The sequence below is a fragment of the Oratosquilla oratoria genome, chromosome 38 (assembly GCF_046742065.1).
Source record: "Oratosquilla oratoria isolate Oo_2021 chromosome 38, ASM4674206v1, whole genome shotgun sequence".
In the NCBI taxonomy this organism is placed as follows: Eukaryota; Metazoa; Arthropoda; class Malacostraca; order Stomatopoda; family Squillidae; genus Oratosquilla; species Oratosquilla oratoria.
In genome coordinates, this window is record NC_134814.1 from 2,510,930 (window position 1) to 2,650,147 (window position 139,218).

Below are 139,218 nucleotides of genomic sequence, written 5' to 3' on the forward strand. Positions count from 1 at the left end.
CCAGGGGTTTCCTCCACCCCCGTGACGTCTACAGGGAGTGGGGGAGGTATTCTCTGAGCTGAATAAAATCGTCTGGCGGCAGTCAGGAGGAATGTGTACGGCTGCGAACAAAAGCGAGAGTTAATACTGGTTACCTTAACCTTGTTAGCAAGTATCTAACTTTTCTGTTCTGGTGGGCCTTCTTATTCTTTTTTTTTTTTAATGGTCTATGCGCTATGTACAAAGGTTAAGGTCCTTAATGTACTATCTATCTATATACCAAAGGATTTTCCCCCTTATTAGGGAGGTAGCCAAGTCAAAGGCACGTACCTGCTCCCACCCATCCACCACCCTCTCCTCCCTCTCATCTTAGCTCCTCATGGATGATGAGTCATCCCTGTATCCCGCCCACTGCCCTGGGTCAGAAGCAATGCAGCAAGACACAGTACATCCACAGCAAGGCCGCTTCACACCATCGGCCTCCTTCTCCGTCTCCTCATGCAGAAAAAAGATGAGGAGAAATCCCTTCAGGCTGCGTCAAAATATTATTCACACTTAAGCACCTCTACCCACATCCCCCGTCTCTCCCTTCCCTGCATAACAGTATAATCTTTATACAGTCACTATCCACTCATCCCTATCTCCTGCTTTCTCCCATCTTTGCTCAACAGACATTCCCCTCTTTCTCAACGCCTCTTTCACTTCATCCATCCATCTCATCCTCAGTCGTCCCCTCAAATTCACTCCCCGCACCTTTCCCTTCCACAGCTCTTTTACTAATTTTCTTCACTCATTCATTCCATATGTCTAAACCATACCAATACTTTTTCATCAGTCAAATCTGTTATCTCCTTTTCCATCCCCGCTCTCCTCCTCACCTCCTCGTCTCTCACTCTATCCAACCTAGCAACCCCTACCATACTTCTCAAAACATTTCATCTGAAACATATATAAGCTATTCCTCTCTGCCTGCCTCTCTTAAATTACACATCTCTGTCGCATACAAAGCCGTCGGTACAATCACCCCTTCATGCAGTCTCCTCTTTGCATCCATTCCCAAATGCCTGTTTTCCATGACACTTTTTAATCCCCCAAGATATTTACTTGCTTCGCTCAGTCTATACTTTACCTCTACCTCCACTCCTCCCATCCCTGCCACATGTGACCCCAGATACCTAAAGCTATTCACTTACTCCGTCCTGTCTCCTTTTAGACTTACTTCCAACTCACTGCCAACCACTCCCTTTGTACATCTCATCACCTTACTTTTTACCAACATTTACTTTCAAATTTTTCATATCGCATACCTTCCCAAACTCTGTTACTAACTTCCTTAACCCCCCCTCTGACCCTACCACAAGCGCAGTGTCATCACCAAACAACAACTGGCTCACCTCCCACTGTTCTCTTTTTTCTTTAACCAACTCCAGTCCCCTGTCCATTACCCTCGCCTTTACCGCACCCACTACCCTATCCATGTATACATTGAACAGTAGCGGTGACATGACACATCTCTGACGCAGTCCCACCTTTACCTCAAACCACTCGCTCTCTCCTTTTCTAATTCTAACACATGGCTCTACTAACCTCGTAAAAACTCTTGACTGCCCTAAACAGCTTTCCCCCAATCCCATATATCGCAAAACCTCCCACAGTGCCTTTCTGTCCACCCTGTCATAACCCTTTTCCAAATCCATAAAAGCCCCCCAAAACCCTTACCTTTTCCTAAAACTTTCTCACATATCTCCCTCATCACAATAATCTGATCCACGCAACCCCTACCTTTCCTAAACCCACCCTCTGTTCCTCTCCTAATCCTCTCAAATACTGTAAAACCCCAATAAACCTTCCCAACTACACTCAAATTGATCCCTAAGAAACTACTACACTCACATTTGTCACGTTTTCCCTTTTAAATCGGAACTATACACGCACTCCTTTAGACACACATTAAACAATCTTACAAGCCAGTTCACTATTACTGTATCTCACTTCTGCAGACACTACCCATGACACCCATCCAACTCGGGTGCCTTACCTGCTTTCATCATTTTGATAACTACTTGCTCCTCATCTTTTCTTATTTTTCCTCCATTTTCCTTTCCCATCACTGTCATTTTCTTAGCGCCTCCCACTGCTACCAACAATCCTTTCCTATCCTCCTCCACATTTAGCAGCCCCCTAAAATATTCTGCCTATCTTCCTCTGATCGCCTCCTCTTTCGTTATCATATTTCCATCTTCACGTTTTACCTTTCCTTCTCTACTTCATTTGCCTCTTCTTCCTCTCTAAACTTCCTTCCAAAATATCTTTTTATTATTTTCAAAAAAAAATCCTGTTATACTCCTCGTCAATTTTACATCTGTTCTCCTGTTTGACTCCTTTATCTTATGTTTTGCTTCTCTTCTTTTTTTTTCTGTACCTCTCATATGTTTCTCTCGTCCTACTTTGCAACCAGTTCGTGAATGCTTACTTCTTCTCTTCAACAACCTTCTTCACTTCATCATCCCACCACTCACTACCGTTCTTTCTATTCCCTCCCATCCTCCTTGTTCCACACACCATCTTTGGAGACCTTATTACTCCCTCCTTGAAATTCCTCCATTCCTCCTCCACTCCTAGTTCTACTTTATCCTTCATTCCCTCCCATACTTCTATCAGCTTCTCCTAGTACCCGTACTCCTTTTCCTTTTTATTTAAACACTTTTCTCTAACCACCTCCTTACCTTCTGTATTTTTACTCTTTCTCCACCTATCCTCCACTCTCAACATACCATCCACAAAAAAAAAAATGATATTAACCCCCACTCTCTCCCCAAAGAATGTGGATATGCAAAACTCTGCCTACTCTTTTCCTGAATACCACTACATAGTCCACTGAATCCTTATCAACCACCCTTCCATCCACCATCCTCTCCCATGTGTACTTATGTTTAATTTTTTCCTAAACACTGTTACTTATCATCAACTCTCTAGGCACATCGCCATCAACTCTCCACTACGATTTTTACCTGGCACTCCGCACTTCCCAACCACTCCATCTACTGGTTCATCCCCCACTCTAGCAGTGAGATCTCCCAATATCACTACAGTGACATTCCTCCCAAAATTATCCATGCAATCATTTAAATCTATCCGAAAAGCCCCCCTTCTATCTACACCAGTGGTTCCCAAACTAGGGGGCGCCCCCCCCTAGGGGTGTGTGAGGAGGATACAAGGGGGGCGTGAAGTCATCTGCGCAAAAATATTTGTTTAATTAGAATAATAAGATCATTCAAAGAGCAAATATCTGCCATTACATACATGCAAAGTATAGTTATAGCAGTGACTCCAACCCTTTTTCCAAATATTATATGCCATGTTTTCAAACTATCTATTCTTAAAATTGCAAGTCAATTTTGCCAATTGGTTAATGTTCAAACTTTTTTTCGCTCCCTTTGAACCAAATATTTCGTTTTTAGTTGCTTAAGAAAATGTCTTTGGAATGTACTATTATTTGTTTGGGTGTCTTTTATTATTAAAATTTAATACAAACAGAAATCTGTTTTCCTTAACAATGATAAGAAATAAGTGCAAGAATCATTTCACATGAACAAAAGAGGGAGAGGGGGCGTGCTGGAAGCAAAAAGGGTAATGGCGTCAGGTAAAATAGTTTGGGAACCACTGCTCTACACTTTTCTCACCACCAGACCCATATATATTTACAAAGACCCACATCTCACTTCCCAATTTCACCTTTATCCACGTTAACCTTGAAGAAACCTCCTTCCACTCCACCACACGCTTACCTATCTCCTCACTTATTAGTATAGCCCTCCCTTCTCTCCATCGTCCTCTCCTCACTCCCGACACCATTCTCACTACATTCCCAAACTCAAAATCAGCCTTCTCTTTGAACTTAGTTTCACTCAATGCCAACACCTCCATCTTCCTTATTACAAACATACAGCCTCTCTCTTCCCTTTTACTTTCTCTGTACCACACCCATGCACATTAAAAGGCCCAAACCTTAGAATTCTGTTTGGAAATTTCCTCCCAGACCCTTTTATGCTTTGATGTCACAATATATATATATATATATATATATATATATATATATATATATATATATATATATATATATATATATATATATAATATATATGTTTGTTATCTGCATTGTTCGTGTTTGTGCAGTTTATGCACATTAGCTACTCAGGAAGCTTGTGATTCTGGGTACACCAACCTGTCCGTTATTGTTCATTTGTGCAATTACTATTATTATCATTTCCTGATGTTTGGAGTGCAATTTTGGTGCACTGTTGATTCTTACCGACCTTAGATTTTATATATATATATCTTTTTATACAAATTCAAAGTCATCTTTTTCTTTCATCGATTTCACTAGATCTTCATAAAGCGTAAAGTACATATTTCTATCATCGATATAATTTTTTCACTTTTTTTTTTTTTTGCAACGATAGTTTTTATCTCATCCTTAAATTTGTCAATCTTATTTTTCAGCTTATCTTTGCTATCAACGCTATCAAATGACCTTGTCAAGTGTGCTTTGCACTCTCCACTTGAGTTTCTACTGTGTTCATTGCTATCTTCTCTTTACTTGAATCATTGTACAATAACAGTGACAATATCAAAATCCTAAACTAGCAAATATGTCACGACATTCTTGGGTATCTATTTTCAACACTCAATCTGCACTAGGAACGTGAAGTTATGTCGCCTTTGACTTTCCCGCTCAACTCATGAGAGTGTGGCCCCAGTATTCGATTCCCAACGTCTGTAACTACCATTTGGCTTATCTGCCCTAGCACCTAGCACCTAGGGCCAAAGTGGCAGCCTCAGCATGAGCTTCTCACCGTTATTAGTGTTTTGATGTTTTAATAATATTTCGTATCTAATAGAAAAAAATGCCACGGCACGTAGGATGTATGGAAATATACGTCAAAATAGCACGGAAAAAACACTTGACATCACTCGAAGTGAAATGGGATGAGATCCGATGGGAAAGCGTTCTATATCTGCGACAATGATGGCGACGACAATGATCCTCGCTACATCGCTCATCCTACCTACACGTCAAAAAATTAATTTGTCAAAGAAACCCCTTGTCCCTCTCCCAAATACTTCCAGCATTTCCTTTGAAGAACAGCCTTCTATAAATATCATAATAATGCCTTCGCTTATATTTAAAAAAAAATACAAAAGACAAAACCACCGACATCTCCAACAAACTCTGCATTATCACTATGTTGTGTTCATCCGTCAAGTCGGCTTTCTCCAGAAAAATCATTATTTATTTTCATTTATCATCTTATTCATATATTCATCAACTTACTTATCTATCTATTTTACTTATCAATTTATATATTCATCGATCCACTTCTTTATTAATTTATTTCCTTATTCATGTAATGATGTATCTATTTGTGATATGAATATTTTAAGTTTGTGATCCAAGCACCACTAGGTCCCAGCACAAAAACAACACAAACCAGGAACTTAGAGAAGGTAATATCCTTTATAGCTCGAGTACTGGATTCTAGACTCCCATTTAGAATTTCAAATAGCAAAAGAAAAACACCCTAATAATAAACCTAGATTCCATGCGTTGCATCCCACGGCATCAAGCAGCATAAATTGTGCTTGATTATGACTCATGTAACTTTCCCCAGTGCATGCAAACGTTCTTTGTGAGTTCTTCATTGCCATGTAACCTTTCCAATTGTTTGGAAAGTTCTCGTTAAATTCTCAAGTACATTCTCCATTTTTTTTTCGTAAAGTATCACAATGCCTCATTATTTTGTTTGTTTATCTATCAAATGGTCTACTTATTCATATATTGTTTGTTTATCTATCAAATGGTCTACTTATTCATATATTGTAAATTTATCTGTTTATTTATTTACTTGCTTATTCATTTATTTATTTGCTTATCTATTTATTTGTTTGTTTATTCATTCATTATATATTTCTTTATTCAATTACTTATTTTATCTTATTTATTATTTATTTATTTATATATGTTTAGTTGTTTATTCATAAGTTTTAGGAACATGTCATTCTTCGTTTAGAGTTCAAGACAGAGTTGCGTTCCACCACAATTTGCCAAGTGCCTGCATCTACTTTCCAGCCACTGGTTCCCTGGTTCGATCGAACTTCAGGTGTTCAGTGAGTCAGCCTCAGGGAGTTCAGCGGAGGTCACACACACACACACACACACACAAGATATGTCCCCTGACAAACATATAAACAAAAATGTCGGTTATTGCTAAGATAAATAAAAGTGGATATTACTTACTTGGATGAAGAAATGGGAAAATACTAGTCACACTGATAAGGCCAAAATTGGAGTACGCAGCGACACTGTGGTCACCCAGTACTAAAAATAATATAAAGAAATTTGAGAGAATCCAGAGAGCAACTACGGAAATGGCCCCAACACTATCAAAAATGTCATATCAAGATTGTCAGAACTAAAATTACCGACTCTGGAACAAAGAAGAGAAAGAGGTGACTTGTTGACCATCTACAGAATTATGAGAGGTATAGAAGTCCTTGATAGAGAAGACTTACTAAAGTGGGATAAGAGAAACACAAGAGGACATGGAAAGAAGCTCAAAAAGGACAGTTATAGAAGAAACCTAAAAAGGAAAAAAATCCCCACAGAGTAATGGATGTATGGAACATACTAGACGAAAGTTTCAATAGTGTGTTCAAAAACAATACAAGAATTTAAGAGCAAATTAGATATGGCGAGATACAAAGACGAATGCCAAGAGTGTAGCTCCCCTTCCCGTAAGATACAACTAGGTAAATACAGTACAACACATACACACACACAACACATAACGCATCTTTGCGGGCAATCCTTTCTGAGGATCGTAGACATCAAAACAAAAATGGACAGGCTTTGTTGTGAAAATGATATGAAAGTGGCAATTGCCTGCGCATTTCTGAACTTGTCTCGGAAACGCAACTGCAAAAGTCACATTGACTTGCAGTAAATATTCATTGAGTTGTTTATTTATTTATGTTTTTATGTGAAATATATGTTCTCTTGGCTTTCTTCTTTGAACACAATACTTTTGTGTGCAAATGATGCATGATACATTTTGTGCACTAATGAAAGAGGGGAGTGTCTGTTGAGCAAAGGAGGGAGAAGGCAGAAGATAGGGATGAGTGGAGAGTGATTGTATGTAGATGATACTGTGATGCAAGGAAGTGAGGAACGGAGGAGGGGGGGTAGGGAGTGCTTAAGTATGAATGATATTTCTACGCAACCATGAGGTAACCACTAAGGAAATCGGAAGAAAACAGTAATTCCCAAGCGCTTTCGTGTAATTCACATCTTCCCCTGAAGATGTGAATTACACGAAAGCGCTTGGGAATTACTGTTTTCTTCCGATTTCCTTAGTGGTTACCAGCAAAATTTGTGGATCACGTGTTGTTTTTTAGTGATCTTTCTGCATATACTGTATATAGATATATATATATATATATATATATATATATATACATATATATATATATATATATATATGTGTGTGCGTGTGTGTGTGTGTGTGTGTGTGTGCGCGCGCGCGCGCGCGTGTGTGTGTATGTACATACACCATACAAACTGGAAGGAATTGGCACGTGCATGTATATCAATCAGACGTTTTCAGTTTGTAGGAACCATGTCTGACGAAATGTTATATTATGCGCTTAATTTAACAAATTGCTCAGAGTACTAATTTTTTTATAGCTTAAAACGCGCAAAATCCTTGGGTAACAATATGGGGAAATAATTTTAACAAATGCATTTTTGTTTTACATACCGCAATGTTGTCCCTGAACATATATATATGACTATGTAATCGAATCTTCGCTTACTACAGTGTAAGGCACTAACTGAAAGCCATCTTTACCATATTGGTGAGTGGGAATTTTTATCTCTGGATTGCTCCCGCCGACCTCCGTATCTGTCAAGCTAGTTTATGCTGTTGTCATAGCAACTGGTTATCAAAATTCGACATTCTGTTATAAAATTTATCGGTATAATATATAATGAAAAATATAGATTATTTCTAAAAAATAACGAAACAATAATGGCTTTTGTTTATTAATTTAGGACACACATTTACAAAATTCTTAGATAATATCTCATGAACAAAAGAACATCTTCAGCGTCAGTGAGTGAGCGATTGAACTTGTGAGGGGGAAGCAGGTGTTTTGGGGAAGCTAATGAATTTTCATGAGTATTGTTGGATGTGGAAAGCGTTTCGTTAGATTTAGCGGTTTATACATGGAGAAGCATCCCAAGGAGTAGGAATGGGGTCTTTATGGATAGGTGCTGGATAAGAAAAGCATAAAAAAAGACTTGAAAATTGTAGGCAGCCGTAGTTGTGGACATTCCCACAATGCACCGCCAGCGAGACAAGTGAGAGAAGATCACGTGACTTACGTGAACCAATCAGAAGGCCGTTCTTTCCAGGGGCCACACGGAACCTACAATCCTTTCGAAAACACTCGTCAACTTCACAAAAGTACAAAATAATCCTTCTGAATATGGAGGTAAGAACTTCGATATATTTTCATGGTTGTTAGAGAGTATAGGGTGGGTATGAAATAGTGTAAAACTTTCCAAGCGTACATCGCCGTTAATCAGTGGTGTGAACTTCATGGTAATAGTTTCATTTATTTGGCAAAGAAAATATTGGAACATTGGTGAAGTTAGAAGGGAGTGTGTTTTCTTTCCATTCAACATGTAAAATGCTCAACATTATGAAGAAGGACAAGGTAAATAAAATTAACGTACTGATACTGCTGTACGATGTCATTAGATGCCTGGTTACATACGAGGTCGATATGAAAATTAATCTTTTGACTTCAGAATAACTTGCTCGTAGGCCTGGTTAGGTGTTTTGGAAGCAGTAAGTGGTTGACACACACCCTTCCTTGTGGATAAACCAATATTAGTCGGCTATAAACTATGAATAAAGGATTATCGTAGTATATTTCGCAGTATCGTATCACTGGGTACATTGAGAAAGATGGTTGTGGATATATTTTATTTTACTGTATTTAAGCTGTTAAATGAAGCTCTCATGTATTTGTTAACTTGTTTTTGGATGTTCAATATTTTAGGAACAGTTGAAGGATTTCAGAGGTGAGGACTACTGGTCTAGACATGTTTCATCATAAATTGGTTTAATAAGTTTGTGTAGTTAAATTTCACAGTTGTAGGTAGGCCTGAAATATTACTTTAGTGTATAGAGAAGGGGGAAGAATGTGTAGATTGGGTCAATTTTGTTGCTTAATATATACTATGATGACATAGGAGCAGCTTGATATTTAATAAGTGGTCATTTATATGCAGTAGTAATAAGCAATGTAGATGCTTTCAAGGAGACCATTTCCAAATAGTTGTGATTTATCTTCTATTATTGCCTTTACTGCAAGACTTAGTTTAATAAATGAACCAGAAACTTATATCTAGGTACTCTATTCAATCAATTTATGACCCTGCTACGAAATTTAATTTCTCTTGGTATACAACCTTCACCTTGTGAAAATTCTCTTTGTCCTTGGTAATTTATTGTCTTCATTGGAGATGCTGTTTTGCTATATTTGTATTTCTACCATGGGATTTTCTCTCTCCCTCCCCCCTCACCCCCAGGAAATAGATTTAGATAGTCACAAGGAACAAGTAAGCATCAGTTTTCAAAATTGAATTGATTTGACACATGTTTGAAATAGCACCCTTTTTATATAGTACAGTAGAGTAATAACAAGGATGTTTTTTAGAAATGCTCACCAACGTGATATAGCATTAGAAAATTAATAAAATTTGTAAATTTTAATATATCAATGTAATATGCCATTTTCTTGGTGGAAATTGATAACAAAAAACCTTGCTTAAAGCAAATATACTAATGAACGAAGCTGCGACCATAGCATCGAGATGTCTGCCGAGTCCAATCAATGTCAGTTAGAAGATTGCTTTCACATTGTGCACTGAGTGTTCTCCAACTGCATATGACTTTAATAAGTGCTGTTACAAAGATAATAGGGCTTCCTTCAAGCTATGCCTATGCAAAAATTCTATACCCCGCAGTCTGATCGAGTACTAAATCAGGCCGTCAATATCTGTGACGACAACCCAGATGATTTTTAGAATTACAGGTACCGTATTACTAAATACAGCTTAGATTACATAGGTTAGGTTACAATATATGAATCTATCATCTGTTTCATTTCTTAGATCTCTGTTTCTATCAAACATGGCATATCATTCACCCACCGCAAACTTTGTTAGTAAGTCTGTTTTAGTAACTTTTTTTTTTTTCTTAATTTCCACCAAGATAAATGCATATTACATTGATGTATTATAATTTGCAAAATGAATTAATTTTCTAATACTATATCGTGTAGGTGGGCACTGAAAATTTACCTGTGTTGGTATTTTTATCTTAAGGTGATTTTAGACTGCAGCTATGTGATTATAGATCCTTTGAGGCTCATAGGTCACAGTGTCTCTTATTCATGATTGTACAACCATTTTGTTCTTGAAATGTAGGTCAGACTAAGGCTTGATTGATTACCATTAGTCAAACATGTAGACAATGATACTGCTGTAATGTGGTAATTTCTGGTGAAAATTTTGCCAGCATCCCAAACAGTGTACCAAGTTTTCCTTCTGTCATGAACAGGCATCCATGTTGCATCAGTATCTCCAATGGTAAAATTCAAAGACCTCGGAAATCCTAGCCAGCATTTGGCAAAACCCATTATAATCTAGCCTAATCCAAATGTAATCAAATAATATTGCCTTAAAAAGTGCTAAAATGTTGCCATATGTTGGGAAATATAATCATTACTGCATAGTGAAAATAGTAATTTCAATCAATATCTCTTTCTCTCTCTCTCTCTCGTTACAATGTGTTAATCAATTGAATGCATGTTTTGTAGAGCCATCTTCATATAACCCTTGGTCACAATGGAGTGGAATCTTCCAAAATTAATAGTACTACATTGTAGGTGCAATCACCCCCCCAGAAACCTATTGCAGTGGTGCAAAGACTTGGAATTAACCACTTCGGTACAATGGCACCTACGTAGGCGTCATGAGGATGCTGGCATTACCATCTTAGTTGTATATTTTTTGCGGTTGTACATGAGTTAACCCCGAATTCTGTGAACTGGTTTGATCATGTTTTCTGTGTTTATCATTACCCAGAGTAAAAGAGAATGAGTAATACAGCAGTGACTTTATATTTTATAATGCAAGCAGTGTGATGAATCTACATATGGCAGCTGATGCTGCGCACAAGAATTTGACTTGAACTGAATTGGTTAAGGGAAGTAGAAAGGAGAAGTGTAAATATGTTTGAGATGAATTGTTGTATGGTGGGGGTTACAAGATTAGACAGGTTGAAACATTAGATAATGCAGAATGTCTGGGGTAGAAAGAGAACTGGCAAATAGGTTGATGGAAGAATGCTGGGATGGTTTAAGCATATGGAAAGAAGCAGAGATGGGTGGAGGAGAGGACTGAACAAGATTGATGGATGGGGTGAAGGGGCCTTGGTTTTAAAGAGAATCTGTTAGGCAGGAAATAGAGATGATAGATAAGTGAGAGTGGAGGAAGGTTGTTAATGATGGAAGGAATGCTATGGAGCTGAAATCCATGCATTCCTTCAAGCCATGAGAAACCTATATACCCCGCAATCAGAAAGAGTGATTGAACAGGCCATCAACATCCGTGACAATGATGACGACAACAATCGGAATGACCTTAAATTACAGGTACCGATTTACTAAGTACACGTTAGGTTAGAATAGAAGAGACGAATTTATCATCCTTTCATTTCTTCGATGTCAGCATCTATCAAAACAAGCATAGAATACCATTTGTCCAGCGCAACTTCATTACTTATAAAATCTGTTTTAGCAACTTTTTTGTTTTTCATTTCCGCCAAGGAAATTACATATTACGTTGATATATTATAATTTACAAAATTAATAATTAATTTTCTTTTGCTGTAACGCATAGTTGTGCACAACTGAACATTTACTGATGGGTCAGGAGGGATTTCTTCTTGCCAGCACTGTAAATTCAGGAATGTGTGAAAGGCAGGAGGGCTTATGTTATGAAATATTGTGGTAAACCAGCTTTAGCTGTCAGGCCTTGCTCTGCAGATGTTAATTCTTGCTGAATTGCTCCTGACCCAACCAATGGGTGGGGAAACATGGAACCACAAGGAGCTAAGATTAGAGGAACAATAAGTAGGTTTGGATGGGTGAAGGGTGGGTGTGTATTTACAGAGATGATAAAAGAGAGATTTAACCCATACATTGCCAGTTCAATGTAAAATGTCTGTATCTGTGACCACTCTGGTAGGATGGGTCTTTCTACTATCTGAGGTTAATTTCTACAGCATTCTATAATTTGCAAGTACAATACACCTTTGTGGAGAATATTTTTATCTTGTGCCACTTTTATGGAAATATTGGTTATGTGATACATTATTTTCAGTGGTTCTCATTATTCTCTATTTAGAACATATATAAAACAATGGTGAATTATTAAATGTTTATGATTTATCAGTTGGATAGTTTTTGTTCATATTAAATTTTGTTAGGAAGCAGCTACTATGGCAACTTTCATGGCATTGAATTGGCACTTGAGCTGGTCAAATGTTGCAGCATTAAATTAATACCATTGACTCAGTACAGGTTAAAGAAGATAGCAAAATGGGGGGGGGTTTAATTTTTTTTTTTTTTTTTTTTTTTTTTTTTTTTTTTTTTTTAATTAGTTGCTAAGCATAACATAATGTTGAGCAACTTGGTTCATAGGGATGACCCCTTCCCCTTCTCATTAGAAAAAAAATGTAAAATATAATCAATATCCCATGTGGAGCAATAACTCCACCTGTGCACGTTCCATCCCACAGGTGAATAAATGAAAGAACTAGGATTGGGTAGCACTAGATCAGTGAAGTGTCATTGTGGGGAAGGAGTTAGTATAACTAGATCTAGCATTGATTGAATGCAATAAATCTTGGAGCTGGAACAGTAATTCTAGGTCCAGCCAAGTCAATTGTAGGCCTAGTTCCATAAATGGGGTAATGACAAAGGTCATGCTGACATTTAGGCCACCACTTCCATGTAGCATCTCTTATTTTGGATGGTCTTGGGCTTAAAATACTGTCTGGATTATCATTGTATCAGCAGTTTGCATAGAGTAGCAGTAGAGAATACTTCAGTTCAAATTTATTTTATTTTTTATTTATTTTTATTTATTTATTCTTTAATTGACCCAGATCTATTTTGGTGTAGAAATGTGCCAGAGAAAGCTGGTTGTAACCACCATGTTATTATTAATTCTGTCTAGGATGATCTGGTATTATGTAAACAAGTATTTTTTTTCTTTCTTCATGGGAATGATTTCTCCTCGGGGTTAATGTATAACAGCATTTGGTGAAGCACTGGGTTTGTTAGTGTACACCTTTCTCCCTGAAACTAAAACAACTGAACTAAATTTTAAAGGTATTTCAATTAAGATATATTAATATCCATCTGCACATACATACATATACCAAAGGCTTTTTCCCCCTTACGCAGGGGGTAGCCAAAAAGAAAAAGGCATAGAAATCACTCCCACCCATTTCATTTCCCATATATTCCACTCCCCTCCACCCCCTCCCTCCCTCCTATCTTGGCACCTCCTGGATGACGGGTCATCCCTGCATCCTGTCCACTGCCCTGGGTATCTGTAATAATTGAAAAACAAGTTAATAGATATTAAGTTTTAATGGAAACTACTGAGCTATAATTTGGAATATGTGAATGACATTTTATAACAGTTGAATTTAGTATTAACACAAGAACATACATAAGATATATATATATATATGGGGTCTTTCATCTTATGGCATGCAGAATTTTTTCACCAAATTTTTGCCAGTAATACAGATTTTAGTACTGAATATGAATGTAACATTAATTTTGTGGAGAAATGAAAGTAAATTGAAAAAAAAATGGAAATTTAATGCACATTAGTCTACACAGCACAATGCACAAATGATATTGGCAATTCATTGGAACTAGGATATGTCAAATAATATTTTTGTAAACAAATCCTATTTCTATTTCGTTTCTGCCACATATATTCAGCATATGACGGTGAGTAGCACAATGTTTTTTATTTCTCTGTTTTAAGGCGTGTCATGTACTCTCAATTTCTTGAGTGTGTGCTCCACTGGTTGGGTTAGGTTATATTAGATTTGGTTAGGAAGTTAGGTTAGTTATTTGAAAACAAGCACTGCAAGTTATATTCAACATCCATCCTCTCCACGGTTTCTTTGCATACTGCCGCATAATGACCAACTAAGCTAGGGAGTTGCTTAGCGTGTAAATAATTGTGCTTGGCAAACTAGTGTGCATTAAATATCCTTTTTTTTCAACTTCCTTTCATTTCTCCACAAAATAAATGTTATATTCATATTCAGCACTAAAATCTGTATTAATGGCAAAAGTTTGGTGAAAAAATTCTGGATGCCATAAGATGGAAAAGATCCTATATGTGTGGGTATGTGTACTTCTTTTCTTTCTTTTTCTTTTTATAATCTTTTGATCAACTTAGCTTGGCAATGATGACTTGAATATGATAGCTGCACACCCCGGTGATGATTTTTTGATCATAGCACCTGATTACATGAATTCTGCAGGTGCATTTTATAGTCTGGATGATCATGTTTGTAGCTGATATGAAGTACAGATGAGTAGAAAAGGAATGAAGGTTGGTGCAGAGTGAAACTCTTGTCCATAGAGATGAACCTCAGACTGGTACATCAAGTCCTAAATTATATAACTAAAATGGGGAAGAAGTTGAAAAGGAATCATGGACTCTTGCTAAGAACAACTTAGATTGACAAGAAGGGGAAAAAAGACAATTGTACATGGTGAAGAGGTAGTTGAGCTTACCTAATCGAGAAATGGTGAGGAAATAAGAAGTAAATTTCTTGTCATGATCCCTGTCTCTAGAACTTGTTAGCCAGTTGTTGAATCAATTTTACATGTCTGTCCTATGGAGTTTTAAAAGAGGCTAATGAGGGCGCGGTCGCTACATTCTCTGGGAGTGCATTCATCTGCCCCTCAGTGCAGCAGCAGCACCTGAAAAAGGTTTATGGTAAATGACAATGGTGTAAATGATGTAGACTTATTCATAGAAAAAAAGGAGATATTTCTTACACAGATTACAGTAAATAATTAAAGAGGAAGAAGTGAAGGAAATGTCTTGGATCGTGTATTGTGTAATGATGAAGATTTTGCCATAGATTAAGCTACATGATAAGAGAAATTGCTGTACCCTGATATTGGCATAATGATGCAGGAAAGAAAGAGAACAAGATACATTTATGATTTAGGCAATTGTTAATGTGTACCAGTGAGCACCTTAAATTACCAATAAATAGATGGCATGTAAGAAAAATATATGGAACAAGTTTCATGTTAAAGTATAACAATGGATGGCCAACAAGAGATTTTTTTTTTAATGAAATGCAGGATAAATCCAGAAAATTTGTGTGAGATTGGAGATGAGGGCATTTGTTAGAAATTAATGAAAAAAAGGTTAATGAAGTAAAAGAAAATCCCAAGATGTTTTTGAGGGTGTGTATACAGGAGATTCAAAACAAGACCAGAAATTCCTGACATGTATGTTGATTAAGAAAAAAAGATGAAGAATACAGATGACCATGAGAAAAGCTGGGGGTGTTGGTAGACTATATTGCTTAAACTCGCTGGGTAGATGGAGATATAATTGAGGTGATAATGAGATCAGACACTCTTGAAACCTTAGTCCAAATGATGGAAAAATTCCATAGAAAATTAGAAACTTGTAAATATCCTGGACCAGACCAGTGGCATAAAAGCATGATTAAAGAATTATTGTTGGAAGTATCCAGCTATTTTTCTCGCTAAGTTGTTTATGTACATTTGAGTTACCAGATGGCAGGAAACATGGAAAATTCACTTCAGCTTTTAGGAAATAGGAGTCATCCAGGAAACTCTGTGATAAAGTTATTTGAATCTTTAATAAGGGATAGAATTATAAAATATGTGAAGACCAGTCAGTCAAAAGAGATTGCTTTACACTAGCAAGATTCATAGTGCTGCTGGACCAAGGTAATGGGTTAAGAATGCAGTATAGGTGTGGCTTCCTAAGACTTCATGAAAGTTCTTGACAATGACCTACATAACAGATGGTTGATGAGACTAAAGTGCTTTGAGATCAGAGGGGTAATCTTAAAATGGTTGGAGACATTTCTGAGGCACAGGCAGAAAACAAAATAATAGGCACAGAAGGAGGAAAAGCTAGCTTGAGGGGAATTGTTTCATGTTATCCCAGGGAAGTGCCATGGGACCAGTACTGTTTATAATGTACATCAGTGACTTGAATGTGGTTACCAATGAACAAAAAAATGTCTGTATGTAGCTGTACAGATGACACTAATTTACCAATATCTAAATATTGGTAGTGCCAAGGTAAGTTTAGAAGAGTCATTATAAAATGATGAAGATAAATTATTTTATGGAGAGACCTGACTGTAAAAAAAAAAATCCCAGATAATCACTGATGAGAGGTTAAATTTTAGACCTGTAAGCTTCAATTGGAAAAAGTTGCTCTCACATAGGGTGGGAAGACTAGGCAGTGGCAAAATCAGTTGGGTCATATCAATGATGCCCACTGCACAGGAATAGCTATGGGCATATCTAGCCAACTACAACACATAACTATAAAAGTTACCATGGTTGATGAAACGTGGTGTTGGTGAGGTTGAAGCATACCTTGGAGTTTCTCTGTTATTGCAGAGTATGCTCCTACAGAGGCGTATAAATTTAAAGATGTTCCATGCCAAGCTTAACTCCTTAGTTGACCAGTGCATATCACAAGATTTGCTTACTTTTTTTTTAGGCAACTTCACAGTGTGGTTACTGGCACTGACAGCTTGCTATGGCACCAGGAACACTAACAGTTTTCTCCATCTGAACTTTGCAAAGTCTAGAAGGCTAAAGATTGCTAGTTCCTGGTTCTATAGACAAGTCACATTGATGGACTTGGTATAGCAGTGGCATAGGAGATCAATAACATACATGTTAGTACTTGTTTGAAGATCCCACAGAACTATTGGGTGTATTGGAGTGGTGAATTCTTTGGAACTGATCAGTACTCAATTGTTCATCAAATCCCGGAGAATCCATGGATGTAATCCACCGGGGTTTCATCTGTAGAAGTCCACAGATGATGTGTGTGTCAAGGAGTATGCAGTAGCAATCTCTAATATATTTGGAGTACACAGCACACTTGACGGCTCTGAAGATCTGACACACTCAAACATGAAATTATGACAGCTGCTGAGGAGTGCTTTGAAGAGTGTCAAATGTCAGGGAGTGGTGTGACATCACATGAGACACTGAAAAGTATAGAGTTGGGCCACAGTTCCAGAATGGCTGGGGACCTGGACCATTACAGGACTTGAAATGGCAGACTAGAGATCTCATGAGGATATGGAGAGGTTTGGTAGAGGAGTCATGGAGGATGTTGAGGGCCATTTTAATGTAAATGACCATAGGCCTGCTTACTGAGCCCTGAAGATGCTCCACTCCCTGTCTGTGACACAGAGGAACACAGCGTTAACCGCTGAAGGACAGCTACTGTGATGTAAATGAGTAGTCCCTTTGTCAAGTACTTTTAGCAATTTTGTCATGGGTAACCCTTTAACCACTTATGTATAGTGACACCCACATAGGTGTCATGAGGCGCAAGTAGGTACGCGACAATGCTGGCGTCAGCATCTTGATTATATATATTTTTTTGCAGTTGTACATGAGTTGCCCTTGGACTCTGTGAACTGGTTTGATCATGTTTTGTGTTTATTATTACTCGGAGTAAAAGAATGAGTAATACAGCAGTGATTTTATATTTTATAATGTGAGTAGTGTGATGAATCATACATTTGGCAGCTGATGCTGCATGCAAGAATTTGAATTGTACTGAGGTGGTTAAGCAGACAGATTTCCCTCAATGGTGTTTGGGTGGCAGTTGCCAACGCACCTATGGATGAATCTGTAGATGTCAAAGTGGCTTTAAGTTGAAGGGTGGGAAGGCAGTTGGCATCTGCAACATCTGTGTAGAGTTGCTGTAAGCTGGAGATGAGGCCATTTGCAGGTTGTATGTCTACTATCTGCTAGGTACCTTTCCCTCTAACTGGAAAAAGGATCTGGTCACCCGTTTGGAATGGGAAAGGGGACTGACAGGGCTGCAGCAATTACTGCTGTATTACACAGTTTAGAGTGCGAGGTAGGGTGTTTGCCCATCTGTTGCTTACATAGGTTCATTCACATCTGCTAAATTTCATAGGCCTGAGTAGTCTGGGTTCACACCCAAGAAGTCAATGACTGGATCCTAGCAGCTCATGGTCTTGTAGATGCAAACATTGGTCTTAATTATAATTTAGTAGTTTTAATATGCACTTTTTTCATTAAGTCACAAGTTTTGAATTGTAATACATCATTGTAATCAGAGCTTGAACTTTAAGGGTGAAAAGATGTAGTTAGAAGTGTTTGTTGTGATAACTATGTGGGTCTTGGGCCAATCAGATGGTCATCATAACTTCTCACTGTTTATTATTGTTTAGTTAATGATTGGGAAATGGGGGAAAATGGTGATATTAATTCCAGTACTGAATTAGCATTTTTTAAAGATGTGTAGCATGGAGAACATACAACTTAAAGGAGGAAGTTCAAGAGGTTTTTAATGCATTTAGAGAAAAAGTATTGCCTGGTACTCTTTGTAACTTATTTCTTGGTCATGAGAAGTTTTAAGCTTAAACAATGGTTATGAGTTAGAACATTGTGAGTTTTGTGACAATTTTATTAACTGTTAATATTAGAAGGCTAATGTTGGTATGATTTTGCTAGGTGTTTGGCATTTCTTAAAGTTTCTGGTCCATTTTCAAACTGACCATATATTTCTATATACCATGGGCTTCTTCTGTGTATAAGGGAGTACTCAACATAGGATTGGGGTCCATCAGGGTCACAGTGGACCAGTGCAGTATTAAGAATTGAAACACCCTTAAGGGGGATGAATGTGCTGCTTACCATCGTAGCATTGTGGGTGGAGCTAATCATTCTGCCAGAAACCAACACACACTGTTGTTGTCTTGCCACCATGGGGGAGGATTTGTGCCACAAATGTCCCACACACCCCTGCCAATCAACCCCCATATGGGCTCTAGTAAGGATTTACAGCAGGAAACTATTGTCCAGATCATAGCCCCAAAGAAATTCAAATATACAGCTAAGGAAATAACTGAACAGATTGTTGGGGCCGAATTTCATTGGGAGGGGAGCCTCTCCACTCCCACTTGGGAAAAGAGGCCTAGAAAGGCACTGAAGACCAGTAAAAAGGACCAGACAATTGTAAAACATCAGGTCGAGTCTAATCCATGAGTGACTGCATGGAAAATCAAGGAAAGTATCCCTGAACTGCTTGGCAAGGTGTCAGTCCTGATTGCGAGTCATAGGATCATGGTGCTTGGGTACACGAGTTACCGACCCACCAAGAAGCCTCTTCTCACCCTTAAATAGAAGCTATTTCCATCATTGTACAATCGGATTTCTTTAGGGGTACAATCTGGGCAGTGGTTTCCTGCAATAAATCCTTACCTGAGCCCATATTCACAACACGAGGGGGGGGAGTGAGAGACAGGGACACACGGGATACTTGTGGCATAAAATCCACCCACCATGGTGGCAATACGGCAACTGAGCATGTTGGTTTCTGGTGGGATGATTAGCGCAGTCCACAATGCTATGATGATAGGGAGCTTATTTAAATTGCACAAGAATTCACCTCCCTTAAGGGTGTTTCCATTGTTGACATGCAGTGGTCTGCCGTGGCTGATCCTATGTCAAGCACTGTAGGACCTTTACCCTGCACCATAAGGACCTTACAGTGGTGGTAGACTACTATATTTGCTCAGAACAGTGATAGGCACAGGATGTAGACAGCAGATAGAAACGTCACTAAAGTAAATAAGAACTAAACTGTATGTCCAGAGCATGGTGTCTATAAATTAAGAAAACAAACAACACACAGAAAATAAACACGAATTGAATACTTACTCGGAAAATAAAATTCTTCATAGAGCAGCACATGAGAAATATAGGCACATAGTTCTGTGCAAGAGACCTAGGAACCACCTACCCCTCGTGCCACATGCACAAAAACAGCCTGTGCTTTGTTGGTATTGTCTTGATGCTGGATGGTAACCTGGACACAGTTGTGCTTGTGTGTGTCACTATTCTCATTTTAGGGATTCTTCAGTGGGGCCTCAATTCGAGTATGAATGCAGTTTTGCATGGATGTGCCATGCTGTTTGGGAAGCAGGTTGTTACTACCAGTGTTTTCTTTATTACACTGTTGGCTATGCTTGTGTGATGCATTGAGATAGGTGAGTAGGGTTGAGGGCAATTGCATAGAACAGTGCACCTATTGTTCACATGTGATATACAATGGGGAGGGGCCTGGCCCTACACACAGGTGCCCCAATGGGTGGCCCTGTTAGTGCTGTTACATCTTATCATTCAATGCCCTGCATTGCACAGCTTGCAAGACATCCATGATGTACCATGGGAAGGGGCATGGCTTCAATTACCTACTTTGCATAGCCTTCAAAGCTTCCATGTTCATCATCCCAATTGCCAGGGAATATGCTGTGGTAGTGTGGTTGATTGTGGCACCCAAGAACTGCTTACAGATTGTGATTAGGACCTCTCCCTGCTGCCCCAAGTGCCATGCCCATGACTGACCCCAGTGTGCTAATTTTTTCCATTGATTCATGCTGTCAGGTCACCAGTGTATGTGCAAAGTTGATTGAATATGAAAAGTTGGGTACAGAAATTTTAGGGTATTTTCTTATGGACAACTTTGGTTGTGTGATTTTGCTGTTGGATGTATCTTTGATTCATTGTTATCTGGGGTGAATAATCTTCCTGATCATTTTTGAGGTGAGTCCTCCATTCCATTACTTCTAAGCAGTTATTCTTAGTAGGCTTGGGTGTTCTTAACAGTTGTTTTGTCATTATTATACAGTTACCATCATGTCCTCTATGTGGGTATTATTATGATCATGATCTGGTGTTAAACTTGTAAACAAAGTCCAGATATGTACCAACACTGAAGTGCCTCTCATGTTTAACCATTGTCTGCCAACACACTGTTTAAACAAAACCGAAGTATAAGTGTTTATGCAGATGTGTATCTTGTTTACAGAAGGTTGTACTGTTGAATGATAGTTCAGTAACTAAAAAATAGAAACCACTGTGAAATGTACTTCTGTCATTATAGGTTTTCAGTTCCATAACTGTGATTAATTATAGATAAATATTATGTGCATTATTGTATCATAGTATATATTATAGATAATTATTCTTTTTCTACAGCTTTTCCATCATTATATAGGGTCACCAGTTTATATATATGCCTTCTATAACTTCTCTAATTTTGTTTACACCATTCACATCCTGGCCCATTTTCACATGTGTCTTTAAATTAATAGTGTTCTTCCATTTAAGTCTTGATCTCCCTCTTCTTATGATCACTTCCATGGTTATGATTTACTTTCATACAAAATCATCTTTTCTTTCATTAAATTCCTGCATCACAACAGCATCTCTTTTACTATCACCTGAAGTTATAGCTGGTACAGCTGTGTCGCATTCCCAGACTTGTCAGCTCAAACAGATTATGTCCTTCTTGCCTTGAAAGGTGGCCTAAACTAGGCAGTGGCCTAAACAAGATAATTGACACTTGTGGTTGTTGGACTCACTATTAAGGTCATTCTTTTGTAATGCAGAATATCCAACTTGTTCAGTGTGTGAAGATGCACGTTAGATATTACCCTACAGTAAATATAATGTAAAATTAAACTATTGTTATATGTATAACATATTAAATACATCCAATTGAATTGTTCACTGTGTTCAAAATAAAGATTGGTGAGTAAGTGAACTAAGCAAGGACATAAATACAAATATTATATTGGAACATAATATTCAGAGATTTTTTTTCTTAGCATAGAATAAAAAAGATTACTTTTGCAAGTTTGAAGACTTTGTCTCGTAAAAACCACAGTTATGAAAACTTAGGATTGTATAGCGTCTGCATGAACAGAACTAACTTTATTAGTGATGATACAGATAAATAATGCATCTGTATACTGTATACTTTAGATGCCATCACCTTGTTTCTGAAAACTAACCTTGCCAAGCCAGCAAGGGTCTACGAGAAAAGGATATATGTTGGGCAGGCACATGTCAAGATGTCATTAGAGGAATTATTATTAATTTTAACATTTGGAAGCTCATGAGGTGCTCATTGAAATGGTACATTTTATGTCCACACACAGTTAATTAGAAAGAAAGGGAGGAGAGAGAAAGATGTGGCTGGAGGGAGAGTAGACAGAGATAGATATGGAGGGTGGGAGAGGAAAATATGATGAGGGGAGCAAAAGGGTAGAGAGAGAGAAAAGAAAGGGAGAAAGATCAGAATGGAGGGATAGAATACATGGCAGGGGAGCAATGAAGGTAGAGAGAGAGGTTTATGGTGGGGAAGAGAAGAAAAAGAGAGAGAAGAGGGAAGGATAGAGAAAGATACCATGAAATGACCACCATGTAATGATGAACTACATAGGGTCACAGACTAGACATGGTGTACCATGTACAGATTGAAAGCACTTGGAGTGGCACTACCCATAGTTGCATAATTATTAACTTTATTCAATTTATTTTGTAGGTATTTTTCTTCTGTTTGATTGTGTGACTTTTTTTCCATTGACAAGGAGTATCCCTGTTGACATATCGCAAACATTAAAAATATTACGTCACTGCTGTTGTTGACGAGATGCATATCAATACTAGCACAACTAACTACCACACCCTTTATGGGGTCAGATGTAGAAACTGCTGATCCCAACATTTAGTTCAAATTTTTCTGTCATTCACATTGCTTCTTACTTTTTACTCCCTTGTACATTTCTTTCACCAATTTCGCATACATTTCCGTAATCACTCTATCTCTCTTAGACACTTTCAGGAGTACAGTACACCCTCGTTATTAATGGAGGTTACATTCTTGAAAAAGCTGTTGATAATAAAACTGTTGATACTGATATGGTAACACATCAGTAACTATTCATACCCTAGTGCAGGTCTTCCTAGTCAAAGTATGTTAAATAAATGTACTTTTAAGTATTAAAAAAGAATTCCTTTACAAAGTATGCTAAATAAATATATGAGTATATAAAAGTATAAATAATAATGAGGGGACAAAAGAAATGGTAAACTTACAATTCCATTAGTGAAGCATTGGTGAGTCTGTACAGTGTACAGTATTACAGTATCCTCATTGCAGTATGTACAGTATAGTATCCTGAATGTGCAGTAATCTATATCATTATTGTCCTCTATCCTTGGTAGGCCAGCGAATGATTAATGATAAAAGATGAATTAGAAAGATGATGAATCACTCTTCTCTCTTAGACACTTTCACCTTTCAGGAGTGTACACCCTCGTTATTAACGGAAGTTACGTTCTTGAAAAAGCTGTTGATACTGATATGCTAACACATACCGTTATATATATATATATATATATATATATATAGCCATATCACATTATCACTTATGACTGTGACTCCTCACCTCTTACTATAGTTCAGATATGATGTGAATGAATGTCTATATTGAATAATTAATTAGCTATTTCTAGTCACTGTTGAACATAGGCCTTTATCAAACACTTCCATGAGTTGCATAACTGCACCAACCCACTCCTGCGAACTTGTCATCCAGTTACTTGTCTATCGGGTCTTCCTATTTCCCATTTCTCAAGTAACCCATCCATCTTTTTGGCTAGCTTCCCGTTTTATTGCCTGTGCCATACTTCACTCCAGTCTTCTGTCTCACCCAGCTTGACCTCTTTCAGTCTTTCAACATTATTCCTAGCATTGATCCTTGTCCTGAATACAAGCATCATGGCACTCGTTTCTGAGAGGGACTAGATGAAATTCCCTCAGGTTGTCATTTCATCATCCATTTACAACCACTGTACACACTCCAATCAGTTGCATTCTCTCTTCTTTGCTTGGCAGACATTCCTTTTACAGCCATTTCCACTTCACCACATCCATCTACCTCATTCTTAGTCCTCTCAAATTCCCCCCATATCCCTCTGCATTTCACTTTTTTTTTTTTTTTTTTTGCTAATCTTTTACCCATTATTTCCACAAACCCAAACCATCTTGGCATTCTTTGCCTCCATATTTCTTGCTCTATATAACCTCATAACCCACCAGCATATTGGTAAACACTTCATCTCAAACAAATTTAGTCTCCTTAAAATTACAAGGTTCTAATTTATATATTCATCTCCAGTCACCTATTTTTCGTGATAATTAGTTCCCTCTAGAGATTTCCCTGCTTCCCCAATTCTATAATTGACCTCCACCGCTGCTGTTTGTGATCCCAAATACTTTAAAGTTCTCCACTTCAAGCCTCTCACCCTTAATGCTTGCCTGCAGCTTACCATCACTCCTTGTAAATCTCATTGCCCTACACTTGCTCACATTTATGTTCAGCTTCCTCTTGCATACCCTTCAGTACCTGCTTCAGTCTGCCCTCTTACTCAACTAGTTAGTGTCCCCTATAATTTCTGTCCACCCTAATTCTGAGGTGTGTATGTATATATATGTTAATGTATATGTGTGTGTGTGTGTATATATATATATACACACACACACAATGTATGTAGGCTCTCTCTCTCTCTCTCTCTCTCTCTCTCTCTCTCTCTCTCTCTCTCTCTCTCTCTCTCCCTCCCTCCCTCTCTCTCTCTCTCTCTCTCTCTCTCTCTCTCTCTCTCTCCTCTTCCACTCCAAACAAGGTGATATTTATTGGAAAGTCTTGGGGGAGACCATGGTTGGAAAGAGAGTGAGCACATTTTGTCGGGGGATATTGGTTGTGTCTGGAAGGTTGCCTAGTGAGGTGTTTGCTGGACTCTTATATATGTAGGCTGGGTGGATGGAGTGAACGTGAGGGTGCAATCTGGGCTGGGATGGATGGATGGTGTTGGAGTGGGAGATGGGGGAGTGTCTGTTTAGGAAGGAAGGGAGAATACAAGATGGGAAGGGGGGTGGAGAATGGTTGTGTGTGGATGATGCTTTGATGCATGGGGAGGGGGTAGGGGGAGCGAGTGTGGATGATATTTTGACGCAGCCCGAAGGGATTTCTCCTTTTCTGTATGGGTGGGTGGGGGGGGGGTGTTGGACGCCGATTGAATGAGGCGGCCTTGCTGTGGATGCGTTGTGTCTATCTGCATTGATTCTAACCCAGGGTAGTGGGCGAGATGCAGGGATGACCCGCCATCCAGGAGGAGCCGAGAAGGGGTGGTGAGTGGGAGTGGAGTATGTGGAGATGAAATGTGTGGGAGTGAATTTATTCCTTTGAATTTGGCTACCTCCTTTGTAAGGGGGAAAGTCGTTGGTAATGTTATATAAAATGGTTTTATCTTAATGCGTATATGTATTAGGACATCATTGCCAATAGAAATATGTAACCAAAGTTTTTGATTCCAAAAAGTTTTGACACTAGAAAAGACGTTATGTTTAATCTGACTTTAAATTCATAATAACTCATGGAAACTGAAAATACGAAAGTAAAGAGCATTTCAATATTTGGCTCGCCAGAAGATAATTTGATTCTTTGTAGAAGTCTGGGGGAAAATGCTGCAAGTCGACGGAACATCCATGACCGACATTTGGTATGGTGGGATTTTAATTGCCCTGTAAGTCTAGGGATCATTGATAACGGTAATGAATAATTTGCAAACAGTAATAAATGGGATGTTACCGCCATTTTTTTTATTGTTTTGTATAAATATATATATATATATATATATATATATATATATATATATATATATATATACACACACACACAGTATATATAAAACTTTGGGATAATTACTGTTCGCACGATTGCCCCGCCCACTTTGCGGCTCAGCCAGTAGGCAGTACGGAAATATCGTCTTTAGCTGCCTTTACACCAAAGGAGTCTATTTTTGATTCTTTTTAATCATCCAGACATTCAAACAAGTGAACCAATGCTCAGTATGGAGGGTTAGAGTTGAAATGAGGTCTATGGGGCTCAGGTGTTGGAAATATTTAAAAACGCCCTGGCATGTTATCAAAGCAAATGTGATTTTTTAACATTTCAAATTTTCTCGAAAATAGTAATGCGAAAAACACAGGCAAATAGAAAGCTGCCTGAGACTACGTTATGGCCTACAGGGATGTGCAAAAGACAAGGACAAAAAGCTACAGAATTGGTATTGCAAACATTTGGTAATAATTGCTAATAAGTCTGTCCCAAACAATGCTACAGTTATAGATTCGAAAGTTAGGAAGCGTGATGGGCAACGGTCAACTTCAGTATTCAGATAAATTTGTGATATATTAGTGTCGTTCCGTGTTCATAAATTAAAAAATATTAAAAGGGAGTATTATCTGTGCCACGGCCTGGCAGTTGACATCGAAAACACTAGAAGAAATAAGAAATTAGATTATTATTTCATTACTCGCAATGACTGATGAAAAAAATAGGTGTATACTTTTATGCGACTCGGATTGACTCAACACCTGCTACGAACTGTTTGAAAACGTTGGATTTTATTTGGGCCAGAATGGCGGGCCCTGACGAGTTGTGAATCTTGAAGAGACTGGAATCGCTCGGTAAAAATGCAGCGGTCGTGGCTGAATACTATAGTGGCACAGAAACGTGCCTTCAATTTTCTATTTTATTTTGTCTTGGTTCCGGTTTGTTTCAGCAGATTCTAGATAGACCAGAAATGTGGAGTCGTTAGTGTCTTCATCACTTGGAAGTTTATGTAAATGTAACGTGTTCATGTATATGCTCGTGCGGGAATATGATGAGCCTAAGCAAGCAAGATCAAAGAATCTTTCCACGTGGGACGTACTACGTAAGAAACGTCGCTTGCCTACGAAATTCAGCAGTAAAAGATTGGGATTATGGTTGGAGCTATTTGACTATATATTAACACACGCCTTAGGAGTGTCATCCTTTTATTTTGGTCACAATACGTGATCCCACCGATTGCGAAGGAGATGGTGAATGAATGCAACTATTGTTTGGCAACAGTGGGTCATTTCTTGAATATGCGCAGGACGAAAGGCGATGGTACACATTGTGATCGTTGTGTTGTTTGGCGACAGGACCTAGGGTTTTGTCGCTTTGATGATTGACAATAAGAAAAACACCCTTCCCACCTTCATTCATGTAATATTAACAGTAAAGTTATTGTTTAGATATTGTTAACCAGTAGATATTCAAAATGGGTAATGGGGGAAAAGTGGATATTGTAAACGTGCATTGCGTGCACAAAGGTTTGGGTGTGGGAGGCGAAATTTGACCCCCTCCCCCTTTTTTCAATTCGGAATATTGGAGGGGAAATCCTGGGTACGTTTGGTTTCTTCATAGTTACACTTTTTCCATGATAATCGTATTAATCACATGATTGGAATGAAAGAAACATCTACTGATATTCCAATTGCTTTCGTCGTTTGTGTCCTGTTGCCTCTTACTTGGAGTTAGTCCAGGGAGCTGCTATGCACCTGTGAGGTGGTGCATACCTTCCTGTCAATACGGTTATTATTATGCCCAGTAGAACGTCATGACGCTTGCCTAGGTTTATTTGTTTTTTGCTATGCACACCGTCGACCTGTTCGAGCGCGCGACCCGGGGGCGGGAAGACTCCAGAATGAAATTCGTACTCCATTTTCTCTTCTTTTCAACACCCCTTTTATTTTTAATAACCCCCAAGTTCACTTTTATCTTATCCAATCTTTCGAATATTCCTGCTTCAATTCTTTCCCCGCCAGTCCCGTCCACACTTTTCTCTGCCTATCCTCCTACCCACACCTCTCATCCTTCTCTGCCACCGACGTCTTGCATCTCGAGATGTCTCTCTTTTCCTCTCTCATCACCCCCGTTACCACCAACCCCCTCCACTCCTGCATCTTCCCTTCTCCTCCCTCATCACTCGTCCGAAGGTCTTCCTTTATTCCGAATTTCTTCTAAACTTTTTACTCTTCTCAGATACATCCTGCCAACAATCACCCCCCCCCGTCTCTCTCTCTCTACATGTATGTGTGTGTGTGTGTGTGTGTATATATATATATATATATATATATATATATATAAAAGTATGTATATGTGTGTATATCCCCCTCCCTGCTCTTAACCCCCCTCTCACGGGTAATTGACTGCACTGCATAAGCTCCATGCAGTCTGTATTTTAGGGCCTTTCGTTACATCCAATGGACCAGAGCCATGCAGCATAGGGGGGAAATAATGCTGATCACCTAACTTGTTATTCATCCTTGCCTACCAAAATCTCTCCTTTGCCACCTCTGCCGCCACCTTTTGTGATGATAGTCCGCAAGGATAGAAACACTGGTTAGTGCCCACGAAATACTACTAAAATGCCGTTCTTCTACTTTCCTTCCCCCTCTCCCTTTTCCCTTCTCCCTTCTCCCCCACCGTCTCTCTTTCCTCCGACCCTACTTCCCCCTCCCCTGTTTTCCCTTACCCTCCTTCTCCCTACCCTCACTCCTGTCTTCAACTCTCCATTCCATCTTTACCCCCTCCCCTTCCCATCTTCACTCACCTTTCCCATCTTCAACCCCCCCCCCCTTCCACTTCCTGTCCTCACCCATACCTTCCCATCTTCATTTCCTCAACCCCCCTTTCCTGTCTTTATTTTCCTTCCTGTCTTCACCACTCCTCCTTCACCCCCCTCCCATCCCTGACCTTCACTCCCCCACGTTCATCCATCCTCCACTTTCACACACCCCTCCCCTATACCTCCCCAGTCTTCCCCCTTATGTAATCTTCACCCCTACTCCTGTCTTCACCCCTTCTCGTTTCACCTCCTCTTCCTTAATCTTTATCCATAGAACTAATCTCTGCCTCCACTCAACTTCCATGACCTCCACTTTCTCTCTCTACCCTTTGTATGCCATTCCCAATCACTGTCTACATGATGCCTTTTCTTCATCTCCCTCTCTCCCCTCCTTTCCCCTCCCTTCTCTCCTTTCTCTCCTTTCTCTCCCTTCTTCTCTGTTCCCACCACTTCTTCCACTTATACCTCCACATGTTTTTCCTCACTACTTCATATTCTCTTGTCATCATTTGGCACCTTTGCATCCTACTTTTACCATTTCTTCCCAATTTAGTTATATGTGTGCTATATTTGTATTTGTTCTTGCTTATATGGGTTACCCTATAAGAATTAGGTCCTGGTGATGAGAAGTGATGTAGTTTGAGCCTTTGCCGTTGTTGCTCAATAGTTTCTCATAGATTATCAAATTCTAGTGTTCTGTAATTTTCTCATTCATGCATTCATTCAGGTTCTTTATTCTTCAGCACTTGCATTCTACCATGGTTATTACTTCAGTGGATGATAGAAAATTTCTCCAATAGACTTGGATATTAATGAAGATGAAATAAGCATAGGAGGTGTGCACAGGGTCATGGCCACAGTCATGGTTTTCTTGCTCGTTGGGAAGCCTCACAATGCCGGGTTACCTCACCGAGCTGGTCATCTACCTCCCCAAGCTGATGGTCAAAGCCTCACAATAATGATAAAATAATTGTTGTTTAAGTTTCACTAATTTGAAATCTGTAACACCACAGTGGCTACACCTTGAGTCCTCTCATAGATCTCTCCAGGAAGAAACTTTGGACAGTTGTCAATAATGTAGAAATATTTGTTTATCACTTGCTAAAGTAGTTAGTAGGAGGGGAGCAGTTGCCAGTTGTCAGCTTTTAATACATGACAAGATGTGATAAATATAGTTGAAATATATATTGTGGGACCAGTCCAGAACCCAAGTATCAACCCCTCAGGGCTTCACCTCTAGATGGATGTAAGATAGAGGTGATAGGTTTTCAAAATGGGCAGCTCCACTATTCATCTTGAAGGATCACCACCACAAGCAGGAATTTGTCATGGGTGCCTCAAAGCCTCCCATTATTCATAATGACTAGCAAGGCTGAAAGTTATTGAATTCTAGATTATTTTATTATTTGTGTGGATTTACAGATCTGAAGAAAATTACTCTGTATAGGTAGTAGTGTTATTGTTGAAACTTTGTGATAAAGTTTTCTTTAGATATTTTGTTTGTATTATGGGGTGCATGTGATTTTGTGTGTGTGTATTAAGCCAGTCTTAAAAAATAAATATACTTCATTGTACTAAACTGCCTTCCCGTTTATTGTTTCAGAATTCAGCGAAGAACCAAGTTGGAAATGATGAGGATGACGTAAGTATGATGAAGGAAGGTGTTGGGGCCAGAAGGTAGAACTTAGGATGTAGTCCTCCAGTTTTGATAGAGAGGGTGCCAGCCTTAGTTGAAGTACCACCAAGTTTTTGTCCAGTTCTTAGCACCCTGTGTCAGTCAGTCATTTAGTGTCAGATCATTAAGGTAATGGAAGGAGAGAGAGAATCATCAGAGTGAAATGTACAGGTTGTCATAAGGCTGTTTATATATTGAAAATATTAGCTTTGTTAAAGAGTATGACTGGGATATTTCAGTGATAACATAGAAGGTCATAGGGTGTCACTTTAAACAGATGTTGTATCCTTACAGATTGAAGCATCTTAGTTTTTAAGTGGGGCTATTTACATGCATCCAGTACAAAGGCAAGATTTTATTGGTTCATGCTTGGTCCTTGTTTTTATACTTATTCCTAATAAGAAACCTGTGATAAATTATTAATGTTCTCTCTTGTTGTTAACCTTTGAAACCAAACCATACTTTGTATATTTTTTGTTATTGGGTATGCCAAACATTTGTTTAGCTGAAGAGAGTGAACATTGATATGGGAGGTCTCGATCAGTTGATACCCAAGTCTGACAAGTTCCCCACCATTCAGTTGAATGAAATTGTATGGCTGTACCCAGAACTGAACATTTATCAAGTATGTTGTGGTGAAGGAGTTAACACTTTGGTGGTTACTCTGAACAACTTGTTGTCGTGATTAAGAAGTAAAAGTGTAATTTAGGATTACTTTACTGAATAGTTGATTCAGTTTAACAGATGGAGAGAGAGAGAGAGAAGAAAGATGCCAAGAAGCAGAGGGGGAATGTTGACCTTAGTCTAGTTTAAGCTGTTACTGTTGGCTGTGCTCCCAGTGCCCAGCAATGCTTAAGCTACTCTCGGGAGACTTGATGATCTCCCAATTAGCATAGTAGATGTTCACATCTTATGATTCTCTTTCCATTACTGGTAGTTGTTACTACTTTGAGTTTTGTCCTATAAACAGTAATGGAAAAATCTTTAATCAGATTATATCATGTTTGGATAATAATAATAATTGTTGCCTTGAGTTCCATTGACTGGAAATACACAGTCCACAGTTGCTAGCAATGATCCTCACGACTTCCTGGAGATCTCTCGGAAGAAACTTTGAACTGCTGTCCGTGTTGTATTAGTGTGGGGGCTGTTTGTGTCATTGGCTGAAAATAGGACGGGAGTAGTCACTTGTTGTCAGCTGTCCTTACGTGTAGGGAATACAGTTGAAAGTTGATAAGAGATCTTTGGGTCCAGTCCAGAGGACAAGTGCCAGCAACATGGACTGCATCTCTAGATGGAGGTGAAGGGTTTTGAAAATGGGCAGGAGGGAGAAGCTTCTCTGCTGTCCATCTTGTAGGACCACCATTAGCAGGTACCCATCATTGGTCCTTCTAATTTGGACTAATTGTAAGGCATTCATCAGTCAATTCTCCCACATTGGCAACATAACTAATTATACTGTCACTTTTGGACTTTCCCAAAGCAAATGCCTCAGAATCTGTTAATTCCTCTCAAGCTAAATCTTAAAATGTAGAGTGTAATGACTGTTTACCATTGAGGAATGACTGCCCTGCATGTCTGTATGAACTGTAGATTAGAGTTGGACCAAGGTATTTCATGGATATAAATGACAAAATTCCTGGTGAATAAGGCTAGATTTAATTGAGCATACAAAATGCAAGCTTCTGTGACTACCGAGGTTGGGTATCTAAAAGTTAGTGAGGAGAAGGTTGTCATTAGTGGGGCTTATTACAGATACTAATATAAATTGTGGAAGATAATATATGTTCATCAGATGAAAAATATAAACATTAAGATCCATGAAATGCTGAGGAAATTGAAAAGTAGAGTTGTCCCTGAAGCTCCTTGAAAGTCCCATCAGTTGAATTTTCATGTGGATTTTCCATGGATTTTATTTAATTTTCTCCTTCCAACCCACGGCTTAGTATAATGAACCATTCATTGGAAATTGTGGTCATTGCCTTTAGGTTTGTGATACTGTATCATTTTCATGTCATGAATGAATCAATCTTCTGGATATATACCAGTATTTTGTGTGTCTGTGTGTATGTACATATTTGTGTGTCTCCAAGTCTTCATATACACATATATATTCTCAGGTGTGCTGTATGATACATGGTGTATTACATGTGTATATGTGTGTATTGTGTCATAATTTGTGTTTTACAGGACAGTAATTGTACCAGTTCCTCATGTTACTATTTTGATATGACTTGGAAATCTTAACTCTTATCATACTTCACTTTGAAATATATGTTCATTACTAACCACTTGTACTTGCAAGTCATTCAGTTGGCTTGTTATAGTATCTAAACTGAACATGAAACAAATGTATGTTGTCACTCGTGTCATGTTATACATGGATGGAGTTTGGTTGCGATTGTGAAATGGAAGTGGAAAGGGAAAGATGGTTTAAAAAAAAAAAGTGAAAGAGGCATTGGGTAAGAGAGAAATGTCTGTCAAGCAAGGAAGCGAGAGTGCAGAAGGTAGGAATGAATGGAGAGTAGTTGTAAATGGGTGAAAAAATAAGAGTCTAAAAGGATGCTCTTCTTGCCAATTCTCTAAATTATTATGAGGGGAGAGGGAGGTCATCATGGAGCAGTGGTAATAAACCAGCTATAGCTGTTGGGCCCTGCTGTGGGAGCTGTGTTATGCTGCATTGCCTGAGACCTGAACAGTGTGGCATAGGACAGGGATAATCTTTCATCCATGACGTGCTAAGATGGGAAGGATGACAAATGGATTTTGGATGGTTGTATACTTTGACTCGGCCACACCCGTCATGATGGGGAAAGAAAGCTTTTTGGTATGATTATACAAGGAGTGATGGTATTTAAGGAGACGTGAAGAGAAATTATCATATTTTTGCTCAAATTGTAGCAATTTCTGTGATGGTTTTTACTTTTTATGAACATGTTTATTGATTGATAACTTGTAATCCAGCCATCTATGTACCAATAGGCTTCTTCCCCCATATGAGAGAAGTATCCAGCCAAGGCACCCACCCAGCCCAACCCACCCCACTCCCATCCATCCTCCACACATACACATACCATCTTAGCTCCTCATGGATGAAGAGTCATCTCTGTCTACAGTTTATTGACCCATCCACTACAGGGTCCCACCACTTCATTTATATGGTGACCTTCCAACCTTGCCCCCTCATGTTAAAATAGAGAAAATAAAGTTCCATCAGGCTGAGTCAATCTATAGTCCATCCACAACTATTCTCCACTCACACCTGTCTCTGCCTTTCCCTGTTCAGCAGACTTTTACTTTACACAAGGCCTTTTAATCAGCCTCTGTCCAGCAAAGCCTTTACTTGGCCTTTTATTCAAGGCCCCCTTTCACCCCATCCATCTATCCATCTCATTCTTGGTCTTCCTCCTGAAGCTCCATCCACCTCTACTTCCCATTTGCCCAAACTTTCCCAGTATTCTTTTATCAGTCCAATCTACCGGTTACTTTCCTACCCCTATTCCTCTCACCACCTCATTTTTTACCATCCATCCTCTTAACATTTCATATCAACACTTTAAATTTCTCCTCTCTGCCCTCCTTAGATCACATATAGTGTCATAGGTATAATCATACCCATTCTACTCCCATCCACCACACTAGTAGAAATTAGTTCCCATATTATTAATTTAATTATTTAATTGTGAATTACCTGAGCTCATGTTCAAGTACAGAATGCTGTAAGTGGGTAATCTGTAATTAGTGGACTGCCTGTAGTGACTATTAGATGCGAGGAGAATCAATAGTAGTGAGATTGCTAGTAAAGGTACCTATTACTGGTTTAGGCACAGTAATGGGGTCACCTCAGCAGGGTAGCTATAAGCATAGCTTGCCAACTACTGCCTGCCATGATAGGGCTAACTGTAATTGATGACTGAATGTTGTTGATGTTGGAGCACAGGTTAGGCTTCATCTCTGATAAGGTAGAGGTGAGGTTGTGATCCATGGGTTGTGTGCAGTGCTGTCTGCCATTTGGTAGTCTTGTACCATTCCTTTCAACTAGAAAAGGAGTCTGGTTGTCCTCATTGAAAAGGAATGAGTGGACTGGCAGGATTGCAACAATTACTATTGTATTACAACTAGGTGTTCCCCCATCAGTTGTTGGTAAGGGTCTGATCCTATCTGCTAAAGTTTCAGAGGCCTGATAGCGAGTTCACACCTGCCAAGTCAGCAACTGATCTGTCCATAAGGCTTTATGTTCTTGTGAAGCATACATACATACATATACCAAAGGCTTTTTCACCCTTACACGGGGGGTAGCCAAAAAGAAAAAGGCATAGAAATCACTCCCACCCATTTCATTTCCCATATATTCCACTCCCCTCCACCCTCCTCCCCTCCCTCCTATCTTGGCACCTCCTGGATGACGAAGTAAAATCTTGTGAAGCACTGACATAAATTTCAGTGGGGTTGTTTACAGCTTATGTTGATTTCATGAATGAGTTTGATTTCAGTGCATTTTGGAGTGCTTTGAAATATAATGCAGATCATGAAATTCCTACAAAGATGATTGACCAGATGTATGACCTACAATTTTGAGACTACTGTGAAGTTTTGGTGAGACTTATGTGACTTGTTTCCAATTAATTTAGAAGTCCAGTATATGTGCATCCTCCCACTAACACTTTTCAGCAACTGCATTGACTGGGTATTGAACAGATTTATCAATCGATAATTGTAAAGACTCTGTTTGTAATCAGAAAGATATTGAGCCCAGAAAGTTGGCATGACTTAGATAACACCTTTTCAGAGGAAACTGAATGTGAGAGATTTGGGAGTTTTAGAGAGTCCTGACCATAAATCCAGGAAACAGTGCATTAGCACCAGGAATAGAGCTAACAGAGCATTAGGTTTCATTGCTAGGACCGTTACAAATAAAAGTGCAGAGGTAGTTATCAAATTCTGTATGACATTAGTTAGACCATGTGGTACAGTTTTGGTCTCAGTCCTGTAAAATGGATATTAATTCATTAAAATCAGTACAGAGGAGATTGAACAAAATTATCATGGGCTGAATTTTACCATACAAAGACAGGCTTAGGCACCTTAATTTACACTCTGGAAAGATGCAGAATGTGGGCTGATCTAATCGAGATGTTCAAGTAAATGAAGGGCTAACAAGGAGGATGCAGACAAGGTCATCATATTAAGACAGCAGGGCAGGACACAGGAATGGGCCTAACCTCGACAAATTTAGATTTAAGAAGGAAATAGGCAAGAACTGGTTTACTGAAAGGGTGGTCAACAAATGGAATAGACTTAGTAACCATATAATGAGTGCTGAAACTATGTTGTTTTAAGAAAAGGTTAGACAACTTTATGGATGGGGATGGTAGGTGGTAATGGATATGGAACTGCTTAGTGCAGGTCTTATGGTCTCTTGTAGTCTCCTTCATTCTTATGTTTTTATGTACTCTAGCTCTACCCAGACAACAACACAGTATCTCATTCTTAAGTAACTTGTGGGCTAAACCAGCGGCTGTTGCTGGTCCCTTGGAGACATGGGTCTGTGGCAAGAGAGATCTGGATGAAGTGGTTGACTCTTTCATGTTATTAACACAGATTATGAGCATTACTGATGCTGAAATTGTGGCATCAGAACAAGACAACAGCCTTGTGGAACAACTCTTCCATCCAATCTGATATTTTATTGTTCACCACCACCATCAGTAATCTGTTCTTTGGGAAATCCTTCATCCATTCCAGCAGACTCCTTTTAAGCCCACATATGTTCAAGTTTTCATATTTGTTTTTAGTGAGGTACTTTGTCAAAAGGTTTTATATGCATGACCTTCCACTTCTGAATCCAGAGTGGTTATCTACCAAGATCTACTCTTCCAAATGTTTTGGCTGTTGATCTTTCACATTTCTTTCACACATTTTAGTTATTGTTCTGTTCAAAAACACTAGTCTGCAAATTAAGGGTTCCTCTTAATTTCTTTCATTTATAAATTTGGACCATTTTGGCCTTTTCTAAGTCTGTTCATCCTTTCTCTTAATGAACATATAGTTAGCTTGTGAATTTTATCCACCAGTGTCAGTTGGTCTCTACATTGTTTTTTCTTTGCAACTATCATGACAATTTTCATCAGTTTTTGTGGTGAAATATTTTTCTTGAGTGTTTTATTTTCCTTTTTATAGTTTAGTAATAGCCTTTCATTCATTTCGCCAATTTCCAATATTTTGCTTTTCTTAGTATTGAAATCAATTGTCCATTCATGGCTCCATATATCCTATTTAGATCTGTAACATGTCTGTCATCCTTGTATTTCAATATCCTCATCATTTTTGTATCATCAGTAAATGAATTGGTGTAATAATTTATTCAATTCATTATAGCATAAATGATTAAGAATATTACTGGTAACACAACAGATCCCCATGATACTTTGAGTGTATTGTGTTTGTTTACTTAATATTAATATGCAGGAGAGGAGCAATTCTCATGGAGTCCTGTTGCTTATTCTCCTAGTTTAGAATTCATCTACAATTCCAACTTAGGCTATATCAACTTATTCTGCAGTTGTTATGCTTAGATTTAAATTCATATATGCTTCTAGCTTGGGCTTTATTACTTTCTAAGCTATTCCAAGTATATGCACATCTGTAGGAAAACTATTTCTACACATCTTGTAGACATTTAGTCTATCAATTTATTCTTGTATCATGAAGGTTTCCCATCCCTAATCAAGAAAGCTCTTCTGTCAGTGCAGTCTAACCTTCCTTTCATGACCTGAACACTGATCAAGTCACCTCATTCTCTTTCATCTTTCAATCTTGACAGATCTAATGCTTTTAGTCTCTCCTTTTATGGCTTATCTGCCAGCCTGGAAACAAGTTAGGGTGCTGTTGTTTGTATCCTCTCAATCTTGTTTATATATCTCACTCTGTGTGGGGACCATACCACTGGCACATATTCCAGCCATGGACAGCTTAGGGTCTCGTTGAGCTTCTCATTATCTCTCCATATAGTGTGTGTGTGTTGAAATGACAACAATGAGTGTTGCCTTTGTTTTATATTGAGTGGAACAACTGCAGCTCTGCAGTGGCTGGCAGTAGTTCTTGGGTCCTCACACAGATCTTTAGGAAGAAACTTGGACTATTGTCTATGTTGTATAGATGTGGGACTTTTTCTGTGTCACTGGCTGAAAGTATTAGGAGGAGGGGAGCAGTTACCTTGTCAGCTGTCCAAGTGTTAAAACGTGGAAGAAATTCAGTTGAAGTTGATAGTGATTCTGGCCCAGTCCAGAGACCAAGTGTCAGCCTCTTGGGGCTGCACCTTTTGAGAGGTGAGGGAGGGTAGAAGACGGGTTTTGAAAATGGGTAGTTGTGCTGTCCATCTTTCAGGACCACAACAAGGAGATACCCATCACTGCTCCATGACACATTGTATTATATATAATGAGCACAAGAATATTCTTATCCAGAGGTCAAAGATTTTTCCACTTTTTAAGTGATGTGGGAAAAAGCAAAATATTTATTGGTACCATTCCATCTTGTTTTGAATTTTCTTGTGCCTTTTGCCAGTGGAGCTTGACACTACATACAGTGAATATTTGCCCTCACACCTCAGAATTCATACTGGCACTGACTTGCTTATATGCATGATTATGTGTGGGGTATTATTCAACTGTGTGTATGTTTGCAAGTGTTAATTGACATTTGCAAAGTTTATGGTGTGATGTGTTCATTGTAAATTTGTGTTACCCATATGTGTTAGATTACAGTAATGTAAAATCCATTAATGCATCTGCATAGAAAGTTGTCTTTCCATATATCCTTTTTTTTTTTTTTTTCTCTCCACGTCCTCCATTGTTATGAACACAATTACCTCTCTCTTCAGTTGGGGGAAGATCCATTTCTATTAATTTTTTCTATCTTCATTCAGTTGTCTAGTAGGCTGGAGACCAGTCAGACCTTATCAAGAAAGTGTACACGTGTGTGATGTATCTTTTTTCAATAGTAATATTCAGGAAAGGAGCTATACTTAAAAGAGTTCCCCTGTCTTTTTTTGCCAACAAGTTCTGAAATTACTAATGGTCATAGCTTGAGCTGTTTCTACGAATCAAGTCATCTGTGTGGAAAACTTTCTTTAAACCTTTTAGACATCTGGTCATTTTCATATTCAAGTCAGGAGACCAATTTGGTCATTGCTCTTTGAATCCTCTTAATCTTGTTTGTGATTTTCACCTTATGCGGATATCACACCATTGGTGCATATCTCAATTATTTGATTGAATCGTCTCGTCCATGTTGTCAAATGCCATCAGACTATTTCACCCACAGTTTCGCTGATATATTTGTCAGGTGACAGTATTCATGACCAACACTCCCAGACATTTCTCTTCTGTTGCTTTTGTAATTTATTTTTCCATCAAATAATTCACTGGTCTTTTTGAGCAGTTACTCATTTATATATACCAGTATATATATATATATATATATATATATATATATATATATATATATATATTATTTTTCTTCTATTAAGATTTTTTGTCCACGTTTGACTCCTCTTTTTGCTATTCTTCACAATTTCTTTTTTATTATTTTCAAACAGTGTAGTTTGTCATGCCTTTCATCATGTATATAAAATAAACATATTTCAAGTGCTAGAACTGACCCATGTGGGACTGCTTATCACTGCCCTAACATCTTGTCCTTCACTACTCTTCACTTGTACCAGCCTTCACAGAAAATCCTTCATCCATTTGAGTATCGGTGTGTGTGTATGTATGTATCTATTTGTATCTTTGGGAAGGGAAGTTATGCTCATGGTGTCCCTTATGTGTATCTCACAGTGTGTGTGTACTTCATTGTATTATGAGAATATCTTAAGAAGTCAAGCTTTTCCATCTTGAGTGACCTGTGAAACAACAAAATAGTCATGATTACTGGAGGCTATTTTGTTGAAAGCATTTTGAGTTTCCTTAATCCTCATGTCAGTGGAATTTGACATTACCTGGAGTAGTGAGTGTTTACTCTCGCATACACCCCCAGAATTCCTACTGTGTGTGAATTGATTTGTTTGTATGCATGCTTGTTTTTGTGTGGGGAATTGCTTGACAGTATGTGTGTATATGATTACAAATGTGTTTAACTGAAACTTTCAACTGCAAAGATTTTGTGGTATGTTCACTGTAGATTTGTGTTATCCAAATATGTTGTCATAGTTTAACCTCAACACTTACATAAAATCCTTTGAAAATTAACTGATGGGTTATTTGTGTAGTAAACTCCTGTACTTCTTGAATGGGAATGAGATAATTGGCAATGCAGTGTTTGTTGTCTAACTATGTTGGCTGCTCCATTACAGTACTTTAGATACTTTTGCAAATGTGGTAATTTGTAGTGTTCATGGATGTTTGCTCATGTCTGCAGGCTACATGGAGTCTTGAGCTTGCAGAATTATCTTTTATTGATTATCCAGCAGCAGTAATTTTTTATTTGTTTATCAATGTTATTATTTATTATTTACTGTTAAATGTGAATAGTTGTTGTATCTAACTCCTTGTGGCCACAGACTTTTTCCTGAGTCAATGAACGTTGTTTTTAGTTTGCTATGTACAACTATAACTAATGCCTTGTTTCTCTGTGTGACTTGCTTCCTCTTGTGCGTGATGCTGCTGTTGCTGCTGCTCCTGCTCCTCCTCCTTCTCCTCATGCGTGGCTCAACAACGCACGCAACCCACGTACACGCACGCCCCTCTTTGGCTGCTACTGCTGCTGCTGCTGCTGGTATGACTTGACATCCAACCACAGCAGACTACGGCAGGTGGGGAGGATTCCTCTAGTTCCTCCACCACCACCACAACAACCACTACTACTACTCCTCCAACTACCACCATCACCTCCTCCTCCACTTCTAAGGACGGGCCTCCTCCTCCTACACAGATCAACAAGATCAAGTATGCCCCTGGAGCGCCACACATCAAGAAGGACAAACGGCAATCTTCGTCCAGATTTAATGTCACCAAAAATAGAGAGCTTCAGAAGTTACCACCTTTGAAAGGTAAAGATTAAGTTGCAGGCAAGTGTGAACATGTGCAGTACCAGTCTGTTCACATGTTCGGTAGTAGAATATTATTGCCAAGTTTGGTTTATATAGTATTTTGCCTCATGCCTGAATTATAGTTTCCTTAGGGATTAGTTAATTTTTATCTGAACCAAAATAGAACCTATTCATAGGCTTGTATATTTATTTATTCTTTCTATAAATAATTTTTTGTGTTTATATGGTAAACAGATGCAGCTCAAAATGAAAGAGAGGAGCTCTTCATCAACAAAATTCAGCAGTGCGGGGTCCTTTTTGATTTTGTTTCGGACCCCCTAAGTGATCTAAAATGGAAAGAGGTAAAGAGGGCCGCTCTGAGCGAGATGGTGGAATATGTCACCACTCAGAGACAAGTCATAACAGAACCCGTCTATCCTGAAGTGGTATACATGTTCGCCCTCAACTTGTTTCGCACATTACCTCCATCTAGCAATCCATCTGGTGAGTGAATTTTACTGTTATATCAGGTATCAGTTGGAGTGCAGACTCTTGGATGATACCCATGGGTATTGTAATTCATCATTTTTCTTAAAGCGCTGTAGTTGTGATGTATCGGTGTGGGACTGTTTCTGTCACCAACTGAAAGTGATAGAAGTGCAGGAGTTGCAGGTTATTAGCTCTCCGTGTGTTAAAAGATGTAAGAAACACAATTGAGGTAAAAAAAAAAAAAAAAAAAAAAGAGCACCCCAGTTAAGAGACCAAGTGTTAGTACGCATCCTGATGGAGGCAAGGGAATTGATGGGTTTTGAAAATGGCCACCTCTATGTACATCTTGCAGGACCATCACATGCAAGTACCCAACATTGGTTCCTAGAGACGACAAGTCTGGGGAAATGAAAAGTGTGAATAAAGGTGTCAAGAGTTAAATGCAGACAAGGTTATATGTAGGAATGATTGTATTCATGGCCTCGTATGGAGCAGAGACTTGAAATTTAAGAGAGGCAGAAAGAGTTGGGCCCTGCTGGGTTTTGCCGCATTGCTTCTAACCAAGGCAATGGGTAGATGGGCATGGATGCCCGCCCCTTCATCCACAAGGAGCCAAGATACATACAGCATACAAATTATGTTGGATTGGTGAAGTGTGGGTGCATGTTCTGGCTGGCTGCCTCTGTTATAAGGCTTTCTAGTATATGATCTTTGAAAGGAAGAACCTGAACATGCCCCAAGATAAGGTGTTTGAGAAGTATTGTAGGTTTTAGATGGGTTTAGATAGAGAACTGGTATATAAAAACCTTAGAAATGAATAAATGAAAATGCTGAGGTGGTTTAAGCATATGGAAAGAATGATTGAAGAAAGACTAGCAGAAAGAGTGGGAAGTAGAAGTGGATGGAGTATTGGAAAGGAATACTAAGAATTAGGTACATACATATACCAATAGCTCTTTTCCCCCTTACAAGGGAGGTAACCAAAAAACATAGGCATAAAATCCACTCCCACCCATTCCATCCTAAGAATTAAGTATGTGGACAAAATAAAGGAGCCATTGGATGCAAGAGTACCACCCATCAAGCAAGGAAGAGAGTGCAAGAAAGGGGATAGAGCTTGAAGGGATGTTCTTGTTTGTGTCAATAACAAACAACTAGCTCATCTCCCACTTCCCTCTAGTCACTCTAACCATCTCCAATCCTCTGCACAATCACCCTCACTTCTATCTCACATACTACCCCATCCATGCACATGTTGAACAACCATGGTGACTTAACACACTCATGGCACAGCCCTACCTTCACCTCAGACCACTTGCTCATCATTTCTAACTCTAACACAAGCTCTACTACTCATGTAAAAGCTTTTTAGTGCCCTTATTAGCTTTTTCCCAAACCCATATATTTGCAATACCTCCCATAATGCCTTCTTGTTGACCCTGGCACATGCCATCTCTAAATCGATAATGCCCCCCTCCCCCCATCTTTACCATTTAGGGGGGGGGGGGAGACTTGCAAATCTACCTTCCCATAAAAATTTGATCAACACACCCTTTACATGCCCTAAACCCACACAGTTCCTCACCAGTACTATCCCTCTGTTCCTCTCCTATAGTATAAGTGTTTTAACATGAGTCTTTGGACACTGCCGGGTGGAACCCCAGGGTTCTGCATTGTTGCCACATCACCCCATTACATAAGAGGAGTTCACTACCTACCATGGTGGTGGATGTGTGAATGACCCAACCTGGCAACTGTGTCCAGGTCAAGGACACCTTGGGTGGCAATAGTGCATTAGCCATGTTGCCAAACAAAATGGAAACTTTACTATCATTTTCTTTCCCTAAAATCCCAAGCCATTCCTACCACTATACACTTGTATTATGAATATATATATATTTATATTTCAACATTCACCCTGGGATTTGAACCAAGGCCTCACTTGACACCAGGCTGGTGGCAGCTGTCAGATATTCACTGCTACTACCGATTCACTTCAGGTTTATATATATATATATATATTCCATAAATAGATATAATACAGAATACCATTGAGAGAATACAGTTTATATATATATATATATATATATATATATATATATATATATATATATATATATATATAATATATATATATATATTCCATAAATAGATATAATACAATAACATTGAGACAATTCACTTTGTACAGGTCATCACTAGATGTGTCAACAGTGGGGTTTCCTTGGATCGCAGCAAAGGGCTCAAGTTAGATCTCTTTTACTATAAACTTTTCAGTCAACATCCACCCATATACCTTTTCTAACTACATTCAACAAACTTATCCCTCTAAAACCACTAAATTCACATTTGTTCCCTTTTCCCTTGTAAAGCAGAACTATACACACAGTTCAGCCCAATTTTTTGAGTGATTGATCATGGTGCTTTTGATAATCCAGTCATGTAATTATAAATTTTACATCCAATCTGTAGCTGTCTTGCAAAGGAAGTTCTCATCTGCTTCATGATATTTTGGGTAGATAAAAAATGTGTGTGTGTGGGGGGGGGGGTTCACCATACAATGGGTGAGGTTAAACCAACTCCAGCAGTCAGGCCCTACTTGGAAAAGCTATGCCACACTGCATTGCCTTTGACCCTGAGCAATGTGACAGAGGACAGGGACAACCCTTTGTCCCTTAAGTGCTGAGATGGGAAGTGGGGTTGAATGTTTTTTATTTGTATAAAATATTGGTGTGTGATTGACTGAAACCTCCCTTCCCCTTCCTGCATAAGGGGGAAAGGGCATTTGGTACTTCTGACATTTTTTATTGTTGGGAGGTACATTTAATTAAAAAGATAAATCATACAAAAATCGACTAAAACGTGAATCTGTTTTCCTTTAAAAAAGTGTAGACTCAGAGGTGACTTGATACAGGTCTTTAAGATTCTAAAGGGAATTGACATCAAAAGTGAGAAAATTTTCATAGTGAATGAGAATCTGACAAGAAGCAATGGTCTCAAACTGTCCGGAAATAGATTTAATTTGGAAGTGGGTAGAAACAACTTCGCCAACCATGTAGTTAATTAATGGAATAAACTTCCTGCAGAGGCAGTGCAATGTAGTTCAGTTCAAAGCTTTAAGAATCATTTAGTTAAACACCTAAGCAAGATGCTGTAATGGCTATCATTTATTTTATATTATTTGTTTTGTTATCATTTGTCCGCTTGTTTGTTATTATTTGTTTGATTCTCATTTATAATTAGTTATGTCAATTTATTATTATTTACTATTTACCTGTTTATTATCTAACTATACCTATGCATTTGCTTATTTTATCTGGTATTTACATTATTATTATTATTATTTATTCATTTATTTGTTTATTATTATTATGATTTTTTCGCATCCGACCTAGATATGGACCAAAAGGTCTCCTGTCGGCATGCTCTGCCTTTGTAATCCTTTGTTTTGTTTTACAGAAGAATACTGTCATACTGAAATTAATGTTGTAAGCATGTATGGTCTAGACTAGATGCTTGGGAAAAAATGCAAGATAAGTTGGAAAAAGTTTGGGAATTTCTTTATGGTTTTAAGAAAATAGTCATAAATATATTTGTTTTGTAGTGTAATATTTTATTTGTATCTTGCTGCATTGCCTCTGACCTAAGGAGTGGGCAGGGGACAGAGATAACCCTTTATCCAAGAGGAGATAAGATAGGTGTGGAATGGGTGTAGGGTGGTTGTATGCTTTGATATGGCCACCCTCCTTAGAAGGGGGCTGTTTGGTATATGTATTTGTGTGTGTATATATATATATATATATATGTGTGTGTGTGTGTGTAATTTTTTGTACGTTGATATGTAGAAAAAATATAAAGAAATTATGAATTTGGTTCTTTGATTTCCCTGTTTTTGCAGGTGCAGAATTTGACCCAGAAGAAGATGAACCCACTTTGGAAGCAGCATGGCCTCATTTACAATTAGTTTATGAATTTTTCTTGAGATTCTTAGAAAGCCCGGACTTTCAGCCTTCAATAGCGAAAAGATACATTGATCAGAAATTTGTTTTACAGGTAGGAAATTCAATATTCATGTATGTGTAGGTGATTGAACAATTATGTTGATCATCCACTTAATTTCTCCTTTATCATACTTAATGACCAAGAATTTCATATTTCATTGATTAATTACCAAGAATTGTATACTTCATTGATTAATTGATTTTCTCTCTCTGTCTTACCCATTCTCCTTTCTCTTTTATCTTATTGATCATTTGGTCACATGTTCCAGCTATGTTAAATTGATTCAGGTCTTGCTCTGTTAAACAGTTCATTTTACCTATCTCTGTCCTGTACACTTAACTGTTGCATTTATCATGTCTCCATCAACATGGACATTTATTGCCTCAGTGACACCCAACCCAGCTTTATTTGCATTCAGCAATAAACCATTTCATTTGTGTAGGAAATTGTACTCAGGTTTATAAAAGTAGCTTACTTGGATCCCTGTCAACAAAGATGCTGGTGTAGTTTTGTTGTGGAAAATAAAACTTGCATGTAATTGAGGGTTGAATTTTTTTTAGATTGTAGATATGATATGTACTTACATATACCAAGGCTTTTTCCCCCTTACAAGGGAGGTAGCCAAAAAGGTAAGATGTAATCAGTCTACTCTTTCCATTACTTTCAGCTTTTAGAACTTTTTGATTCAGAAGATCCAAGAGAAAGAGATTTCCTGAAGACCACATTACATAGAATATATGGCAAGTTCCTAGGTCTACGCGCTTTCATCAGGAAACAAATTAATAATATATTCTATAGGTAAGCTACTTATGTGGGGAAGCAAGGAAAGTTTAGTCTTTTGAAAGCTGATAATAAAAGAATTGTGAATTCACAAAAACTTGAATCAGAAAGCATGTGTTATTCTTTTATTCATTATTAATTTTGTTTTTTATTCTTTCAGATTTATTTATGAAACAGAACATCATAATGGCGTAGCTGAATTGTTAGAAATTCTTGGAAGGTAAGCAGACCTCATTATACATACATACATATACCAAGGCTTTTTCCCCCTTACTAGGGAGGTAGCCAAAAAGGAAAAGGCATAAAATCATTCCCACCCATTCCATCCCTGAAAGCACTCCACACCCCTCCACCCTCCCTCCCATCTTAGCACTTCCTAGATGACGGGTCATCCCTGCCCACTGCCCTGGGTCAGAAGCAGTGTCGCAAGACACAGCACATCCACAGCAAGGCCGCATCATTAAATCGGCGACCCACCCTCTCCGTCCCCCCATATAAAGGAGAGGACGGGAAGAAATTCCTTCGGGCTGCGTCAAAATTTTGCTCACACACACTACCTCACCCCCTATCCCCCCGTCCAATCCACCTCATGCATCACAACATCTTCCATATACAACCATTCTCCATTCACCCGTCTTCTGTCCTCTCCCGTCCTTCCTCAACAGACATTCCCCTCTTCCCCAAAGCCCCCTTCACCCCATCCATCCATCTCATCCTAGGAAGTCCCCTCATGTTCACTCCCTCCACATCTGCCTTCCATACCTCCTTTACTAGTCTTTCTTCACTCATTCTTTCCATGTGTCCAAACCATCCCAATACTCTTTCATCAACCGTATCTCCCAACTCCCTTTCCACCCCTGTTCTCTTCCTCGGCTCCATCATACTTCTCAGACACCTCATCTCAAACACATTCAAACTCCTTCTCTCTTCCTCTCTTATGTTCCATGTTTCTGCTTCATACAGTGCTGTTGGCACAATCACTCCTTCATACAGTCTCCTCTTAGCATCCATTCCCAAATGTCTATTCCTCATTACACTTTTTAATCCACCAAGGCATTTACTCGCTTCTCTCAATCTACATTCTACCACCTTCACTCCACCTTTTCCTGTAACACTTGCACCCAAGTATCTAAAACTATCCACTTCCTCCAGTTGCTCTCCCTTAATGCTCACTTCCAGATTACTGCCACTTTCACCCCTTGTACATCTCATCACCACTCTTGTCACCAACTTCCTCAATCCCTCCTCCGATCCTGCCACAAGCGCAGTGTCGTCCGCAAACAACAGCTGCATGACCTCTCACTTTTCTCCATTTTCTTTAACCCCTTCCATATGGTGCCGCACACGTAGGCGTCATGAGGAGCAAGTGGATTCGCGACGCTGCCATATCGGCGTCTTGATTATATTTATTGTAGTCGCCCCTGTGTTTTTACATTCTCCCAAATGCGCCCTGAATCCCATTCTCTGTGGTTTTCAAAATTCGCGGGTGAAAGAGAGAACGATCGATATAAGCGGTGACTATATTTTATGATGCAATAATTATTACGACACGTCATACAGCTGGCATTGGCTGCTGCCCGCGAGATTTAAGTCCCGTACTGAAGTGGTTAACCATCTCCAATCCCTGACCCACTACCCTTGCATTTACCTCTCGCACTACCCCATCCATGTATAAGTTGAACAGCCAGGGTGACATATCGCATCCTTGACGAAGTCCCACCTTTACCTCAAACCACTCACTCTCTCCATTTCTAATCCTGACACAAGCTCAACTACTCTCATAAAAACTCTTGACAGTTCCCAGAAGCTTTCCTCCTATCCCGTATATCCGCATAACCTCCCACAGTGCCTTTCTGTCTACCCTCTCGTAAGCCTTTTCCAGATCCATAAAGGCCCAAAAAACATCCTTTCCCTTTCCTATAGCTTTCTCACATATGTCTTACCACAAAAATCTGATCTACACAACCTCTACCTGTCCTAAATCCACACTGTTCCTCACCAATTACTCCCTCTGTTCCTCTCCTAATCCTCTCAATCAAGATCCTCCCATAAGCCTTCCCAACTACACTTGACAAGCTAATTCCTCTGAAACTACTACATTCACACTTGTCCCCCTTTCCCTTGTAAAGTGGAACTATACAAGCACTCCTCCAGTCCTCTGGCACTCTACCTTCTCTCCAGCAAACATTAAATAACCTCACCAACCAGTCCACCATCACTGTACCTCCTTTTTTAAGACATTCTGCATGGCATCCATCCAGACCAGGTGCCTTACCTCCTTTCATCATCTTAACTGCTGCCTTCACTTCATCCTTCCTTATTTCTCCTCCATTTTCCTCACTCATCACTCATTTTCTTAGCATTTCCCACTGCAGCTATCTTTCCCTCCTTATCCTCCTTCACATTTAGCAACTCTCTAAAATATTCTGCCCATCTTCCCCTTACTGCCTTCTCCTCCATTATCATCTCTCCATATGCACCTTTTACCTTTTCTTCTCTACTTGATTCGCCTCCTCTTCCTCTCTCAATTTCTTTCCAAAACATCTTTTTAATACTTTCAAAATTTTCTGACATACTCTTACCCCATTTTACATCTGCTCTCCTCTTTGCCTCCTTTACCTTTTTCTTTACTTCTCTTTTATTTTCTTTGTACATCTCATGTGGCTCCCTCGTCCTATTTTGTAACCAATCTGTGAAAGCTCGCTTCCTCTCTTCTACAACCTTCTTCATTTCCTCATCCCACCATTCACTACCCTTCCTTCTATTTCCTCCTATCCTTCTTGTTCCACACACCATCTTTGCACACTTTATGACTCCCTCCTTGAACCATCCCCATTCCTCCTCCACACCTACCTCTACTCTATCCTTCACTCCCTCCCACTCCTCCTTCAGCTTCTTCTTGTACTCCTTCTCCTTTCCCTCTTCATTTAAAGAGTTCACTCTAAGCACCTCCCTACCTTTTGTCTCTTTCCTCTTTCTCCATCTGTCCTCCACTCTCAACTTACCTTCCACCAAAAAATGATCTGATATTCCCCCACCCTCTCCCCTTAGCACATGTACATCCTTAACTCTTCCTATCATAATCCTATTTACCACTACATAGTCCATTAAAGCTCTGTCTACCACCCTTCCCTCAACCACCCTCTCCCATGTGTACTTATGCTTGACTTTCTTCTGAAACACTGTATTTGCTATCATCAACTCTCTTTCTGGACACATTTCCATCAACTCTCCACTATGATTTTTTCCTGGAACTCCACATTTCCCAACCACTCCATCAATTGGATCCTTTCCTACCCTAGCATTAAGGTCTCCCAGTACTATTACATTTACACTTCTCCCTAAACCCTCTATGCACTCATTTAAATCTATCCAAAAGGCCTCCCTTCCTTCTACACTCTTCTCACTGCCAGGCCCATATACATACATATACATATACCAAGGCTTTTTCCCCCCCTTACCAGGGGGGTAGCCAAAAAGAACAAGGCACAAAAACATTCCCACCCATTTCATCCCCGAAAACACTCCACACCCCTCCACCCTCCCTCCCATCTTAGCACCTCCTAGATGACGGGTCATCCCTGCACCCTGTCCACTGCCCTGGGTCAGATGTAGTGTTGCAGGATACAGCACATCCACAGCAAGGCCGCTTCATTAAATTGGCGACCCCCCCCCTCTCCGTCCCCCCATATAAAGGAGAGGACGGGGAGAAATCCCTTCGGGCTGCATCAAAAAATTTTGCTCACACACACTACCTCACCCCCATTCCATTGTCCAATCCACCTCATGCATCACAACATTTTCCATATACAACCATTCTCCATTCACCCGTCTTCTGTCCTCTCCCGTCCTTCCTCAACCGACATTCCCCTCTTCCCCAAAGCCCCCTTCACCCCATATGCCAGGCCCATATGCACTTACAAAAACCCACATCTCCTTTCCCAGTTTCACCTTCATCCACATTATCCTTGAGGAAACCTCCTTCCACTCCACTACACGTTTACCTATCTCTTCACTTACTAGTATAGCCACCCCTTCCCTCCCTCGCCCTCTCTTCACTCCTGATAACCTCCCACTTACACTCCCAACAATCGCCCTTCCCTTTCAGCTTAGTTTCACTCAAAGCCAACACATCCATCTTTCTTCTCACAAACATACTACCTATCTCTTCCCTTTTACTCTCATCTGTACCACATCCACGCACATTAAAAGACCCAAACCTTAGGGTGCTGGTCCAAGAACTTCCAGACCCTCTTATGCATTTTCTTTTACTTTTAGGAATGTGCCCTGTGGGGCTACAAGGAGAAGGATGCCTAGTCCCAATCCCCGTCCCTTTCTTCTCGCCACTTACGATCCAAGTGGGAATACTTGGTGGCAGTATTCTTTTCCTCCACCACAGAAAGAATACTCAGAGAAATGGTACAGGACAGCAACAAGGGGTTGGGGGACATCATAACAGAGGGACAGTCATAGTATAAAAGTGTCATCATTTCTCTATGAACAGAGTTTTCCTCTATCATAGACAAAATGATGTGTGGCTCTGGTCTGTAGGGGTGCCCCTAAAGTATTTACTGCATGCTACTCTGCCACAATAACAAGCAGCTAATACCCCAGACGATAGATGATAAAAAAGTATGTATGTTGCAGAAAGCAACCTAGTGGATAGATCTAGGAGGACTAATGTTGTTTGGACATAGGAAAAAGTGAATGAAGAAAGACTAACAAAAAGTGTGGAAAACAGAAGTAGATAATGAATCTTGGAAGAAAACAAAGAATTAGATAGATTGACATAGTGAAGGGCATTGGACACAAGAGAATTTTTTATTAAACAAGGAAAGAAGAGTGTGTTAAAGATACGAGTTAGTGGAAAATGGTTGTAAATGGGTAAAGAAATGACATGGCCCAAAGGGATGTTCTTTTCTGTTCCTTCATCCACAAGGAACTAAGTCAAGAGGTAAATAGTGGGCGGTGGATAGAAGTGGAATGGATGGGAGTGGGTGTGTCTCTTAGCTGGCTACCATAAGAGGTTCTTGGTATATAGATAGGATGAGGGAGGTGTGGGACACCATGGAATGAAGTAGGAGTGCACCTGCCGTAGCTGTCAAGTTCTGCAGTGGAGGTGCTGTTCCACTGTATTGCTTGTGACCCAAATGATGTTGACGACAGGGATCACTCTTCATCCATGAGGTGTTAAGAATGGGTTTTGGATGGATGTGGAGTCTGTGTATGCTTTTGACTTTGCCAACACCTTGTAGGAAAAAAAAAGGTACATTGACATGTACGGTACTGTGTTTACATGTATGTTTCAAAGTTTTATTCATCTATAACCAAGGTGTCAGCCTCCTTACCAAAGTATTTTTCTACCCAACAGTATCATCAATGGTTTTGCCCTGCCACTAAAGGAGGAACATAAAGCTTTCCTCTTAAGGGTCCTGCTGCCTCTTCATAAAGTGAAATCCCTCAGTGTCTACCATCCACAGCTAGCATACTGTGTGGTTCAGTTCCTTGAAAAGGATCCATCCCTCACAGAGCGTGTTATACTTACTTTATTGAAGTTTTGGCCAAAGGTACACAGCCCAAAGGAGGTTATGTTTTTGAATGAGTTAGAAGAAATCTTGGATGTAATTGAACCTAATGAATTCTCCAAGGTCATGGTTCCTCTCTTCCGACAATTGGCCAAGTGTGTTTCTTCACCTCATTTCCAGGTAAGACTCTCCCATTTTCTGAGTAGCTAAGTGTAGACTAGACTTTTTATTATGTATAGTGTGACAGACACTTCACAGCAGTTGGAAATTTTGGGCTTACATTGATTTCTTGGGTAGATAAAAGTAGGGGTGGGGATGCCATATAATGAAATGGGGGGGTAAACCAGCTCTGGATGTTGGACCCTTCTGTAGAAGTGCTTTGGCTTGCTCCATTGCCTTTGATCCAAGCAATGTTGATTCTTTATCCACAAAGTGCTTAAATAGCAGGGGGTGTACAATGAATGCTGTTTTGGATAGGTGTATGCTTTTGACTTGGTGACCCCCGTACTAGTGATAAAACAAAATCTTTTAGTATACATGTCTGTAAATCACCTTTCAAAGTTCATCCACTAAACTGCCTTAAACTCTCTTTTGACACAGTCACAAGAACAGTCTTAAGCAAATAACAACTGGCTCTCCTCACACTTTCTTTCACTATCGCTAACTATTTCCAACACCATGCCTATCACGTGTGCATTTACCCTCTGTACCACCCCATGTGTATGTTGAACAACCATGATGAAATTACACAACCTTCCTCTTCCTTTCTACATCATATTTTTTTACACCTCACAGTTGCTCACCATTTCTCACATTCTTATCAACGTAGAACTTGTAATAATGTATCTGTTTAAAGAAAGAATGTGTAAGAACGGTGTCGCCATACTCTGTCCCATTTCTCATAATTTTTGTGCAATATGCCATCTTTAATCCAATGTTAGTTATTTATCAGATTTCATTGTACTCCTGTGTTGTTCTCCAACCTTTATTCATGTTTATTTGATACTATTTTAATATCATAACATTAATTTTTCCTAATTAGTGTTTTAAATTTATTTCATTTCAGGTTGCTGAGAGAGCGTTATATTATTGGAATAATGAATATATTTTATCACTCATAAGTGACAATGCCCAAGTCATATTGCCAATCATGTTCCCGTCTTTATATAAAAACTCCAAATCGCATTGGAATAAGTAAGTAAAATTTTTTATCAAATTGTAGTCTCTGATAGCATGATTTTGATGCCATTGATGTTTCATCAATGCTTGTTTTGCATAGGTGTTTCATCAATGATTGATGTAATTAATGCCTTCCATACTAAATGGAATTATGCCTTTTGACCTTGGTTAACTTGATATATGTATGTTACTAAATGACACTTGCCCTCATTTGGAGTTGCTAAATCCATTTTGGTTAACTCCTGGCCTGAGGGCCATGTAACCACCAATTTTGGGTATTGTCAGACAATTTTATCAAGTTTGTGGAACTCCCTTGAAGTTGAAGAGGTTAAAGTACTAAGGATATCTAAACATCGTGACTAGTATAACATTCATATTTTTTTAATAGATATTAACCATTTCAGTATGAGTTATATTCTCGCACACAGTCAGCTGTCATATGAACAATGCCTCACATTACTTGCATTATAATATATATAGACACTGCTGTATTACATATTCTCTTTTACTCTGAGTAATAATACATACATGCATATACCAAGGTTTTTTCCCCCTTACAAGGGAGATAGCCAAAAAGGAAAAGGCATAAAATCATTCCCACCCATTCCATCCCTGAATACACTCCACACCCCTCCACCCTCCCTCTTATCTTAGCATCTCCTAGATGATGGGTCATCCCTGCACCTTGTCCACTGCCCTGGGTCAGAAGCAGTGTCACAAGACACAGCACATCCACAGCAAGGCCGCTTCATCAAATCGGCGACCCCCCCCCTCCGTCCCCCCATGCATAACAGGAGAAGACGGGGAGAAATCCCTTTGGGCTGCATCAAATTTTGATCACACATACTACCTGAGTAAAAATAAACAAGGAAAATGTGATCAAACCAGTTCATGAAATCTGGGGATAACTCGTGTACAACTACAAATATATATATGTATATATATAATCTAGACGCCGATGCCATACCAAAGTGGTTAAAAGGATACTCTGTCAAGATATGGAAGTACACCTGGCCTCCAACATTTCCAGTTTGTTTTTATCATAGGTTGTTTTATGTTAAACATGGTTTTTGATGATTGTGGCTGCTCAGAGGTGTTGAAATTACTTTAGGTGCCTTCAGGTCATCATCAGGTGGTTATTTCTATACATAGGGCATGGGTCTGAGGGGCTTGGAAAATATTCTGCATCTCATAACACCTGTGAATGTAGGTGGTCAGATGTACAGCACAAGGCGTTAATGATATAATCCCCCACCCCTGCACCCCTACCTGATTAGCCAGTACCTACTAAATGAGGTGGCTAGACATAGGAGAGGAGGATCCTTGCCACTTTCACTCCAACCATACATTCCCCTCTTGCACTTTCTCACTTAAACCATGCAAAGATTGCACCTCATCACTTTGCCGGCACTGCTGCCAATTCATCCAAGGTGCACCTCTCATATAACAGGTCATCTTTGTCTATAACAGTGGCTCCTAAACTTTCTTGTGCACCAGGCCCCTTTTGTTAAAACCATTAACAATTTTAGTATATTACAGCCTACAAACATGTTTAAATTCAAAAGGTAGGATAGGAGGGGAATCAACTCACAATTATGAATCCACCCTAATCAATCAATTAACCACTTCAGTACGAGTCAAATTCTCATGTGCAGCGTTGGCTGCCATGTGTATGATGCATCACACTACCTGCATTGTAAAATATAGTCACTGCTAACTTGTGTTCAACTACAAAAAATATATATAATCAAGACATTGACACCAGTACCCACTCACACCTCATGACACCTATGTACGCATCATCGTACTGAAGAGGTTAATTGTTGCCTCGGGTTTCACTAAGTGGAAAACCTGAAGCCCCACAGTGGCTGGCAATGGTCCTTGGAACTTCCCACAGATCTCTCAGGGAAGAAATTTTGGACTTGTCTATGTTGTATCATTGTGGAAATTTGTCACCAGTTCAAATTGGTAATCCTTGATAAAGAAGATTTATTTAATTGGGATAGAAGAAAAACAAGGGGACATGAAAAAAAAATGACAGTGATTGAAGAGCTCTGAAAAAAAAGAACAGCTTTCCACACAGAGTGGGGGATGTCTGGAACAAATTTGACAAGATAATAGTGTGTGCAAACACCTTACTTGAATTAAAAAAAAAAAAAAATAGATGTTGCAAGATAAAAGACTGGACACCACGAGCATAGCTCCCCTTCCCATAGAATACAGCTAGGTAAATACACACACACACACAAACATTTTATGTTATTTATAGTGATTTTAAAATGGGGGGGGAGGATCCAGCTGTATGATAGGTAACAAGTTATATTATACTAGCTATACTCTGGGGGTAGGGATAATGTACAACGAGTTCCTCTTCACAGCACATTCTTGTATTTATTGATGGTTTCAGCATATACCACTTGTGTCTTTTCGTACCATAACTTACTGTTTAATAAGAAGTTGATCTATCCATGTTTTCTCACCTTCATCTTCTTCCTCCTCCACTTCATCTTCCTCTTCTTCACTATTATAGGGTAACCTCATACCCCCTTCTCTTCATTCCACTGATGTTTTATTTATCATCATTGTATATGAACAATTCTAGACCCCATAAATGTATTCATGGGTACTAGCATCTGGGGTTTGATAAAACAGTAATGTATTTGGGTTGTAGTTTTTTAACGTGATTGAAAGATATATAATTTTTTTTTTTTTTTTTTTCGTAACTTTTCAGAACAATCCATGGACTAATCTACAATGCACTGAAATTGTTTATGGAAATGAACCAGAAATTGTTCGATGATTGCACGCAACAGTACAAGGCAGAACGTCAAAAGTAAGTTAACAAGTTTTGTTTTATGTATGATTTCATTTACAGTTGTTCGCTGCCTAAATTTTGCATACTGCTGAAGAGTGATAAAATATATCTTACATTTACGTTCTGTGCTAGTATTTTGAGCATCCATAAAAAATTAAGAATTTGTTTTAAATTGGTTCAGGAAATGTCTTCCCTCCCTCCCTTTCTTCCTCCTTGCTCTCCCTCTCTTCTCTTTGTCTCAATGTGATTTAATTTTAATTACATACATTCAGCCCTGGATTTAAGGGGGCCGTCGCGATAAATTTCCAGAAAAAATTGAAATATTCGAGAAAAAAAATTCCCTGTCATCTAGTGGCCTTTGGCAAGCCAGTCCTGAAATATTTCAGCGAAATACCAAAAACATAAAGGAGTTATGGCTATTTTTCTGCCCCCCCCCACCCTCACTTCCCAGTACACCTTCGCTGCACATATGTTCGACTAAGTTATTTCATCGCAATAAAAATAGCACAAATGCGATGTATTTTGTTATTCACTAATATAGACTAGCTGGAAACATGTCCTACACTGGGATCTGTTCGCTTGTGAATGAACTGAGCGAATTATTGCGAGTAAGGGAAGAAAGCGAATTGTCGCTCCTTGGAGAACTTTTATTTACTTTTATTTGAAGCTATAATCATTTCAAGAATGCCTAAACATTCACAGAAGAAACGTGTGTTTCATGAAAGCTAAGAAACTGAATCAAATTATTGAGAGAGTATACTCCTGCCTCGGTTATGACTGGAGATGACTCATAGCAGTGCAGCTGGGCGCATATGGGCTCGCTAAGCTGATCGCGCGGCATTCACACCCCTCTACCCCTTCATATCCTCGTTTCTCAAATGACGTCACTGCAAACATCGAGCATGCGTGATGTACCATCACATGACTCTACAAATAAAACGCCCCGAGTGCTTTTCGTCACAAGAGCGACTGTCATTGATCATAACTTTGGAAGGACACATAATCTTCTTTCTCACTTGGTTGGATCAATCCCATCATTACAAAAGCACTTGAGGAACAAGACAAAGACATTGATTCATTGCCAAATAAAGTCTATCTATCTATCTATCTAACTATCGTTCAGCTCCGATTTCCAGCCGGGAGTTTTCTAGTAAGCGAACCTGGCGACAATGAGGGACGTAGCACTTCCTGAAACCCTCGCCTTCTGAGCTCCTGATACCTCATAAAAGGGGGGACCAGGTACCAGCTACACTTTATAATAACATGTGAATGACATAGAATGCATGAAGATTGTCGCAGAGAAAAAAATCTAAATGTAATGTATAAAAAAATGCAGGGAAATGTATTTTGAACTTCAAAGCTCAATATCTCAAAACTACCCTTTTCTCTATATTTTTTCTATCTCCTCCGTAACTACTTGGCCGATTTTAATGGGGTTTGGATCATTTGAAAGCTGATTAAATTTGCAGTTTTTTTTTTTTTTTTTTGTGATAGAAGTCGATATATTGTATTTTAAAATAAAATATGACACTTTTAAAAAAAATCTTTCTCCTAAACTAAGAGGAACTTCCAAAAACTTTATGATGATTTTTTAGGTATTGCTATAGAGCATTTGTGGTATTTTTTTCAGCATGCTCAGTCAGTGGATAAATGAGGAGATAGAAAATTTGTAATTGGTCAAAAAACTGTTTTTTATTAATAACTTCATTGTTTTTCAACCAAATGATATGAAAATTGGTGGTGAACATCTCAGTATATGTATATATAACATTAAAAATTCACGAAATTCCGATCATAATTGACGAAGTTCATTTTCGAGCGCGACAGCTTCCTTAATAGACTCCATTTAGCTGATTTCAAGGACACAAGATAAAATCCAGTAATTAAGAATAAATTTCAGAGCCTCCCCTTCCCCAACAACAACAACAACAACAACAACTCAGTGAGTGCAAGGCCAGCATGATTCTGATTATACATATGTATACCAAAGGCATAAATAATGCTCGCACCCATTCCATCCCCCACATACTCCACTCCCATTCACACCCCTCCCTCTTATCTTGGGTCATCCCTGCCGCTTACCCACTGCCCTGGGTCAGAAGCAGTGTTGCAAGACACAGCACATCCACAACAAGGTCACTTCCTCAATCCCTCTGATCCTGCCACAAGTACAGTGTCATCAGGAAACCACAACTAGCTTATCTCCAACTTTTCTCCATTTTCTTTAACAGTCTCCAATCCCCAACCCATTACTCTTTCATTTACCTCTCACACCACCCCATCCATGTATAAATTGAACAGCCAAGGTGACAACACATCCCTGGTGAAGTCCCACCTTTACCTCAAACCACTCGCTCTCCATTTCTGTTTCTAACACAAGCTTTACTACTCTCATAAAAACTCTTGACTGGTTTTAATAGCTTTCCTCCTATTTCATATATCTGCGATACCTCCCACAATGCCTTCCTGTCTACCCTGTCATAAGCCTTTTCCAAATCCATAAAGGCCCAGAAAACATCCTTACCTTTTCCTAAAACTTACATATCTGTCTTACCTCAAAAATCTGACCCATGCAACTCCTACCTCTTGTAAAATCTCACTGTTCCTCACCAATTACTCCCTCTGTTCCTCTGCGAACCCTTTCAATCAGAACCCTTTTATAAGCCTTCCCAACTACACTAATAAGCTGATCCCCCAGAAAATACTACACTCACATTTGTCCCCTTTTTCCTTGTAAAGTGAAACTATACAGGTATTCCTCCAGTCCTCCAGCACTCTACCCTCTCTTAAACAAACAATAACCTCACTAGCCAGTCCACCATCACTGTCCCTCCTTTTTTCAGATATTCTTCATGACACCCATTCAACCCAAGTGTGCCTTATCTGCTCTCATCTTAACAACTGCCTTTACCTCATCTCTCCTTCTTTCTACCCCATTTTCTTCACTCATCACTGTCATTTTCTTAGTGCTATTCACTGCAACTACCTTTCCCTCCCTATCCTCCTTCACATTAGCAACTCTCAATAATACTCTGCCGATCTTCCTCTTATTGCCATCTCTTTCATATCTTTCCATCTACAACTTTTACCTTTTCTTCTACTTGATTTGCCTCCACTTCCTCTCTTAATTTCTTTCCAAAACATCTTTGTATTACTTTCAAAATTCTGTCATACTCTTACCCCATTTCACATTTGCTCTCCTCTTTGCCTCCATTATCTTGTGCTTTACTTCTCTTTTCTTTTCGTTGTATCTCTTATAGGATTCACTCATCCTATTTTGTAACCAATGTGTGAATGCTCGCTTCTCTTCTACAACCTTCTTTACTTCCTCATCCCACCACTCGCTACCCTTCTATTTTCTCCCATCCTCCTTGTTCTACACACCATCTTTGAACCTCTGTAAGCTTCTTGTACTCCATTCTTTTCTTTCTCATTTAAGCAGTTTACTTTAACCTCTTCACTCCGGGCCAAAATCTCGTAATAATACTCGCATCATAAAATATAGTCACCGTTTATATCGATCGTTCCCTCTTTCACCCGTGAATTTTGATAACCATAGAAAATCTGATGAAGACAGTTTAGAGAGTATGTCATTACGCAGGGGCAACTACAATAAATATAATCGAGACGCCGATATGGCAGCCTCGCATATCCACTTGCTCCTCATGCCGCCTACGTATGCAGCACCGTATGGAAGGGGTTAAGCACCTCCCTACCTTCTGGCCTTTTCCTCTTTCTCCATCTATCCTCCACGCTCCACTTACCTTCCACCAAAAAATTATCTGATATTCCCTCACTCTTCCCCCTTAGAACATGTATATCCTTAACTCTTCCTATTATTCTATTGGTTACCACTATATAGTCCATTAACACCCTATCTACCATTCTTCCATCCACCACCCTCTTCCATGTGTACTAATGCTTGATTTTCCTCCTAAACACTGTATTTGCTATCATCACCATTATCTCTTCATATAGATTTTTTCTTGGAACTCCTCACTTCCCAACCACTCGGTCTATTGGTTCCTTTCCTACCCTGGCATTAAGGTTTCCCAGTACCACTACATTGACATTTCTTCCTAAACCCCCTATGCACTCATTTAAATCTATCCTAAAAGCCTCCCATTCCTCCACGCTCTTCTCACTACCAGGCCCATATGCACCTACAAAATTCCACATCCCCCTTCCCAGTTTCACCTTCATCCACATTAACCTTGAAGAAACCTCCTTCCATTCCACCACACGCTTACCTATCTCTTTACTTACTAATATAACCACCCCGTGTCTCCCTTGTCCTCTCTTCACTCCTGAGACCCTCCCAACTACACTCCCAAACTCAAACTCTCCCCTCCCTTTCAACTTTGTTTCACTCAATGCTAATACATCAATCTTTTTTCTCACAAACATACTGCCTATCTCTTCCTTTTTACTCTCATCTCTACTACATGCACGCAATTTTTTTTTTTTTTTTTTTTTTTTTTTTTTTTTTTTTCAGGTATGGAATATAAAGTTCTTTTGTGAATTTTGTAAGATTGACCAACAATTTTTTCTCCCTTCAATACAGGGAGAAAGAGATGAGGAAAGAGAGAGAAGAGGCTTGGCAGCATGTGGAGGACCTTGCAGTGCAGAGTCCTTTATACGATGACTTTGGTGCCCAACTAGAGATGGAGAACAGTGTACACCACAATCAGAGTTCTCCCCAAGATGACAATGACAATGACTTCATGGCTGATAACATTGGGGGAGAGTCCAAGGAAGTACGTTCATAGGCTTACAGCTGAGTGTCTTTTGCCACTGTCGTGGTTGGGGTCTTTGTGTTACTTCAAGTAACAGTGCCAGCAGCAGTCATTAGCAGGAAGATTTTGTCACAATAGTGAAGAGCATTTTATACAGTAATTTCCAAAATGAATTTTGGCAACAGAAGAACCCAGAAATCGTAGAACTAATAAAAACATCTAACACAGAACTAATGGCAGCATCTTGATGCAGAAATGATAGAAACAGTTAAGCACAGAACTGACTGAAGGTCTTCAATACAGAATAGATGGGTGCATCTTTGCATATTAAGCAGAAAAAATTTGTGCAGCATTTTGATGATTTGTAGGGATCAATGTTTATTTTCATTTTGCCATTACCAGTACAGTACTTGTACTATTAAATGTTTTTTTTAAATGTGCAAGAAAGGTCATGTTGAAGCGAGTAAAGCTAATGTGAAAAAATGGTAATGTACACTTTTGATGGCATATTAATTGATATGTGGTAATTTTTTCTTTTATTTTCATTTTGCTGCATATATAATCATAGACCATTCCATATTCTTGATTGGCATATGCATCCTATTGTTTCAGATAGCTTCTAATGAAACTACAAACTATTATTCCTTGATACCAAACTATTACACTTTAATAAAGATCATATATTTTCATATTTTTGTACTCTTAGAGTGTGCATTTTCTTTAACAAAAGTGTCTACCCATCCAAAAATTCTGTGATACAAGATACTGAGAAATATTTTCTGTATATTCAGCCAAATGTGCTTATGCTACACTCCCAACACTAAGTCACATGTTTTGAAATGTATTTATCTGTACATAATTATACATATACATAATTATATAAAGTTATTATTTAACAAGATATGAGGGACATAGTAAACTTGCAGAATCAAATGCAATAAATTGATGACTATAAAAATATTTATGAACAAGTAGATAGCACAGTAACTACGTTCTACATGCAGCTGTACTTGCTTTGGATATGTGGCCAGTGTGTGTGTTTGTGTTTGTGTGCAAGATTCATCATTATTTTGGATCACTTGCTGGACTAGTGATTGACAGGTATTACCCTTCCAGATGAGAGCATAACTCGTATAGCCTAATTAATAGGTAATATTGTGACCTTCACACACCACACTCATTCCATCTCTTTGTCCAAGAGAGATGGTAATAGCTTGTAGTGATTTGATGCTTTTTAAATCTCTGGGTGCGGCACAGTCTTGGCTCCACTGAGTTGGCAAGCCAAGAGACTATCCACTAGACCAGCAAGCCATATGTATGTGTGTTTGTGTGTTTTATGTGATTGTAATTATGAAACTGTATTTACAGCATGAATTTCTATGTTTGCCCTTGAACCTGTTGTACTAAAGGAATGAAAAGGATACAACATACATATATCTGACAAAGCTTTGGTTCCAGTTATTTTATTACGAGCCTTGTATGGAAATTAAATGTAGAGAAATGGTAACTTGGTTTTATATGGTGTTGGTTGAGAAATTTAAGGCATCTTGATCAAGTTTATATTCAGGCCCAGAGCCAGGTTTATTAGGGCTGTATGACCTCACAGAGTATAATATTTGACCCATGGCTTAAATCTCAATCCAATCTAGTAGTCGGAATTATTCTTTTAGGGAGACGTCAAAAATATTTGTGAGAGCATGAAATTCTATCCCCATCTGTGAAAAACACACATTTGGTCTATCTGTCTATTGTGTATGAATGCAGTGGTAATAAAACACAATTTCTCACTCTAGTTGATAAAGTGGCTTGCTGTCCAGCAATTTTGTGCTTGAGATATGTAATTAATGCAGTCATACATTCGTATACCAGCAGGTCTTTTCACCCTAATGAAGGTGATGGCAGAGGCAAAACAGACACCTTCCCAACACCCAATCTATCAATCTGTTGCCTTCAACTTCCCAGTCTACCCCTGCAAACAGTTATGACACAACATCTGGCTTAAGGTGACACAGTACCAATACTCCCATCATCTTTCCACACATTCCTACAAGAAGTGAACACCTTAAACCGAGAATATCTCTTGGTAGTAGTATAATATTGTCCTTTAGGATGGAACCACCAGCAAACTGTCAGCAGTAATACTTACCTTCGTCCAGTTCCTTCAACTATACTCAGCTTCCCACAACTTCCCCTCCTTTATGGTCAGGAACTTTCCATTTGAAAGGAATGCTTATCACTTAAGTTCTACTCTCCAACCTTTCTGATGCCATTCTTATCTCCTTTACCACCTCTGACTCTACATTTTCAGTCCAGTATTGTCCCCAAAGATGGAGGTGTTGATTGTAGGTTGTGAAACACAAATATATCCTACTACTACTATTACTATTATTTCTTTCTATCTCCTTCCCCCTCCTTACTTCTTCCCCCACACTCCTGTTACTCTTCCCACTCCTACTCCTTCATCTATGACCCCTCCTCCTACACCTCTTCCCACCCCTTACACTCCTCTCACACTTCTACCAGTCATTGTCACTCCTTTCTCCTCTCTTATTCACTTTTTTTCACTCCTCTCCCTCTCCTCTCTCTCCCTCCCTCCCTCCCTTCCTCCCTCCCTCCTTTCCTCCCTCCTTTCCTCCCTCCTTCCCACCCTCCCCCTCCCTCCCTCCTTCCCACTCTCCCCCTCCCTCCTTCCCCTTCCTTCTTCTTCCTCTTTCCTCCTCCCTCCTTTCTTTCCTCCTTCCCTTTCCTCCTTCCTCCTACCAATGGCTTCAGATTCCTACCTCTTCTCTCTCTTCCTCCTCCTTCTTCTCCCTTTCTCTTTCTGCTCCCCCTCCTCTTCTCAATTCCTTCAGCTCCATGCCAGTGGCATAGACTCAGACCCACACTGATAGTAATCCAGTTTTCTTCACAGCGAGATCCCCCAATGACTGTTGCTGGTCTCCAGTGAGTGGAACTCGTGGTAACCGCTATTGTTGGTATTACACCACACCCCAGAGGTGACAAGTGAGATACTGGTCATAGTTTTGGTGGATATGAATTATCACATAGATTGGTATGTGACTGTATTTCCAGGTGCATCTAAAATGCTAGATAAAGATGATAATGAAGCCTAACAATAGAATATAATTTTTATGCTTAGCCCCAAAAATCATCCTATAATCTTGCATATAATCAACACAACTACCTAATATTATCCCTATGTTTGCTCACCATCACAATTCTTACAAGTCATGTGTAAATGTATTCACAATCTCCCCCACACAGTGCTACCCATTAACAATTGACATGAAATTGACTCGCCTGATGACCCAAAAATAAATAGATAAATGAATAAAAAAGCTCGCTTCCAGAACAGGTACCAATGATGGGTACCTGCTAGTGGCTGTCTTGCAAGAGGGATGGCAGGAGATGCAGGGATGCCCTGCTGCCATTTGTAAAAGCAGCAACCCCATCACCTCTATCTTGAGGTGTACACATAAGGGGCTGGCATTCAGTCTCCAGACCAGGCCCAACATTCTCTCTCTCTCTCAACTTCAATTGTACTTTCTCTTCCTTTACACATAGGGAAAGCTAACAACTGGTAACTACTACTTTCCTGTTACTTTCAGCTAATGACATAGAAACAGTCCTCTCAAGTTTCATCCCAGAGAGGGAGTTATGGGAAGGTCTGAGGACCATTGCCAGCCATTCTAGGGCATCAGATTTCCATTTGGTGAAACACAAGGCAACTGTTATTGTTATCACTTCCAAAACTTCAATTTAGTCTTCTCATCCATTGATCAGGCCAAAAAAGTCCATCACAGATGTCATTCCAAAGGCAAATAAAAGAACACATCCCCAAGTTGCACAGGAAAATGTTGAACCCAAACAATAAGTTAGTACACTCAGTTGATTGATCCAGTGCCACACATCTCTCTTGCAAGAGACCCACAGCTCCCAGGTAACTGGCAACAGCCACTGGATTGGCTAACGAGTCGCTCAGGGAAGCAGTATTTGATTGCTTGGGTATGGCTAATGTAGGGCAGTGTAGGATGTGTTCACGGTCTTCTGTGATGGTTGCATCTGTGGTTAGGCCTATTCTGTATTTGTATGGTTACATTGGTGGGTAGTGACTTGAATAGTCATACAGATATGGTTCTTGCTTATCTTGAGGGATTTTTATGAGGCTGATGTCTGGATGGGTTTGATAGTCCATCTTGAGGTGTATATTTTGTAATCAGGGTGTCACTGTTTTTGAGTGGACATGTGTGAAGATAGTATTATATATATACATATATACACACACACACACTATTTGTATATTTCGGAAGCAAGTTTTCCCATAGATATATTTCGTTGAAAAAAAGACCATTTCTGCATTACTGATCCTTAGGAGATTTTTAAGACTGCTAACCATAGACTTGGCTTCTGTATTAAAAATAACTATTGCACATCTAAGGACATTAGTCAAATTCAGAAGAATGGAAAATAGAGGTTTAATACTAACATACATATACCAATGGCTTCTCCCCCCATACAAAGGAGGTAGCCAAAGTCAAAGGCATAAATCCACTCCCATCAATTTTATACCCACATAATCTTCTCCCATTCACCACCCCTTACCCTCTTTTCTTGGCTCCTCCTGGATAATGGATGTACACTATACACATTTATAAAGTGATGACAAAGGCTGGAGTACACTGTCTTTTATAGTAAGAAAGGGGATTAGATATCAAAAGTTACAACCAATAGAAGCAAAGAGAGACACATGTTAGCCAATCAGGCATGCCAATCCCATGAAAGCATGGGCCAATCAGATGCATTTGTTTTTGGAGTCTGGGGTAGTGACATTGGTTTAGCAGTGTTCCTCATCAAGTGAATTGTCTTTGCTGGCAGACAGGATGACCATGAATTCTTGTGTTTGCAGAGTCATTGAAGGCATTCTCCCTTGAATTAGGAGAACTTCAAGGATCTGCAATCATCGTGTGTCTTGTCCTTGTTCTATTATTTACATTTTTTTTCCATTATGGTAGAAAATACTTGAATAGTAGGACAAACACAAGACACAAGAAGATTGCAGATCTTTGAAGCTCTCCTAATTCATTAGAGAACCCCTTCCATGAATCTGCAAACACAGGAATTCATGGTCATTTCATCCGCCAAGAGAGACGTTCACTCAGTAAGAAACACAGCTTGACTGATGACGTCACCACCCCAAACTCCCAAAACTCCCACACCTGATAAGTCTCTCTCTTTGCTTCGATTGGCTGTAACTTTTTATACCAGATTTATATATATATATATATGTATGTATGTATATATATATATTTATATATATATATATATATATATATATATATATATATATATATATATATAAGACCCTGTACTCTAACTTTTGTCATTCATTTTGAAAATGTACAGTGTACCAAATGTTTGAGTACTAAACTACTTTCTATTCTCCTGAATTTGACAGATGTCCTTTGGCTGAGCAATAGCTATCTTGAATACAGGAGCTAAATCTATAGTAGATTTCTTCAAAATTTCTGTAGGATCAGTTATGCAGAAATTGCTGTTTTCTACAATTATATATATATATATATATATATATATATATACACACACACACATACATACATACATACATACATACATACATACATATACATACATGCATACCACTCATTTGGTTGTGCTTGTGTGATGTGATGAGAAGGGTTGAAGGCTCTTGTATAGAAATGTGTACCTATCATTATCGTGTGATTTTCCCTTGAAAGGATCTTGTTTTCTGCATGCAGGTATTCAGTTGGGTTGGTTTTGTTGTAACCAGTTATTATTCTCTGTTTTATATAGTTTGTGGGTTTTGATTCTTCCAGTTCTGTGATGATTTTAATTGGGAAGTGATCATCTGACAAATCTTGAATGGTTTCCCATATAGTTTGAGTTTGTAGGAAGGGTAAACATATTTTTATGTTGGTTGCTGTGTTGGAGAGGTTGCCAGGTTGGGGTGTTGCTGGAGTTGATCATATTTGGGATTGGAAGTTGAAGAATTTTTTGTGTCCTTTTTGATCTTATGATCTTTTGGATGGTGTGCATTCAGATCACTTGCCAGTATGTGGGTTGTTATCGAGTTACGAGGTATGTAACTTCTTGGAGAGTATGTAGACCTAGTTGGAGGGATATATGTGTGATAGTGTAGGTTTTTGTGTCTAGATTATGATTATTGTGTTTTGTTAGAGGAGGGTATGCTGTTGTGTACTAATATTAGTCCACCTTTGTGTCATGTTGTCTTCTCTTATTGTTGTGTAATTTGTGAATTAGAGAATTGTTATTTGTGGTGTCAGTTTTGTTTCATATATCAGTGCTCTATATAGTGTTGTAGGGAGTGGAGCAGTTCTGTTTGTTAGTGAGTCCTTCTATGTTTATAGCATGTTTAGGATGTGCATATGTTTTGGTGTGTTTGTGGTTGTGAAAGTTTTGTATCTTGGTTACAGCTCCAGCTTTTTGTATATAGGTTTGTGTTTGTAAGTGTTGTATATTTTAAATGTATCCAAGTGTGGCATGTTTTGCATTTTATGGATGTATGTGTATAGTTAATGGGTTTAGTGCTTGTGGGACAGGTGTAAGGGGGCCTGGGTTGGTGTCAATGTCACTGGCTAATAGAAGTGGAAGGGCAGCTGCCAGTGTACTGACCTTGTGTGTTAAAAAAAGGGTATAGGAAAGGGAGATAGGAGTGTGTGAGTGTATAAGAAATGATTCTCTGGCCCAGTCTGCAGACCAGGTGCCCCTTGGGGCCACACTTCCTCGACGAGGTGGGGAAGATTGTGTCCATTTGTCATTCTTGGTCATTTCTTGAGTTTGGATCCATCCTGGTGGGCCATCTCTTCTCGGAGCCTCGAATGAGCGATGTAACTTCTTGCAAGCCTGGCACTACAGCACCCCATAGAACGTCACATGAAAAGGGTAAGTACACATTTCTATGCAAGAACACTACTCACCCATCTTGTTACATCATACAAGCACGACTAACCGAATGAAAAAAATGTATGTATGTATATATATATTAAAACACACCTAAAAAAAAACTCCCACCTGCACCACATAACACATTCATATAAAAACATTCACACTCAAATCCCAAAACCAACCACCAGACACCCTTTGCCTTAGAGCCCTCCAGACAGCTCCACAGAAAAATCCCATCCAAGAAAAGCAAGAATCACATTAGCTTAACCACTTTAATACGAGTCAAATTCTCATGTACAGCATTGGCTGCCATATGTACAATTCATCACTCTACTTGCATTATAAAATATAAAGTCACTGCTGTATTACTCGTTCTCTTTTACTCTGAGTAATGATAAACAGAAAATGTGATCAAACCAGTTCACAGAATCTGGGAGTAACTTGTGTACAGCTACCAAAAAAAAAAAAAAAAAGTATAATCAAGACACCGACACCGGCATTCTCATGTATCCACTCACGCCTATGTAGGCATCATCATACCAAAGTGGTTAACTATTATCAGGCACCATACAGCACTAAGACAGTACCAACACAGAATACAAACAGCCCTAGGTATAATTATCACACAAATAACACCAAACACCTCATCATACATTATCCCACCTTAACCATACCGAGACAATAAATCATTTCTGCCTTGAGTGACTTCTGGGCCAGTCTGGTGGCTGTTGCCAGTTACCTAGGAACCATGGGTCTCCTGCATTTGAGATCTGGGGCAGCATGTTGATTGACTGAACTTGCTTCCATAATGTGAATTATATTTTGGAATATGGCTTGTGACAGTCCTTTGTTAATTCTAAGGTAAACTTTAATTTTGCCATCTGCAGCACAGGAGGAAATTATGTCAATAGATGGACTCCCCCATCCTTCCTATGTTAAATACTTCAAAGTAGATTACCATTAATCCTTTGCATATTAAAAGTAAAATAATTTGAGCAATCGTTGTTTTGCTGTGGTTATCAAGAAGGGTGGGGGGGAGCAAATCATGTTGCTAGAGGGGACCACTGTGCAAATGTACTACAAGGATGATGCATGTCGTTAGCCTCGTGCGTTTCTTGACTGATTTGTTTTCATAACACATGCCACACATGTAATGCAAGATTATCAGTATTTTTGTATAGTTTAAGGAATGTTGAGGTCATGAAAACTAACAGTGCAATAAAACATTCTATACATCAAAAAGACTTCTGTGTCTTGTTACTATACAAACTTTCATTGCAGGATTAATCTTGTACCACATTATGAAATCATAGTTTCTGTACACTCCTACAGTTAAACATTGCTTTCAAATTTATTTTTCACTTAGAATGGAAATTCTGTAAAAAATCATTGGTAGATGCTACACAGCCCTGCAAGAACTATTATTACAAATGTTGAGACATTCTGACAGGTTGACGTAAGTGGAGTAGGAAACACAGGAGTCTTAGTCTGAGTTTATTCCTGACTAGTTTCGCACATATGCTTTTACAAAGTGAATTGTTTATTTTATTTATTTATATTTATTTTGTGTTTAGTGTATTTATTTTATTATATATATATATATATATCAAATAATCAGGCATAAAATACTAGGGCTATATGATGGCCACTGATATAAAAGATGTGCAGCAAACCTTTTGGAAGTTATTAGCAACAAGCATAGACATTGGGAATTGGTGAATTTATGGTATGCGGAACTTTTTAATCGTGGAACTCGCAAGTTCACTGTAAATCGTTTCCCAGATATGAATAACTTATCATCGTGCTACATTTTCTCCTTATACAAAAATCTATCACGTTTGTGTCCTCTCTTCCTGACTACCACTATAACTTTACATTTTGATACATTAACTTCATTTCCTCTAGTAAGACTAACCCTTCACCCACCTAACCTTCCTGTCTCTGTTAGCTGAACAGTATCATCCATGTATACTAGGCTGTTCAACATCTGTTAGAAGAGGTAAATGGTAGGGTTTTAGGTATGGGAGTGAATTTGGACATAGTTGCATGGGAAGAAAATGGAGCAGGTAGGAAATGTAAAGGTATCTTGGAATTGATGTACATTATACAAGCAGGAGCGGATACAAGGTGGGGGCCCCAGCCCCCCCCAACACCCCGAGTACGGTACACTCCTCAAGTTTGATTCTCCTTGGATAAACACTTTTTAGTGTGAATTTATGATTTGAATTATATTTGTGATTTGTGAATTACATATGATTTTACATACAGTTACGAGTAAAACAGACTTAGGTTTCAGGACCAATCTCCAAGCCAAGAGCATTATTCTTGGGGTTAAAATATCGCCGTTTTTCAAGTATCGGTTATCGCTTATCGGTTCCCCCCCCCCCAAATAACATTCTTGGATCCACACCTGTATACAAGTAGAAGACTGGAGGAAGATATTGGCCATAAAATGAGAAAAAGAAAGTAGGAGGTGCCATGAAAGCAGTATGGGGAAATGTAAAGGTCATAGGGAAAGCAATGAATGTATGAAAAGTTGTACTGATTGTTATATATAGGAGTGAGGCATGGACACGAGTGCAAGAGAATAGTCTGGGGGGACAGCAGTAAGAATAAGGTGCTAAAGGAATGTCCTGGAATTACAAAATATGACCAGCGTGATGGAATTCATGAATGGTGTAGACTACTGATGTGATTGAAAGAACAGACTAGCCTAACATGATTTGATTACATTATTATTGAAGTAGACAACCTGAGAGTAGTCATAAAATTGGTGTACTATTTTGATCCAGTAAATTCGTTCTGTTTTCACTAATGCCAATATGGGTTAACAATTTTACAGAAATATCTAGGAAGAGATGACTTGGTGCAGTAATTTTGATGCATTCAGATGATATGCTTTCTGTTTTTACTGTGTGATTATGATGTCTAAATATTGTAGACTAATGAAATTTTATGTTTTCAAAGAGAGGACTACATCTGTTCCATGTGTAATAATTTTTTAACTTTCGTACACTTGTCACTTTATACTTTGTCTCCCCAAAAAATTAGGATCAATCTTTAATATTTTCAAGATTATACAGTGTTTGCATGTAAAGTTAGATGATGTTTAATGTTCTTGCCACAATTTCATTTTTTTCCACAACCGCCGGGCACATTTGGTGTTTATTTGTATTTAATTGTTGTGAATTATTGCAAAACCACAGCAAGAGTGTACTATGATGCACAATAGTTCAGTGATTGAATTCACATTTGGAAATTTTATATAATCTCTAGCTGTTGTGCTCTTTTTTACAGGGACACCTGTGATATCCATAATTTTATTTTGTAATGTAAAATTGAAGAAAGTTAAGTGTTCATTTGTGTTTACCTCGGCAAGTTTTATAGAAGAATTTTACATATCCTCGTATTATGCCTTTTTATCATTCATTACTTACGTTCATTACTGGTTACTTTGAACTCTCAGACATGACCCTCTCATTGTGCATGATATTTTGTATGACCTTGTGCTTGTCACTGATAGTGCTGTAAAGTTTTATCTGACTGCATTGATTTCTTTGTTGGGTTTATTTTTCCTGGGTTTGGGTGAGAATTTGACAGTCTGTTGTAGTGTGAGTTTTATGTATATTTGCACTTGTATGGACATTGTTGAGTGTTAGGGGTAAATTATTGTAAATGTTTGAATATAATACTGCTGGGGGTTTTCTAGTGTGAATAGAAAGCTGAGTTTGTATGATGTGAGGAGTGGGTACCTACCATTCTCATCTGTTTCTTTATAGTAATCCTATTTGTTTCTGAATGGAGGTGTTTTACTGGTTTTTAGATTCACCCTGATATTCTGAAGGTTTAGTTTTGTTTGTGGGCTGATTCAGTGAAGAAGTAACTGAGTTTAGCAGTGAGAGAATCGGTCAATCTGTTGCCTCAGTCTCTCTTGCAGGAGACCCTCAGTTTCTAGGTAACCAGCAGTAGCCACCAAACTGGCTCACAAGTTTCTCAGAAAAGAAATTTTGTGCTGTTGTTTAGGTACGTAGGACGAGAGTGGGGCAGTGTAAGATGAGGTGGTCAGTGTCTGTGTGGTGGTTGCAATTGGGGCAGTTGGAGGCTGCAACCAAGCCAATTCTACATTGGTCTTGGTACAGGGTGATGACCTGAGCAGTCATGCTAGTGTTGTTCTTACACATCTTTGGATGGATTTCATAGATGAGTTGATATCAGTTGGAGTGTGGAATTTGGGGGGTCTGAACTGGAGTGCTTGGAGCATGTACCTTTTCCCATTTAATTGGTTGTGCTTGTGTGATACAGTGCAAGGGATGGGAGGGTTGGTTGGATCTTGTATAGAATTGTGTGCATGTCATTTCCATGTACTGTTCAATGGGAAAGGTAATGGGTTCTGAGTGTAAATGTTCTAGTTTAGCCAGCTATTATTCTCAGCATTTTATTTTTTGTTCTTTGTATGATTTCTATTTTCTTGCTTGTTGAATATCATGCTGTCAAGGTTTAGGTGAATGGCATGGATGCAGTGATTAGTGCATTTTTCTACAGTCCGAAACCTGTGCTTAATTTTGTTCCTAGTATGTTTAGTTTCTCGCTTTTCTGCACATCATAGGCTGAAGAACATGTGTGCCTGTGGGGGGGGAGATAAGTATGCTATATAGCCTTCTAATTATGGGTTGTGTGCACGTATTTTCCCATTTTGATACAAGTCCTCAGCAGTATTTTTGGTTGAGGGTTTTGGTGAGTTGGAGGTGGGGCTGTGTATGAGGTTCTTGTACTTCAGATGGGATTGGTTATGAGTTCTAGTGACTGATGAGTGGCATGTTGTGGTTTGTGCAAGGGGTTATTGTACTGTGTAGATGGTGTCTCTTGGTGTGGTTGTTTGAATGGAACCATTGGGGAGGGAGGGGGGGTTGTATGACAGATTATTGTGCTTCCATGTATTCAATTCCTCTGAAACTGATGCATTCTGAGTCCCACAGAGGACTTTCTTTCCATATTGATATACTGTGCAGTTAGAGGATGTTGTAAGGTGGTCTCATGCAGTAACGTGCACCGACATTGCAAGGGGCAGGTGCTTTGGGCTGGAAATTGGGCACTTCACTTTTTTGTATATGTGTGTGTATAAACTCTGTGCAACACCATTTCCACATTATAATTTCTGAATGGTAAGAAAATGGAAAAAGCCTGTGAGAAATGATTTTTGGTTCATTTTTATATATTTTTGTGAAGGGCACAGGGCAGGGGCAGGTGCTCAGGCACCCTCAGCACCCCCCCTCTCCATGGGCCTGGTCTCATGCGTAGTTTATGCACTGGACTGGATTTGAGTATTGTGCACCTTGTGCAGAGACCGAGCAATATACTTTTGTGCCTTCCATGAGGCAACATCATTGTCTAGTGTGACCTAAGTGCTGATAGTTGAAGCAACACTATGGAATTTGATAGTATTTCTCTATTTCATGTCTTAACCTACAGCCATGTAGGTTAGAAATTGTTGATTGAAAGACAGTATTGGAGTATTGATCTTTGTACCAGTTATGGTTTTGTGAACTACACTTTAATTACTTTTGAACATTCACTATTCTTTCCTTTTCTTCTTCTTCCTCCTTCTTCCTTCTTATGTTTGGTATCATAGAAATGGGATGTGGACTACTCCCTTGCTTACTTTGCTTAAAGTTGTCCATTGCAGACAATGATGACATCACTCCATGCTTGACTAGAAGAGCTAGAAAGGCATCTGGTGGACTCGTTTGTGACTGAAGAGTCTGATTCTAAATTTATAAATGTGGCCACAGGTGTCTCAGGGAAAGTTGTTGTCCAGGTTCTTTGGTACATGCCATTGGAATGTTATAGCAGGTTGTCAAACACTGCCAGGTCTGGCAGTCAGCAGTCAGTTTCCAGGTTGATTGCTTAGGTGCCATGTTGCTTCAGTGTGGTTTTCACATGACCTTTGAAGTGCTTGTGTGGGGGGGGCCCCACTGGCCAGCTGCCTGAGGCAAGCTGTGCCATACAATACCTTGCAAGGTAGCCTATCCTCAGGCATGCATTTGAGCCAGCAGGGCTGTCACTGTATGAGGATAGTCTTAAGGGGCTATGCACACGGCTGCATATTTCAGCAATTGCTATAGTGTGCCACCATTTTAGTCCAAGTATGTGCTGTAGGCACCTGGTGTGGAAAGCCTCCATATTTATTGTGTGGCATTGGTTAGGCACCCGTGACTCACAGCTGTGGAGATGGTGAGGTCCCTGTTAAGGAACACCCTGTGGAACAGTTCCAAATGCAGCAAAGGCCAGCACAGTGCACCTTTGAACCTTGTTTGTAAGGTCACAAGAGTCTGTCAGTACTGAGCCTAGGTGCTGACTACTCCCACACAGGTATTAAATGTTCTGTATGGTGTTGCTTGAATTTGGGTATCTGCCAGTGTTGCCAAATCTTTGACATATCACAGGGAGTTCCAAATTGGTCTTTAGATTTGTTGTATGGTCTCTTTAGGCATTTCTTCACTATAGATTCACTGTTTATGTATTTCAGAACCTAGAATCTTGAGTAGTGCAAGTCAGGGTCCACTTTGTCTCAAGAATAGAATATCTCTAAGTGGGATACAGATGATAGTTACTGATTATGGTACATAGGTCTGCTGATAACACCAACAGCAGTAATTATTAGTCTTTGAGGAAAGAGTGAATAGTTATTCTGGTGTTACCATTGTAGATTGTTCTTGAATTTGGGAGGTAGGCCTCTTCACTTTGCTTACTGGGAGGTGTTGCTGGTCAGGCAAGATTGCAACAGAGGGGCAATAATTTTGGGGGTGTTGTTGCCCATTCCATGTTGTTATTGTCATATTCTTACCACATTTTGGGTGACTATGTTGGGGGTAGTTCCCAAGCCTGATTAGGTTTGGGAAGGCTATGTTTAGGGCACCCTTTCTAGCCTCCTCCCCATATAGGGTGAGCTGAGCAGTTCCTAAATAGGGCTGCTCAGTTGTGTGGGCTGCAGCCCAAATGTGCTACTCCCCATCCTCATACAAATTGACCACTGAGCTTACTTCACTTGCCATGTGGCTTTTAAATTAGGGCTTCCTGAGGTCCCCATCTGCCCTCACCATCATGCACCATTGCCAGAGGACTTACTGTTGCTAGTTGGAAAAATATATATATATTGTTGTTATTGGGAGAGAGATTGAATAGAATATCAGTCTCAGTCACTGCCTCACTCTTAGCAACTCTCAGATGGGAGCAGGTTCCAAGGAGCACCACGTGGAGGTGGTGGGGCAGCAATTGGTCCTCCTTTTTCCAGGTGTCCAGTCCCCAAGTCTGTCTTCAAGCGCCTGCTCTTCTATTAATAGAGAGATGAGGTGAAGAGTTGCTGAACCTCAAAATTAAACTCATGACAGGTACTGGATACCTGGAGAAGTTAACTTCCTCCTCGCTATTTTAATTAAGCAATAGAGGTAAATCAGCTTTAACTGTTGGTCCCTGCTATTGAGGTGCTGTCTTGCTGCATTGCTACTAACCCAGGCAGTTGGTAGAGGGGCAGGATGGTCCTTCATCCACAAGAAGCTAAGGTAAAAGGGAAAATAAATGGGTGAAGGGTGGGTGCATGCCTTGGCTGGCCATCTCCCTTATAAGGGAGGAGATGCATTTTGGCATATGTATGTATGTTGTTTGGTTTCAGGACGGGAATTATGTGTGCTCTTTTCCAGATCATTGGGATGCCATTGTATGCCCAGGAATGGTTGATGTCAGTCAGGACTTTTATTGCTATTGGTCCAGATGTTTCAGGTGACAGTATATCTTGTCTGGGCCTTTGCATGATTTTTATTTTATTTTGTTTATTTATTTATTTATTTTTATTTATTTGTTTGTTTATCTTTTGCTGGAGTAGAGTGGAGTAGCCTCTGTGTCTAGTTTTATCATGCATATATTTTTAGTATCACATGTTCTCGAGTTGTGGGTTTGAAACTTTTTAGGTTAATGTTGATGCATTGTTGTTTTGGAGATTGAATTCAATTCTGAGTTAAACCAATAGTTTCATGGATTGTGGGTGGGTTATTTTTATTTAATTAAGTTTATTTTATTTTTATTTTATTTTATTTTTTCTTCTTTTTTCTTCTGTTTTCTTTTTTCTTCTTTCCTCTTTGACTATTGTATTTGGGTTTCTGTATCCTTGACATTTCACATTTTCAGAGCCATGATATCTTTATTTGTTTTAGTTCTTTGTCTTGGGTTTAGTTGTGTTAGCTCTTTTTCATGTTCTGTTGGTTTCAGCCTCCTAATGAATTTGTTTTGTCATTTATTAGGAAGGATGTTGGGTACGTTGGGTTTATATCTTTTATGTAGCCTCTGGAATACATTAATTAATTATTTTTAGTATGGAGTGTGGGATCCTTTGTGTTATTTTATTAAAAGAAGAATACTAAGCAATGTCGATCTCCAAGTCATTTTCCATTTCTTTAGTGTATGTAGGCCATCTTGCATCCATGTACTTTGTATGCTATTTTGTGGGTGATTTAGATTTATATATATACATACACACACACTATCAGATCTCGCCCAACACAACTTCACCTTGCATGAAATTCGTGTTCACATAAATAGGTACCGGTACTTATTCTAGCATTTGCCGAACACAACCATAATTCACAATAGCACAATTTCAATAGCCAGCTAGGTCGTGTTGTGTGCCAGTGTCTGGAAAGGGTCTGGGAACCTAACCTATTTTTTTCCTATAAAACCTCTTATTTGTCACCACGAATTTTGTCCTGCATGACAAACTAAGGAACCTAACACTCATGTTCAGCAAGGTGTGTGTGTGTATGTGTATATATATATATATATTGAAATATGTAAGACAGATGAGTGGATGGGTGGTGAGATAAACACAGGGAACCGTTTAGGGATTTATTCTGACGTTTTGTCCTTACCAGGTACTCTGAAGAAGTCCTGGTAAGAACGAAACGTCAGAATAAACCCCTAAACGGTTCCCTGTGTTTATCTCACCACCCATCCACTCGTGTGTATATATATATATATATATATATATATATATATATATATATATATATATACATATATATATATATTTATATATATATATATATATATATATTTAGATATACATATATATAATTTTATATATATATATATATGAGGAGTTGATCTAAGGGAAGGTCATAACTGGTTTCTTATATTCGTTGTGGGTGGAGTGAAGGTATTCATACTGAGATATCTGGAGTCACTTGTAGCTCGTGTTGAGTTTGTCTAATGGGGTTGTATTCTGGAGTTTAGATTGGTGAGTTTTAGGATCTTATTTTGTCCTTGGTCTGCAGTTTATGTAGCTATATTGGTGGTGTGGTCAGGACACCTTCCCAGTATATGGTTTGGTAGGTCATTGAGTGGTTAAAATGGGTGTTAGTTTTGAGGTGTTGATTTGGTGGGTGGTATGTACATGTTTGTGATTATGTTGTTTTCTTTGTATAGTAGCTATTTCTCCCGTGATTTAGTTTCTTATGTCTATAAGGAAAAGTTTGTGCTTTTGTGTGTAAGTGTTAGGAGCCCACCTCTGTGTTGTGTTTTGTTTTCTGTTGGGTGTTGTGCCTTGTGCAAGAGAGACCAGGGACAACAGACTGATTGGTTGATTGTGTAATCTGTGAATTTAGGTAATGTCTGTGGTCATGATTTGGTTTCTTGTATAAGTGATATGTGTATGGTGTGTTTCTGTAAGATTTTTTTCCATAAGATGCTGTTTGGTTATTTGTAGTGTATTTAGTATGCATTTGTTTTATGTTATGGTTTTGGGTGGTAGTTTGGATGTGTGCTGGCAGCAGATCCAGTCTGTTGTGTATTCATGTTTGTAAGTAGAGTGCATTTTAGGTGGACCCAGGCTTTGCATGTTTTGCATTCTATTGAAGTGTGGAATTTATAGGTCATGTATATAAGAGACATGTGTAGGGTTCTAGGGTAGTTTCTGTCTCCAACGAAGAGGAGGTGTGGGAGGACAGGTATCAATGTAATGCCTTCCTTGTGTGCAAAAAGTTGTGATGATAGATAGGAAGGAAGTTGAAAAGTGTAAGAGTGAGTAATGTTGGAATAACATTTAGGTTTGTTCTGGTGCATTGCAAGTTGTTGTTTGGAATCTGTATGGAGAGTTGAAGCATGATATTTTCAATCTTGATTTGTCACTGCATCTTGGTCTTGCCACTCACTGCAACAGCATCTCAAGTAACTGAAGGGTGAGAGGTTTGAATGGTAGAATGGATGTGGGAATGAGTTACAGAGTGAAGGGAATAAGTAAATATTTGGATAGAATGAAAAGTGTTATATAAGAAATAGGTATTTAAGGATGAATACACGGAACAGGTTTTGTGATAAAGTGATTGTATCCATGATTCTGTATGGAGGAAGGTAATGAGAGGCAGGAAGGAAGAGACTACATGTTTTTGAGATGAGGTGTTTGAGAAATGTGATAAGTGTTTCAAGAATAAAACAAGACATGTTTAGAGAAGACAGGGACCAGGTACACCAGAGAATGTTGAGGTGCTTTAGGCATATAGAATGAACAAGTAAAGTGAGCAAAACAAAAGTTGAGTGAGCTCAACAGGAAGGTTAAGTAAGAATGAGATGGATGGATGGGATAAGGGAGCTGTTGATCCACATGGTATATTTGTTGAGGAGAGAGTGAGTGCAAAAGGTAGGGTTCAATAGAGAGAGGTTGTAAGTGAATAATGATTGCATGAATGGATGTTTTTCACCTGTTTTTATTGGAAAGGGATCATTGTATGGCAAAACAGTAGGGAGGAACTACCTTCAATGCTATGGAAAAGCTGTACCTCATTGCTCTGCTTTTGACTTAAGAAGTGTGGCACGGGACAGCAACCCTCCTGAGGTGCTGAAATAGAGGTGATTTAAGATAGTTTTTTATTTTGGATGTAGATGTGTGTTTACACTCCATTACTCCACATATAAAAGAGGAAAAGGTTTCAGTACACTGGATGAAAATGTGCCGCACCATAGTAGCAAGCAAAAGTTTCAGGGATTGCTGTTAAATAACTCCACTTAGAAGAAATGGACTGTTATAGAAAGATCTAGATGGGGGAAATGGAGTCTGGAATAGAAAATCAATTTCAGTACAAAAATTTTAATATTTGAAAGGGCAGTGGGGGATTGTCATTAAACAATAAAATGGGCAGTGAACACAAAGTAAAGAAGAAAGAGACTTGGGAGTATTAATTAAAGACGTTACCAGAAGAATGTATCAAGTTGATTATAGGGGAATTTATAGATAACTGACAAAGCTGAAAATTGCATTCCACCACACCAATGTGAAGATATGACAAACTTTATCTAAGACCTAATTTTCCTCGCATTTGAATATTTTGCACTGATGTGCTCGCCACACAAGAAAGGTTTAAGAAAAAAGTGTATATATAATTACTATGGTTTATGACAAACTTGATGTTACTTCAGTCCACCAAGAAAATAGTTTAGAAGTGTTTGTAGAACTAGGAGTTTCGTGTTGTCTGCTACCAGATGACTGATATTTTCCTGCCATTTTTCCCAGTTCATACTTTTTCATGTAGTTTTTTCATTGAAAGGCTTTTGTTACGATTACAGTGTTAATTTTCAAAATCTTGATTAATTAACACCAAAGAGAGAGCTTATCAGTGACAAGTGATACCAAGGTATGAAAATCTATCATGGTACAAGAAAAAGGGACTAAGGAGAAAAGCCATCAGCAATTAGACTTATATTAGGGTTGAGTTGGACAACTGTAGCCACCTCATTTAAAGACAAGGATCATATATTATTTTGCATTGAAGGTGCAATGTCTATGTATGAGGTACATGATAAATGATTAGAAATACCTCAGTATTCTCTTATCTAAGGTAGAAAATATATGAAAATTCATGTTACATACAGATCTAACTTTGTCATGTTTCGTGACTAGAACTTACATAAACTGGGACCTTGCTGTATGCATACGATGGTCCCTTAACATTTGCAAGGTTGAGGTAACGTAGACCACTGTGAATAAGTGCTGCCATGTGTTAGTCACCATAGTCAGAGACAAAGATTGTATATTTTCTTGTGCTAAAGATGCAACTTCTTTGTAAGCAGTACATGATGAATGATTAATAATTCCACAATACACTCAACCCTCAATTTGCCGGACTAAAAGGGGGGAAGGCTTGACTGGGAATAGCAAATGTCCGGGGGCCTACCCCCTTGCCGGACTTTACCCTATATATGTCCGGGAAACACAACCCACCCCCGGACTTCACCTCGCATAGCTGTCCTATACTGTCCTGTAATATAATATATTACCTTCTACAACATGCACATATACAACATACATATACTATGTACAGGTACTGTACTGTTTTTTTTATTAGCATTTACTGACTCCATGCGTATGTCCGCCCGCGCTGCCATCTAGTGCACAATTTGCGAACTTTGTCCGGCGCGGTAGTTTGAAATCAACTCGTCCTGGACGTGTTTACTTTTTTTGACCCTCCGGACTCTTGTCCGGCACATCCGCAATCCGGCAAATCGAGGGTTGAGTGTATACATTAACATGTTATGAAATTTACATAAGTTTATGTTTTGTACAAATGCAGTTTTGTCACATTTCAGGAACAAAAAAATAGGATGTAGATGGGATATATGGAGTCAGGAATGGAAAATTAATTTCAGTTTAAAAAATGCTTAATATTAGAAAGTGCAGAAATAATTATTTAAAAATATGTAAACTAGAAACTTTGTATACGTACGGTAAATGTATTCATGGGCCCATCACTTCTTTACATAACTAAAGAAAAACACTGAAAATAATGAGCTAAGATGAGAGGGAAACAATGGGTGGGAGTGGGTGCATGCCTTGGCTGGCTACCTCCCTTATAAAGGGGAAGAGGCATTTGGTATATAAATATAGTTTTGTATTGGGTAAACAAATCTGTGTATTGCCATTTTAGCAGCAGTACCAACTGTAACAATACTTATTGAAAGCATTTTGTCAAAGCAACAGCAATACTCTTGTGTAAAATTAGCTGCCATAATTGCATTGTTGGGGAGCCATCACAAAAGTTAAGCTTGAAAGTGCAAGGTATAAACCTACCTTGCACTATGGATGTTACTGCAGGAGAGAGGCAGAGCAGTGATGGCAAAGAACCACATGCAGGGCAATGCAAGGTGAGAAAATGGGAAGGAATCCTGGACTAAGTAAACCTGTGAGTACCCAGAACTTTTACTTAAATATATTCCAGGCCTTACCCAGGAGTAATCATACTTTATACCAAATAAACCCTACCTCCTTGTAAGGGAGGTGTCCAACCAAGGCATGCACCCACCTTTTACATATCACATATTCATGTCATCATAGCTTCTTGTGGATGAAAGGCGATCCCTGTCCCCTGTCTGTTGCACAGGTAAGAAGCAATGCATTAAGACACAACACCTCCACAGGAGGGCCCAATAGTAGAACCTGGTTTACTCCTACCACTTCATTACATGGCAACTTTTCCCCCTTGTCCACTCCTGATTAATTGAAGTTAAGGAGAGCATTCTGTCAGACCACATCAGTTTCTATTCACAACCTCTCCACCTACCTATCTCTTGCCCTCTCCCCAACCTGCTCAACAGATATTCCCCTTTTATTCAAGGCTTCTGCCCTAACCAACAATCTCATTCCCAGTCTTCCCCTCAAGTTTGCTCTACTTTTGCCTGCCATACTTTCTTTGTTAATCTATCTTGACTCATTCTGGGTGATCTAATTAAGGTATTCAAGTGAGGTAAGGGCTTTAACAAAGATGATACAGACAAGGTCATCATATTAAGACAACAGGGCAGGACTTACAGTAATGGATTTAAATTACATCAATTTAGATTTAAGAAGGAAACAGGCAAGAACTTGTTTACTAATAGAGTAGTTAACAGATGAATAGTCTCGGTAACCATATAGTGTGCACTTGAAACTATCTGTTGTTTTAAGAGAAGGTTATTAGACACTTTATGAATGGGGATTATAGGTGGTAATGGACATGGAACAATGTAGACCTTATGGTCTCTCACAGTCTCCTTCATTCATATGTCCTTATTCTTTTCATATGGCTGAACCATTCCACTATATATATATATATATATATATATATATATATATATATAATTAACCTTATCAGCCAGCTCTCTACCTTACCTTGTTTCTCTTTCTGTCTATCCTTGCAACACCCATGAGTAATAAAATCTACAGAAGTTAAGGGGAAAATTATGGAAACTATCATTAGAGATGCTATCAAACATAATTTAGAAAGTAACTGTTTGATAAATGATAGCCAGCATGGATTTAGATGAAAACATTCTTGCGTGACTTACTCAAATTCTACAACACAGTCATCTCGAATTATGACAAAAGAAACAATATAGATTTAATATACTTAGACTTTGCAAAAGCTTTTGATACATAACCCCACAAAAGGCTGCTTACTAAATTAGCTTCACATGGAGTAAGTGGTAGCCTATTAAGTTGGACTAGAAATTGGTTGAATAATCAAAATCAGAGTTTTAAATGGCAAAACTTCTAGTTGGAAAATTTTTACAAGTGGAGTTCCTCAGGGTTCCGTTCTTGGGCCACTTCTGTTTATAGTATATATTAATGATATAAACCATGGACTAAAACCTATTGTCACCAAATTTGCTGATGATACAAAATTGTGCGGAATGGCAAATGATCACTTAAATCGGTTAGATATTCAAGAAGATTTAGATAAATTACAGCAGTGGTCTGAAAAGTGGCTAATGAAATTTAACACAAGTAAATGCAAGGTTATGCACACGGGTAAAAATAACAGTAAGTATGATTACAAGTTACTTGGAAATTCGTTAACAAAAATGGATAATGAAAAGGATCATGGCATAATTATCAGTAACAATTTTAAATCATCTAAGCAGTGTATTTCAGCCTCTGAGAGAGCAAATAATATTCTAGGTTTGATTGTGCAATCTTATGACTTCAAAAGTCCATCTCTCATTAACAAGCTATATGAATCATTAGTTCGTCCACTTTTGGAATATGCTGTTTCCATATGGTCACCAAATGTCATTAAAGACATTTACAGATTGGAAAAAGTACAATGGCGAGCCACAAAACTGATTCCAAATATCAAAAATAAATCATACAAAAATCGACTAAAACATATGAATCTGTTGTCCCTAAAAAAGTGTAGACTCAGAGGTGACTTGATGGTCTTTAAGATTCTAAAGGGGATTGACATCAAAAGTGACAAAAAAATTTTACATTGAATGAGAATCTGACTAGAAATAATGGTCTCAAACTGTCAGGAAATAGATTTAATTTGGAAGTAGGTAGGAACAACATTGCCAACCATGTAGTTTATGAATGGAATAAACGTCCTGCTGAGGCAATCCAATGTAGTTCACTTAGATTCATTTAGATAAACATCTAAGCAAGATGGTGTAATGACTGCTATTTAATTTATATTATTTATTTGTTTGTTATTATTTGTCTGCTTATTATTTGCTTGATTTTCATTTATTGTTATTTATCTGTCAATTTATTATTATTTAGTGTTTACCTGTTTATTATTTAACTATACCTATGCATTTATTCATTTTATCATTATTTGTATTATAATTTCTATTTTATTTATTCATTTATTTATTTTTTGTATTTATCATTGTTATATATATATATATATATATATATATATATATATATTATATATATATATATATATATATTTTTTTTTTTTTTTTTTTCTTTCTTTCTTTCTTCTTCTTCTTTCTCCTAGTTATGTACCAAAAGGTCTCTTGTTGGCATCCTCCACCTTTGTAATCCTTTGTTATCTAGTTGTACTAAATAGGGTTGAGCATTTCTCAGGAAGTCGTCTCTTTTGCGTACTTGTCAAACTTTGCCTTAAATTTTTTTTGTTGATCTGGAGTACATTTTCATCCAACTTGTTCTTTAAGGCCATGCTTCTTTGTTGAACACCATACATCCTACCCTCTTTCCAACAACCTTGCTTATTCAGCTTTTTACTGTAACAATTCTGATCTCAGTTTCATGATGCCTCTATATTCATTTCATTGTATCCCCAGTTTTCTCAATCTCAGTTTTTGACAGCCCAAGTGGTAAACAGTGGTCTTTAGCCAACCCCCCCCCCCTCTGTGTAGAATAGTTTGTGTCACTACTTTGTAGTAGTAGTAGAGGGGATCAGTTGCCAAAGGTCAGCTTCAATTTGAGGGGGAAGAAATACTTTTTATACTTTTTTTTTTTTTTTCTCTCCCTCCACTTCCCCTTACAAGGGAGGTAGCAAAAGTCAAAAGGCATAATTCCACTCCCACCTGTTTCATCCCTACCATTCACCACCTCTCCCTTCCTCTCATCTTGGCTCCTCCTGTATGACAGGTCATCCCTGGATCTCGCCCATCACCCTGGGTCAGAAGCAATGCAGAAGGAAATGGTTAAATAATAATTGTTGCCTCGAATTTCATTGACTGGGGACCCCTCACAGTCCCACTCTGGCCAGCAACTGTCCTCAAACACTCCTATCTCTGGAAAAGAAAGTTGTGGACTGTTGTTTGTGTTACACATGTGTGGGACTGTTTGTGTCACCAGCTGAAAGTAAAGTAAGAGGGGATCATACACTAGTTTATCAAATCTTATGTGGTAAAGTAAAGGAAATATAGCTGGAAGTGATGGAGATCTTAGGCTCAATCTGAGGACCTAGGTGCTAGTCCCTTAGGGTTTTGCCTTTAGATGGTGGTAAACAAATTCATGAGTTTTGAAAATGGGCAACAGAGATGCTCTCTTCCATCCATCTTGCAGCACAACCTCTTGAGGGTATTTATCACAGGTCTCAGGAAATACATTTAAAGCTGATATAGAGAGATCCTGGGTCTGGTCTGGAAACTACCGTAGGGGCTGCAATTCCAGAGGGAAGTGAGGGAGTTGATGAATTAGATGGGTAACAGGGAGACTATTCTCTCTAACATCCATCATGTAAGCGCTGAAACTATCAGTTGTTTTAAAAAACAATTGACAACTTTATGGATGAGGATGACAGGTGGTGATGGATACGGAACTGCCTAGTGTAGGCCTTATGGTCTCTTGCAGTCTCCTTTATTCTTATGTTCTTATGTACTTGTCATTGATCTCTCCACTGCTTTCTCCAATAGGACATAATCAGTTCCATTTCTAGCTGTTTCTCCTACACATTTTCTTGATGTGCTTATTAAACTCGACAAGCAATTTATATACAATTTTACCAGTGCTTCTTTTCCTCCATTTCAAGCCAGTGAGGAAATTCCTTCACTGTCCTCTAGGAATTTAAATGAATGTTAAACACAGTTACCATGTGTGTAGTGTATTTACAGTCATGCATCCCTGGAAGATTGTTTTGGTGTAAATGACCCAATTATGAAAGGTAATAGAAGTTTTGCTTCTCTTTAAATGTGTTCTATTCAATAGAAATTTATATTGGCTTCCGTTGCAAACCAAGGGTGCAAATCAAAACAACCTAGCACAATTTGCCAGACTGATTATACAGTCTTAGAAAGCCAGATTTAATATTTGGTCTTATCCACAAGGTATACCAAAATATACTGCATTCAGTGGCAGTCATCAAAAGTTTTCAGTGAAAATTTGTTAATTTAGAATACTGTATATGTATACATGTGTTGAATATATCAGAATGCCAACATGTATGTATGTGCATTTGTGTATTAATTACTTGAGTTTTTTTCTTTTTCTTTTTCTTTTCCCAAATTGTTTCAATTTGATAGCTTAAGACCCCCCCCCTACTATAATTAAACTTAAGATTATTATTTCATATTCCTTGGAGGCAGTCATAACTTGTTTAATTCATATTTAACATAAGATTTCATAAATAGACCTTTGTGAAATTGACTCATCCTATGTAAAGAAATTATTTTTTATTTTTAAGTACCATCCAAGTTTAACACAGTGCCTCCATATTTAAACTTATGATGACAAGACTCTCTTAATATAGGAAAGTGGTTAAAATAAACTAAAGTGTTGACTTCCCCCTGTAACAGCAACAAGTGAAGAAGACCCGCAACAAGGAAAAGCCCCTATTGAGGCGTAAAAGTGAACTGCCCCACGACCAGTACACCATAAGGGCCCTTACTGACCACAAGCGAGCAGACGACTATCTCACCACATCCCCAGAAGTTGCAACAAACAGCTAGACCTTGGATATGGACTAGCTTTGATCAATGAAGATATGACATTAAGAATTAATGATAGTGTTGAGACATGAAAGGCTAATGTAGTTATGGTTGAAAACAGGGTGGGATATTGTATGGTATATGTTTGTGCATGCAGATGCCCATTTGTGTCTGTATATTTGTTTATATACATACACACAGTTGTGTGCATATCCATGGGTGTGTGTGAGTGTGTGTACGTGTGTGCATGTGTTTTGAGTTAAAATACAGTACATCTGAGTATTTATGCACATGTACTCGGAAATGTAATGCGCATCCACACCCACATGAAACTGATGTATTTGTTTATATATTTGCATTTTCAAATATTGTTCAAGATATAACCATTATTTTGCATCTAGAAAGTTAAAGAATGAGATTATTAGGAAATTCAAGACAAATTAGGCACTATATAAGTAAATATTATCTCAACTGATACTTTGGAATTAGTTCTGATGTTTCTGTACTAAGACCAGTCAGTGCTCTGGGACAAGAGTAACACCTGCTCATACCATGTAACTTTAGATGCAATGAGTAGTTTCTTACCACTATGTTAATAGGATGGTACAGTAAACCTACAGGCTGAAATGAACTTGAATGTTTTACAGTAAACCCTTGGTAAACTGAACCTTGTTAAGCTGAATTTCTTATAAACTACACCTCTTATATACCTAACTCTAGTTTGACATGCTGCAATCGGTGAAACATCCAAACAAGCCTGATATGCTGACCTCTAGCAGTCACAGTACATGGATAAGTACAGAAATATTGTATGCATGTTGACTAAATGCTTCCCATGTAAGTTTGGTTGAGGAGCCAGAGATACTGACCATCTTATGAACTAAATTTTTTGATAAACCTGACTTTTCCCAGTTTGGTTTTTCAAGGGTTTATTGTATTATTGGCCAATATGCTCATCCACATAGGCACATACACATATGTACACATAATTGTATCATATCCATGCAAACTCCAATGCATGCATATGTACAGGGTTCATAGAATGTTAAGGTTTATATATATATTTTTTTTCTTCTTTCCTTCTTTCTTTTTCTTTTCTTTCTTCCAGATTGGAAAGAAATGCATGTGATATTTGTTGTATGAGTTTTGAAATGGTTTTGGAAAAATCATTAATGCATTAAGATTTGAATGGAACCATAAGATGTATAATTGAGAAAAATGTATCCAATGGATGTGGCGATTAGAATAGACTGCTCATTCATGCTACTGTGAGTGTTTACATAAAGTTGTATAGAAATAACTCCATGAACCTAGTATATATTTAAATATACAGTGGCATATATATGTATACAAGACTATTCAAAAGTCAACATACAGTACACAGTTAAGTTGCTGCATATTCTTTCAACCATTTCATTATTGTTTCCTTGTCTCAGTTCACAGTGGTATGTCACCAGCATTACGTAAGAGCACCAAGAACTCGTTCCCAAAATGAGAGCTTGTAAGCTTGTACGCAAGACCTCACACATGACATAATTGTAAGAAAATAGTGAGCAGAATTATGGCATATACATTATGTTAGTATGTATATTTGTTGGAAGGTAATCAGGTATAATTGGTACATGGTTAGTTCTGCATATGCCATTTTTAGTGTGTGAATATATGCAATGAATGTTGTATATGCATTATATGTGTATATATTTGTATATATATATATATATGTATATAATATGAATGTTTGTATATTTGGTCTTGCAAAATAGTATGGCAGCATTTCAGATCTTGCAACCTCAAATGTAACAAGAAAGCGACCCCTCTCTTTTCCATATTGCAAAGATAGAAATAAATGTCCACTTACAAACAGGGCTAGGGCATCACTGTGTGTGTGCGTGCTTGTGTGTGTGTGGAGGGTTCTTGAGGGTGGTAGAGTTTCTACACTTTTCTTTACAATAGTGCATATTGTCACATCCATATACGGATGTGTATGTACACACACACACACACACAAGCTCCCCTTCCCATAAGATACAACTAGGTAAATACACACACACACACACTTGTGTGCTCTTACCTTCAAAGGTAAAATCACTGGTGAATTGTTGGCAGTAAAGTACTATCTCTATATATATATGTATATATATGTATATGTATATATATATATATGTATATATATATGTATATATATGTATATATATATAATATATATATATCCCTCTCTCAGGATATCTTATGTACTCAGTAAGAAAAAAAATCATGTGGCAGGTTCTTGTTACACTTTATAAATGCTGACCATATTCATTTCATTGATGGACTTACAGTGTATAGTAGTTGGACACTACTTTATATCCACCTTGAGGTTACTTGCTGGTATCTGAAAAGTATGAGTTATGTGTGTATATATATACATATACAAGTAAATGTGTGTGTGTGTGGATGTATATATATATATATATATATATATGTATATATATACAATGTGTGTGTGTGTATAATAGGTATGAATAATTAGTATGTATATATGTGTGATGTGTGTATATTTATAAATAGATGTGAATTGTTCATTACATATGTGTGTATGCATATATATATATGTATTTGTATATTATATAATGTTATGTATATATGTATATTACCAATATGTTTATTATTTTGTATATTTTGTGTATGGATCCTTGTGTATGTGTATATGTATATATATATGTACGTGTGTGTGTGTGTGTGTATATATATATATGTATACATTATATATATGTGTGTGTGTGTGTGTGTGTGTAAGATATACAGATAGGCCACTCTTTATACCGACAGTTTCCTCTGAGAAGAGGGTAGTCTCTAGAAGTTGTATATAAATGTGTACCCCTCAGATACTCTGGTAAGTCTATCAGTACAGTGTGTATGGCATGCATCTGCAAGACATAGTAATGAACTGCACATAGATATCTCTACTGTCAAAGCAAAATTGTCTCTGCATGGAGGGAGGGGCATTATTTCAGCTTTTAAGGTTACTACCCTAGCATGCTCATGAACATATGCAGTACATATGCATTTTATCCATGCCAGTTCTTTAACCTTTGGTGTTTGCAGTATAAAGAAAGGACTAAGAACCAGATGTGTGTATACAGTAATCTCTCATTTACCTCAACCCATCATGGCAATGAATTTTCAGTAAAGGGTGACAAGTGTTTGTATGTACATATTTATAAATATGATTAAAAACAGGTTTATAAGAGATAATGTCAAATTGGGGTGAATATCTTGTTCATATCTGAAAAATCTTCCAAATAGTGAATTTTTTACAACTTCAATATTGCTTTTTTTTTCATATTTTTATTTTCTTGTTTTTCTTTTCTTTTTTCTTCTTTCTTTTCTTCTTTTTCTTTTCATTTCTTTCACTTTTTCTTTATTTCCATTATGTGAAGTTTTTGTTAACATTTTGTTTTGGGTTTATAGGATTTTATGCCATTAGTGTCTTAGGTGATGGAGCTGGCTCCTTCATGTAAATACAGGGAATGAGTAGGGGACCATTTATGCAACTAAGGGAGGGGGTGATATGAAAACATGCTAATATCCACCAAACCTTGTTACCTGTGTCTCAGTTATGACACTGAGAAATGAGAGACTACTGTATGTGTACATTACTTTTTTGTCTTTTCTCCTTTCTTCATTTAGTTTTTGCATTTAAAATGGATGTACAGTTGGCCAAAAGTGTAGTGACTCAGTTCCTTAATTTCTTCAGGTGACGAGTTAAAAAATAAGATGAAATTATAAATTGTATCTAAACCTGACTGAAGTTGGTCAGGAAGGACATTAGAATTATAAGATAAAGGCCTGTTAGATTTATTAAAAATCTGATAGTTGCTTTCATAAAGTATTATCAGGATGTATGGGGTCAACTCTGGCCAAAAATATTTTTTAAACAAGCATACCGTGAAAACATTGTCAGTTTTGTTACAGCAGTTACAAAAACACACACACACACACAAGCATAGCTCCCCTTCCCATGTAATATAACTAGGTAAATACACATACACACGCAAATTAATCCAATAACTTCTGTGAAGGTAATTTTGCTCTTTAGCTCTGTTTATTTTTTGTTTTAGTAAATAATATATCTCGTCAAAATACTTGTTGACTTTAGCTAGATGATTTTGTCCCCCATGGGTTCAAACCTAATATATCAGTGTTTATGTCTGTAGGGGCAATATTGCACTGAAGAACTGGAGTGAAGAGTTGGTAAAGGGGGGATAATATAGATTAAAAATTTTCAATCATTTCTGTTCTCCATGCATCTATAGGGATGTCACTGAAGTTCCTAAAATGTCGATTGCATAAAATTTATGCAGTCAGTACCCCTTACAGGACAGATACAGGGAGGTACCTAGTTCCTTTGTTCCACACCAGTTAGTTGTCTTGCACAACATGATGGTGGTATCTTGTCTTTCACCTCAGGGTGCTGTACTGAACTACATAAACATGAAGGGAAGGCATTATTTGGGTGTTAAAGGAGATATTTAAGCAGGGTTGCAGAAATGAATGATAGAAAAACTTGAAAGTGACCAACATATATCCCTTTCTCACAGGCACATTGAACTTGAATGGTTTTGTTTATTCACAGCCAAAAATTCATATTACAAAAGATTGTTTTGCAAAACTCAGATATCATGCTCCAAAGACCTCTTTTATAATGTTGCAGGCATTGCATCTGGAATAAAATAAACAAACAAACTTGGGTAATATACTTATGGCTAACTGTACAAAGAAAAAAAAATAGAAAATATTTTGATGGTTTGGAATTGCTATAATGAAAAGTTTTTTATACTGATAATACTTCTTGCTTAATATTGTAGCTGTGGTCCAAGTTATAGAGGCTATCAAGGTTGAGTAAGGCAAAGGATTTTTTTTTTTTTTATATTGGGAATAGGTCTTCTGTTTTCCGTAACGCAGTGTCTGATGACTGAGATACTTTTCAGCTCCTTATCATATATTGAGGTTATGCTTGCCTAACCTGCCCCTACCTCTGTTTGAGACACCATCTGGAGCTCCTCGTATTTTGTTTGAAAGAATGTGTGATGTGCAGTTACTCCCCTGCAACCAGTTGTTCTGCCCTCCCATCTATGATATCATAGTGTGATTCAAAGACTGTGGTGATGATTGTCATGCTAGCAAATAAAGGAAATGGATATTCCGCTGTGGATTTATATCTAGTTTAGTAAGTAGAATTCATTTTTTGCTAGCCAAAAGGAGTATGCTCATTTTTAAGTGTTTTCCCATTTTACTTCAGAAAAGTATATTTAGTCAACCTTTACATGCCTGCATTGGTTATGACCAAATTGCATAGCTGTGCTCTTTTAAAGGCGAAGTTTAATGTGATGACACTTGATGATGCAGACCTTATCCAGGTTGCTGTGGAAGTGGAAGATCCTTCTATACCTCCTCTGTGTCAAAATGCTTGGCCTTCCATCATTGGGGTCAAGACTTCGTAGTTGTGTTAAGTAATGGTTATGTTCTCATATATCCAGTTATTGTCATGATGGAAGTTATGAAATTTTAGGAAGAGTAAAAAAAAATATTTTGGATAGAGAAGGGGAATAGAAGATACTCCTCATGGGGAGTGCTCTATGGGTGGAGAGTAGCAGTTTGTTGTACAGGTTCCCAGGGAGGGACTTGAAGCACCTTGTACTGCAGCAGCATTCACCCTGTATAGGTACTGGACTACCCCTAGATATTTAGAGTTTCCTTCTCTGCCCTTCTTTCTTTCTCCCTGTTGGGAGTTTAACAAAACAGATTCCCCCTAAAGGTATAATAAAAATTTTAGATAATAGGGTTAGAAGATGCATATGCAGCATTAAAAATATATTGTGTTGTTTGATTAGATAGTTTAGTGAAAAGTCTATCGAATCCAGTGAAGCGTATGTTGTATATTTGTAAAGAAGCTAGATGAGCCACTCTCTACACCAGGTATGGGCATAGAAATTTTGTAGTAAGATGCATATGCCATAAATAAGTGATTGTCCATACATAACATCGCATGCATGGAATCTATATACAAGGCATACGGCACTCAGAAAAGTAGCCGAGAGTATTGAGCTCATTAAGTAGTATCATTGAGTGAAACATACACTGGCCCATACTTTTTTTTTTTTTTTTTTTTTCCGTTTTTTCTTTTTTACACAAAAACATGGCACTTTTGTCCTGCCAGAGCAATGAGAGGCAACCACTGCCTCAACTTTGCTGGGTTTGATGCATTGTTTCTGAGTAGTTTTGCAATTGCTCTTGTTTACAGTCATTATTTTTTTCCTTTTTTCTTTTTTGGTGCTGTCTTGTAGTTGTTTAGAAGAGTTAGAGTGTACACTCTAAGACTGAAGCTGTCTAAGAGTGTTATTTCCAGGGTGTGGTGAATGAGTGAGAGTTCGCAGATCAGGCGTGGGTGGGGGGGCTATACCTAACATTTCACAGACTTTGAGTGTTGTAAGTGGTAAGACTTGGTTCATTTTGGGTACTATATGTTGTATGCAGCATTCACTATCGTACCACTGTGGACCTAACAGTAGAGGTTTGAATTGGACTTCAGTGCATGACAAAGATATGCCATACAGCTTGAATAGTTTGGTAATGCTATATCATATATCCAGGAACTACAGGTTGTTTTCTTGTGTAATAAATTGTTGAGTACTTGTTATATGCTATCTTATAGTACCTTCTACATAAGCTAGTCTGAATACATGCTTCTTATAGCTGTTGGATACCATTGCCTTGCACTGAATGAAAATCAATGTAAAGTATTAAAAAAAAACCTTGCAGTTATTAGAATTAAGTCATCGACTAGGCTTCATAATCATTTCAAATTCTATTTTAGAGGGTTTCCGAGAAAAATCCTCCACATCATCATTATCATTTTAAATCTTTAATTCAATACTCGATAACTTTACGCCTTCATGGACAGCAATCATGGCTGGACTGGGCTTGTTTGTATGAGTACATATCGTTACAAACAAACTGCAAACTTTTATGCATACCATTATGCAAGAAGAAGGAATGCCACAGTTATTTACCTGTGTCCACAGGATACAAAGAGCTTCTTGTGGTTCTTCTTCTTCCTTGTGTACTGCTATGTTGATTTAATTTAATTTTTTTTTTTTTCCTGTGTTATGTACAATGGTGAGTTTTCCTTTCAAACAGTTAACTCCAAAAATAAAATTAGAAAGCCTCCAATTTTCATCCTTGTGCCAGGTTTGTGGCTTGAATCAACCTCCATACTCGATGGAAGGTCCATTGTGCATTCCCTGGCAAGTTGGTGGCCTGTAGGCAAGCACCATTTGGATTTGCCTGTGAGAACTTCTTGCGTCCAAGTAGTCCTGATTCTCCCAACACTTTTGAGCTGTAGTTTTATGCCTCACTGTTGTGTGAGGTCTTCAAGATCAAATGCTTCCATCAATTGTGGTTGTGTTATAGGCCACCAACTTGTCAACTCCTTCTTCTTCCATGACTTGGTCCATGCAGTGATTTCAGACATCTCACTATGAAAACATTGTCACATATTAATGCTTAACATTCCATGAGCTGTGGTAATTTTTCCAGGGCACAGGGTAACACAGACCAAGGAAACAGCAGGACCCACGTTGCTGTTCTGAGTTTCACATTGACTACATCGGGTGCCCACTTTGCTCTATATTTTTTTCACCTAGGGTGCTTGTGGGATTGAACATTGCCATTAGTACCAGTTCCTTCTCTGTCCTCTTCACTTTTTTTCTGATATTGTTACTGCTGCTGTAGTTGGTTTGAAGTGCAGTGTGCTCTGATAGCAAATTGCCTCCAAAAATTTGTCAATAAGTACATTGGGTGTTGAAAGTGACTCGTAACAGGTGGTAATTTGTGTGTATAAGAGTAAACTTGGCTGTACAAGTTTGCATCTGTAATATAATGCTGCAACTTACTGATTTGCTCACAATGATTGGACTATTTTTCAACAGTTCTAGAAGTATGTATATCAAAATGCTGATACTTTTAAGAAGGGTATAGGGCCATATTGAGCACTTGGTCTGTGGCTGGTGAACTAATCCAACTTGACCTATGATGACTTTGTACGAGAAGTCAGCAGAGCATAGCTTGGAGGGTTGCGATGAGGCAGCATATGGATCACTTGGGCTCAATTATACGGCAGGGGTCTTAACTGCAAATGAAGATTACTGTAGACCTTTTAATTGCTTGGGTCACTGTGCCACAAATTACATGCACATCTTCAGGCTCTGCCTATTGATTTTCAGTTCTCTCATGCTTGATATAACATGGCCTGGTGGTTTCAGTGTGCCCCTGTCAATGATGTAGGGCTAGAGTTACGTTTTAGAAGGAAAAATAAGTTAAATGGGGGATCCACGTGTTGTCACGTGCAACACGCAACACTCCAAATATAGATTTCATAGCTAACCTATTTTTCTCCTGTTGTTAACTTCACTTATTTCATATCCTTACTTTTTTTTTCTCTGTCTACAAATTTTACAGTTGGTTGATGTCATCCATCATTATCTTTTTTTTTATGTTTTTTCCAGTTATTGTTTAAGTGTACATGTGGAAATATTATGATTATATTAACAATAAATGATCTGCTGAGGCCATCATATTTTATTAATCAACCTTTTATGTCTGGATGTAAATGTATGTTGTGTTTATAGTTAATTTGATGCTTGGGACCATCATAGACACTCTTGAGGATTAGGAAGTATTATTCATCTTGCCATTGACTAACCAAGTCAATGTCTGTATAGGATGAAAGACATTTGTGCCACTGTAGAAAGTTTACTTGGGTATCCTTGTGAAAGTGTAATGCATGAACTTGATTCCATGTAGATAAAATCATAACAAAATCAGTTATTTGAACCTGGTGTGTGTATATACCTCCTGTAAGCTTTGGATTTTGATGTGGGAGTGCATGTGAACCAGGAAATATATATATTATTTATAATTTTGATTACTTTAGTAAAATTTACTGAAGCAAGATGGTTCCCCAATGCAATTGTTTTGGTGTTTTTCCCTCAATTTTTTTTCCATTTTGTGATAGGTTTGTGGTTTCTGAACTTTTGTGAAAGCTTCTCTTAACCCTTTTACTCAAGGGCCAACACTACTATGTAACTGTGTGGAAACATCAACATGGGAATTGTAGCTACCACCAGACTTCTTTTATTTAATCAAAAAAGATTCCTCCCGTATTCAAAGATAGCCTATCCCATTGGCCACTGCCATTCACCTGAAGGGGTCTCACCTTTTAGGGTTAAGATCAAAAGGTGTTAGTGGAACATAATATATGAACATATCACAGGGTTGAGGTAAATAATTATTTTAACTCAGTCAGTCTATAAAAACCTGTCAGTGAGAAGTGGATGGCAGTAGCCAGGGTAAAATCTTTCACAGTATGAAAAATTCAGAAGTTTAAGATTTTCAAAAAGAAAATGCCTTTCAAAGAACTCAAAAATCCCAAGATTACTGGTGTGTTTGTAAATATTTCCAAAAATAATTTTCATTCTGAACAGTGGAGATATCTAAACTTTTAAGAGATAACATGGGAAGAACCATATATTACTTTGTTAGAGGGGTTAAGAGTAACAAAACTGTGTTGTGAATGCTACATTGAATTTGTACTTGTATATTTGAAATTTGAATTTTCTTTTAAACATTTTAACAAATGAAAGATTGTAAATGCTATCTATATATATATATATATATATTCCAGAAGTTTTTTGTGGATATTGTATATGAATTTTACTTTGAGGAGACATAACTGTTACAACAATAGAGGGAAAAATGTGAAAGTAAGACAGAATTGGGGGTGTGAAGGGAGCTGTTGGATAGGGTAGATCAAAGACTGCTAAGGTGGTTTAGGCATATAAAAGGAATGAATGAGGGACACCTGGTAGCTGTTGCTAGTTACTTGAGAACTGTGGATCTCCTATAGGATATCAGGAACAGCAGAATTATGAATGATGGAAGACTAGCAAGGAAAATGTGAAAAGCAAAAGTGGATGGAGTGACTTTAAGAGAAACAGCAAGAAAAAGATGGATGGATCATTCAAAGGGGGCTTTGGATGTATGTGGAGTCTGTTCAGCAGAGTATAGAAAGCAAAAGGTAGGAGTGAATGGAAGTAGATTATGAATGGGTGAAAAGATGTTATCACATGCTTTGTAAATCATTCTGAATGGATGAGAAAGAGGAAAGAGGGGGAGGGGTTGCCATTTGATGAAGCAATGGAAGTAAACTAGGTCCTGCTGTGGAAAAGCTGCATTGTTGCATTGCCCATGACAACAAGCAGCGTGACAGGGCACAAGGTTACCCTTCATCTCAGAGGTACTCTGATGGAAAGGGTGGTTGAGTGTGTTTTATTTGTGTATGACTGTGTGCTTTCATCCAGCCACCTGCCTCACAAGGAGGGAAGGGCCTTGTGTGTCAGTCAATCAGTCTATTGCCTCTGGCCTCTCTTGCAGAAGATCCATGGCCTTGAGGTCCAGCGTACACATATATATGCAATAAAAATACTGGAAATGTATAATAGAAAATATTGGAGTAATCATCAGGAAGGTTAAACCAAAGAAGCACTGCACTTTGGTATAATTACATCTATAGTGTTAAATACTAAATAATGAAGATGAATTTTATGAAAGCATTTTGCCTCATTAGTTTAACATAACTGGTAGTTGTCCATGTATATGTGTAAATGTTTTTATATACATACATAAATACTATATATGTATTATATATATAAAATATTACTGATTATTTCTCTATATAGAAAGGGCTTCCACTCCCTTATAAGGGAGGTAGCCTGTCAAGGCACGTGCCTACTCCCACCCATTCCACGCCCATCCACCACTCTTGTTTCCCTCTCATCTTAGCTTTGAAATTATATGGCCAAAAGGGGCATTGAGAAAGAGGGGGATGTCTGTTGAGGAAGGAATGGAGAAGACAGAAAATGGGGGTGAATGGAGAATGGTTGTGTATGGATGATACTGTGTTGCATGGAAGGGAGTGGGTGGGGGATGGGGGGGTTAAAGAGTGGTTATGTGTGAATGATATTTTGGCACAGCTCAAAGGAACTTCTCCCCATCTTCTCTTTTTTCTACATGAGAGGACGGAGAGGAGGGGTTGCTGATTAAATGAAGTAGCCTTGCTGTGGATGTGCTGTGTCTTGCTGCATTGCTTCTAACCCAGGGTAGTGGGCAAGATACAGGGATTACCCGTCATCCAGGAGGAGCCAAGAAGAGAGTGAGGGAATGGGAGTGGAGTGGGTGGGAGTGGAATTATGCCATTTGACTTTGGCTACCTCCCTTGTAAGGGGGAAAAAGCCCTTGATATACATATATATATATATGTATGTATGTATATATATTTACTGCTAAAAAGGGGAGTGGTTTCAGTGTGGTTGAGTTTCCATATTTCTTTGTTATCCTATTTTTTGGTGTTAAGGGTTTGAAGCCTGTTTTGGGGAAATACTTGATGATCACATTGCTGTTTTGGTGATAGTATTTTACTCCAAGTTGCAGTAACTTGTTCATGGGTTGGGGAGAGATATAAGTTTTAATTTTTGATGGATTTTACAGCTCTCCACATTTTGCCTGTATCAGTTTTTCAATCTATTTTGTGTAGCAGGTTTTCCCTGTATTCTTTCTGTTGCATAGATTTGTGGTGTTTCTATTTATCTTTTTTTTTTTTTTATTAGGTCATGTTTCTTTTTCAATTTATTCCTTTATACAATTTAAAAGGCTTCTCCTATGTGTAGTTCAGGTTAGATTTTTTTGTAGCCTCTGGAAATGTGATTTTTACTTGCCTTCTGGATGGTAGTTACTATTTTGTTTACTGCTTTATCCAGTGTGCAAGTGGTCACTAGAGGCAACTGTGATTTAATCAGTAAGCAGACTTGCCCAGACAGTGGGAGGTCCTGGGTTTGATTCCCAGGGGGTGCCAGCTTTTCAGTGACCTCCAAGCAGTGCGCATCCTTAGGCTGGTGGAGGCCTAGGGAAAGGAGATGTGTGAGTGGTCACTTGAGGCAACCATGGTGTAATCAGTAATCATGCCTGACCGGATTGTGGGAGATCCTGGGATTAATTCCCAGGCATTGCCAGTTTTTCAGTGATGCTCCCTATCACACATGTTGCAGTGAGTAGGATCCCAGAGCAGTGCACATTCCTAGACTGTGAAGGGAAATGTGAGAGTGGTCATTAAAGACAGCTATAGTGTAAATGGTAATGATGCCTACCTGGACAGTGGGAGGTCCTGGGTTCAATTCCCGGGCATTGCCAGCTTTTCAGTGACTCCCATCACACATCCAGGGATGGGTATTGGTCTGTTTCAAAGTGTTCTAACTCGTTTTATCTTCTGAGTACTCTTGCTAGTTTGTTTTTTGGTAGTTTACAAATGTTCTCTTCATCATGGACTGTATTTCATTTTCCATTTCAATGGTAATCTTTATTGGTAAGTGATCAAATGAACAATATGGAATAGTTTCCCATGTTTGTGTTTGTAGGGAGGGTGAGTGAAGTGTTGCCAGATGTTGGTTGTTCATTGTGTTGAAGTTGTCTATTGTGCTGAAATTGATTATGTTCAGTTTAGGTGGGAGTTGTTCAAGTATTTTGTGTCCTCTGATCAGTCTGCTGTTTATGTATAAGCCAGATAGAATGATGCACATTCAGATCACCTGCCTTTGGTTTGTTAATAAACCGAGTGGTTGGAGTTGATGTGGAATGCCTGACCATGACTCTTAGTGCACTGCTTCTTGCCATTATAAGTCTTGATTGAGCAACCTTTCATCGTAACACCTGAAAATAAATTCTAGACAAGGTTTGAAACATTGGGAGTAAATTACGTGATTATGAATCCAATGTATTTTACTTCTACCATATATATGTAACTATGTCTTGTGGAAGGTATTGCAGATATATGAAATAGGGGAAAGGTTATTAAGGGGAGTAAGAAAATTTTACATGAGTAGTATGAGTAGAGTTTGTGTTAAGGTTGGAAATGGTGAGAGTGAGTAGCTTCCAGTAAAGGTGGAACTACCATGGTTGTGCAATGATACCATGGATGTTCAACATGTACGTGGATAGGGTGGTGTGGAAAGTAAATGTGAGGATAATTGGCAGGGGTTTAGAAATAGTGAAAATGGTGGAAAGTGGGAGGTGACCTAGTTGTTGTTTGCCGATGAAAATGCACTTATGGCTGGGTGGGTCAGAGAAGGATCTAAAGCAAATAGCAGTAGAATTTGGGTGGGTACGTGAGTGGAAAAAGCTGAAAGAAAATTTGGGCAAAAGTTAGGTGATGAAATGTACAAGGGGAGAGAATGTCGTCTAAAGTGGAGAGGCTAAAGAAACTGGAGAGATTTAAGTATCTAGGGCCACATATAGCAGTGAATGGAGAAGTGCAGGTGGAGGTAGATTGTAGAGTGAGGTACACTAATCTTTAGGGGAATGAAAAGTGTTGTGAGAGATTGGTGTTTATGGATGAATGCACAGAGAAGACTGTGAAGGGGTGATTATACCTATGATACTATATGAGGCAGAGTTGGAATCTGAAGGAGGCAGAAAGAAGTAATTTAAATGAAGTGTTTAAGAAGTATGAGGCAGAGTTGGAATCTGAAGGAGGCAGAAAGAAGTAATTTAGATGAAGTGTTTAAGAATTATGGTGGGGAATACAAGGATGGTTAGAGTGAAAAATGAGGAATTGAGACAGATTTGGAGGTGAAAAGGGAGCTGGCAGATAGGTTTGACCAAAACATACTGGGACGATTGTAACAAATGGAAAAAATTAGTGAAGAAAGACTAGTAAAAGGAGTGTGGAATGCGGAGGTGAATAAAGTGAACTTGGAGAGGAAGACAGAATGAGTGGAGAGTAGTTGTGAATGGATGATAAACTGATGCAGAGGATGAGGGGGTAGGATCCCCTTGTAATGAAGTGATGGGAGTAGGGGTAAGCCAGCGTTGACTCTCGGGCCATAATGTGAATGTTCTGTGTCTTGCTGCATTGGCTCTGACCCAGGCAGTGGGTAGGGAACAGGAATGGCTTTTCATCCACAAGGAGCCAAGGTAAAAGGGTGGACAAATGGGTAAAGGGTAGGTGTATGCTTTCATTAGCCGCCATCTTTATAAGGGAGAAAATGCCTTTTGGTATATGAGTGTGTGCGAGTATATGTATATGGTAAACTTACAATGAGGTGTATAGCTGCAGCCAAAGCTGTCATCTTTGCCTTATGCACTTGGACTGTTAGGGCAGGTAATAGTCACTGCTAAGAATCGGAGAAGTGTGGGATTCAGACCTACAACTAAAGAAACTCAAGATCAGCATGCTTCTGATTATGACACCAGTGCATATATGTATGTATATGTATACACACATACATATATATATTTTTTTTTCTTTCTTTTCTTTTATGCTAAAGCACAAGTGACATCAATGATTTTAAGAGAGCACTTCTCTAACTCTGTATTTTCTTTTTTCCTCATAGTTCAAACTCTAGAGGAAATGGTGAAAGGCCTCAGAATGTTTACCCATTTTTACCAACAGCTGTTTAAGCCATTACATATGGTCATCTTCAGGGTGATATATTACATAGAATAATACAAGGGCATAAAAGGCCAAGTTAGATATGGCAGGGAGAGATAACTTGGATAGTGTGAACTGTTTCATCTAATGTAATGGAAAAGTCACCAGGGATAAAATCCCATGGTGGGACTTTTATCTTTTTTGTTCAGACACAATCCCTCAATGGGTCCATGTCCCATGGTGAAGGTTTTGTGTTCTCTTCTGGAATGGAGATATATTTTGCATCCAACTTTTGGTTTAACAGACCCCCATTTAATGGATTTTGGAGGAAATTGACAAAATAGAATTAATACTTTTTTTAACCCTCCCCTTGCTATACAATTATGGCATATCAAGAACCCATCTTCACAGTCTTTGGTAAGTCTATCAAATTACAGTATGTTTAATGGACCAATGTTACCCAACTTTTGTCCATTAAAACAGGGAATGGATATATCCCTCCCACAGATCATTCTGTGAGAAAATTTTGGACTCTTGTCTATGTTGTATTGGTGTGGAACTGTTTGTATGTCACCAGCTGGAAGTAGAAAGTGAGGAGCAATTGTCAGTTATCTCTACATGTGGGAAAAGGTGTGAGAAAAACGGTTAAAGTTTACAGAGATCCTATACCAGTCCAGAGATAGTATCAGCCCCTCATGACTGCATCTCCTGATAGAAGTGAGGGTGTTGACGAGTTTTAAAAGTTGGCAGCTTCACTATCCATATTGGAAGACCTCCACAAGCAGGTATGTGTCATTGATCCCTCAGTTATACTAATTGAGGAGACTGACCCCATAGATTTTTATGGGACAGGGGAGGTTGTCTTATGTTAATTGTAGAATTACAAATGAAGTAGATCTTTAGAATTGCACTAGTGAGGCTGCTGTAAAAATAACCTTTGAAATATGTGGGTATTGGTGCATATGTAGGACCTTGTAATTACTTTTTTTTTTTTCTTTCTTTTTTGCTGTTTAAGTATATCATGGCAACCAATGACATATACTTGTATGTGGTGTTTCTGCAAGAGGAGCAGCAAAGCTACCGGTTTTCAAAAGCTGTCAACCTCATTTCATCAGGATATGCAGCCCTGAGAGGCTGACACATGGTTTCTGGATTGGGCCCATTATCTCTATCTTTTAATTGTATTTCTTACACTTTTTTGCACATGGAGAGATGACAACCAGCAGCTTCTCTCCCGACCACTTTCACCTGGTGGCATAGAAACAGTGCCACATTGATACAGCGCAGACTAGAGAGATATCTGTAAGAGGTTCCAAGGACCATTGTCAACTACCATGGGGTTGCAAGTTATCCATGCACTGAAACTTGAGGTAATAATTTATTGATTGATTGTCATGTCATATAATCATTATTATTATTATTATTATTTTGCCAATTCTCATATTTTTCAAAATAACTAAATTTAGAACACACTACGGAGAATTTATGAATTTCTTTTGCAGGAGAGCCATTGCTCTTGGGTAATTGGTAATAGCCATCAATCTTGCCCAAAAGTCTCTCAAGGAAGAAATATGTCATTTTCAGGTATAACTAAGATTGAGTAGTGTCAGTATAAGGTGAAGTATTAAGTGTACTTTGTGTGATGGTAACATCTGGTGCCGTTTGTTTTTGTACACAACCTTATTCTGCACTGGTACTATCTTAGTGCTGAATGGTGACCTAAATGCAAATGTACTTGTGTGGCTCTTGTTTCTCTTGAGAGGGATTTTTCCATGGGGCCAATGGATGGGGATTTTGACATAGAGAATATGGTGGTCAGTCTTGAAGAGCTTGTTTTGGGATCTAAGTGTGAATCTGTTTTTGTATGGGAGAGGGTGGTAGATATAGTGTTAATGGACTATATAGTGGTAACCAGGAGTATAGTAGGAAGAGTTAAGGATGTACATGTTCTAAGGGGAGAGAGTGGGGGAATATCAGATAATTTTTTGGTGGAAGGTAAGTTGAGAGTGGAGGATAGGTGGAGAAAGAGGAAAAGGGCAGAAGGTAGGGAGGTACTTAGAGTGAACTGTTTAGATAAGAAAGAGAAGGAAAAGGAATATAAGAAGAAGCTGAGAGAAGAGTGGTATGGAGTGAAGAAGAAATAAAAAAAGATGAAGTGAAAGCAGCTGTTAAGATGATGAGAGCAGGTAAGGCACCTGGGTTGGATGAATGTCATGCAGAATGTCTAAAAAAAAAGGAGGTACAGTGATGGTGGACTGGCTGATGAGGTTATTTAATGTTTGTATAAGAGAGGGTAGAGTGCCAGAGGACTGGAGGAGTGCCTGTACAGTTCCACTTTACAAGGGAAAAGGGGACAAGTGTGAATGTAGTAGTTTCAGAGGGGTCAGCTTGTTAAGTGTAGTTGGGAAGGCTTATGGGAGGATGTTGATTGAGAGGATTAGGAGAGGAACAGAGGGAGTAATTGGTGAGAAACAGTGTGGGTTTAGTACAGGTAGGGGTTGTGTAGATCAGATCTTTGTGGTAAGATATGTGACAAAGCTATAGGTAAAAGTAAGGATATATTTTGGGCTTTTATGGATCTGGAAAAGGCTTATGACAAGGTAGACAGGAAGGTATTGCAGATATAAGGGATAGGAGGAAAGCTGTTAAGATCAGTCAAGACTTTTTATGAGAGTAGTAGAGCAAGTGTTAGAATCCAAAATGGAAAGAGTGAATGGTTTGAGGTAAAGGTGGGACTTCGTCAGGGATGTGTTATGTCACCCTGGCTGTTCAACTTATACATAAATGGGGTGGTGCAAGAGGTGAATGCAAGGGTAGTGGTTCAGGTATTACATACATACATATACCAAAGGCTTTTTCCCCCTACATGGAGGGTAGCCAAAAAGAAAAAGGCATAGAAACCACCTCCACCTATTCCATTTCTTAAATATTCCATTCCCCTCCACCCTCCTCCCTCCCTCTTATCTTGGCACCTCCTGGATGACGGGTCATCCCTGCATCCTGTCCACTCCCCTGGGTCAGAAGCAGTGTTGCAAGACTCAGCACATCCACAGCAAGGCCACTTCATAAATTTGGCGACCCCCCCTCTCCGTTCCCCCATGCAGAAAAGGAGAAGATGGGGAGAAATCCCTTCGGTCTGCGTCTTTTTTTTTTTTTTTTTTTTTTTTTTTTTTTTTTTTTTTTCTCATACAAGAACAGGAGATTCTGATTAAAGTTTTCTTCTGTTGCCCAAAGCTTATGTATTTTACTTTCATCATCAGATCTTTGACACGCAGCAGGTATTGTGAGTATCAAAAATGAAGCCTAGAATTGTAGGCTTCTCTCCCAGTGGAAGGATTTGCCCATTTAATTTTACTATTGGATGTTTCTTTGATTTATGATTGTGTAGTGAATATTGTTACTGATGATTTCTGGGTAACGTTTCTATTGTATTATTTCTAAGCCTTGATTCTAGCTTGTCTAAATAGGCTAGGATGTTCTTGGCTGCCATTTTGTAGTTGCTATGAGAGTTCAAGTATTATGATCTGGATCTAATTTTGGGAGATTACCTGTAAAAAGCTTCACTAGTATAGGTGAGGGTATTGTTCCTTGGGAAATTCTATTGGTATCTTCCTCCTGCCACTTTCAGCTAGTGACACAAACAATCCCACACCAGTAAAACACAGAGATCTGTTAGAAGACCTGAAGACTATTGTCAGCTTCTGTTATGGCTGCAGGTTTATTCAGTGAAACTAGAGGTAACAATTATTATTATTTTTATCATTTTTGTTAATGTATTATTAATATTATTAATATTTGGGTGTGTGTATGTATGTGTGAGTGTGTGTATATATTATAAACTAGTTTAAAATCTGGACTATGTGTGGACTTTTAAACTAGCTCCTGCTTTTCAACTGATAGCATATAAGAAATTCTCATCCAGACCTGATCCCAATGCTGGATGTTCAGGAGCCAAATAAAGGGTTTATTTTCAATTCTGGGATCGTCCTGATTCTAAAAAGGTATAATATGTCTATTTAGAGCAAGTGTAGACTGAAATATGGAGCTCCAAAATGGATGGACAGAGAATTTTACAATTATTATAATAAATGTCATATATATATATATATATATATATATATATATATATATATATATATATATATATATATATATATATATATATATATATATATATATTAAGAGAAGGAAAGAAAAATGAGAGATTGGGTGATGGGAGAAAAATGAAGAAAAATTTATTATTGCAATCAAGATGGTATTCTTCAGAGAATTGTCAATGTAGACAACTCTCTGAAGAAGACCATGTTGGTTGCAGTATTAGAATAAATTGATTTGTAAATCATCTTTGTTTTTCTCCCACCACCCAATCTCACACACACACTCCTGGGGAGGAAATTGCTGATGATTATGAGTCCAATATGTGATCCAAGACCATGGTGAATCATATACACATACACTATGCTGTTGTTTTTATTCATCATTATGTTAAATCAATCTGTAATGTACAAAATTATCAGTTACTCTGATAGCTTGGTATGACAAAATTTATTTGCTCAGTTTAGTAGTTTGTTGACTTCTCATAGGATGAACATATAGAGAGTAGGACCAATAGTCTCATCACTCCATCTCCATTTTGTCACCATTTATGATCTGCATGGGAATCACTGGTAGATTTTTTTTTTTTTTTTCTACCAGGTGATATGGAGATATATAGTCACAGAAATGGAAAAGAACAGTTTCAAGGGAGGAGCATAAAAGGGGGACCTTTGTAGTACAAGATTAGCATAATTCCTTTACAAGTAGAGATTTCACTCCAATATAGACAAATGTTATATGACTCCAGTCCATAAAGGCACCTGAGAATAGTCCCTAGAGCAGTGGTTCTTAACCTGTGGGGAATTCCCCACTGGTGGGGAATGGCGGAGTTGCCAAGTGGGGAAGGACCGATCGGACAGAAGAACCACTGTCTTTTCATATGTATTTTACTTCCATGTGATAACTGTTAGTAAAAAATCTAAGATATGCAAACAAAAATTAAGGGCCGTAAAATGGCACAAAAAAGCAAAGTGTATATTTATGTACTAAACACTGCATGGGTTAAAATCGAATTTGTCAAAGACCGATGCTGTGGTGGGAAATGGAGAGTTGGCTCACTAAAAAGTGGGGAATTGGAGAAAAAAGGTTAAGAACCCCTGCCCTAGAGCATTGGCTGGATCCTGCCACACAATCACTACTGCATGACAACATGCAGTGAGTACTCCAATACAGAGAAGAGAGTTGGCTGAGAGAACCGATGACAGATTATTGGGATGGTTTGGGCACATGGAAAGAATGAATGAAGAAAATTTATCAAAAAAATTGTGGAAAGCAGTGGCTTATGATTTCTCAGCATCCATTCTGTAACATGTTTTCTCCATCTTGTCTTTCTGAAATTTCTGACATTTCCAATCTCATTACTAAGGTAACTTTTCTCAATATATGTACAAGTATCATTAGTGAAGGAGGACATTGTATCTGTACCAGGAAATAATGCTGAAAGAAGGGAAGAGAGCTACTTGAGTAGGAGAGATGATAGGAGAACAGAAATGTACAGGGTCAGGGCAGATAGCAAAAAAAGTGATATAAGAGGGAACCAATCTCTTATTACTCAACTGATTGGACCCCATTACTATGTACTTTAAATGGTAGATAACTTGACCTAACTGCTTATACCATGTCATCCATGCATAATTCAAGATAGGATTAGCCAATATCTCATCATCATCATCACCAATATGAACATACGCAAGGGAGGGTACTCTCTTGTGAAGACGACTCTGTGAGTGGGATCAGAGAAACATCCAACATGCCCATATAGCCAGAGTTGATATAACTATAACTGGCCTAGATTGAGTTTCCAGTACAGTCTTTGGTTTAATATAAAGTTGTTCCATATACAAATGTTACAAATTATTCACAATGTATTGTAGATGTAAAAAGATCCAAAGAAAAAGAACATAACATAAGAATAAAGGAGACTGCAAGAGACCATAAGGCCTACACTAGGCAGCTCCGTATCCATCACCACCTGTCATCCCCATCCATAAAGTTGTCTAATCGTTTTTTAAAACAACTGGTAGTTGTAGTACTTACTACATGGTTACTAAGTTTATTCCATTCATCGACTACCCTATTAGTAAACCAATTCTTGCCTATTTCCTTCTTAAATCTAAATTTGTCCAGTTTATACCCATTACTGCGAGTCCTGCCCTGTTGTTTTATTATGATGACCTTGTTTGCATCTACTTTGTTATAGCCTTTGATCCACATGAATGCGTCTTTCCAGAGAGTGTAAGTTTAGGTGCCTAAGCCTCTCTTCGTAAGATAAATTTCCGAGTCCATGTATCATTTTGGTCATTCTTCTCTGTACTGATTCTATTGAATTAATGTCCATTCTGTAGGACGGAGACCAAAACTGTACCGCATAGTCAAGGATGGGTCTAACTAAGAAAAAGATATTCATAATATTCCAAGAGGTGGAACTAGTAGTGTTCTCTGCATTTATTTTACAGTACAAGTGCCCTGCATTATTATGACAGATTGAGAATCCTTTATCCAAAATACTTTGGACTGGAAGTAAACAGGAATTCTGATTTTATTCTTTATTTATGTACTTTTACTTTCATTTATCTATATATCTATTTATCTGTTTCTAATGTTTATATATTATAATCAACAGTGGCTTAGGGATGGGATCCACTTGCATATAATAGTACAGGTATACACATAATTTGAGGGTAATTTTTAGTAGTTTCAAGAATACACATATACTTTGCATAAAATTTTATACGAGTTTTGATAATTTTTTGCACAGTATTGTGTATATGTATATACATTTATATACATATATATATTCCTATTAAATGCTAAAGCACAAGTGGCATCAATAATTTTAAGAGAACATTTCTCTAACTCTCTGTATTTCCTTTTCTCTTCATAATTCAAACTCTGAAGGAAATAGTAAAAGGCTTCAGAATGTTGATTCATTTTACCGACAGCTGTTTCAACCAAATGGTCATCTTCAGGGTAATACAATACATCAATACAAACATAGGTATATAAGGCCGAGTAAAAACGGCAGGGAGAGGTCACTCGTAAGGTGGGAATCTGTCTACCCTACCGAGACGGAAAGGGTAACCGGGGCAACTTCCTGATGTGGGATTGCATCCCGGAAGTCTGGACACAATCCCCATGTGGGTTTTTGTCCCGTGGTGACGGTCTGTATTTTCTATTGGAGGGGAGGACATAATCAGATGAAATCTGTACATTTAAGATAGGCTTTTGTAAAGCGATGCTCACTGCCTCAGCTATTACTAAACTTCCATAATTGTTATCATGGTGGAAGATTGTTGTATCCCTTATGAGATCTACTAGGGGCGGCTTTTTGTCGTGGGCATCGACAAAATGTTGGTGGATGGCTCCGTTGTTACGGTGAGCCTGCAGTCGTTTTCTTAAGGTCGTGAGGGTATGGCCGATGTAGCTAACATTGAGAGGCTTGCATGCCCCTTCAGAACTTTTAGATTTGTATACTACGCCGGTTTTAAGTTCCTTTGAACACTCGAGACGCTGCTGCTTTTCATATTGAGGGAGGCAACCAGGTTGGGACCGCTAAAGACTTTTAGTGAGACCTTTTTGTAGGGCTCTTGAGGTGAAACTCCTCTAGAGATAATCCTACGAAGGGTATCGGCTTCCTGTCTGTAAGCAGTGCCAAAATCTAATTTATGGTAAATCATTAGGGTTTTCTCCACATTGTCAGCAGTGGTCTTGACTTGGGTGTGAAACTCTTCCATATTCTTCCTAGTGACATCTTCTATGGTGTTACAAGAGAAGCCATTATTTGTTAACACCTGTCTAACACGTTCAAGTTCTGTATGGACAGCTTTCCATGTGCTGCAATGGGAGAAAGCCCGCCTAACATAAGCACCAACTACAGACCTCTTATAAGAGTCTGGACACTCACCCCTGGCATTTAGGCACCCCCAACATTGGTATCCCCTACTTGCAGCTGCATAATTATGGCAAAATAGGATGGTATTCTAAGATGAAATGATGTAGATAGTATCTGGTAACCCCCCTGTTGTCATGCCAGGCTAGCAGAGCAAAAAGTGAGGGAGAACCCAGCCAGTCATTTCCATGCTGCCATGAGAAGATTAATAGGTAACCCCTCTCTTCAGAAACTTGCCTAAATTTTTCACATTGGATTACCATGACACCAACAAAGGAATTAACTAAAGAAGTAGTTGCCCAAATCACAGGAGTAAAGAAAGGAGCCCATGGAACCAAAGAAATCAGTGAAATGTTGAAGGTGGCCAAGTCCACAGTCAAGAAATACACGGTGCAATATTGGGAGGGAGAAGGGCTGGAGAAACATCACAGAAACTGAGGACAGGGCATCCTAAGAAGACTTCAACAGAGATAGATTTGTCGATGGATTTGACTCTAAAGTACACTTCATGACATTCAAAGCCCTTGGAGAATTCTTCTTAGGATGTCCTGTCCTAAATTTCTGGGATGGTATCTCCAACCCTCCTCCCTCCTGAAATTGTGCCAAGTATTTCTTGACTGTAAACTTGGCCACCATCAACATTTCACTGATTTCTTTAGTTCCCTGGGCTGCCTTCTTTAGACCAATGGTTTGGGCAATTGCTTCTTTAGTTAATTCCTTTGAAGGTGCCATGGTAATGATACAACCCCTGGGAAAATAAAGAAAACCAATGTGAAAAAAAAAGCGAAGGTCCTGAAGAGAGGGGTTACATGTGCATCCTTTTCACATGGTAGCAAGGAAGCAATTGGCAAGGGTCTCCCTTGTGCTCCACTTTGCTGGCCTGGCATGATTGCAGGGGGTTACCAGATACTTTCTATGTACATAATTTAACCTGAGAAAATACCATCCTATTTTTGCCATAAGTATGCGGCCACAAGAGTCAAGGGCTGTATATTTTGGATGAGTACTGTGTATACACACACATGCACATACACATACACACCAAGGGTTTTTTCCACCCTTATAAGGGAGGTAACCAAGTCAAAATATATGCACCCACTCCCATTTATTCCACTCCCATTGACCACCCATGTTCCCTTCTCATCTTAGCTCCTCATGATCATCCCTGTCTCCCACCCACTGCCCTTCGTCAGAAGTAATGCAGCAAGAATCCATAGTAAATCCACTTTACTTTATCAGCAATCCCCACTCTATATGTATATATATATATATATATATATATATATATATATATATATATATATATATATATATGTATATATATATATATATATATATATATATATATATATAATGACCCATGATAGACAGCAAAGCTGCCTATTTGCAAAATCCGTCAACCCTTCACTTCCATCAGGAGGTGCAACTGTGAGGGACTGCCACTCTGTCTCTGGACAGGGCCCATGATATATATGTGAATATATATATATATATATATATATATATATATATATATATATATATATATATATATATATATATATATATATATATACATATATATATATATATATATATATATATATATATATATATATATATCTTCTCTCTCTCTCTGAACTTCAATTGTATTTCTTATATTTTTTCACACATGGGCAGTTGACAACCAGCAGTTGCTCTCCAATTTGTACCACTTTTAACTGGTGGCATAGAAATAGTCCCACACGGATACAACACAGACACCAGTCCAAAGTTTCTTCCTAGAGGGATCTGTGGAAGGTTCTGAGGAGTGTTACCAGCCACTGTGAAGCTACATGTTTTCTATTTAGTGAAACTGAAGGCAACAATTGATTGATTGGTTGATTACAGTAATATTGATAGATTGGTGATAAAGTTAATCAGATTTGCTTAGATTTATATTTTTAGTCAAAATTCAAGTTTCACATAATCTTTTTGTGCTTGGTATTTGTTCTGCACCAGAAAAACACAATGAGTACTGCTTTCAAAGAAAATACTGGGATAAAAGTTCCACCAAACACTACAGCTACATCAGGTATGAGAAACGTGAGGAAGAGTGTACATCATCACTGTGAGGAAGAAATTACAGTAAGCTATCAATGATGACTAATGATGCATTTTGATTAAAAGATTACAGTACACATAAGTATTTGTATACAAATAAAGCATAGAATTTTATTACACATAGAAGTTTCCATTTGTAGCAAATGTCAGCACTAGATCTTTTTTTATTTTGGATATAATATTTTAAACCTGTATTAAAGTTTTTATGTATTATCATTGAAGAGAGATTTGCATGGACAGCTTTAGTCCCAAGATTACCATTAAATAGATCCTCAATCTGTAGCTCTTTTTATTGGGAATCTCTAAAATTCAGAAGTCTTCAGCACTCAGAACAAAAATGCCCATCAGAAATGTTATAATATTGGGAAGTGCTCCTGTTTTTTTTTTTTTTTTTTTTTTTTTTTTTTTTTTTATTTTTTTTTTTTTTTTTTTTTCTAGATGAGAAAATTTTAGAGATTCTGTGTAACTGTCTGAGAATGGGTACATAGGAGGTGAGAGAGGATACCAGTGGTGGTGGTCTTTTGTGCATGAGTACTCCAATATCCAATATTGGCACTGTATTAGTAAACTCACCATTTCATTGTAGTCAATTATGTTACATGATCAGCATTTTTCTCTCAGAATGAGTAGAAAAGATAAGATTTACTCTTCACCATTCTTAGATCCCATGTATGATAACATCTGTTTTTACTAGGTTTTCTGATACTTTATCTTGATAATGCAACTAGTTTTAGATCACTTAACTAATGTTAGTGTTCACATATTGTTTTTTTGTGGACTAATACCAAATTGTTCTTTCACCCAATATACTGTAGTATTCTTCTTTTGTGCCAAACAAAAATGTATATGACTTTTTCAAATATCCAAATGATTGTCAAAGCTGTACTGGGTGGTTTTTGTCATAACACGAACCACATTCTTGGTTAAATCTTGTATGAAGTTACATGAAGTACAGTGAAACTTTTTGATGTAATACTAATTTCAATTCTTTCACCTAATCATAATTTACAGGAAAAAAGCTACTTGTAATTGTTCACTTTTATGTACCATAATAATTGTCATTAATAATTTTTCTTACAATTTTCAGTCATTGATATAAGCAATAGCAATTTAAAACATTCAGTAGAAGAAGTTCATTTAATCAGTGAAAATGCATGCAACATACTTTTCCATACAAGTTCTAGTCATCCATATAAGCAATAACAATTTCAAGCATTCAGTAGAACAAGTTCAATTAATGTAAATATGTGCGACTAACTTTCCTGGTTATTAATTTATTTGGCTTGGTATAACACACACACACACACATATATATATATATATATATATATATATATATATATATGCTAATAACACAGGTACGTGTGTTCACTTGTGCAAAGTAGACCACTTGGAAAAAAGAAAATGACAAAGCAGAGCGCTTTTGTATACTACATTTTAGTGCAAAAGCACTCTGCTTCATTAGTTGTTGTTTTTTCAAGTGGTCTACTTTGTGCATATACATATATATATTATATATACATAGATATTATATACATATATATATATATATATATATATATACATATATATATATGCAGAAAGATCACTATAAACAACACGTGATCCACAAATTTTGCTGGTAACCACTAAGGAAATCGGAAGAAAACAGTCATTCCCAAGTGCTTTCGTGTAATTCACATCTTCAGGGAATACAGTATTCCCCTGAAGATGTGAATTACACGAAAGCGCTTGGGAATTACCGTTTTCTTCGGATTTCCTTAGTGGTTACCAACAAAATAAATAAATATATATATATATATATATATATATATATATGTCAACTGTGATGCTGATAAAAAGATTTGAATATTTGCTTCTTAATACTAAATACTAGTTTCAGCATTTGTGATGAATGGAAATCTATGCTTTACATAATTATTTTCCTAATACTGATTCTTCTTTTACAGGCCTTTGCCTGAGGTTTATCAAGAGCAGGTTCCACACTGGAGGAGCAAATACAAACTGCAACCAAATATCTTGATTGGCTGAATAAAAACTGGCATGAAGTGCAAATAGACATGTGAAAAAAATACACAGCCATATGATAAGATGACAGAAGGCCACAGGTTGCACACTGTTGGGACCAACAGCCATATGCATAGCGGAACTGTGGTCACTTATCATGGTATGTTATCTAGGCCTCATAAATTCTTTCTATTAGATGGCCATAGGAAACCTTAGCATATACCACAGTTGTCGAGTGATGTGTAGATTTTGAGTGTGGCAGAGCTTCATGTGAAGATATGAACCAATTATTTTACCATTAATCTCTGTTTATGAGGAGCCTTTAGAAAAGTATGTGATATTACTGAAAATCATCTAATGAAGTTAGCTTACTGGGAATGTATTGCATATTGCCTTAAAGCATATATATTGGTCACCAGAAGTGGAGAAAATGTTTGTCATTAGTGCCACGATGAGTGACAAGTGAATTTAAGAAAACTAAACTGAGGGCATTAGTTATAGCTCATTAACCATACCAATGAAGCTTGGTATTTTTGTAATCATTGAAAATTACCTACCAGTCCCTTAAATCCTTAAAGGAAATAGATAAAAAGATAAGAATATTTCAGATCATGTTAGACTCAAAATGGACATATTATGGTTAGCTCTTGAGTTATACAAGGGTTAGGTTCCTGAACAGGTCACATGTCTCAAAATTGCAAACTTCTAACATGTTTTTCCTATAGGAAACAGTAGTAATGATGGGGGGGGGACAGTTATGTTCCTAGACTCAGGAAAAGTTTACCTATTTTAGGGATATACTACTCTATCATCATATTCATGCATGGGTAAGTCGAATAAGCAATATCAACACAATTGTTCTATTTTACACTATGTGTTGTTCACATAACATAATCAAGTTATGGACTTTTGGAAGGATATTTACTAAAGGCAAAGAACACTAATACATCCAAGAAATATTTACAAGAGTGATATTTCCCAAGTTTCTCATAAAACTGTGCAAGAGAAAGACAGAACAAAATAATGGACAACTGTAAACTAACCACTATGGTCATCCTACCAACCAAAGACGCCACCACAACTCTTTCTTTGGTGGTTGAGGCTAGTACCATGGAAGCTATATACCAAACTAACAGGACAAAATAATTTACAAAAATGAAGGACATATAGGATAAGAAGGACATCAAGGCTGATGTCTACAAGGTTTTGTATCAGGAATGTAACGAGTCTTGTATTGGTGAAATGTCATGTGACCTAAAAACATACATTTGTGAATGTAACAATGACTTTTGAAACAATACCACCATTAATGCATGTGTAATACTCCAGGATAACACCAACCACATATTGGACTAGAATAAAACTGAGTATTACTTGTTAAATTGAGAGGATAAAGAGGAAATATTTAGAAGCAGCAGTTATTCAAGGGTGAAAAAAACCATAGAACAGAATGAGGGAATGTTCAATATTGCACACTCCAGTAATTCATTTATTTGTGGTAAAAAAAGGTGTTGCAAGGCCATCAGTAACTTGTTCCGGCCGTGTGACCTTCCATGACTCGTCATCTCTTCCCTGTTCCTTCCCACTTCCCCAGTATCTCCATCACTTCTGATACTCCTAGATACTTAGAGTTTATATTCTTTTTACTTAGAAAAGCTTCACTGAGCAAAATGTACATTCAGCAAAGGCTAAATTCTCAAATGGTCTTAACTATGCTAATACTGTCAGCAGCTGCCATATTCAATGTCTGGGATGGGTAGTATATGGACTGTTGTGTCTGTGGGTTTTGAGGTCACTGCCATGAGTCACTTCATTAGCTTAAATTGTGTCAAACTAGAATATATATATATAAACAGTCAAACCACGTTGTTGTTGTTTTTTTTTTTTTTTTTAAATTGAAGAAAAAACATTGAAACCAAATCATATGAAAAATAGGGCATACAAAAACCAAGGTTTGACCATATATATGCATATATATATATATATATATATATATATATATATATCTTAGATATCCTATCATTTCAGCTAATGTAAAACTCACATAACTCAAGAGTTAACTGTTTGTGGCCTCAGAGAAATAATTATGTTCATCAATACCATAAAAAGAAAATAAATATTATAGGAAATTTATGTAAAAATATTTAGGGAAACTGCATCAGTTATTTATGAGTAAAAGGTGAAGTACTTCCTGTGTGATGTACAATGGCTCCAGAAATTATATGTAATGCGTGGTGTAAAGGATGACTTAATGAACATTATGTAACATCCTGCCACACTTATCATCTGAATAAGGTTGAAAAGCATGGTTAACTGTCACAATTGCTACTGTTAACCCTTAAATGGCAGAGGGTTTGCCTGTGTAGGATAGAATTGTCCAGTGGTAGTCATAAAATCAATCCAAGTCCATTCACCATCATTTTTGGGTTAGGCGAGATAAGTATTGACCCCTACACAGCAGAGGGGGATTTCTCCAGTGGAATAAAACTTTTCAGTGATAATCATGAAATTTATTCAGATCTGACTGCCATTATTTAAGGGTTAATTAAGATGGGTGACCCTTGGATTTCAGAGGTTTTCCAAGTAATAGCAAACCATCTTTATTTTCATCGGTGATATGTATGTCTATTACTTTAGTTGTCTCAGCAAAAAATATGAATACAATTACATCATTTCCTCACTTTATCTATTTATCTATCTCTCTCTCCCTTCCTTAAGGAGCAGCAATCAATCACTTAATCTGTTGCCTTGGATCTCTCTTACTGGACACCTTTAGGGTAGCAGAAAGGCCAAAATATGAATAAATGCCTACAAGTAACCACTCTGGAAAGATAATGTGAAGAACATATCAACTTGAAGTGTATTTACCTAAGTACATTAGTTTTTACCATGTGACATACTGGAAGTGAGTTATGCTTGTGAGGGTCATATCTCTTTTTCTTCTTTAATCAAACAGTATCAAATTCATTTATGGTTTTAAATTGGACTTGTCCTCTTCTGGGCAGTTCCATGGATTGATGCATGTGTACAGGAAACTACATTTCTTTATATCTTTCATACATACAGTATTCTTTTTATTTTTTCCAATGACCTTGTGCACTGATGGCATAATTGGAAGTGCCAGTCTTGCTTTCTTAGTCATGGGTTTGAGTCCCACACCCCTCTCCTGGCATAGGCTCCTCATCTTGTGATCCCCTCTTCTCTGTCAATTTTATCCACTTATTCCATTGATCACAATACTGCAATCAAGTTGCCATTCATCATTCTTTTAATGACAGCTCCAGTATTTAGAATATTTCTTTGGTTTGTCTGCTAAGCTGGGGACCAATGTGATTGCTGTTGTTTGTATTCTCTTAATCATGCTTATATCCTCCTATTTGTATGAGGACCAAACCACCACCACTGAATATTCTTGTCTGAGACTGATTAGGTTTTGTATGAGTATTTTCATCATCTCTCCATCCATGTAGTAAGAAGTCACTATTAGTTCAACAAGAGTCTGTATGTCTCACCCACATATATTTTGGATTACAAATGTTCAAGGTTTTCTATGAGTATTTTCATCATCTCTACATCCATCTAGTAAGAAGTCTCTTTTAGTTTAACAACAATCTGTACATCTCACCCACAACATTACATACATATATGTTGGATGACCAACACTCCCAGACCCCATCACCTCTTTTGTTCTTGTAATTGTTTTACTCCTGATTCAACAAATAAGGAGCCAGTGATGGGTGCCTGCTTGTGCAGGATGGACAGTAGAGCTGTCATTTTTCAAAACTTGTCACCCTTTGACCTCCATCAGGAGGTGCAGCCCTGAGGGACTGACACTCATGGCCATACTTTAAAAGACTTTCGCCAGTAGTAGAAAGCAACTTCTATAGTTACAAATTGTTTTTTAACAGGTTTTCTAAGTATGTTTATATTGCTTACTGGCTTATCCACCAAATTTACCGGTAATTTTCATAATTATATCTAATAATAACATTCTAATTCCTAATAGCAGAGTGTATGCCAAGGCTGGTGAAATTGTTCAAAAGTACAGCACTCATTCTTCAGATTGAGCCTAGGATTTCTCTCTTTTAACCTCAACCATATTTCTTATACTGTTTCACATAAAAAGAACTGACAACTGGTGACTGCTCCCCCTACCCTTACCACATTCAGCCAATGATATGGAAACAATTTCACAATAACCTAACGTAGACAACAGTCCAAATTTTCTTACCAGAGAGTTCAATGGAAGGTGCCTAAGGCCAGCCACTGTGGAGATGCAAGTTTTCCACTTTAGTGAAACTTGAAGCAACAGTTACTAATTACACGTGGAACACAGACAGCCAGTGACTGCTCCTGTATTCCTAATACTTTCAGTTGGTGACTTAGAAAGTTCCACAGCAATACAACATAGACAACAGACCAAAGTTTCTTCCCAGAGAGATCTGTGGGAAGACCCAAGGACTGTTGCCAGCCATTGTAGGGTTGTGGGTTTTCCACTCAGTGAAACTCAAGGTAACAACTAAGTTTATAGTTGAGTGAATGATTTATGGTCTTTTTATACTTTTGTCCATTTTCAATATAAATATATATAATATATATATATATATATATATATATATATATATATTAGTAATTTGTGAGGTCCTTGTCAAAGGCTTTCTCAAGATTTAAATACACAGAGTTGACCCAGCCCCCTCTCTCTTTTAGCACATCACCTAGTCTTGAATAAAAGTTTTTTTTTTTTTTTTTTTTAAGGAACAAAATTTTCTGTCAGAATTTTCATCTTTTAATTCCCAGTCACACATACACAATTCAAGTGAGTTTGTTTGATTGGAAATGACTTAGGGTACAATCTTTTATTTTTCAAATCTCCAAAAGTCATATATTGAAAAGCTGATTGACAAAATTAAAGTAATACAAATATTAGACACATTGAATTGTCCTTAGGGAAGTCTAGATTACAGTAAGCACAGGCGCCCTCCATATTTTCAAATTCACAATATTTGATGAGAATTGTGAATGTGTGCCAAGGAACCTTTCACAATCCTCTCACACAATTGAGCTATCATACTGGTCAAGGACACTGGTCCATAATTTGGATGATTTTCCTACACACTGAGTTAGTACCACATCATCCCTCATCCAATCCTTAGGCACTATCCCTTCTTCAAATGAACACAATACCAGGTCATGAATATAGTCTACCATTTGTTCTCTGCATTCCTTATGTATTTTGTTTAAGATCTTGTCAGGCCCTGAAAATTTCTTCACAAATAAAGTTTCCAATAATTTGTATATTTCCTTCACTTCCACCTATGCCTTTTAACCCAATAGTTCTGTTTTCACCACTCTTTTCTGCAAACTCATTTTCCTTAGTGAAAACTTGGAACTTTTATTAATTTTCACCTTCAATTTTCCTTTTGCTTCTGAGCCAGGGCAGTAGGTGAGATGCAGGGATGACCCATCATTCAGGAGGAGCCAAGAAAAGAGGGAGGGAGGGGTGGTGAATGGGAGTGGAGTATGTGAGAATGAAATGGGTGGGAGTGGATTAGGTATATGACCAGCACTCCCAGATTTCTCTCTTCTTTTACTTTTGTACATACATATATGGGGAGGGAGGTCACCAAATTAATGAAGGGGCCTTGCTGTGGATGTGCTGTGTCTTGCGACACTGCTTCTGACCCAGGGCAGTGGACAGGATGCAGGGATGACCTGTGGAGTGGAATATGTAGGGGATGGAATGGGTGATGCCTTTTTCCTTTTGGCTAACCCCCCCCTGGTGAGGGGGGAAAAAGCCTTTGGTATATGTATGTATGTATATATACAGACATATACCAAGGGCTTTTTTCCCCCTTATAAGAGAGGTAGTCAAAAAACAAAGGTATAAAAAACACTCCCACCCATTCTATGCCCACCTCCAATACTTTGCCTTTTTTCTTAAGTCTATTTCCAAATTTGACTCCACATGTCTTGTAATAACTTAAAGCTTCCTTCATCCTCCACTCTTCTCATGATCTTTATTATCTGCAAAAATATTTGACCAATATATTTGCAAATGATGCCAAGATCATGAGAATAGTAGTAAAGAATGACACTCACAAATTGCTATGGGAAGCTATAGACTAGACAAGATTTCTTTTTATTAAAGTTATGTGTGTAAATTATATTTTATACAGAAAATGGGAACATTTTGGAAATTGTTAGAAACATGGGTCCATCTTGGAATTGTACAGTGAAAAATGAAAGTTGTTTAAGCAAAGGAGGAAAGGGACCAGGGAATCTTGGTTATGAACCTAGGTCTCTTGCAAAGGACCTACAGCTCCTAGGCTCCTAGATAACTAGCAATGGCTAGCAGATTGGTCTACAAGTCACTCAAGGAAAAAATATGGTGTTGTCTGGGTAGGGCTAAAGTAGGAGACAGACAGACAGACAAACACAGGCAATCATCAAGATTGTGGGAGAGATGTACAGACTGCTGCAGAAGATTCAAGTGGCTTTTCACTATATGGATAAAGAGGTAATGAAAAAACTCGTAGAAATCCTAATCCATCCAAGACTATAGTATATATCAGTGGTATGGTCTCCACACAAAGTTGAAGCAGATTGTGAGAACACAACAGCCAGCAACCAAACTGGTTTCCACCCTGGCAGATAAACCATATGAGGCGAGACAAAAGCTTTGGATGTGCCAATGTTGAAAGACTGAAGAGGAAATGGTGATATGAATAATATTCAAGTCACTACATTGACAGAAGAGATCTCTTGTTTAGGGATGGGAGGGTTTTAAGACTATACGAGAACAAGTTGAGAAAGATTAGATGTCTAAATGATGCAAAGAAATACAGTTTTCCAAACAGATGCATAATTACCTAGAGTAGATTAAGAGGTGATACAACCCAAGCTGGACCAATACATGAATTCATGTTTAAATATGATAATTGGAAAATAAGGATATAACCCAAGTTGGAACTGTACATGAATTTGAAGTTAGGAATGATAGATTAGAGAGCAAGAGACGAGACTCAATGAGCATTGCTCCTTTCCTGTATGCTACAATTAGGTAAATGCAGACACAATCGACTTATGTGGAAATTGGAGCACGTTGGAGGACTAAGAGGCAAACCACTAGAATGGATGAAAGATTTTTTGAAGGAAAGATATATGAGGACAGAAGTAAAAGATAAATAAATACATCTCCGATGGAGGATCGATGACAAGAGCTTGTGAAGGTGATCATCTTCCTTGCTGTGGTGTCTTGCCTCAATGACACCACAGACAACCCAACAACAACAGTAGCAGAAACACTACTAATCTGTTGAGGCTGATGAGGACAAATTTAACCTCATCAGTCTGAAACAGGTTCCAGTTAGAATCAAATTATTTAGCATTTGTCAAAAGCAAGCCTAAGTCATGTTCAAGAGGATTAGGAGGCAAATAATAATTGTCCTCGAGTTTAAAAAATTTGCAGCCCCACAGTGACTGACAGCAGTGCCTATGCTCTCCCATTGAGCTCTCTGGAAAGAAACTTTGGAGTCTGTGTTACATTAGTGTTTACCTAGTTGTAGTGTATGGAGCTGGAGCTATGCTCATGGAATCCACCTTTTTCCTCCATTTATCAAACATCATAGGACTGTTCCTATGTCACTGGTTGTCAGCTGTCCACATGTGAAAAGGTGTAAGAAATACAGCTGAAATTAATAGAAATCCTGAGACCAGCCCAAAGATTGAGTGTCAGCCCTTCAGGGCTGCACCTCCTGATGGAGGTGAGTTTATTGACAGGTTTTCAAAATCAGCAGCTCTGTTGTCTATCTTGCAGGACCACCACAAGCAGGTATTCATTATTGGACTCCTAAAGAGACAAATATGTCATACAACAAGAACCACTTTGGAAGTTACCAAGGTCAAAGGGTAGAGAGTGGTAGGCACACTGAAACTATTTTTTTGCAGAAAATAGTATGCTCTTCACAATTTTAGTGAGCAAGAAATTGTCCAGAATTGCTGCATAATTTTCTTAACTGTATAGATGCAAGTGTGTAGTGAGTGTTTTAGAGTCTTAATTTCCTAGGGTGACGAAACAATTCCTAAAAGGTGAAGAAGTATTACATGCTCTCTCATTTAAAGTCCACTGCTAAACCATGGCCTTTCTACTGCAATGATGTAGATTCAACAGGAATTTTTAATTTTTTGTCTGTGATGCCCAGTAATTCTATCCTTGGGAACAGTTTCATGCTACGTAGGTGAAGTCATAGAAGTAGAGAAGGAAAGATTTCAAGGAGGGCAATAGAAATGAGGGACAAGTACCAACAGCTTTTCCCTTTACAAGGGAGGTATCCAAAGTCAAAGGCATAAATCTACTCCCACCCATTTCATCTCCACATACTCCACTTCCATTCACCATCCTTCCCTTCCTGTTTTCTTGGCTCCTGGGGGGAAAAGAGGGAGGGAGGGGTGGTGAATGGGAGTGGGGTATGTGGGGATGAAATGGGTGGGAGTGGATTTATGCTTTTGACTTTGGCTACCTCCCTTGTAAGGGGGAAAAAGCTGTTGATATGTATGTAGCTTGAAATCTTTCCTTTTTCACTTCAATGGCTTCACCTAATCATCATGAAACTGTTGATATGATGGAGAGAAGAAAAAAGTAATCTTCATTCTGTTTTGAGTGGAGATTAGCCTCCAATCAGTAAAATACTTTGGTGGTGTCACTAAATTCTGTAATATTGATTGCATAAAACTTACACTATCAACACCCCATATAGGTGAAGAATGATTAAACAATATGTATGAAAAGTTTGCCCAATATTTTTATCTTGGTTTTACTTTAGTGAGATGTTTGATACCATAAGAACATTGGGGCAAATTTATCAAATGAATTTACTGTTTTATAGTTGATATTGTACACCAAGAAAGGTCTCAAAGGTGATATATCACTCGACAAACCTAGCTTCCAGACATTGAGAAGTCAAAATAATTGCACCTGAGGTGGCAGTTTGAGTGAAAGGTGAAATTTCACGAGATATATTTTTATAACTCGGTAAAAATAATCCTTTGGCACAGATGCAAACCCTCAGGTAAATGAAACAACACTTTTGAAGATGCCTTTTTTTTCAATAGTAATTGTTGTCTTGAGTTTAACCTCTTTGATACGAGTCAAATTCACTTGGGCAGCATCAGCTGCCTGATGTATGATGATTTGATGATACATCACAATACTTGCATTATTAAATCTAAAGTTACAGCTTTATTATTCTATCTTTCACTCTGAATATTAATAACCACAGAAAATATAATCAGGCCAGTTCACTGAATATGGGGGTCACTCAGCTACAACTACAAAATAGATGTAATCAAGATGCCGATGCAGGCATCCTCGTATACCCACTTGCTTCTCATGACACCTACGTAGGTGTCATCATATGGAATGGGTTAACCGACAAGAAACCCCCAGTCCTACAGTGGCTGTCAATACTCCTCAGGTTCTTCCATAGAGTTGTCTGGGAAGAAACTTTTGACTATTGCCTGTGTTGTATCTTGTTGGTTATATCATGATGTTGTGTCATGGTTTCTGTGTTACCAGGGGGCAGTCACTGCTTGTCAGCTCTCCCAATATATATGAAAACTTGGAAAAATACAGTTGTAGTTAATGGAGACAAATCTTGGGCCGACTCCCGACCAAGTGTCAGCCCCCTTTAAGCTACACTTCCAGATGCAAGTGGGGTTATTGACAATATCCAATATCCATCATGCAGAACTATCATTTTCAGGTGTTCATCATTGATTCCTATTATTTTCTATAATAATAATTGTTGCTACAAGTTCCACTGAGTAGAAAACCCACAGTCCCACAGCAGCTTGCCATGGTACTTGGGACCCTCTCACAGATATCTATGGGAAGAAACTTTTAACTGTTGTCTGTAATATATTGATGTGGGACTGTTTATATCACTGCCTGACAGTAGCAGGGAAAGGGAAGTAGTTGCTGATTGTCAGTTCTCCATATATATCAAGGTGTAAGAAATACATTTCAAGATGAGAGAGAGAAATCTTGGACTCAGTCTGAAAACTGAGTGATGGGTTCTGAAAATGGGCTGTTTTGCTGTCCACCTTGTAGGACTATCACAAACAGGTACTGATCATTGGTTCCTCCTGTCATTTTTAAAGGGAGGTAAATTAAATTATGAGTTACACTCAGGTAGCCTAAAACTAGGTATCAAATGATCAGTTGTGCGTGTGTAATGGTATTACACAAAGCTGGAAATTGTCATTATGTTTAGAACTAGGTTTGAAGAATGATTGAAAATGTATATAGAAAATGAATGAAACAATAGAAAGCATCAAGGTATCATGGTACACAGCAGAAAGTGGGCATGAAGAATAACTTCAGGTCAACTGTTTTCAGCTTGTGGGTGTGATACAGATCAAGATCAAAGAAAGCCCCCAGTAGGGTCACAGAGGACCTAAGCAAGTACAGGATAATATTCATTGTTGCAATGTTATCCCATAAAAAAAGGGATTGAATAGATCAATTGGCTCTGTAAGATTAAAGTTTATACATCTTTACCAAAGGCCCATTCCCAATGTGTATATAGCCAAAGCACACACCCGCTATATACACATTAAAACCTATTTGATATTCCCACCCCCCCATCTTAGCACCTCATGAATGAAGAGCATCTTTGTCCCCCACCACACTGCCTGGGTCAAAGAAGGTGCAGCAAGATATAGCCTTTTACAGTAGAGTTCAGCCAGAGCTGATTTACCCCCATGGCTTTATTTCATGGCAATCTCCCTCCTTGTTCACTCAAAAACTTAAGGCTGCATCTTCCTTTCATCCACTTACAATATTCTTATGTTCACCCATATCTTTTGTACTCTCTTCCCAGCTCCCTAGACATTTTTCTTGCAGACCTGGCTCTTTTTACCCCATCTATCCACCTCATTTTTGGTCTTCCTTCCAAGCTCCCTCCATCTCCATGTGCTTTCCACCTTTTTTCCTAGTCTTCTCTCCTTCATTTTTTCCATATGCCCAAACCACCATAGTAATCTTAAATCTACACAATACAAAAGGGACCAATGATAGGTACCTGCATATAGTAATCCTACAATATGGGCAGCAAAGCTGCCCATTTTCAAAACCCATCAACTCCCATCACCTCCATTGGAGGTGCAGCCCTGAGGGGCTGACACTCAGTCTCCAGATTGGGCCCAACATATCTCTCTGTTAACTTCAACTATATTTCTTACACTTTTTCACACATGGGGAGCTGACAACCAGTGACTATTCTCCTTTACTATTTTCAGCTGGTGATGTAAAAACATTCCCACACCAATGCAACATGACAGCAGTCCAAAGTTTCTTTCCCTAAAGATCTGTGGGAGGTTCCAAAGAATGTTGCCAGCCACTATGGAACTACAGGTTTTCTATTTTGTGAAACTTGAGGGAACAAATTGATCGAGTGACTATCCAAAAGATCTCTCTCCACCCTCATCCTTTGCCTTACTTCCACATTTCTCAAACACTTCATCTGAAGGACATTCACTCTTTCTGCCTCTCTTAAATTCAAAGTGCTCCATACGCCGTCATGGACAGAATCACCCCCTCATACTATCTTCTCTTTGCACTCATTTCCATATATTTTTGATAATTTTTCATTTCACCCAGACATTTACTTTCCTCCTTTATTATACAATTTGCCTTTATATCCACTCCATTATTCACTGCCACATGTAACCCCAAACACTGTATTTAAAACTCTACTTCCTCCAGCCTCTCATGCTTCATGCTTACATTCAACCTGCCACCTGCCTCACTCCATGTACATTGTCATTTTTCTTTTGCCAATATTTATTCTCAGTTTTCATCTGACTTATCTTTCCAAACTCAGCCACTAACTGCTTTAGTCCTTCTATAGAATTAGCCACAAGTTCAATGTCATCTGCAGACAACTGGCTCAACTCCCACATACCACCACTAATTCCAAACCTCTGCCAAGTAGGGTATTCTTGCATTCATCTCCCTTACCACCCCATCCATATATCTATATATATATGTATGTACATATGTATGTATGTACATATGTATGTATGTACATACATATGTACGTACATATGTAAGTATGTATGTACATACATATATATGTATGTATAGTGTGTGTGTGGTGAACAATCATGGCAACAACACAATCTCGATGCAGTCCTACATTCTCCTCAGACCATTCACTTCATCCTTCACTCTTACACATGCCCTACTACTCGTATAAAAAATTTGGACTGCATATTTACCACATGTAATATGTAAATGATGAAATATGCATCAACAATCTCATAATTGTATCATATGCAAATCTTTGGGTATAAGCAGAAAATAAAGTGGTAACCAATGCCTTATGTGAAAAAAGTGCGAAGTTGTAGTATGGCATGTTGGCTCATGTAATGGCTATGTAAAAGATGTATGATGAGACTTTCCCATTTGATTAGTTGATATAAAGGTCACCTTGTGTTACAACTTGGTGTTTCTCAGGGCATTTAGTTTGTGTATGATCATAATCCAAGATCTTGATATGTGCATAAGAAGATGAATCTGCTGCTGTAATTTATATATGGTGTGAAGCAGATATAAGTGAAAGCTTTTATGTGGCAGAACAAGTTTCTTTAGGAAAAAATGGGGCGTAAATATATTACATTACAGTAGAAAAAATATATGTTTCATATTGTATCAAATATGTTAGAGTATTTCCTGTTATATATGACCTTTTTGTTTACTTTATTTTATATTCCTGTAACCCATCATGCATCATTAAACTGCCAGTAGTGTGTCCATATGTTTGATGGTCATATTCATTGGCACTGTAAATCTAATTAATCATTAATTACATTTGTCAGTACTGTGTTGTGCTAAACTCACATTCACCTATACAAAACTTACTGATCCCCAGGTGACCTCAAGGTGAAAGACATGTACTGTAATTTTAAGATGTTCAAATGTTTTTGACACATGGTAACATAACATTCACTACATAGCTCACCAACTGTCTCCTGTGTCTACAAACACTCATCTGAGTGTAGCTGTGGTTAAAGAACAAACAGACTGACTGAATGTTGTCATGGTAAAAGAAAATGAGACAAGTCTTGCATCATGATTTCCGGAAGCTTAATATGATGAGTAGTCATATAAGTTTTCAGTTCAAATTAGTGTATATGATATTTTTAAGAAAAATAAAACAAAAGCTATTAATCATGCATTTCAGTTCTTCCTTGTAGTAATTATACAATGTTTTGCATAAAGAATAGAATCAAACCTATGAAGTTGTGCTTAACAGACACAAGGTGCCTGTATTGTTGAATAATACCTGATATATTCATTCTCCTGTAACTCCCTTATGACAGTAATAGATTCTGCATATGTTGGCAAATTCCAGACATTTTTATTTAGCTGAGGGGGGGTAGCCACACAGTGAAGCTATCTTCATTAATCTAATTCTGGGAGACAGGAAATGTTATATGAAGGCTGATGGAGAACTGGGGTGAATAGAAAAGTACAAGCATTGAAGGGATGAAAAGAAAATGGGAAAAATTAAAAGTAACCATGAAAGTGGTGACTCAGAATGTGTGCAGTATACAAAGTGTTGGTGTTGGACAAGGAGAGGGACAATCTGATGGAGTGAGGAATTGGAAAAAATAAATTATAATACACATAGGCTTTCCCACTCATTTGTTGACCATTCATCTTAGTTCCTTGTGGATGAACTGTCTGCTTTTCAGGCCAAAAGCAATGCTGTAAGACAAAGCACCTCCACAGCAGGACACAACATCCAAAGCTGTTTCACTTCCACTGCTTCATTACAAGGCAACCCTGCCCCCCCCCCCTCATCCACTCGAAGAATTTACAGAGTGGACAAGAAATCCCTTCAGGCATAAGTTTGTCCACAAGAATAGAGGCTCTGGTAACTACAGTCCACAACAGCTACCACCCACCTGTAACTCAATGGGTGTTCCTAAAAGGGCCCACCTATCTATTTTACCCCATGACATTTGGTGCCTCACCAGTAGAGAAAGGGTTCAGGCACTCCTTTGAACTAACTGGCAGCACACCACCTCCATGGTATTACATACATACATATACCAAGGCTTTTTCCCCCTTCCAAGGGAGGTAGCCAAAAAGGGAAAGGCATAAAAACACTCCCACCCATTTCATCCCCAAATACACTCCACACCCCTCCCACCCTTCCTCTCATCTGAGCACCTCCTGGATGACGGGTCATCCCTGCACCCCGCCCACCGCCCTGGGTCAGAAGCAGTGTCGCAAGACACAGTACATCCACAGCAAGGCCGCTTCATTTAATCGGCGACCCCCCCTCTCCGTCCCCCTTTGCATATAAGGAGAGGACGGGGAGAAATCCCTTCGGGCTGCGTCAAAATTTACTCACACATACTACCCCACCCCCCACCCCATTCCTCCTCATGCAATCACAACATCATCCATATACAACCATTCTCCACTCACTTCTGTCTTCCGTCCTCTCCCTTTCTTCCTCAACAGACATTCCCCTCTTCCCCAAAGCCCCCTTCACCCCATCCATCCACCTCATCCTAGGACGTCCCCTCATGTTCACTCCCTCCACATCTGCCTTCCATACCTCTTTTACTAGTCTTTCTTCACTCATTCTTTCCATGTGTCCAAACCATCCTAATATTCTTTCATCAACCCTCTCTCCCAAATCCTTTTTCACCCCTGTTCTCCTCCTCACCTCCTCATTTCTCATCTATCCAACCTAGTAACCCCTACTATACTTCTCAGACACCTCACACACACATTCAAACTCCTTCTCTCTTCTTCTCTTATGTTCCACGTTTCTGCCCCATACAGTGCTGTTGGCACAATCACTCCTTCATACAGTCTCCTCTTCGCATCCATTCCCAAATGTCTATTTCTCATTACACTCTTTAAACCACCAAGGCATTTACTCGCTTCTCTCAATCTACATTCTACCTCCACCTTCACTCCACCTTTTCCTGCTACACTTGCACCCAAGTATCTAAAACTATCCACTTCCTCCAGTCGCTCTCCCTTAATGTTCACTTCCAGTCTACTGCCACTTTCACCCCTTGTACATCTCATCACCTTACTTTTACCCACATTTATCTTTAGCTTTCTTCTATCACATACTCTCCCAAACTCTGCCACCAGCTTCCTCAATCCCTCCTCTGACCCTGCCACAAGCGCAGTGTCGTCCGCAAACAACAGCTGGCTCACCTCCCACTTTTCTCCATTTTCTTTAACCATCTCCAATCCCTGACTCACTACCCTAGCATTCACCTCTCGCACCACCCCATCCATGTATAAGTTGAACAGCCAGGGCGACATAACGCATCCTTGACGAAGTCCCACCTTTACTTCAAACCACTCACTCTCTCCATTTCCAATCCTAACACATGCTCTACTACTCACATAAAAACTCTTGACAGCTCCCAAAAGCTTTCCTCCTATCCCATAAATCTGCATAACCTCCCACAGTGCCTTTCTGTCTACCCTATCATAAGCCTTTTCCAGATCCATAAAAGCCAAAAAAAAACATCCTTCCCCTTTCCTATAGCTTTCTCACATATCTGTCTTACCACAAAGATCTGATCTACACAACCTCTACCAGTCCTAAAACCACACTGTTCCTCACCAATTACTCCTTCTGTTCCTCTCCTAATCCTCTCAATTAAGATTCTCCCATAAGCCTTCCCTACTACACTCAACAGGCTAATCCCTCTGAAATTACTACATTCACACTATGGTATTAAGTAACAATATTCAGTCACTGTGATGACATCCTCCTACTACATAATAGTAACTGTTTTTTCTTTTACTAATAAAAGTCCCATCAATGAACTCACAAAAACATTCATAAACTAATCTGATTGCATACACTGGAACATTTTGAAGTATGTACCTCAAATAACATTACAACATTCAAAATACATACATACACATACACCAAAGGCTTTTTCCCCCTTACATGGGGGTAACCAAAAAGAAAAAGGCATAGAAATCACTCCCACCCATTTCATTTCCCATATATTCCACTCCCCTCCACCCTCCTCACTCCCTTCTATCTTGGCACCTCCTGGATGACGGGTCATCCCTGTATCCTGTCCACTGCCCTGGGTCAGAAGCAGTGTCGCAAGACACAGCACATCCACAGCAAGGCCGCTTTCAAAATAAAAAAGATTTTATATCACTAAGTAGATGAAATATTTACCTTTATTTCATGTTTTATGTGCTGCAGCATACTCTTTAAATTCAATAGAACTTGTAAAAAATACCTGGTTGAATAGGCTCAGCCTATTTGATTATGATGAATGTGTTATGTGAAGACTAGAAAACCATAAAAAAGAAAAATATTGCCAGCGATGTTATGTGATGGTACATACATACATACATATACCAAGGCTTTTTCCCCCTTACAAGGGAGGTAGCCAAAAAGGAAAAGGCATAAAATCATTTCCACCCATTCCATCCCTAAATACACTCCACACACCCCCACCCTCCCTCTTATCTTAGCACCTCCTGGATGACGGGTCATCCCTGCACCTTCTCCACTGCCCTGGATCAGAAGCAGTTGCAAGACACAGCACATCCACAGCAAGGCTGCTTCATTAAATCGGCGACCCCCCATCTCCGTCCCCCATTGCATAAAAGGAGAAGATGGGGGAGAAATCCCTTCGGGCTGTGTCAAATTTTGCTCACACATACTACCTCATGCAATCACAACATCATCCATATACAGCCATTCTCCATTCATCCCTGTCTTCTGTCCTCTCCCGTCCTTCCTCAACAGACATTCCCCTCTTCCCCAAAGCCCCCTTCACCCCATCCATCCACCTTATCCTAGGACGTCCCCTCATGTTCACTCCCTCCACATCTGCCTTCCATACCTCTTTTACCAGTCTTTCTTCACTCATTCTTTCCATGTGTCCAAACCATCCTAATATTCTTTCACCAACCCTATCTCCCAGCTCCTTTTCCACCCCTGTTCTCCTCCTCACCTCCTCATTTCTCACTCTATCTATCCTAGTAACCCCCATCATACTTCTCAGACACCTCATCTCAAACACATTCAAACTACTCCTCTCTTCTTCTCTTATGTGTGGCATAGTGTACTGGACATAGGACTAATGTGAACTAGTGCAAGGGTGGTGTACTGCGCGCCCGACTCGCAGACGCCTCCCACTACAAGGACCCCTTTCATACTTTATACAAAGCCCCCTGTATGTATTCGCGCCTACGGCGCCCAACACCTTCGCCCACGGGCAGTTGCTCTGTAGATTCCTTGGGCACATGACGTACCCCCTCTGTACGCATAACCTACCGATCAATAAACCCACGAACCACACAACTTGTTTCACTGCTGCCCTTACAACATGCTTGCGAAGATGGCGCAGTGAGTAGGATCTTGCAATTGCAAGCAACCTTGCACTTTGCAGCGGTGGAACACAGGTGTGATTCGGTGCGGTTCGGTAATCGGTGGCGTACAAGTGAACGAGTGCCAATACGTGACAATACACGATCCGGTAGTGCTAACGTGAACGTGGCGTTGCAGGAATCCTGCAATAGTGTGCACGTCGACCGTGCAGTATCATGCAGTTCAGTTCAGCAGTGGAACTCTATCGTGCGACGCACTTCGGCGGACCCGTGGAGGATCGAACAAAGGGGTCCTTCATTCCAGCCCCTTGGATACAGCGGCCTCCTCCCCCGACGCGACCGTGACCCACTTAGTGAACACGCTTACGTCATACCACGCCCCAGCTGACTCGCGTAGACCGCACCCCCAAACCCGGCCCATGTCACAAAGGAGCGATTCACCCACGTCACAAGACAGTGACGTCGAATTGCACGCCCCGCCCGCGCTCACGCCCCATGTGATGCTTTCGCGGGACGACAGCGGCGAGCATGGCGGTGGCACGAGAGGAACGGAGGGAAGACGGCTCGAGGATAGACCAAATGGCGGAGACCCTTCAACAACTCCTGACCCTCGTCGCCCGCGCGCCGCCCCCTCCGCCGGCTTCGCCCGCCCCGGCCCCTCCTGCCGCCGGAACGCCGCCCGCCACCGTTGCAGGCCGACGCCCAATTCCAGTCGTTCCTGTCGTGGCGCCGCGGCTGGGCCGACTACGCCGCCATGGCTGGCGTCGATAGGATGCCGCACGACACCCAGCTTATCCAGCTCAGATCGTGCTTATCCCTCAACATACAGGCGCTTCTGCGGAACTCGTTGGACATCCCCCACGACACCCCACTCTCGGCCGACGGGGTGCTCGACCGGCTGCAATCCCACCTCCGAGACTCGCGAGCTGAGGCCCTCCGCTGCCGTGACCTGTTCCGATGCAGGCAAGAGTACAGCGAGCCCTTTGATGACTTCTACGGCCGTATCAAGGACAAGGCCCGAGAGTTCGACCTGTGTGCCGTAGGCGCCGCCGCTTGCGCGGAGGCCCAGATGAAAACGATCATACTCATGGGCGTCCGGGACGAGGATCTCGCACAGCGCATCAGCTCCCTCCCCACAACTGCGACACTGCAGGAGGTAGTGACCCACTGCCGCTCGCACGGGCCGCCAGGACAACCCGCAGGTGCGCGCCGTCTCGGCATATAAAAGTGCTCAACGCCCGGCGCGCGCATCCCCACCTCAACCGCCTTCCGCACCCTCCTTGCGACCTGGCGACACCTGCCCCAATTGCGGGACCAAGGGACACCGACCTCACACCCGCCAATGCCCCGCCAGGAACGCCCGATTCCGCGTCTGCGGCGCAAAGGGTCACTGGGAGAAATATTGCAAGTCATCCAAGGATCGGGACGAGAATCACCACGGGCCGCCAAGCCCCGGCGCCCCTGGGAAGGCTGGAGCATGCCGACAGGTGTCCGACGGCTCCGGCCGCTCCCCGACACCTGTCAGCATTCGCATACGCTTCGGGAACGTGTCCTCGAGCTTGCTTATGCTGCCGGACACGGGCGCGGACGTCACAGTGATAGGTGCACGGCACCTGGGCACCATGGGGATATCTAAGGCTAGCTTGCAGCCGCCAACCTCAGCGCCGACGTACATGGCCGACGGATCCAGGATGCCCCCCGCCGTGGGACGCTTCCAGGCCACTCTGACGCTCGGCGACAGGAGCTGCACCGCCGACATACGGGTTCACAAAGGGGTCAAAACCCCGCTCCTCTCTTTCGGCCACTGTCGGGAGTTGGCTATAATCCCGCCCGACTTCCCGAAGCCTATCCTCGAAGTGACGTACGCAAACAGGTGCGCCGCGCTGACACTTCCCCCTGACAGCTCGCCAGCCGCCGCCCGCGACTACTTCCTACGGGAATTCAGCGACGTGCTGGTCTCCAAGGATGACCTCCGCTCCAAACCCCTAGGGAAGATGGTGGGTCCCCCCATGCGAATCCACCTGAAGGCCGACGCGGTGCCCTTCGCCATCCACACGCCCAGGCCGATACCATTCGCGTTCCGGGATCAAGTGAAGGAAGAACTTGACTCGATGGTGCAACAAGGTATCATCACACCTGTCGGCGACGAACCTTCGGAATGGTGCCACCCAATGGTCCTTGTGGCCAAGAATAAGGGCGTACGCATCACGGTCGACCTGACGAAACTCAACTCTCAGGTAACGCGCCCCACGCACCCCTCGCCCACGCCGTTTGCCGTGGTCCGCAGCGTCACCCTCTCCGCGAGGTTCTTCACGACGGCGGACGCCCTCCACGGTTACTGGCAGATAGACCTCGCAGAAGAGGACCAGCATCTGACCACTTTCATCACTCCGTATGGGCGGTACAAGCACTGCCGGGGACCGATGGGCTTCGCAGCCACAGGCGACGCCTACTGCCTCCGGGGAGACGCGGCCCTGCAAGGCGTGGCCAACTGCGTTAAGGTGGTGGATGACGTACTTCTGTTCGACGACGACCTCCCCTCCCACTTCCGGAGGATCCACCACATGCTTACCAGGTGCCGCGATCACGGCATCACCCTTAACAAGGAGAAATTCACAGTCGCCGCCCCCAGTGTCAGCTTCTGTGGCTACAGCCTCTCCGCCGACGGCATATCCGCCGATGAGGACAAGGTCAGGGCCATACGGGACTTTTCCACGCCCGCCAACCTGACCGACCTCCGCTCATTCATGGGCTTGGTGAACCAGCTGGCCGACTTCACCCCGGCCATAACGGCAGCGGCTCAACCCCTACGGCCTCTGTTGAGTCCTAAGCGCTCATTCACCTGGACCCCGGATCACGACAAGGCTTTCGCCGACGTCAAGCGAGCTCTGTCGTCACCGCCCGTGCTGGCGCCCTTCGACCCCGCCTTGCCGGTGGTACTGCAAACAGATGCCTCGCGCCTTTACGGCATCGGGTACGCTCTCCTCCAGGATCACGGCCAGGGACACCTGCGTCTCGTCCAGTGTGGCTCGCGGTTCCTGACGGACGCTGAAACCCGCTACGCCACGATTGAACTGGAGATGCTTGCTGTCACGTGGGCCACATCCAAATGCAAACTGTACCTGTTTGGAGTGCCCCACTTCACGTTGATGACGGACCATCGTCCGCTCATCCCCATCCTCAACTCATACACCCTCGACGCCGTCGAGAACCCCCGCCTACAGCGGCTCAAGGAGAGGCTCTCGCCCTTCGTCTTCACGGCGAAATGGTGCGCAGGGAAGCAGCTCTGCATACCCGACGCCCTCTCACGAGCCCCGGTCTCCCGCCCCACGCCGGAGGACGAGACCGACTGCGACAAGGACGCCGCGCATGTCAGAAGCGTTGTCGCCAGCAGCGCCGGCGCCCGCGAGGACGGCCCGTCGCCCGACGCCGACAGGGCACTCCAGGAACTCCGGGCCGCGGCACAAGCGGACCCTGCCTACGGTCACCTGCTTACCTGCGTGTCCTCCGGGTTCCCGTCCAATCGCCTCGCCCTACCCAGCTCCGTCCTCCCGTATTGGAAGCTCCGCGACGCCCTCTCCGCCGACGGGGATCTGGTGCTCTACGGCCAGCGTATTGTGGTCCCCGCCGCTCTACGGAAGCGTACGCTGGCTCGCCTCCACGATAGCCACCGTGGCACGGAAGCCACCAAGCGCCGGGCTCGACAAACCGTCTTCTGGCCCGGCATTGACTCCGACATCAAGAGCACGGTAGAAGCCTGCGAACCGTGTCAGGTGCTTCGCCCCAGCCAACAGCAAGAACCCCTGCTGTGCGACGACCGCCCCACACGGCCCTTCGAATCCGTGTCTGCCGACTTCTTTCACGTCGCAGGAAAGTCGTTCTTTGTTATAGCGGACAGACTCTCGGGTTGGCCAGTCATCGTGCCCTGCGGCCAGACACGACGGCTACCCGAGTCATCCGTAAGTTCTGCTGCTACTTCCGGGAGGTCGGCATCCCACTCCGCCTTCGCATCGATGGTGGCCCTCCATTTACCAGCGCTGAGTTCAACCGTTTCACGGAATGCTGGGGTGTCCACCATTCGGTCACCTCCCCGAACTACCCCCAGTCTAATGGACACGCCGAAGCTGCAGTCAAGGCAGCTAAGCACCTCATCCTTAAAACCGCGCCCAACGGCAACATCGACTGCGAGGAGTTCGACCGCGGTCTCCTCGAACTACGGAACACACCGTCCCTGGCCGGCCGCTCACCTGCCCAGGTCCTCTTCGGGCGCCCCCTCCGGACATGTGTCCCGGCCCGCCCGAATGGCAGGCTCGCTCGGAAGAGTGCGCCCCTCCCCTCGCGTGCGGACCCCCCTGCGTCGCCTCTGCAAGAGCGGTAGGGGGGGGGGGAGGTGTGGCATAGTGTACTGGACATAGGACTAATGTGAACTAGTGCAAGGGTGGTGTACTGCGCACCCGACTCGCAGACGCCTCCCACTACAAGGACCCCTTTCATACTTTGTACAAAGCCCCCTGTATGTATTCGCGCCTACGGCGCCCAACACCTTCGCCCACGGGCAGTTGCTCTTTAGATTCCTTGGGCACATGACGTGCCCCCTCTGTACGCATAACCTACCGATCAATAAACCCACGAACCACACAACTTGTTTCACTGCTGCCCTTGCAACATGCTTGCGAAGATTATGTTCCATGTTTCTGCCCCATACAGTGCTGTTGGCACAATCACTCCTTCATACAGTCTCCTCTTAGCATCCATTCCCAAATGTCTATTCCTCATTACACTCTTTAATCCACCAAGGCATTTACTCGCTTCTCTCAATCTACATTCTACCTCCACTTTCACTCCATCTTTTCCTGCCACATTTGCACCCAAGTATCTAAACCTATCCACTTCCTCCAGTCGCTCTCCCTTAATGCTCACTTCCAGTCTACTGCCACTTTCACCCCTTGTACATCTCATCACCTTACTTTTACCCACATTTATCTTTAGCTTTCTTCTATCACATACTCTCTCAAACTCTGCCACCAACTTCCTCAATCCTTCCTCCGATCCTGCCACAAGCGCAGTGTCGTCCGCAAACAACAGCTGGCTCACCTCCCACTTTTCTCCATTTTCTTTAACCATCTCCAATCCCTGACCCACTACCCTTGCATTTACCTCTCGCACCACCCCATCCATGTATAAGTTGAACAGCCAGGGCGACATAACGCATCCTTGACGAAGTCCCACCTTTACCTCAAACCACTCACTCTCTCCATTTCTAATCCTGACACAAGCTCTACTACTCTCATAAAAACTCTTGACAGCTCCCAAAAGCTTTCCTCCTATCCCGTATATCCGCATAACCTCCCACAGTGCCTTTCTGTCTACCCTATCATAAGCCTTTTCCAGATCCATAAAAGCCCAAAAAACATCCTTCCCCTTTCCTATAGCTTTCTCACATATCTGTCTTACCACAAAGATCTGATCTACACAACCTCTACCTGTCCTAAATCCACACTGTTCCTCACCAATTACTCCTTCTGTTCCTCTTCTGATTCTCTCAATCAAGATCCTCCCATAAGCCTTCCCAACTACACTTAACAAGCTAATCCCTCTGAAACTACTACATTCACACTTGCCCCCTTTTGCCTTGTAAAGAGGAACTATACAGGCACTCCTCCAGTCCTCCACCCTCTCCAGCAAACATTAAATAACCTCACCAGCCAGTCCACCATCACTGTACCTCCCTTTTTCAGACATTCTGCATGGCATCCATCCAGACCAGGTGCCTTACCTGCTTTCATCATCTTAACAACTGCCTTCACCTCATCCTTCCTTATTTCTCCTCCATTCTCCTTACTCATCACTCTCATTTTCTTCGCACTTCCCACTGCAGCTATCTTTGCCTCCCTATCCTCCTTCACATTTAGCAACTCCCTAAAATATTCTGCACATCTTCCCCTTACTGACTTCTCTTCCATTATCATCTCTCCATCTGCACCTTCTACCTTTCCTTCTCTTCTTGATTCGCCTCCTCTTCCTCTCTTAATTTCTTTCCAAAACATCTTTTTATTACTTTCAATTTTTTCCGCCATACTCTTACCCCACTTCACATCTGCTCTCCTCTTTGCCTCCTTTATCTTGTCTTTACTTCTCTCCTCTTTTCTTTATACCTCTCATATGACTACCTTGGCCTATTTTGTAACCAACCTGTAAAGGATCGCTTCTTCTCTTCTACATCCTTCTTTGTTTCTTCATACCACCACTCACTACCCTTCCTTCTATTTATTCCTGTCCTTCTTGTTCCACACAGCATTTTTGCCCACCTTATCACTCCCTCCTTGAACCATCCCCATTCTTCCTCCACACCCAGCTCCACTCTATCCTTCACTCCCTCCCACTCCTTCAGCTTCTTTTTGTACTCCTTCTCCTTTTCCTTCTCATTCAAAAAGTTAACTCTAAGAACCTCCCTACCTTTTGTCCCTTTCCTCTTTCTCCATCTATCCTCCACTCTCAACTTACCTTCCACCAAAAAAGGATCTGATATTCCCCCACCCTCTCCCCTACGATTCTTTCCTGGAACTCCACATTTCCCAACCACTCCATCAATTGGACCATTTCCTACCCTAGCATTAAGGTCTCCCAGTACTATTACATTGACATTTCTTCCCAACTCCTCTATGCACTCATTTAAATCTATCCAAAAGGCCTCCCTTTCTTCTACACTCTTCTCACTGCCAGGCCCATATGCACTTACAAAGACCCACATCTCCTTTCCCAGTTTCACCTTCATCCACATTATCCTTGAGGAAACCTCCTTCCACTCCACTACACGTTTACCTATCTCTTCACTTACTAGAATAGCCACCCCTTCCCTCCCTCGCCCTCTCTTCACTCAAAGCCAACACATCCATCTTTCTTCTCACAAACATACTACCTATCTCTTCCCTTTTACTCTCATCTGTACCACATCCACGCACATTAAAAGACCCAAACCTTTGGGTGCTGGTCCAAAAACTCCCAGACCACTTTTTCGTTTAGGAATGCCCCCTGTGGGGCTACAAGGAGAAGGATGCCTAGTCGCAATCCCCGTCCCTTTCTTCTCGCCTCTTACGATCCAAGTGGGAACACTTGGTGGCAGTATTCTTTTCCCCCACCACAGGGAATTCCCCCACCACAGAAAAAGAATACTCAGAGAAATGGTACAGGACAGCAACAAGGGGTTGGGGGACAGCATAACGGAGGGACAGTCGTAGTATAAAAGTGTCATCATTTCTCTATGAACAGAGTTTTCCTCTATCATAGACAAAATGATGTGTGGCTCTGGTCCGTAGGGGTGCCCCATATAGACCCTAAAGTATCAACTGCATGCTACTTTGCCACAATAACAAGCAGCCAATACCCCAGACGGGGTAGGAGCAAATATTCTCTGGAAGCCTATAGTCACAACCTACATGGAAGCAGTGCAGGTCCTGTGATGAGATCAGGGCAGTGGTACAATTTGGCAGTCACTTGTATGTCTAAGCAGACCATGATTCTCTGCTAACCCCATCAAGGGAAAGAGGCTAGAAAAGGTGCTCTAGAATATGGTTTGCCCTTCCTTCACCTAGCTGGGGAGCTGCCCCCAGCAAGGTCACCCAGTTTGCATCCAAAATAATAAACAATAAAGGGAGGGAGCCACAGCTCTACCAAACCCAAAAAGCCTCTCTGCTGCACCCTTGCCCTCCTCTGTATTGACCCTCATACTTAGAACCAATTTGACTCAATCATGCAATGATGGTTACCTACGACTCCCCAAGCATACATCATACATATACTAAAGGCTCTTTCCCCCTTACAAGGGAGGAAGCCAAAAAACAAAGGCATAAAATCCACTCCCACCCATTCCATCCCCACATACTCCACTCCCATCCACCCCCCTCCCTCCCTCTTATCTTGGCTCTTGCTGGATGACAGGTCATCCCTGCATCTCGCCCACTGCCCTGGTTTGCAAACACAGCAATGCTGCTTCATTAAATTGGCAATCCCCCTCCTCTGTCCCCTTATGCAGAAATGAAGAAGATGGGGAGAAATCTCTTCAGGCTGTGTCAGTTTGTTTTTTATATATACTACCTCACCCCCCATCCCCCACCCACTCCCCCTCATGCATCACAGCATCATCTATATACCACCATTCTTCTGTCGTCTCCCATCCTTCCTCAACAGACATTCCCCTCTTTCTCAATGCTCCTTTTACCCCATCCATCCATCTCATCTTTGGTCACCCCCTCATGTTCACTCCTTCCACCTCTGCCTTCCACACTTCTTTTACTAATTTTTCTTCACTCTTCTTTCCATGTGTCCAAACCATCCCAATACTCTTTCATCAACCCTAAGCAATGAAGGGAATAACCACTGCCACAGTGCATTCAAGTTGTACAATCACTGAGGGTCATATGGGGAGAGTTTAGGATAAGTCACATCACTTACTATGCACCCCAAGGACTACTATGTTTTTGGCAAATGTACTTCCCTAATTGTCCTTCAGAGATGTCACCATATTTGTCCAGCATGTGATGGATGGAATGATAATGGAGGGAAGATGGAGGTGAGCCATTTGTTTGTGTGCGACACTGCACATCTGGCTGAGTCTGAGGAAAAAGCAGTAGGTGGAAGAGTTTGGGGGGGTATGTAAAAGTAGGAAACTTACAGTAAATGTGGGCATCAGTTGGGTGATGAGATCATCAGAGAGTGATGATGGTGGCAAGTTGGAGGAGTTTAAAGAGTGAAAGACTAAAGGAAGTGGAGAGCTTTAGCTCTTTGGTGTCACATGAGGCAGCGAATGGAGGTAAAAGTGAATTACAGAGTTCATAAAGCAAGTAAATCTCAAGGGGGAATGAAAATTATTATGAGAAATAGTTATCTGGAATGAGTACAAAGATATGTGTACAAGAGAATGCTTAACCCCACAGTACTGTATGGAGTGGAGATTTGGGGTTTGAAGGAGGCTGAAAGGAAGAGCCTAAATGAGTTTGAGATGATGTGTTTGAAAAGTATGGTAGGTATTACGAAAATAGATTTGATGAGAAATGTAGAGGTGAGGCAGTGAACTGGGGTGGAATGAGTGTGTGGTTGGATAGGGTAGATCAAAGTACTTATAAGGCTTGAGCATATGGAAAAAATGAATGAGAAAAGACTAGCAAAAAGAGTATATGGAGTACAAATGGATAGAGTGAATGTGAAAGACCAAGAATGAAGTGGATAGATGGAGTGAAGGGGGCACTGGATGCAAGATGAATATCTTTTGAGCTAGGAAATGTGTATGTGGAAAGGATGGGAATAATTGGACAGCAGTTGTAGATGAATGAAAAGATAACATGCCCCAAAGGAATATTTTTTGTTTGTGTGTTTCATAATTATTTCAAGTGAATGAGGAAGGAGGTAGCCATATAATGAAGCAGTGGGGGTAAACCAACTATGCCTGCTGGACCCTACTGTGGAAGTGCTGTGTCTTGCTGCAGTGACTGACCTGAGCAGTGTGGTGGAGGTCAGAGATGATCATTCATCCACAGGATGATAAGATGGGAAGGATGATGAATGGGTATTCGATGGATGTGGGATGGGTGTAGGGTGGGTGTATAATTTTACTTAACTTCCTTACAAGAGGGAAAAGGCATTTTGGTATATATATGTATGACTGTATGAAGGGGTGATTGTGCCGACAGCATGAATGGAGCAGACTTGGAATTTAAGAGCAGCAGAGAGGAAAAGTTTAAACGTGTTTGAGATGATATATCTGAAAAGTATGGTAAGCATTACTAGATTAGATAGTGTGAGAAACAAGGAGGTGAGGAGAAGAGCAGGAGTGGAAAAGGAGATGGCAGAAAGAGCTGATGAGAGATTATTGGGATGGTTTGGACACTTGGAAAGATGAAAGATTAGTAAAAGAGGTGAGGAAGGCAGAGGTGGATGGAGTGAACTTGAGGGGATGACCAAGGATGAGATGGATGGATGGGGTGAAGGGGGTGCTGAGCAAAACAGGAATATCTGTTGAGCAAGGAAAGAAGTAGGCAGGAGATAAGGGGTGAGTGGAGAATGAC

At 39.4% G+C, this 139,218-nt stretch overlaps 1 protein-coding gene across 14 annotated transcripts; it reads left to right on the forward strand.

Moving 5' to 3' along the window:
* The first annotated feature begins 8,158 nt into the window (after nucleotides 1–8,158).
* On the forward strand, nucleotides 8,159–113,637 carry LOC143019945 (serine/threonine-protein phosphatase 2A 56 kDa regulatory subunit gamma isoform-like). 14 transcript variants are annotated; one of them, XM_076175961.1, is made up of 14 exons: nucleotides 8,159–8,532; nucleotides 30,389–30,427; nucleotides 30,755–30,807; nucleotides 40,394–40,511; nucleotides 40,746–40,994; nucleotides 44,878–45,032; nucleotides 45,649–45,779; nucleotides 45,922–45,981; nucleotides 50,040–50,180; nucleotides 51,133–51,466; nucleotides 52,353–52,480; nucleotides 55,197–55,298; nucleotides 59,845–60,037; nucleotides 85,025–93,766. In XM_076175961.1, exons 5-14 carry the CDS (start codon nucleotides 40,877–40,879, stop codon nucleotides 85,175–85,177), a joined length of 1,515 nt encoding a protein of 504 aa, XP_076032076.1. In that variant the 5' UTR covers nucleotides 8,159–8,532; nucleotides 30,389–30,427; nucleotides 30,755–30,807; nucleotides 40,394–40,511; nucleotides 40,746–40,876; the 3' UTR covers nucleotides 85,178–93,766. The 14 variants fall into 14 exon arrangements, 13 of the variants coding, with proteins under 13 accessions (XP_076032076.1, XP_076032067.1, XP_076032068.1 ...); XR_012965866.1 differs by lacking the exons at nucleotides 8,159–8,532; nucleotides 30,755–30,807 and adding exons at nucleotides 8,654–8,757; nucleotides 111,693–113,637 and having other exon boundaries at nucleotides 40,262–40,511; nucleotides 85,025–85,278; XM_076175954.1 differs by lacking the exons at nucleotides 8,159–8,532; nucleotides 30,755–30,807 and adding exons at nucleotides 8,654–8,757; nucleotides 74,659–74,737 and having other exon boundaries at nucleotides 40,262–40,511.
* Nucleotides 113,638–139,218: the final 25,581 nt, after the last annotated feature.

What these genes read in the sequence shown, in the direction of transcription:
- LOC143019945 (XM_076175949.1), top strand. Translation starts at nt 8,731, where the DNA reads ATGCTCAACATTATGAAGAAGGACAAG. An exon ending in ATCAGAAATTTGTTTTACAG is followed by an intron (nt 45,033 to 45,648) that starts GTAGGAAATTCA and finishes CATTACTTTCAG; the next exon opens with CTTTTAGAACTTTTTGATTC. An exon ending in TACAAGGCAGAACGTCAAAA is followed by an intron (nt 55,299 to 59,844) that starts GTAAGTTAACAA and finishes CCTTCAATACAG; the next exon opens with GGAGAAAGAGATGAGGAAAG.